Source organism: Clarias gariepinus, chromosome 4 (genome assembly GCF_024256425.1).
Source record: "Clarias gariepinus isolate MV-2021 ecotype Netherlands chromosome 4, CGAR_prim_01v2, whole genome shotgun sequence".
Lineage (NCBI taxonomy): Eukaryota > Metazoa > Chordata > Actinopteri > Siluriformes > Clariidae > Clarias > Clarias gariepinus.
The window spans coordinates 38,296,416-38,440,594 of record NC_071103.1 but is presented as its reverse complement, the minus strand read 5'-3'; the positions used below and the strand labels follow the sequence as shown (position 1 = coordinate 38,440,594).

General features: G+C 38.5%; 2 protein-coding genes across 3 annotated transcripts in view; one reads left to right on the top strand and one right to left on the bottom strand.

Moving 5' to 3' along the window:
* Positions 1-30,863: 30,863 nt before the first annotated feature.
* On the bottom strand, positions 30,864-124,547 carry LOC128520875 (guanine nucleotide exchange factor VAV3). Of its 2 annotated transcripts, XM_053495305.1 has the most exons (28): positions 124,252-124,547; positions 90,916-91,032; positions 76,311-76,369; positions 75,136-75,201; positions 70,056-70,164; positions 69,865-69,957; positions 68,964-69,032; positions 67,367-67,470; positions 67,116-67,215; positions 64,456-64,551; positions 60,681-60,749; positions 59,550-59,636; positions 58,992-59,077; positions 58,721-58,853; positions 55,922-56,031; positions 55,043-55,144; positions 51,156-51,256; positions 50,263-50,285; positions 46,362-46,392; positions 44,526-44,656; positions 39,717-39,782; positions 39,506-39,537; positions 39,191-39,307; positions 38,081-38,168; positions 36,706-36,808; positions 35,834-35,914; positions 32,802-32,953; positions 30,864-32,570 (listed from the first exon to the last, which is right to left on the bottom strand). In XM_053495305.1, the coding sequence occupies exons 1-28, from the start codon at positions 124,453-124,455 to the stop codon at positions 32,526-32,528; spliced, it is 2,574 nt and encodes an 857-aa protein (XP_053351280.1). In that variant the 5' UTR covers positions 124,456-124,547; the 3' UTR covers positions 30,864-32,525. The 2 variants fall into 2 exon arrangements, with proteins under 2 accessions (XP_053351280.1, XP_053351279.1); XM_053495304.1 differs by lacking the exon at positions 35,834-35,914.
* A 13,244-nt stretch (positions 124,548-137,791) lies between these two features.
* The window catches only part of telo2 (TEL2, telomere maintenance 2, homolog (S. cerevisiae)), a 14,366-nt gene continuing 7,978 nt past the window's right edge, over positions 137,792-144,179 (top strand). Inside the window, exons 1-6 of the mRNA XM_053495489.1 lie at positions 137,792-137,927; positions 141,639-141,990; positions 142,275-142,555; positions 142,678-142,746; positions 142,854-143,001; positions 143,105-143,207. Of these exons, the coding sequence (XP_053351464.1) occupies positions 141,659-141,990; positions 142,275-142,555; positions 142,678-142,746; positions 142,854-143,001; positions 143,105-143,207 (933 nt within the window). The 5' untranslated portion in view covers positions 137,792-137,927; positions 141,639-141,658. The remainder of the gene's footprint in view (positions 137,928-141,638; positions 141,991-142,274; positions 142,556-142,677; positions 142,747-142,853; positions 143,002-143,104; positions 143,208-144,179) is intronic.

The following is a 144,179-nucleotide window of genomic DNA, read 5'->3' as shown; positions in this document are numbered from 1 at the left end:
ACTACAAGCTGCATGTTTTACGAACATGTTGCTGCTTGTAAATCACAAACTACAGTACGTGTTACTGGCTTATAAACTACACATTGCATGTTTTACGAACTACATCTTACTGGCTAATAAACGACATCTTCCCTTCTTACAATCTACCTATTACTGGCTTATAAACTACGTATTACTTGCCCACAAACTGTACTGTATGTTGCTGGCTTGTAAACGACATGTGGCATGTTCATAAGACACATAAACTACGTATTTCTTAGTAATATGTTTACAACATGTTATCTTCTTTCATTTTTTTCTAGCATTTGTTTATAAACAACATGGTATCTCGTAAACCCTACAGTGTGTGTTTGTTAACTACGTAACACTTAAAATCTGTATATTACCTGTTTATTAACTATGCATTACTGGCTTATTAAGCATTAAACACTTGTTTATAATCTATCAATTACTTTCCTGTAACCTATGCAGTGCTGTCCATAAATAACAAAATATATACTTTATATTTTTTTAGTAATGCTTTACTCTAATATAATCTACCAACAATCTTAAAAGGACTAAACAGTCTATAAAGATTTTCAATAATCCTATAATCACATTATGTCTCATGATGGCTGTATTTCAGTTCTCTGATCTCTACACCGAAACTCTTTTTATCTGTATGGAGTAATTTCTCAGAGCTGATGCTCTTCTGCACATGTCAGAGGTGAAAAGTGCGTCATCCTGCAGGTCCGCTCAGATCTCCTCAGACAGGGAACCACAGGGTGTGAGTGCCAGACGAACACCAATCTGGCCTGCAGCCATGTGTGTGTGTGTGTGTGTGTGTGTGTGTGTGTGTGGGCTCCATCTGCTGAGCGATTTTGTCGGTATAAGTCCAGCGTCTAATCTCTGTCTGATTAGAGAGACTGGATACCGCAGGGGTCGTCACTCGGTGGACGGCACTGTGGATGCATCTTCTTCTTTTTCTTCCCTCGAAATGCATTTTGATGAATGTATGAAAAGAAAAGACTATAATTTTCCAAGTAGCATTTCTAGTTTTCTAAAAATGTGGGCTGTGTAGCATGTTCTTTGTTGCAGTTTATCCAATTACATGGACTGATGTAAATAATTTAGCCGAAGGCAGCTCAGTGAGGAAGTATGAAGGATTAGCGAAGTGACGGCATGGCTCGAGTTCTTGCAAAAGGATTAGTTGTGTTTATTTTTATACTTCATGTCAGGCTTATAGAGGTGAACGTGGATAGGAATGCAGGTCCTCTTTATTTCTTGGTGAAAACGATCCGAACAAAACAAAGTTGAAACAGGAACACAAAGTGTGAACATGACAAAGGTGCCATGATGAAAACCTGGGACGTAAATAGACAAACTGGGCAGGAACAAACACAAATCAGGTGTAAATGTGATTAAAGTCGTGGGACTTGCAGGAGGTGATGGGAAGTGTAGGCCACCACCATTCCAGTGCACATACCAAAAGTTTATGTTAATTATGTTCACTTCAAATCTATTCAAAGTCCATAGCTAATTGCAAATATAAAAAAAAATAATAATTTAACCACATTAAATTCACAATTGTCACATACACACCCATACACAGTGAAACGGTTGTACGACCGACTATGACCTAAAAAAAAAAAAAAAAAGAGTATTTAAAAAAAGAATATGAAATAAGAAAATTATTTTTTTAAAAAGAATATAAAAAAGAAAATATTTAAATAAAGAATTTAAAACATGCAATAGGAATTATAATAATAAAAAATTATACAACAATAGAAAATATAGGAAACGTTTAGTGGTAACCTTGTACAAGTAACACAATAGAATAGAAATGGAATTGAAATGGAAAAGCAATGTCCAGTCATAAGCATAATGGTGTTATGAAAATGGTAGTGGGTTATTACACTCAATATTATACAGTTATAAATATTGTTAAACTTCAATGATGTTACTCGCTAATTTAATGTAGATGTACAGTACATTTATAGATTATTACGGTGGCCGTGAAGTGCAAAATAAATTAATAAAATGGAAAACAAATTAACAAATTTAAAACCATATAGCAAAACCCAAAACTATTTTTGGCGGGGTTTGTTTTTGGTTTTGTTGTTTTGTTTTTGGTTTTGTTGTTTTGTTTTTGGTTTTGTTAATTTGGTTTTGAATTTGTTAATTTGTTTTCCGTTTTGTTCATTTGTATTGCACTTCTCGGCCAGTCAGATACAAACCGGCAAAGGTAGGTATAGTTTGCGAATGAAATGCTTACCGCTGATTGGACGAAACATCTGTCACTCAAGATTTACAGAAAGTAGGAACTTGTTTCTTTATCTTTCTTGTGTGTCTTTCTTGTATGTTTTGCTTCACTTTAAACTATGATGGCCTGTTGAGAACCTCAACATCTTCATCTCTGCTACCTCCAACTCTGCCTCCTGTCTTTTCTTCAGCGCCACTGTCTCTAAGCCGTAGAGCATCGCTGGTCTCACCACTGTCCTGTACACCTTTCCTTTCATTCTCGCTGATACTCTTTTATCGCACAACACACCTGACACTTTTCTCCACCCATTCCAACCTGCCTGTACCCGCCTCTTCACCTCCTTTCCACACTCTCTGTTGCTCTGGACCGTTGACCCCAAGTACTTAAAGTCCTGCACCTTCTTTACCCCTGCTCCTTGAAGCCTCACCGTTTCTCTTGGGTTCCTCTCATTCACACACATGTATTCCGTCTTGCTGCGACTAACCTTCATTCCTTTGCTTTCCAGAGCATACCTCCACCTCTCCAAATTTTCCTCCACCTGTTCCCTGCTCTCGCTACAGAGCACGATGTCATCTGCAAACATCATAGTCCATGGAGACTCTTGTCTAACCTCATCTGTCAAAAAATAGTATAAAAGGGTATACTATGTGTCCCTTTAAATCTGGATTAAGTGTGTGGACCACTGTTTCTTCACATATCTCAACAATTTAGAGGGAAATTTTCAAGATATTAGATGGCTTTTATATAAAAATGTAATTAACATCAGTGCTTGCTCTTTTTAATAAGGTTACACGAGACACTCAATGGGAAAGAATCCAATTCTATAAGGTTTGATATTTTTAATGCCGCGTTTAATTGAACCAACACCAATCTGTCACATATAACTGTGTGTGCAAATCTGCCTCTGACTCAAGGCACAAAACAGTGGCACGATTTAGACTAGGGATTCCGTTTTTACTTGGAGAGAACAGAGAGCGCTGACATCTTCAGTGAATTATCACGGAGTTTAGACATAATTGGCATTAATGGCGCATTAATAGAGTCAAACACTTGTCAGATAAGCTGTGTAGGTTTCTGCGAAAGGTTTGGAGGCAGAAGATGGCGTGTGTGAAGTCTCCATGCCGTGCCAGCACTCTGCTGGATGAATCTTCTCCAGCTTCTGGATCAAAGGAATATCTAAATCAGGCAGTCTGTGTTGCATGCTTAATATTTATTAGCACATGAAAGGAACACGGAGGCAGGGATTTTAATTCGTTCTAAACACCGACTAATTGGTTTTAATGGGAAAATTTGCACACGACCTCGTCAGCTATCCCGGCGGTATTTCAGCAAGAGCGTGAGGAGAAGTAACAGCTTCATTTAGAGAGGTGTATCAGGGCCACGTCAGTGTGAGAACGGATCAGACTTACATAAAAAACACAGCAAGCTTCGGTCACAAACGTCAAACTGCATTTAAAAGTCTGCTTATTAGCTGATACTGATGCAGATATACAGGCATTACCTAGCTGTGTTTCAGACACGGATAGTTTAACATGGACAATATTTCTTCGATCGGATAAAAATCATTACAAAGCGTTTAATCAGAATGTAACTTTTTTTGCCTACTGTAAAGTGTGTAATCTGCCGAAAATATAATAGAAAAGGAAGAAAAAGAAGTATGTTTCTGATAAATCCCACCTTTTGCATCATGTTTGGTTACATGAATTCAAAATCATCTGTGAGTGGTAAGAAGCTTTACTGAATATGAAATGGAGGGCCAATCAGCGCTCCTTCCTCATCCACAGACCCAGCAGGTGAAAGTCTAAAGTTAAGACTGGTGGTAGAAAGTTGTTGACACTCCCCTTATTCTGACCGGGTTGAATCGGGTCAGACTGTTCTGACTGAGGTGGTTACATGATGCATATTAATGGAATATTACAGTCTGTGAGAATGCACCTCATAGTAAACGTTCTTAACAAAAAGGCTGAAACCTTCCTGAATCTTACAGTAACTAGAGGAAATGAATCTGTACACTGTTTGTACACTCACTATTTGGAGGCACAGCCTGTGTGGGTTTTTTTTATGCTTTACGTTGTGTATCTGTGTCTAAGGTGATTAAGACTCATGTTACAAACAGATACAGTTTACGAACATGCTCCAGGAATGGAACTCGTTCGTAAGTAGATGAATTGCTGTACTTAGTGTAAGTGTAGTGTAGTGTAATAAATTTTAGTGCAGTGCAGCATAGCATAGCATAGCATAGCATAGCATAGTATAATATAGTTCAGCCATTTCAGATAGAAGGACCTTGGAAGACTTAAATACAAGGATCTTTCCAACTTAACTTAAACTGAAGAAGCTTCTTAGTGAAACGTTTCTAAGAAGTCATCCATTTGACATGACTCAGCTTTTAAAAAGTATAGTATAGTATGGTATGGTAAAGTATAGTGTAGTGTGGTATATTATTGTATAGTATAGTATAGTACAGTACAGTATAGTATAGTATACAGTAGTATAGTATAGTGTATAGTATAGTATAGTATAGTATACAGTAGTATAGTATAGTGTACAGTAGTATAGTATAGTAGGGTATGGTATAGTAGGGTGTAGTATAGTATAGTATAGTATAGTATAGTAGGGTATGGTATTGTATAGTAGGGTATAGTATGGTATGGTACAGTATAGTATAGTTCAGCCATTTCAGATAGAAGGACCTTGAAAGACTTAAATACAAGGATCTTTCCAATTTACCTTGGACTGAAGAAGCTTCTTAGTGAAACGTTTCTAAGAAGTCATCCATTTGACATGACTTAGCTTTTAAAAAGTATAGTATAGTATGGTATAGTATAGTTTACTAGGGTATAGGATAGGATAGTAGGGTATGGTATAGTATAGTAGGGTATGGTGAAGTATAATATAGTAGGGTATGGTATAGTATAGTAGGGTATGGTATGGTATAGTATAGTAGGGTATGGTATGGTATAGTATAGTAGGGTATGGTATAGTATAGTAGGGTATAGTAGGGCATGGTATAGTATAGTAGGGTATAGTATAGTATATTATAGTATAGTATAGTAGGGCATGGTATAGTATAGTAGGGTATAGTATAGTATAGTATAGTATAGTATAGTATAGTATAGTATAGTATAGTATAGTATAGTATAGTATAGTATAGTAGGGTATGGTATAGTATGGTATATTATAGTATAGTATAGTAGGGTATGGTATAGTATAGTAGGGTATGGTATAGTATAGTATAGTAGGGGATAGTATAGTATAGTAGGGTATGGTATAGTATTGTAGGGTATGGTATAGTATAGTAGGGTATAATATGGTATAGTATAGTATGGTATGGCATGGTATAGTATAGTAGGGTATGGTATAGTACAGTAGGGTATAGTATAGTATAGTATAGTATAGTATAGTATAGTATAGTATAGTATAGTATAGTATAGTAGGGTATGGTATAGTATAGTAGGGTATGGTATAGTATAGTAGGGTATGGTATAGTATAGTCGGGTATGGTATGGTATAGTATAGTATGGTATGGTATGGTATAGTATAATATGGTATGGTAAATGTTTAAAAGAATGAAGGTTAATAATACTAAACTGTGGCCAGCATTAATTTCTAACAGCAGATAGTTTTCACATGCTCTATGTGAAAAAAACCTTAGCTTGTTATAAACTGAAAAATTCAACACACTCTATCTGATCTTACGGAGCTTCAGTAAGTTGAATGATAAATAATTAGCTGTGTTGTAGTAGGTCAATATGAAATAAAAATCAGTTTAAATAAAGAATAAAACCAGCATATAGATTTGCGTGTGTGTGTACAGTATAGCATTTAAACACTTTACTTGCATGAGCAGATTCACCAGGTGCTGAAGAGATGGTGCCATCAATCTTTATGTGATCTGACTAAAACATGAGGATTTTTTACAGCTTTTAGTTAGAACCATATTGTAGTGAGGGATATACACAGTTTCTTGCATCTCTCATGAACACTAAATGCTTATCCAACAACAGGTCTTTGTTATCAGAAAGATACACCTTTAACACCTTTTGTTGTTTTCAGGGCCTTTAAAGGATCCCCGTGTGAGAGCAAGGTGATAAGAGCTATTATAATAATATCACAGCATTGTGGAGGTTCGCTAATCCCGCGTCTGTTCCTTCACCTCTTCACCTCTCTGCTTTGAACTTCCAATCATGTAATGAAAGGTGCTTTTCCAGCTTCATCCTGCCTCCTTTAATCCCTCTTTTCTTTCCCTCCTCCTCCTCTCCTCTCATCTCTTTGATAATTCCACCAAAGTCGGACCTCTCCAAAGTGAAAAATGACATTTCGGGTCGGGGACTTCAAGGATGCTGAAGGTAATGAATGGGCACCAGATGTCCCATATTAGGCTAATGCTCTCCTTGCTGTTCGCTCACACAGTCTCTCGGGGAAGCTGGACAGAGCAACAAAAACCTTCGGCCCAAATTTAATTAGGCTAACGAAGCAGAACCGATCTGAGTCCAGAGGCCCAGATAACCAGGGGGGAGAAGAGGCGAGGAGCTGAAATGGGCAAATCGCACATTTTTTAGGGATGAATTTTACGACAAGCGTGAGGTTCATGCTTAAATTCTGCTCTATAACAGTCTGTAAGGACAGCTTGATTTATTTAATAATTTATCAATTTTAAGTTGTTGAGATTTATCAGAATAAAAATTGCTTATGTGAACACCTCAAACAGCTCATTTGCATTGAAATGTCTGCATGATAAAATGAGATGAATCAATACACTTCTGTTAATCTAATATTTGGAAGAATATTAGCAATGTAAATTGTACTGAGTGATTATTTTCTTCATCTAAAATATGCAGCGTGTTTTCTGCATGTGCGCCACAAAAAAAAAGAAAAATACTCATTTAACTGTAATTAAATTGTAATTGTCAAATTAACATTGAGGGAAATGTAGATTGGGAATTAATTTTTATTTCGTTGGTTTCAATTTCATCAGACATTCCAACACTAGTATAAAAAAAAATTATAATAATTCTTTTGCTTGTGTGGTATTCCCTGACATTATGTAATCAATAAAAGACGAGTAAAGGATTCAAACCAATTTATAAAATGTGTTTACTACAGTATGATATTTTTCATCAAACAGAGTGTTTCTGAATCTCAGATTAATATAAAATCTTCAAAAGCTCACTTCACAATCTTCTCTCTGTCTTTATTACTGCTGTTCAGATGACGACTTACTCAGACAGAAATGGCCATAAAAAAAACAGGTAAACACACAATCAATAAAAATAAAAAGCTAAATACACCAACCACGCTTACAGCTCTTGCTGTTATTGTAAAGCAGACGCTAAATAAATGTAACGTTAAATAAATATATGCAGTGATCGTCTACAAACTGCTGAGATAAGGATACGCACAAACAGAATCGCTTCAGGATTAATGAAAATGTAAACCTTGCCGGTGTGGAGCAGGTAACCGTGGTCAAGATTTATTTATGATAATGAAGAAGTCGGAGCTAATTCATCTAAAGCTTTGATTGTTTTTCACAAATCATTCTTTATTTTACACAGCCTGGCACCATTTTAGAAAGGTTGAATTACTGGGCTGCATCTAGCAAAGCAAACAACTAAGGATATTCAAAATTACACAACACATTATTAAAGCACAGAAGGATAATGCTGAACTATCAGCGTAAATGGAGATCAATGGAGAGAAAAAAATCCTGTTTTGAAATGTGGTTTCGAAACACCAAAATGGAGTTATATCATTTTGCTATTAAACTGTTCATATTCTCTAACAGGGAAAACTGTGTGAATGTAGTGAAGGTTTTCGTCCAACATATAGAATATGACTAATTAATCAACACATAAATTTTTTTTTAAAAAAACGGGGTTGCATCTTACAAAACAACATTGCAGGTTATCAAAGCTACTCAAACTGGTCTTACGTTGGAGTCAGAGTTTCCCAAGAAGATGTAACTAAATGAAGGTGTACATTACAAACACAGGCTCTAGCACTATGACAGAACAAACGTTTTCACCTCACATGATCTCAGTCTCGCTCATTACTAGCAGTTCGCACAATTTAGTGTTATTCCTAAAATCAATTAACACCGAGCAGGAATTCGGGTTACAGCAGAGTTCATAAGACTTCATATTATCAGCAGGAAATAAACTCACTTCACACGCTACGCTCGCTCACAAGTCTCACTTCTAAAAACTTCCCTGTAGAAAGCCTTACACCTAGAACCACACATATCAGTCACTTATATTACTCGTGAGCTAAACATCTTCCTGTAGTTTTGTGTGAGTAAAATATTGAATATATGATTCCAATTTTTATTTGTTATCAATTAATAACAACTTTAATGTTATGGATTTAAAGATAAAGTGGACTTACAGTAAAGTGTATTACTACATCAGATAGAATTAAACAAATATATGAATAATAATAAAAATAATAAAAATAATAATATTAACTACTATTATTACTACTACTACTACTACTAATAATAATAATTATAATAATAATAATAATAATAATACGGATTACCAATTATTGTTATTATTATTATTATTAGTAGTAGTAGTAGTAGTAGTATTGTTGTTGTTTTATGCTATTTTTTCATTAATATTATTATTACTACTGTTATTGCTGTTGTTGTTGTTACTGATCTTATAATAATAATAATAATAATAATAATAATAATAATAATAATAATTATTATTATTATTATTGCTGTTGTTGTTACTGATTTATCTTATTACTATTATTATAAATAATAATATTATGTATTATATATAAATAATAATAGTATTATTAATATTATCATTATTATTATTATTAATAATAATATTAATATTATTAATAATAATAATAATAATAATAATAATAATAAATAGAAATAATAATAATAATAATATCTATTTGGTACACTAATTATTATTATTGCTGTTGTTATTAATAGAAATTTTAATAATAATAATAATAATAATAATAATAATAATAATAATAATAATACAGTAAATGTAACAAATAAATAACAAATACGTTTTATACTGTATCCATTTATCTATTTTACATTTTGAGGATGTATAAAAAAAAAACAGTTAAAATATCAACATATTATTATTATTATTAAAAAGCAGACTGGATTGTATTTATTAGATTTAATAATTTGTCCTTTATGTCCATTTCTTGAAGTCACATGACTCTCGAACTGCTTCCTGAACACAGCCGGCTTGCGAAACTTTACTTGTCTCCGTGCAGGCAGGCGTTTTTATGATCTGATCTCGTCTCTGATGTGTCACCATAGCTGCGGTGATTACATTCGGCTCGGGTGCGACTCAGGCATCAGTATGGACAGCTGTGATATTGGATTAACCCCACTCTTCAGGAGAGCAGGCTGAGGAAGGCTCTTCTACAGGAAATCAGACACTCTTTAATGGCCTCATTAATAATCAGCCCTCATCTGAATGAGTAATTACAGGGGATACGCAGCGCTCACACAAAGTCCCTGTTAAACGCTGGAATTATGCTAAACACGCTAATTAATTGCCCTTAATTTATTGGATCGTCGTTTATTGAGGGACAGACCGTGTTCTTGGTCTCAGCTCTTTTTTTTTCTAGGTCCACGTCTACGTCACGAAGCAGAGCGAGAGTTTGACACGGACGCATCCCGAACTCACACGAATGACCTCACTGACCTCCATTCTCAAAGCTGATTGGTCCGAGTCGATATTCAAATACCAAGCGTGCGGAATTGTCCAGCTAACAGCCGCGCTAGGAGACGATTAACACACACCGCGCGTGAAAACTACAAGCTTTTATTCTTTAACACTTACAAGGTGACCAGGAGTGTGTAAGGGTATGAGTGGCATAATAATTTGAGCAATTTGGATGGAGGTGAAACATGCCTGCTGGCAGTGTGTGTGTGTGTGTGTGTGTGTGTGTGTGTGTGTGTGTGTGTGTAAGCATGTGTGGGTGGTCACAGGAGGATTTTGGCACCACACCGGTGTGTTTTGAGGAGCGCTCATTCATGCGGAGCTTAAATAGAAACATGCAACACACAGCTTCCTGATCTCCATCTTGATTTATATTTATACACACACACACACACACACACACACACACTCACACAATGACCGTATCCTGTGGGGCATCTAAAATATACCAGGCCTTTTTGGTATGCCTAGTTTTCCTTCTTCTCTCTTTCCCTCTCTGTTGCGTACTTCCCCAAACACACACACACACACACACACACACACACACACACACACACACCATGCGTGACTTGCCGGCTGTTTTCCTTTGCCTCACATGAATAAAAGATCCCGTTCACACAGCCAGCTCTCGGAATAATAAAACTGTTATCTAGAGTTTGAGCATGTGTGAAGCTGCCTCCAAAACACACACACACACACACACACACACACACACACATACAAAGATGGCTGTACTGTATTTGTCTTCACTGGATAAATATATGTGTTGTCACTTACACACACACACACACACACACACACACACACACACACACACACACACACACACACACACACACACACACACACACACACAGATCTAAAAAATAGAGTCAGTACTCGATCAGCGTTTCCAATCCAGCAGCCTAGATTATGCCCTAAATGGAAAACAGCTCCAGGAGCGAGACAGCAAGTCTTTAAGCCGATGTACAGAGTGTGTGAAATGGAATAACTCTCTCTCTCTCTCTCTCTCTCTCTCTCTCTCTCTCTCTGAGTGATAGTGCCACTCCTGATTGAAGTTCCTGTAAAACCCAGAGCCGCTCTTATCTTATCAGGCTGGAGAGACTGGATAGAGGAGAGATTACGTCGAAGCGCTCACTGGTTCTCGGCTCAGCGGGCGGAGGATCTGATCTGCCCCTGATTCGGAGCGTCACACTGAGACAATATCGGCGCCGAGCTAACCGTCAGAAACTACCATTTGCATTAGGTTCCTCTCCTTTTAAACTATTTACTAACATTATTAATTAATGCTGCATTCATACATCATCGTCTAGCTACTCATAACAATCGAATAATCTCCACAATAATCATCACACCTTCCAGCATGGTTGGATTCTGGACACAGCCAGATAATAACGATCGGTTGTTAACATGAGCCGTGGTTTCTATAGTAACGGCCTGTTCACCGTTCATTCGTCCATATCAATTCGTATGTATTAATTGGCCGGAGCGTCCGGCACTTTTAATAGTTAAAACCTTGAGCTGGAAAGGTAAAGAAAACACTGTATTAATTTTACATTTACTTGTGTGTATTTATACTTTTATTACTCATTTGCAGTTAAAATTTTAAGCGTGATGTAGTGGTTAGCACTGTTGCCTTGCACCTCCAGGGTCCGGGTTCGATTCCTAGCCAGGCTCGATTCCCGTCTCTGTGTGCATGGAGTTTGCATGTTCTCTTCGTGCTTGGTGGGTTTCCTGCGGGTACACCGGTTTCCTCCCACATTCCAAAGATATGCAGGTTAGGCTAATTGGCGTTCACAAATTGCCTGTAGTGTGTGAGTGTGTCCAGGGTGTACCCCGCCTCATGCCCTAAGCTTCCTGGGATAGGCTCCAGGTCCCCGTGACATCCTTGAGAACGCAACATAAAGTTGCCCATGAGAAAAACAGGAAGACCTCAGATTAATTAAAATCTATCAATTAAAAATAATGAAATAAAATAAAAAAATAAGTATAACAACAACACTTGGATTGTGCAATCAGAATGCAACAGTCACTGAAAAACTGGTCACGTCCCCACTGCCGCTTTGGGATGTTTGTTTATTTTGCTCCTCGCTCCTCGGCTCCTCCCAGAATATTCAGTTTTCTTGTCTGCCATCTTGAAAATGAGCGTGAAGTAGGGGATGAAACCATAGCAGCATTTTCTTGAAGATAAGAGTGTAGTAGGGGATGAAACTATACCAGTATTTTGGCCAAGGAGGTGACAAAAATATCTGCCATGTTTGGTCCAGATCCCTCAAAGCATGGAGGAGCCTATAGGGAACATTGCACGTTGACTTATAAGAGAAGGAAAGGGCTATGGCATGCTCCCTCAAAGACATGTTATGAGAACCAACAGTTTGTTTGTTTTTTACTGCTTTACACATGGACGATGTGCTGGTTAGATTATTACATTTGTGAGGTCGCACAGGTGCCCGTGATTGGCTGGTGTAGAATTCCCAGCTACTGTATGGATGGATTTTAAATTGGTGATCTCCAAAAGATAAAAAAAATTGCTTATTTTATTAATTTTATAATTTTTATTTTTGCACCACTTTGTACAAGTTATGTAATTTAATAATTTTTTGTTCAGGGATACACCTTGGACCGACTGCCAGTGCATCACAGACCCTATGCAGGATGCTGGAGGTGCAAGGTGCCAGTGCTAACTACACCACCGTATCGCACTTTATTTCTGGTGAATCAAATCAAGTTAAAAATCAAACTGAATCAAATAAAAATCAAGAGTCTAGAGCAGTTTTGATATTCCGCTCTATTCAATACATTCAATTTTGTAATTGTTGTCAAATCGGTGTAGTATAAAACGAATAAAACACTTTTTGGGAAAAAAAACAATTACCTACCAGGTGGCAAGAGCTGTTACACCTCATATCATTGGTGATTATTTTTTTATAACACCACAAGTGTTTTATTCCCTACAACCAAGTTGAGGAACCTCTTTGAACAATATTAGTTGTACCGTTGTGAAAAAAGGAATGTGTAGGGTGATGTACGGTTCATCAGATGTGCATCGTAAGCTACGTGCATTTAAAATGCTTGAAACAGCGGTGAGGGGTGTGAGCTGCTGGCCTTGAGGTGCCATGAATCAGTGCCGTGTGTGTAATTCACAAAGACATCTGCAGCAACGATCAGCTCCCGTGCTTATGCAGCGCTGAGTCGAGTGTGAAAACAAGGTGTGTGGCTTGATATTTACACTCCCGTCTAGTGCCTCTCGAATGATGGCTCCCTGATGGCCGCGGGAAAAGGCAATAAACAGCGCCGGGCCTTAAAGACACGCCTCCGAGACAGCGGCAGGCAAATAACAAAAACATTTTCACCTTTCCGTGATGTGTTTACCGTGCTGCTGTTATATTAAAAAAAAGCACAGAGCGATGGGGATGTAATGAAAATGCCATGGAGGAAGCACAAGAGGCGTACATGCATGAGCTCGAACGCGCTGCTCACGTCATCTGGACCGCGCTTCAATCTGCTGAACTGCTCTGATGAGGTCTGCAGGGGCGAGCTATTATTTATCACTTATTATTTATCACGCATCAGCTCCAGATTCCCTCCAGTCTTGATTTTTTGGTCCCTGCGTGACTAAAATGAAAATGTCAACTAAAAAATGCTAACATTGCTAACAAATGGGGGGAAAAAAGATCAGCATACATCAGCAGCGTTCAGATAATTACGGTCTACAATCGGTTATGCAAATATGATCACCGCAATCATGCTCTACAAGCTGGGATGATTTGTTGCGCCACGTTAGCGTGATTTGATGAAGTGGATCAGGTCTGGTGTAGTAACGATGCCAACTTCCTAACAAGCAGGAATGTGTGGAGGGAAAAAAACTTGTTGTGTGGTAACCTCCATGTGACAAATCTAAATAAAAAATTGTAAGAATGATTTAAATGAACCTGATGATTGAAGAATAGTGTCTTTTGTCTCTTCCTTAATACTGTATTGAAATACAGTGGTGTGAAAATCAATAAGGGCTCTCTGGTTTATTATTAAACTTAAATAACCTTCTGCATGGCAGTTCCAATCTCAGCATCTTTCTACCAATATACTTACAATCTCTCCTCGGTCAAAACCACCTCATTCTAGCCTCTCTGATCTCCAAAACATCTAACATGGGTTGTCCCTCTGATGAACTTATTTTTGATTCTATCTATCCTTGTTACTCCCAAAGAGAACCTCAACATCTTCATCTCTGCTACCTCCAACTCTGCCTCCTGTCTTTTCTTCAGCGCCACTGTCTCTAAGCCGTAGAGCATCGCTGGTCTCACCACTGTCCTGTACACCTTTCCTTTCATTCTTGCTGATACTCTTTTGTCACATAACACACCTGACACTTTTCTCCACCTATTCCAACCTGCCTGTACCTGCCTCTTCACCTCCTTTCCACACTCTCCGTGACTCTGAACCATTGTACTTGCCCCTCTTTACCCTTGCTCCCTGTAGCCTTATCATTCCACTTAGATTCCTCTCCTTCACACACACGTATTGTCTGTCCTGCTACGGCCAACCTTCATTCCTCTGCTTTCCAGCGTGTACCTCCACCTCTCTAGATTTTCCTCGACCTGTTCCCTGCTCTTGCTACAAATCACAATGTCATCTGCAAACATCATAGTCCATGGAGACTCCTGTCTAACCTCATCTGTCATCCTGTCCATCACCAGAGCAAACAAAAAGGGGCTTAGAGCTGAACTCTTCTGTCACACCTACAGTACAGCACATCTCACCACTGTCTTACAGCTCTCTACAGTACATGTCCTGCACCACTCTAACATACTTCTCTGCCACTCCAGACTTCCTCATACAATACCACAGCTCCACTCTCGGCACCCTGTCATACGCTTTCTCTAAATCTACAAAGACACAGAGCAACTCCCTGTTACCTTCTCTGTACTTCTCCATCAGCATCCTAAAAGCAAATACTGCATCCGTTGTACTCTTTCTAGGCACGTAACCATATTGCTGCTCACAAATGCTCACCTCTGCCCTTAACCTAGCTTCCACTACTCTTTCCCACAGCTTAATTGTATGGCACTAATACACTTCCTCTGGGATTCTTTCACTTTCCAAAAACTTGTTAAACAGACTAGTCAGAAATACTAGTATTTCCATACCTCCACAGGTGTGTCATCAGGACCAACTGCCTTTCCACTCTCCACCCTCTTTAACGCGCTTATCACTTCACTTTTACTGATTTTTGCTACTTCCTGTTCCAGAACAGTCACCTTTTCTACTCTTTCAGTTTCCTTATTCATCAACTCTTCATTCATCAACTCTTTCCATCTTCCCATCACCCCCCTGGCACCTGTCAGTACATATCTACTGTATCTTTCCCTGTATACACTAATGAACTTCCTCGTTTAACCACCAAGTCTTTTTGTCCACTTTTCTCTTTCCTGATGATACACCAAGTACACCTTAGCTGTAGTTGTCCAGTCAACTGGAAGCACCTCCTGAAAACCTAGTACCAGTCTTAACTCCTCCCTGAAAACTGCACAACAGTCTTCCTTTTTTGACTTCCACTACTTTGTCCTCTGCTCTGCCTTTGTCCTCTTCACCTTCCTCACCACCAGGGTTATTTTACACACCACCAACCTGTGTTGTCTGGTTACACTCTTCCCTACCAACACTTTGCAGTCACTGATCTCCTTCAGATTACAACGTCGACAGAAGATGTAGTCCACCATAAGTGCTTCTACTACTCTTATATGTCACCCTATGTTCCTGCCTCTTCTGGAAGAAAGTATTTACCCCTGCCATTTTCATCCTCCTTGCAAAGTCTACCACCATCTGTCCCGCTACAAGACCAAACCTGCACGTTCTCATCACCTCTGTTCCCTTCCCCAACATGTCCATTGAAGTCTGCACCAATCACCACTCTCTCACCTCTAAGGAGGATCTGCTTCACTTCATCTAACTTACTCCAGAATTTCATCTTCTCTTCTAACTCACTTCCTACAGTACCTGTGGGGCATAACCACTAACAACATTATACATCACACCATCACTTTTCAGCTTCAAACTTATCAACCTATCTGATACTCTTTTCATCTCCAGAACATTCAGGATAACTCAGGATAACTCCCACTCCACACCATGGTAAAACAACTTGAACCCTGCTCCTAAGCTTCTGGCCTTGCTAACTTTCCACCTGGTCTCCTGGACACACAGTATATCCACCTTTCTTCTCTGCATCATGTCAACCAACTCTCTTGCCTTCCCTGCCATAGTCACAACATTCGAAGTCCCTACTGTCACTGTTTAAAAATAAATTATTTTGTTATTATTAAAGATCCTATATTTTACTATTTCAAGCTAAAGATTTAGCACAAGCCTCAGAGACAAGATAAGATAAACCTTTATTGCCTCGTCAACAGGGAAATTCACAAAGTTACAGCAGCAAGTGAAAAAATATTATATACATAAGATTTTTACACTATAGACAACAGATAGACTTTAGACAATAAAAAACTTTAAGAAGGATTAACAATAATGCATTTATTTATCATTTAAACTCCTGTTATTTCACTCCTCTTTCAAACCTGCCATTTCGGTGTTTATGTAAATGAGCTACTCCTGAACCACACCCCTGATGGATGGGGTATTATGGGATGGTGTATCTCCTTTTAAGAGATAACATTAAATAAAAAATGTCATGGGCTGGTTTAAATTCTCCCCAAAAAGGACAAAAAGCAGACTGGAGACCCATCTGAAAGTCGAAAAATGACTTAGGGCCCTACTTAAGACCTACAGTAAGTGATGTCTATAAACTCAGATTTCTCTCTCTCTCTCTCTCTCTCTCTCTCTCTCTCTCTCTCTCTTCTTCACTCATGGAGTTCCACTCTGCAACACACCTGATCTGACATATGGAGAGCTTTATATTTAGCGCATGAGCTGCTCCAGATCTGTCACGTGTTTGGTAAAGCTATAATTAGATACAGATATAATTAGATTAATGGTTTCGGAATTAGTGGTTTATTTCTATTCTTTATTATGAGACCACACTTTGACATGATAAGATAATGACATGGTGTCTACAGTAAAAGAGGAGTGGATGTTAGTAGGGTTGTGTTTATGGCAACACATGAGCCAAAGATTAGATTTACACCAGATCCTGAACCCTGAATATAAAATAGTTTATTAATGGAAATAGTTTTTCATATCATGTAGATGGGGGCCAGGGGTAGCTCAGTGGTTAAGGCATTGGACTACGGTTCGGAAGATCCCAGGTTCAACCACCAAGTTGCCACTGTTGGGCCCTTGAGCAAGGCCCTTAACCCTCAACTGCTCAGATGTGTAATAAGATAAAAATGTAAGTCGCTCTGGATAAGAGCGTCTGCCAAATGTCTAAATGTAGATGGTTTATATACATTTAAAAAGCAAGACATGAAAGATTTAAAGAATAAAATGAACCATTGGTAATTTGCTGTGGTGTGAGAGAAATGTGCCACCTCTTTTAATTATTTGTGCGTGTCTGCATGTGTGTGTGTGTGAGTGTGTGTAAAACATATTTAATACGATCTGATTGTAGTGGGTCTCGATATTAGGCAAACACAACCTTAAAAGCTGAACAGGAACTTTCTCACTGTGCCATTATTTATTTAACAAAAATGAGGCCAACAAAATAGAACAAGTGTAGATCAACCTTGTGATAACCTGAGAAATCAATTTGAGTACATTAAGTCAAATTATTTTGCGTTTAAATTAAATTAACTAAAGTAATTTAGTAATAGTAAATTAAGTATGTTTCCTGTATGATTTTATCAGTCTCTCTTTTGCGAACCTCATTGTCCTGTTGCATGATCCAAATTTGACTATGTTTTAGGTTTTAAAAGGTACTGAGTATTGCCAAAATGTCTTTTCTTTTTGACTTCATTTTTGTTAAATAAATAATGGCATGATACAAAAAAGTTATATGTTGTTGTTCGTCTGAGATTTACTTTGCCTAATACTAAGACCCACTAAAATCTGCCGCTTTTTATTTACTCAGCAAAAAAAAAAATTAACAACATAAAATTAAAAGAGGGGGTACTTACTTTTACACATAACTAGTTAACACGACAGTGGGGTAAAACGTTTTCCTTTTACGGCTCCCATTCTGTAAAGAATTTCATTAATGGTTATTTGTAGCACAGCTTCATTCATTCGTCTATAAATCGTCTCCATTTACTGCCGCTCTCAGTTTAATTGGAACGTCAATACGGGCCGTAAAACCCAACAGTGTGGCCGCGTCTGCTAATTGTAGCTCGATACACCTGGAATAAACTCTCGTCACACTGAGCACAGTATTATACATTTAATCATAAGCCTGTCTGTGCGCGACTGTAAATGTTTATCTATTCTCTTCTGCCTTTTGTTAAATCTCTTTTTTTTTTTTTTAACTGTGATAAAGATCTCATCAGACTTCAGACTCCAAAGCTAATAAGTGAAAACGTGCGCTCCAGAGTGTCAATGAAGTTTTGCCAAAAAAGATAAGGTATACTGTATATTTTACAAAATATCTAAACTGAAACAGCAAAGTTAATGCATCACCCCAGCAATTACACCGTCCTCTGATGTTATTGATCTGCTGTCAGATTTTTTTCTTTTTTTTTTTTTTCAACTCGAGAGCGAACGCTATTTTTTATCAGGAAAAAAAATATTTCATGCAGCCGTGCAAAACTCAATCCCATCAGCACATTTTTTAACCATTTGTACATCTCGCACATATCCACAAAGTCTATAAAGGTGTGTAAAGTACACTGTAGGGCCAAAAGTATGTGGACACTACAGTATGTGGATTTATTCACCTTTGCTGTTACACTAAAGCTTTAAACTTCTACTAGATTTCCACACTCGAGTTCCGTCGCTTCAACCTTAACACACCATGTCTTCATAAAGGGAAAACGAAATAAAATCATGGTAACCATATTAATAAATGGCTAGCTAACAGCTAACCAGCGTTCGCTTTCTGTTCTGCGTGCACGGAAAAATGAGACTTCGGCATTTTTCGGTCAGTGTACATTACATCGTGTCCTCTACACAGCGAAGATGTCTCTATACAAATGTGCAAAGAGAAGGTCAATGTCTCCGTCCAGCAACCACACCTTTTTTGGCCTACTGTCGATTTTGCAAAGATGGTTGTCATGCAGCATTAATTAGCAACGGCAGGGAGCGGCCCCGGGAGCACAAACCCGCGAAAACTTTGGAAAGAAGGAGAAAGCAGTGCGGCTGGGATTTTCTCACACTTTTTGGATGCAACATGTGAACAGCACTTTAGGGAATCATGTAACTTTTAATTCTTCAAAATCAGCTTGATATTACAGTACAGTGTCTTTTCTGGTTTGTTTAATTGGTTTATTCAGGCATCAAAACAAATACACTTTGTTTGTTTCGGCATGAAAATCAGTAAATTAAGCTGATTCTCTTGTAGTTTAAATTTCTTCTAAAACACCGGTAAACTTTGTAATGTTAAAAGTTGTAGCTGTAGCTGTTCAGGTTCACAAGCAACAATTTGCAGGGAAACAGTGCCATTACTTTTGCACCATTTGACGTATTTTGAATCTTTCTGACACTTTCTGCTTTAAAGCTAGAGTTGCTTTGGTTTGAGTATCTGATTTCCGTCATGCGCTGACGTTTTTCTTTCTCTGGATTTGAATGTTTTTTTGTCTCAGACCTTCTTAAACGTGAATGTTTTTAATTATAAGCTTAATTAAAGTCATTTGCTTATTAATGATCGTTCCAGACCTTTGACCTTGACTAGAAATCAGATCCGGGTCTTTATACAGTATATTAATGTTGAGAACCCCTGTTCTATACAGTTGTGTTTCTTCTGTACATGCAGGTTGTCAGGGGTGCACATACTTTCGGCGATACATTATATGGTACTGTATAGATATAGTTCCAGGTAGGTGTATGTACAGGATACAGGATAGTTAATAATAAACTGATGTACACGCTGCTACAAATACTGTGGGAGTGTATCTGGGGATAACAGGGTGTAACAGGGTGCTGAAGCTGCGTGTGCGTATGTGTGTGTGTGTGTGTGTGTGTGTGTGTGTGTGTGTGTGTGTGTGTAATGGGGATGTAAAAAAAAGGATCAGTTCTGTGCTGAACTACTTTATCCTGTCAGTCATATTGTAGGTATACAGTAGACACGCCCTTCTTGTCTATTTACAGCTCAGAAATGCAAGCGGGCAGAAATTCGGGGCTAAAAAAAAATACAGTCTGCTGCAGGTAGAGAAAACTGCGGAGCTGATGTTGTTTTACTAAGATGGAGGAACCTACTGACTGTGAGGGAGATCGAAGGCTGCCGGTGTACTGTACTGTATACACTGATGTTAAATCCCAATCTGTCCTGTTTGAGACTTGGTTTTGCTTTAGTTTGTGGATGATTAAGTAAAATCTTTTATGTATTCGTCACACATCGTCTACGTCACAGCAGAGAAACTCACACATTTTCTCACACATCCGAGCTGGTAAGGAAGCTGGATTCAGATCACAGAAAGGGTTAGGATCATCGTTCAACCCTGCAACAGAGGCAGCTTGGCATTGCTCGGGCTCCGACCCCTGACCCTAACCTAGATCTTTAACCGTTAAACCACCAGCGCAGTATTCCTATTTAACCCTGCCACGTCTGTCGCCTGACCCCCGGCTATAAACTCTTAAGTATGATTTATAGATTTGCCCTAACAACAACAACACACACACACTCTCTCGTGTCCTGTCTCATTCAGTACAATAACAGTACTAACAAGAATCTACCTTAAAGCCGACTAAACACCAGATCCGGTTTATTCTCACAACAACATCCAGCCGCTATGATGGATTGTTCCATGTACGACCAAATACTGTTTTTTTTTTTTTTTAGTTGTTGTTGTTGTTGTTGTTTCTTTTCAGGCTAAAACTCTATAAATGGAGTCTCGTGTCAGGAAGCAAGAGCAGCAGAGTATACACAGACACCCTAAGGAGACAGTCAGAGATTAGACACTGCTGTAAGACTGAAGAGTTGCTCACTGCTCACTGGGATGAGGAAAGCACTCAGCAGATGGAGACTTAACCACACACACACAGACACACACACACATATGAACGCGCAAACTGCTGCCAGATCCCTCTCTGACACTCATATCCTGCGGCTCGCTGTCTGAGATGTGTCTGCTGTCTTCGAGTGCCAACTCAGGACCTGCCACCAGACTGGATCAGGCTTCACTAATACCAGTCCAGCCCAGTGTGTAAATGTGTGTGTGTGTGTGTGTGTGTTTTTGTATTTTTGGGGGGCTCCCAAGAACTCCTTAAATGCACTGGCCTCCCAAGAACTCCTTTAATGCGGAAATCAAATGCGTCTCGTCTACAAGTTCGCAAAGTTGATTTTTTTTAAAGATCAGACCTTCCACCTGCTGAATGTTCACGCCTGCTGTAGGCTCCGAGCCACCTCGGCCAGGATCGTCATTCACAGACGTATGACCTCCTTTGCAACATTTCCATTGATGTCGTAATGTGCTTGAAGTCTTCTGTAAGTGCCAATCACTTTCACTCATTCATTCACCAGAAATTTCATCACAAGTCCCGGTTTGACTTGAATGCCAATCGCACACACAACCAGCTTATGTTAACAAGAAACTGCGTACGTATAACGAGAACGAGCGCATTAATGTCAACCTGTGATTTGATCACAATAAAGACTTCAAGAGTAAACTAAAATAACCGATGACTTGTAGCTCCACATCACCTTATCCATCAGAGTTTACTGTTGCAGTGCATTATGGGTAATTCACGCCAATAAATATCGCAATTGTTTTGGAGAATTGATTAAAAAACTGCCCTGAGCTGCCACCTCAGACATTGTACATGTGTGGAGTGAATTAACCTGAAGAAGAGTTCTGCTTTTGCCATTACCATGGAGCTGTATTGTTTTTCACACCTCATCCATTACAGTTAGAGAGGACTACTGGGACATTTGTCAGGGATCAGCGTGAGGTTAAGTGGCTTGTTTAAGCCCAAAGTGGCTGCTGCTATCAGCTGGGATCAAACCCATGACCCCGTCTGAGTGATGGCCAAACGCACAGATCGCTGAGCTTCCATTACCGCCCAGTGAAGGGGGAGTTCCTGAGGCGTTAGCCAATTTAGTGTGGGCTATACAATTGGATGTAATGTTGAGATAGTTACAGGAGGATAAATCTAAAACAAAAATGCTGCAGTCTGCCAGTTTACAGGTCATGGAGAGATGTTTCATGTGCAAGGATTCTTCTTTCCAGAATCACTGACATTAGATTGGACATGTATTGATTTGCATGTTAATATTGTTAACATAATGAACACTTAATGGTTAAAAAGAGATTTAAAAAAAAATCCAACTGAACTGTAAATTACAAGTGAAAGTCTAACACTTTCTTCATACAAACAAAGAATACATCTAGAAACCTCAAGCTCAGTAAAGCTTCATCAGCATTCGCTGAAAAAAAAAGGTTACTGTATGTTCTTTCCTTGTCTTTAGCCAAAGTCTTACACACTAAACATTTAGACAAATTAGGCAAAGTTTTAAACATAAGACATTAAGACAGAAGTTCATCCAAAGTCTTTAAAACAAGCAATTTACACAGTTCACCCAAAGTCTTAAACATGAGACATTAAGATTAGAGTTCATTCAATACAAAGTCACTGAAACAGAAGTTTATCCAAAGTCTTTAAAATAAGACAATGAGTCAGAAGTTTAAGCAAAACTATCTTTAATGTAAGACATTAAGACTGAAGTTCATCTCAAGTCTCAAACATGAGACATTAAGACAGAAGTCTGAACAAAGTCTTAAAATATGAGACATTAAGATTGAAGTTTCTCTAAAGACTCAAATATGAGACATTAAGATAAAATGTCTTCCAAAGTTTGAAACAAAAGATATTAATATGAACATATTAAGATAAATGTCCCTCCGGAGTCAAGATATTAAGACAGGAGTTCATTTAATGTCTTGAATATGGGATTTTAAGATAAAGGTATTCAGTTCCAATATACATGAAGGTTCTGCTACAAATTTTTATTCCGACAAAGTTATCACTATATCCTTGCAAGTAATGATACAGTATATGGGACAAAGGAAAAGTCCTACTGTAAATTCCTTGATGTTATCTAAACTTTTAAACTTAAACTTATTCATAGATATATCTTTTCATTTCAATCTTATTTTTTTTTATTCTGTTGACAGATAATTTTGCTTCTTTAAAAATAAATTGTAGAAATATCCTACCTTGCAGGGTAATAGGACCATATTTAGCTTCTTATAAGTAGAAATATTTGTTAAAATTATCTATAGTCAATATATGGACTGATGATTAGAGTAAATTTTGTTTATAGTGACACTGAGCATTGGATCCGACACAATTTATAAAAATCTGGTTAAATTTTACCCCAATCTATGTACTTATAATGTATTGTTCCAGCATGCACACAAACATAAACAGCAGTATCTATGATGAAAGGTCCAATTTCTTGGAGCAGGTTGCAGGGTTTTCATATCTTGAGTATTATCACATAAATCTCTACCATTTAAGTACTCACACATATCTTTATAGAAAGATTTGGTGTACGTTTAAAATTTGAATGTAAATAATAGGTTACAATTTAGTGTAGATAATAAAATAAAAAAAGACCTATGACTAATACTTGAGGTACACCTTGTACTACATCAATGGCTTGTGTTGTTTCCAAAGTGAATAAAGGTCTTTAGCAGTGATGTGTGTGTGTGTGTGTGTGTGTGTGTGTGTGTGTGTGTGTGTGTGTGTGTGTGTAAGAGAGAGAGACAAAGAGCCAGGGTTAACAGGGTTAAACACAGCACTCGAGTCTAAGAGGAGACTAAACACCACTCGCTGCACTCAGACAAGACGAGATCCTCGAGGACACAGAAACCAGGTGTCTCTGCGTTGCGCAGTGAACCAACCCAGATTGAAACAGTTTGAAAAGATTGTTATTGATTAAGAAACACTGCACTTGAGAGGCTGCAACCTTTTCAAGCAATTTGGCCGTGAAGGGAAAGTAAGGCACGAGTCGATTGTGTAGGAAGATTGATGTATGGAGGAGAGAGCACAATTTCTCATGAACTTTGAGCTTCAGTCTGCACTTGTGCACTAAAATGACTAATATGCAAGAGTTTAGAAAACTTCAATAACATTTAAATTTATCACACTTGTGTGCTTGTATTATAGACACAATTTATAAAAGGTGAAAGAGAATGGGGTGGCCCTGGCATGAATGAGATTGATTGATTGATTGATTGATTGATTGATTGATTGATTGATTGATTGATTGATATGTAAACTCTACCACTAGGCCACTAAAAGTCATTTTTTTTAAACAAATTACCTCTGAATTCAACATGTACAGTTCCTTAGCCTCAGCTTCTTCACTCAAGCTTATACCTGTTAACCCCAATTAAGTGCTTAAGCAAGGTAATGCTTCTTCTAAAGAATAATGTCTCTTCCGAAGCAAGGAAAAATGGTTACAGTTATACAACAAAATCAGTTATTAGATTTGCTTTTAATAATCATTTAAAAAAAAAACTAAATGATACAATAGATAGATAATTACTTTATTGATGCTGAAGGAAATTTCTAAGCAGTTGCAGATTCTAAAGAAGATAATAGGATGATGATGATTATTATTACTATTATTATTATTATTATTATTATTATTTGAAGAACCCAGATAAGCTGTTCTGCTCTGTCCATTGACCTTCATGAAGTGATGATTCGATAAATACAAGCATATTTCTTTCATGGGGGTCATGTTTTTGCAGACATGATTGTACAAAAATATGATAGACGTCTGGTTTTATTTTAGAGCTTAGTTAGACCTTAGTTGGAATAATAATAATAATTAACATCCTATACATTTTTGTATTTAATCAACCTAGTTAGTACATCCCTACCTGGTTTGGTTTATTTTTTTTATAGTTTCAGTTTATAAGCAAAATATGCCACTGAAGCTGTCTTGGCTGATTGACTACATCTGGGTTAAATGCAGACATTCTTCTTTTTTTTCCCTTTTAATCGATCCATTCCATTAAAAGGAGCAGGGACAGAACCAGAAGCAAGTGACATGTTAATGAGGTGACAGATGGGTGAGTGAAATACATGAGGTAAGAACAGAAACACGCTGGCAGGAAGATGAATTAGATTTGGCTATAAGCTCACACATGAAAGCTGGCTCGGTGGAAGACGGGGCTTTGACAGCGGACTTTAGAGAGATAGCATTATGACCAAGTGCTGGTGATAAATTGTGCTGAATTTATCTTAAGAGAAGCATCACGGACATTGTTCAGGTGAGAAGAGGATTAGAAAGCATGTTTTTATTAGAAGCTGTGGTTTGGAGCCCTATCTACCAACATCGATTTTAAAGAAGCTTAGAACTCAGAATGGCTCTATTGTCAACACAAAACTTATTGATGTCTTTTGGGTCATGCACAACACGTCTCAGCCAATCACATGTTTTTGTCATACTGGACGTCATAGCTGCTGTTCCATTTGTGGCATTTGGCACATGCACTTATATAGAGCAACTTACATTTTATCTCATTATACATTCAAGCAGTTGTACTGTAGGTAAAGGGCCATCCTCAAGGGCCCAAGAGTGGCAACTGGGTGGTGCTGGGGTTTGAACCTAGGAGCTTCCTATCAGTAGTCCAACACCTTAACACACTGAGCCACCTCTTGCTCTGTTAATTTTAATTAAACTTCCACTTTCCCTCCTAAACCTGACACACCAGTGCAAATTTCAAGTCCATGCAGAAGAAAACAAGAGCAGGAACCAAACAATCAACACAACAGTGCTCTGAAATACACTGATTAGCAGGACTTCATCACGAGACAAAGAAACAATAAGGAAGAAATAGGCTAATTAAACAAGAAAGCAGGTGAACACAATGGAGTAATAAATCAGTGAAGGCACGAGGCAGAGACAGAACCACGACCAAAACAAAGTCACATGGAGAACTGGAAATAATAAGCAGCACTTACTGCACTGAGAACCTCGAGTCCTACTGAAAGAGGGGAATTTGTCAAATCTGTCATATATGACCTCTCATTAAACATGTGCAGAGACAAAAAGAAATATAAAGCTTGAAAGGAAGTAGCAGAGATCGTGGTGCCTACACAGTTAGCCTGCACCGCTAACCTGCAAATGAAGTCTAGCATGTAACACATTTTCTGATTAGTGTATAACTGACATCACATATTTTATTTAAACCGCTTTTCCATCCTCACTAAGAAAAAAGTGTAATGTATTTATTTGTATTCTTTAAAATTCTAATTTCTTTGGTGCAATAAAAATAGACCCCAGGAGAGGCCTCTTCCAAATGGTTGAGATGTCTCTTAATGATAAAACTATCATATAAGTACAAATAAAAGTCACATATTGGACATTGGATTTTAGATCCTATTTATTTCTCATGGTATGCTATGAAGCAATTTAAAGAAAAGTTACTTAAAGACATGTCATCATATTGTGTGTCAAACCTCAACCGAGTGGTAGAGATGTCTCAGTCAGGTTGTTTGACCTATTCTTCAATAAGATATAGTGACTCAAAATGTGTTTTGTCTTCTGCAGAACTGGACTAGGCTGACGGTGACCACGTTTTCAGTGAATGAAGGCCATCTATAAAATTCTATTACATAATAACATGAATAATAATGACAATGATAACACACTCAGTAGTAATCTATTTAAGGTGTAATTGTGATTGCTACTTATTTTCCATCTGCTCTACTTTTCATGGATGCACTTCCTTTCAAGCTTTGCTATTAAAAAAGCACAGGCTTTTCAGCGAGCTGTGTTCACATGCATACCAATTAGCAAATTGCTCTGTGGCACAAACACTCTAATGAGAGTAATTCAGAGGGCCCGAGTGCAGATTTTTATATTATTGACACATTAAGTGGTCATAACAAATCATTTAGAATCGTTACATGAGTCATTGCGTCGTTGAGTCGCATTTATTACTTGTTCTCTGGGCCAAGAACTGAATAAACGATCACCTAAATGGTCGCATTTCACTAAAATAGATGCACTCATAAATGCCCAGCCTGCGTGCGCAGAAAAGCGTGTAAAACTTTGCATTCCGCTTCATAAACCAGGGTCTCCATTTTTTTTCTGCTTGTTCAAACCTTTAGACATCTACAAAGTTATAAATTGGAAGCATAAATGTGTTTAAAATCACAAAAATGGATAAGTGCGGTGTGGCTCCTGCTGGAACGCTCAGAGAATTTAACATAAATCACTCAAGCGGCAGCTGGACACTGAGACTATTACAGGAAGCAGGAAGCTTGGAGAGGCCATCCCAAAAGAAGCAAGGGCACGCCGTTTTTCTTTTCCAAAGCATTTCTAATGTATGAATATTTCCTTCTAGAAATGCACGTGATTTCTTTTTATTCCACAGGCATACTTTCTTCCTGATACTTACTGATACCACTACTGATACTAGTATTTGGTGATTAGGGCTTACAGCTAATTAAAACCTAAAATTCAGTATCTCAGAAAATTTGAATATTACTTACTGTAAGACCAATAAAAAGTTAATAAAACATTTAAAATGTTGGACTACTGAACAGTATGAACATGTACAGCACTCAGTACTTGGCCAGGCTCCCTTTTCATGAATTACTGCAGCAATGTGGTGTGGCGTGGCGTAGAGGCGATCAGTCTGTGTCACTGCTGACATGTTATGGAAGCCCAGGTTGCTCTGATATCGGCCTTCAGCTCTTCTGCATTATTGTGTCTGGTGTCTCACATCTTCCTTATTACAGTACCCCAAAGATTCTCTATGAGGTTTAGGTCGGGTGAGTTTGCTGGTCCATCAAGCACAGGCATAACATAGTCCCTAAACCATATATTTGTACTTTTGGCAGTGTGGGCAGATGCCAAGTCCTGCTGAGAAATTAAATTTGCATCTTCATAAAGCTGGTCAGCAGAGGGAACCATGAAGAGCTCTAAAACATGCAGGTAGACAATTGAGCTGATCTTGGACCTGATAAAACACAGTGGACCAACACCAGCAGATGACAGGGCTCCCCAAACCACCACTGACTGCAAACTTTACACTGGACCTCAAACAACTTGGATTCTGTGCCTCTCCTCTCGACACAGGGACCTTGATTTCCAAAGAAAATGCAAGACTAAATTCCACCTGAAAAGAGGACTTGTCTCTGACAATGTGAAACAAGGCCCATTCAAGAATTTGGGGGTAATTCACAAGGAGAGGACTTCAGCTAGAGTCAGTGCCTCAAGAGCCACCACGAACAGACACATCCAGGACATGGGTATTTAAATAGTTTATTACTTCTAATTTTGATGATTATGAATTACAGTAAATGAAGACCCAAAAATCAGTATCTCAAAAAATTAGAATATTGGAATGCGACAGTTGTAGCCCATGTCCTGGATATGTCTGTTTGTGGTGGCTCTTGAAGCACTGACTCCAGCTTCTGTCCACTCCTGTTGAATCTCCCCTAAATTCTTGAATGGGCTTTAATTCACAGTTCTCTCAAAGCTGCGGTTATTTCCTTCCATTTAACTTTTCATTAATGTGCTTGGATACAGCACTCTGTGAACAGCCAGCTTCTTTAGCAATGACCTTTTGTGGCCCACTGAACCAGACTGAGAGACCATTTAAAAGCTCAGGAAAATCTTTACAGGTGTTTTAAGTTTATTAGTTAATTGGTCTCCAATATTGAACTTTTTCACAATATTCTAAGATACTGAATTTTGGGTCTTCATTTACTGTAATCCATAATCTTCAAAATTAAAAGAAATAAACTACTACAATATATCAGCCTGTGTATAATGAATCTATATGAGTTTCACATTTTAAATTGAATTACTGAAACGAATAAACTTTTAAATTATATTCTAATTTATTGAGATACACCTGTACAGTAGCTGATATTCTAAAGCAGGTTAAGTGGAAATATAAAGTAAATCTGGTAAGTTTCTCAGGACTGTCCACCACCTCCATGGTTTATTCTCCTCACCTTTTGGCTACAGAGTACTGGTAAGAATTTTAAACTACTTTCATGTGTTAAATTAAACTGTCAGTCATCAGCTCCACCAGTTGCAGAAGGATATGTGTTGGCGGAGCAAAACAACTGGTTAAATAAACAAACAAACAAATGTTATAATCTGTTGGTAATAAATAGTGTTCGAGGAACTGTTGTATAAAAGCAATATCACACTTGAGGTCGTACTGTTGTGCTGAATATCAGCACAGCTAAAATAAACATAATATAAATAACAGAAATTAAATGAATGGAACTAATATATATATATATATATATATATATATAGTCATGTTGCAAAAGTGGATATGGGAGGAACCTCTATATTTTATATATAACTTTATATTTTCCTATTAATTCAAAAGCCCTTGCAAAGTGTCTTTGTTGTTAAACAAAAAACCTTGGTCATGCTAAAGGTGTAAGAGCAGAAAAAAAGATGAAATGATTAAAGATCCCCCCAGCAATGAAGACAAGAAGAAAGCATGGAATAAAAACAAGCAATATAACTTTATTGTTTAATATCTACATATGTACAGTATAACACAGCAGTACTTCAGGATTGCACAGGCCACTGTAGCTCACATACATATACAACGCACACACACACACACACACACACACACACACACACACACACACACACACACACACAAACACAGATCTTTGGCTTCGGTGAACAACAGACAAAAGTACCAAAGGAATGTTCAAGGTCTCTTATAGACTTTTAGAACTTTCTGATGCTGTTAGTGGTTCTCACAGGTTGGTTTGAAAGGTTATAAATGTATATAAGGAAATATAATATATATATATATATATATATATATGAGTCATTGAACACAGGAATGACTATATAACGTTTATCTATTTAACTGTTTCAGAGGAAAGTGTGCTACTGAATGGTAGGAGGATTTCATCAGTTTCTACTAACCATCACACAATGAGAAGGTCACAAACGTATAGAGAGAGAGAGAGAGAGAGAGATCCATGTCTGAAATGACAGACTGACACACTGAAGTATGGAACTCTGGGTAGATATGAGCTCTTATCACAGTTCATCAGAGGGGTAGCTGAACGGAAGCTTAGCACAGCGCAGATTATTATATACGTGGCAAATAACATTTTTGTGCTACACATTTATAAAAGACAACAAACGCATCATCACTGCGGTTACTCCGTATTTAACGACGCCTCTCTCTTAGCTCGCTTAGTGATGTTTTTATTGCCCGTGTGAGTCAGGATCTGTTTCTGATTGCAAGTCAGTTGGCTGAACTCTCTCAGCTCAGGGTATGGAGGTGATGGCAGATGAGGTAACACAGCTATTTACTGCAGAAGGAGAAACCTTCAGAGTTTAGAGTTGAAGTTCTGATGTGTTCTGTAAAGTTCTAATATGACTCAGTGTGCTGGAGTGTCTAAGTGACTGGGCTTGTTTGGAGACTTTAGAATAAGGTGATGTCTCTGAAATCTTTATGAATGGGTGGGTTATCGGGGATGTTCCTGAATACACAAGAGGTTTTAGAGGTTCTAAAGTTGGATGTGTTGTGTGTTGTGCTCTACAAGCTTCTACAAGTTTGTTCAACCATTAATGCTTGGTATGGGTTCAGCGTTCTACAGTACAACGTTATAGAACATTTGGTCTTGTAGCATCTTCTGGGTCGAGTTTACACTGTTCTAAGGTGGGTCAGTGTTAAGGAATTTCCAATATCTAGGATTAAGACCCAGGATCAGGATTCTATCTAATAAATCAGGTCCAGATTGAAATGGACATCCCAACTGTTCTAGAATGAGCCTGTGTTATAAAGGTTCTAGTATGGGTACACTGAAGATCAATGTGATGTTTTTTTTTACCTTAGTGATGTTTGGGACAGACAATAATGGCTGTTCTAGATATTTATAAGAGTTTCCTCAGCAGATACAGTATATTTCAGGACAGGTTTGTGATATGTAAAGTCCTAGGATATATATTCGGTATTCTGGAAGGTTCTAGAATAGGTGGATCATTAAGGATGTTCTAGCATCACTGGGTCAGTTACTTTAGATGCTCTATGTGTCTGTATTACAGAGGTTCTAGAATGGCTTGATTATCTGGGATGCTCTATCCTGAGTCTGTATAATGTAGGTTCTAGAATGGCTTGGTCATCTGCCATGCTTGTTCCTGAGTCTGTGTTATGAAGGTTCTAGAATGTCTTAATTATTTGGAATGTTCTAGCATAAATCTGTTATGTGGAGGTTCCAGAATGGGACCAGGCTGCATTTTAGGATTTCCAGAATAGGCTGGTTATCTGTGTTGATGATAGGGGTTCTAGCCTGAGTTTGTATTATACTGGTTCTAGAATGGCTAATATAATTTTTTGGGCTGGAAAAGGATTATAGAATGTTTTACGTATGGATTAAGTCTGCATGCATACTGGTCTAGGGTTAGACGTTCTGAAATAGGACGTGTTCTGGATTGTCCCATGGGTCCATGTGCTAGAAGCTTCTAAAAGGCTGCTTAATTGACTATTTGGGACATTCCTGGGAACGTTCTGTGTTATGGAATGTCTTGGAAAATGTGACCTACTCATTAGCTTAAACTCTCCCCTCACCATGCCGGTCCCTGCGGACAGAGTTCTGAGAGGTTCTGTGATGTCTCTAACTGCTCAGCAGGAGGTTCAAGAGTGAGGTGTGTATTGTAGCGTAATGAGGATTTAGCGTACAACACTAATCCATTTGTTCTGCTGCCATCTAGTGACAGAACCTCCACACTACAGCCAGGTTCTGACCGAATCAGACTGAGCTTTTTAGATATATGAGCAAATAAATATCTGCAAAACCCCATTTTACGATGCTCTAACATGAATGTGAAAACTAATACCAAAAAAAATAATAAAATAAATAAATGAATTTACTCCAAGGCTGTATTTCAGTTTTGGGCTGAAAGGGACTGGCTGGAGGTTCTGGTGCCTGAAAAGTGGGTCAGATAAGAACAGCGAGTGTGAGCTGTCAATCATTAACCATCAGGATACTGGATTAAATTTGCAGTGGGTGCACTATCTAGAAGTGAGACTCACAGTGCGTGTGTGTGTGTGTGTGTGTGTGTGTGTGTGTGTGTGTGTATCTGTCTGCTCTCGCTCTCTTAAATCAGATAAAAATGTCCTTACAAGATAAGCAGCAACAACGGAGGACGAGAAAACTCTAACATCCACACAATAAAGCCAACTGATTAGTGACAATGTCAAAGATACGCGCGCACACACACACACACACACACACACACACACACAGTGACATACATGCCTGTGGGTGTTCTTACATCATTCATAGTAATACACACACACACACACACACACGTACACATGCACACAAACAAAAACACCTTCACTGGTGGCTGCTTTGCTGACAGCAGAGGATTCTGGGTAAGCACAGAGTGTCCCTGCTGAGACACTTCAAGACGCCTTTCAGACTCGTTTTCAAAGTGGGACAAGTCCATTGTTCAGTCCGGTTCAGCATGTAAACATTTTTACTTCCTTCTGTTGGTCTGTTTTTCATTCCTCTTCTTCTTCTACATATGTGGAGGGAAACCAGCCCACCTGATCGAACCAAGAGAAAGAAAACGAAGAGAGAGAGAGAGAGAGAGAGAGAGAGAGAGGGGGACAGAACGACAGGAAAAATGAGACATAGAAAGAGAGAGACAGAGAATGACAGAGAGACACTTTGATTATTATTATGATTACAATCACCATCATTATGTTGTCATTCTTACCAAACACACCTACTCTTAACACATCAACACACACACACACACACACACACACACTCACCCGGCCGTTCACTTCACCCCTCCACCAGCCGTTAGTCGTGGACTTGCTGTAGATCGTCACTACGTCGCCTTCCTGCAGCGACAGCTCCCTCATGTCCCGAGAACTGAAATCGTACCGAGCGATCGCCACACCGATCACCTTCGGAGTCAGCGCTGGGACAGAGACACACAGACAGGAGGGACATCAAATAGGAGCAAAATCGAGGGACAAGTGTGGTAGAAGACAATGCCATATAAGGATTAGGGGACACAGGAAACTGGGAAGACACTGGGATGTAGTGAATCCTGGAGTATATCATATGATAATGAAAGGTAGGGGACATTGAGAAGTTTGAGACGCTGTATACTTGTGAGACTAGAAAACACTGGAAAATGAGGGGACACAAAAGAGCACTAAGAATAAGGCAACAGTAAAAACTAAAATTTTGAGACACTAGAAAATAGGAACAGGCAAAGATGAGATGGGATATTATGGACTGGTGGACACCTGAAACTAAGGAGACACTGGATATTAGGAGACACTTGAAAATGTGGTGGTGCTGAAGACTGGGGGACACTAGAAACTGAGGACACTGGAGAAAAGGGAACAATGGAAACTTAGGAGACACTGTTATGTAGTAAACACTGGAGACTGGAGAATAGGGGGAAACTGGAGACCAGAATACACTGGAGACTAGTGGACACTGAAAACTAGGGAACACTAAAATGTTTGTGGACATGTGAGACTGTGAGACACTGGAACCTAAGGAGACACTAGAACCTAAGTAAAACTGAAAACAAGGAATTTTGACAAACTGAAAACTGGGAACAGGAAAAGAAGGGACATTAATTACTAATGGACACTGTGGACTATGAATACGAGGAGAAAATTGCACAATGAAAACTAAAATGGTTGAGACACTGGGTGCTAGGAAAAGGAAATGTGAAGGGTCACTGTGCTGACACAAAGGACATGCAAGACTGGGAGACAGTGAAAACCAGACAGACACTGGAGTAGAGTGAACACTGGAAACTAGGGGACATTGAAATAGAAAAATAGAAACACGGTAACAAAGGGACGTTGGGAAGATTGAGCCTATTACCAAAAGTGGACAGTAAGACACTAGAATCTAGAAGACACTAAAACAAGACATTTGTGGACAGTGAAACCTAGGGGTTGCTAGAAAATAGGGAAAATACTGTATAACAAAGAGACAGGGTAGACTAGGCGACATTGCGGCACTGAAATGCAGTGTACACTGGAATAGGGGACACTTAAATCAAGGGGACATTGGAAACTACATGACCGTGGGATAAGGGGACTTATACTAGGGGAAATTCAAACTGAGTGGAAACTGAAAACTAGGGCACTATGGAGACAAGTGGACACTTTGTGGACACTTGGGAATAAAACAACTAGGGGACACTGGATACCCTGGAACATTCTGGAAGTTATCCGACCTGACAACGTCCATGAAAACTTGGACTTGGAACATTAAGTCGGGCTGCAGTGGTTTGGGACGCGACCACCACCGAAAAAAGACAGGAGCACATATTCACTGGATCATCGCGGATCTGATTCAGATCACTGACTTTTCCACCTCGGAGTGTATGTGTGGATAACTGCACCTCCCTGCGGAGCCTCTAATCAGTTTAAGTGTGTGTGTGTGTGTGTGTGAGTGTGTGTGCGCACTGGCCCGCTGCTGTGTTTCCACTCCACTCGAGTGATTCTGGTGAATCTGGGCCGAGTCCAATCAGAGCCGCGGCTGTTTTGATTACGGATTCAGAAGCGCTGAGAGAGCGAGGCACTTTTATTCTGCGGGTTAATCGCATTTCACACTGCGAACCGTTTCTCACTGAGCGCAGGAGGGAGGAGAGAAAGGGAGCAAAACCACACACACACACACACACACACACACATGGCCATAACTATTGTATCACAATACTAAAATGCATCATGTCTAATTTCTCCCCTATATTTATTTATTTGTTCGGGAAAAAAAGTATTGGCGCCCTATAATTATATAATTATCGCCCTATACCAGGAGGAGGAGCTTGCGTGTGAGTGTGTGTGTCTGTTTCAGCTGATGCGCTGCAGAGGCAGAGCTACATTACTGGAATATTTAGCAGCCACCCTTTCACTTTCAGCTTTACCTTTTATTAGGGCCCAAGCACTATAACAGGAGCCCATGACATCATAGCGTGTGAAGGGCCCTATTGTTCTTCTAAAGATATATATTTTTTTTCCCAGCCTCTCTGGCTTTCTGGGGTCTTAACATGTTTAAAGAGTCATGAAAATCAGCACACAGGTTGGAATCTGTCGCCATTTGCAAAACGCACCTAATGGAATTTGATATACCCCTCCAAGGAGATTTCTTCAACCAAACTGGGCCAGTATAACCTCAACATGTCGAGGGTGCAAAATCTCGGAGGGATTATTTTGAAAGCTCAAACTGGTTAGCCGTGGCGAAGCCTTAAACTTGTGCCAAAAATTGGCTAATAACATCCTGAGTGACATCATAGTGTGCTGCTTTTTTTTTCCAGAATCCAGAGATTTCTGGAGGTCCTAACATGCCACTCAAAAAGCCCACAGGATGTGCGGTGCGGTGCAGCTGGGCGGCGATGGCGCAGGTGCTTGGGCCCAATCATCGGCAGCTATATAAATCAATAATAATAAAAAATATATATATCTGGTAAATTCTCTGAATGAAAAAGGAACACGGGTTGCTGATTGATCCGATCGTGTCCTCCGTTATGAGACGGAACTCGATTGTAACACATTTCATCACTAAACCGCACACACATGCATAAGCAGCACGCTGGGAGTGTGTACTGACGTCAGCTGGATTTGATAACGATATCATGTGTGTTTGCAGAGGAAGGTGTCTTAGAGGACCAGACATGACCAGACAGGCCTGCTGTCATCACAGTCAGAGGCAGACATGCACACACACACAGACACAGACACACATATACACACACACACTGTAGGACACAGGGGTGCAGATTGTGAACAAGAAGCAGATAGAGACAGAAATGAAGCAGTAACACTACCTGACCAGAAGGGGGCGGAGGAGGGGGGCACGAAGCTGCAGCCTGCAGGAGAAACTAAAGAAAGAGTGCACAGCAATGGAGCTGAGAGAGAGAGAGAGAGAGAGAGAGACCGAGAAGAGAGACAAAGGCAGAGAGACGGAGAGATGATGAGAAGCAAAATTGAAATGTAAAGCAGTAAAGCCGAAGCAGTGTCACGCGCACCTTAAAAATAAATAAATAAATAAATAAATAAATAAATAAATAAAAACTTTAATTGTGGCCAAGATTGATTTTTCTGATGAAATTTTACTTTGTGTTTTTCTTTGTTAGGTTAAACTTGTACATGTGCTTTGTTGTCCTATTTTCACCTAAGTTACCCAGAATGCCCTGCTTCACCTCTACTTAAAGAGAGCGATGCAGCGGAGCTTCAGAGCTGATCGACTTCCATAGCTTTAATATTCATGCTAAATTGCTGACCCAATGCAGCTTTATACTGCTGCATTGCATTGTGGGACTTTGAGTCCAGCGTTTACACCAACATCTATACATTTTTTGAAACTAACATTACAACCTTGATATTATTATTATTATTCCGTTTGAGATGTTTGCTATTACACCCTACTGTAACTGTGCTAGCATCACCGACGAGAAGCTTCTAGCAGCTCTACACACACTGCTACACACACACTGTCGACTCGACACGACTCGAAATCTGTGTAACTTTACCGTTAAGGGGATTGTAGGAAGCCTGGAAGCCTGTGACTCAGGACGAATGAATATTTGCAGGGAGAGTATTAAGTAGGAAGAGGTGAAGGGTGTGTGTGTGATTAAAGTGTGTGTGTGTGTGTGTGTGTGTGTGTGTGTGTGTGTGTGAGAGAGAAGTGTGTACTCACCGGTGCCTCTGTTCTCCGGCTCTCTGTAGGCAAACTGCAGTGTTGTATCGAGGGTCCTGAAGCCCTCCTTCAGTGAGTGATGCTTATAGTACTCAATCAGCTCCTACACACACACACACACACATCCGAAGGTATATACAGTGTTCTTTGACTTTATTGTGAAAACCGCTACTCTAAGTATTTCGGTAGTGAGCGAGCCTTTTGGCGTTTGGGACTCGGCCCTTTGATTAGTGTGGAAATAAAAGCAGCTCTCAGCAGCGAGGCCCAGACTTTCAGCTCGGGAACCTAAATACGCACTTAGAGCTAAAAACGAGCAAACTCGATAAGACGGCCTCGTTCGCAATCTAATAACGCTCTTTAAATGGCATTTGTGAAATCAAATCTAAAAGCGCTTTCAGAAGTAAATGACAAAAGCGGCTCGCTCTGCGCATGACATAACCGCGTTAAAAGGACGCCTCTTCAAAGGAAAACGGATGAGGCAATAACAGCGGCATAAAATGTACAATAATACAGACAATATGATAAGAAATTTAATATCTTATTCAATATTCCTGCATTTAGTCTTTACTAGAAGACTAGTATTATTATTACTATAATTGTAATTGTTTTATTTTTTTTTCCTTGGGCATTTTCTTTCTTTTTTTTCCCCCACAAAAAAGTGGCAGGGAGGCTCAAACCTCCACCGTTTGAATCGGCAACTAGGAGTCTCGACTGCCTCAGCCACCACTGTTCTTATTATCAGCATTAGTATAAATCACATACATGTATTAGTTAATGAACTTGCTGTTATAAAAAAAAAAACATTAAAAAAACCACAAGCACACTGTTAAAAAGACTAGACACTAGGTGGCGCTAATCTCTCTCTATTAATGGTGCCTGTGTTTCACAGTTAGTTATTCATAAAAGATTTGTTGAGGCATTACATAACTGGTGGTATTAATAGAGAGATATAGAGAAATAATAAGTTTCACTAACTTGTAACTTTCTCATTTCTACTGAGAAATCGTACAAAAAGTGTGTACATTAGTTCTCACTTGCGCTTTTTTACCGGTTCTCTATATCACTTGTCCTGTATACAGTGTTGCAGGGGGCCCAGAGCCGATCCCTGGGGTACACCCCAGATTTTTTTAACTGGCACAACAGGGTTCCAGTTCAATGCAGGGCACACACACATTCACACACACAAGGACATACGCTCACTCACACACTATGGGGAATTTAGAAATTCCAATTAGCCGAACATGTATATCTTTGGACTGTTGGAGAAAACCGGAATACCCGAAGTAAAGAGTGGTTAGAGTGCTGGAACACGCTTCCAGAGTTAGAGTCAGAGTTTAAGAGGAAGCGGAAGTGATTGTGAAGTGTTTCCTCTCACCATGATGTTATTGAACTTCCTGTTCTCTGCGATCTGGAAGAAGCCGTCTCTGGCTAAGATCTTAATGTGTTTCACCTCGTTGTTGAACCTGTAATGTCGGAAATCGCATTTTAGATTCAGGCTTATTGTCAGAGCGGATGTTACACAGTACAGGGAGAAAACAACAAGTACACAGTCAGTTAGAATCGAACATAAAAAGAAATCAAAAAGAAATCAAACAAAAAGCAAACATGAGAAACACATCAGAAAGTACTGTTACTGATACATTGTCCACGCTATATCTTTATCTGTTTATTCGAGAACTGAACACTAATAAACACTGTCAGTGAACATTAGGAACTATTTACACGGTACTCACTCACGTATACTAAAATTAAGGGTCCCTTAAGGTGGACAAATATTAAATAAAAAGTGTAATGGATAATAGTGGAAGTGATGAATAATTTGGAACCTACTACAGAATTAATAAAGTATCTATCAGTCTGTCTGTCTGTCTATCATAAATATAAAAGAGTACAAGTACGATATTATTATTGAACTCGAGTGTTTATGTAGCTGACATATTCCACTTAATATTACACATGTGTACAGGCCGTAGTACATAATTACAGAACTGGATGCTGCAAGTAAAGTAAAAGTGAAAGCGTTGAGTGTTGACATGTTGTTAGTAATCAGTTGAAAGATCGATTATACTCGGTGTTTCTTTATTTAAGCAGAAGTTTCGCAGCACAAAAAGTCCCAACATGACCAGGTTTGCAAAGTAGGAAAATGAAAAGATTCTGACAGCAAATGTGTTTTTCTAGAACTGAAACAATACTGAAAAAGTGTTTTTTTTCCCCCTTCGAGGCAGACTCTACACACACACACACACACACACACACACACACACACACACACACACACACACAGCATTATGCAAACATCATATGACAGAAAAGTCTGGGAAACTGTATTTGTTTAAGAAAGCCTTATGCTTATGTTTTATTAGTAAAACTCCCTCACAGCATCGCCATTGTCGCTCTTTACAAACACACACACACACACACACACACACACACACACACACACGTACGTGTACGCACAGCGGCAGTGCACATGATGTTGACTCACTTGATGCTGATGGCGTACTCGTTGCTCTCGTGTCCTCGGTGCCTCACCAGGTACGTGCTGTTCTGCCTGTTTAAAAGCGCCTCCTCCGCCTGCCCTCGCATCATGGCACCTGCAAACCTGCCCAGGGGGTCACACAGGGGTCAAAGGTCAGGGTTATGGTTTATGGAATACAAAAAATAAAAGAACACATTAAAATAAAAACATAAAAAACTGTGATATATATATATATATATATATATATATATATATATATATATATATATAAATATATATATATATAAATATATATATATATATGTATCTGTTTAGACTCACCAGAGCTGGGAAGTGTAATTGATGGGTCTTGCCTAAGAAAATAAAATAAAATAAAAAGACAGCTTTTAAAATTAAAGATATAAGAACGTACACTGAAATTCACACACACATTCTACATAATGCTATTATATCATTCTGATGATTTAATGGTCTGTAAGCTATATGCTCAGCCCAGTGTTAGTAAAAAAAACAATGAAAAGCTCGTACTCACACATGGGCAAGGCTTCACAGCGTCGCTTGGAAAGAATCCAACCTCTCTCTTCGACAGGACTTTGCCCTGCAACCATGACACCAAGATAATTACATCAAGTTCAGCCGGGCGACTCGTTTTCAATAATTCAGCATGCGTTTACACGGTGCCCTGTTCATTTAGAGCGCGGGAAGTGATGATGCAGAACATTTCTGCACTTAACGGCTCCTTTTCAAGCCGAAAGAGTCGTTAAACTGTAGCTAAAAGAGATGAACTGTGATGAGGACGGCACTTGTTTACTATTATTTAGTTCAAATCATTAAATAATAATGACCAGATTATTAATGACGGGCATTACGTGCATTACGTAAGGTGTTCAAACTTATCGACACAAAGTTTTTTTTTTTTTAATCTAATTCTTTATCAAAAACTAAAGTATTTGTTCTTTAAAAAAAGACAAATCTCGCTCGCTCGCTTACTCACTCATCGTCTAAACCTCTTTATTCTGTACACAGGGGCGCCGGGAGGGGGCCTTAAAAAAATAATTGAAATGAAATAAATATGGAATAAAGCCCTAAGCCTCCTGGGATAGGTTCCAGGTCAACGCGATATAAAAAACTTTAGTGTGGAGATGAAGTGGGATTTAAACAGAAATGTCCGGGGAGTGTGCAAATATGCAGGAATGTGTTTATGTGCAACAAGCAAAAATGAAACCACAAGGCGGTGTACACCCTGACACACGGGTGTGACACACATCGTCATTCACACACGATGGGCAATTTGGGAACGCCAATCAGCACGTTTTTGGACTGTGAGAGGAAACCAGAGTACCCAGAGGAAACCCATCAAGCACGGAACTCCATGAGCGCAGACCCTGTGACGGGAATCGAACCCAGACACTGGAGGTGCAAGGCGACTGTGCTAACCACTCAGCCACCGAACTGCCAAAGACAAATCTATCCTTTCTTAATAAAGGTTCTGTTGAGGTATTGTCGAATTCCCAAGAATGAAGTGACGGATGGAAGATGATGCCGAGACAAGATGACAAATAGTGATGTCGCTATGCTTCGCAGGAAAGAGACACAACAAATCGAGTGAAATTTTATCAGGTGCAAAAGTGTAAAAAAGTTCAGAACATAAAGGGGACAAAAGGACATTATAGTGCACATAAGATACGGACATAACAATCAGTACAGTAATCTGAATACTTTAAAAAAAATATATATATATAGCTTGTATAGATTTGCAAAGAAAATGGGCTCATGAATGTCTTATTACCAGAACGATCCATAACAACCGAATAGGTTTAACATTGATGCTATCAGCGATATGAGCGATGTCATCCATTAATGCAGGACCTCGGATCTTTATTCAGACTGTCCTTCTGGGAGAAGCTAAAAGCTTGTGGTGGTCCAGACGGCCCTCTTCTTCAGACTAACTCGATTTGTTAAGCCATACTTAAGTGCCCGTGGAAACATTTATCATACTGATGTTTTATCTGTCTTCTCCGAAGGGGGCCCTTCTGCTAGCGCTACATTTGGGATAAGCATGTGAATAAGGTTAAAACTGTTAGTCCACACGGAGCAAGGGGCAAAATAAGGTCAAAGCTACCGATCACATTTCATGTCTCCTCATGAGGGTAGAGTTGTCTTTCCAGGGTCATTAGTGTTATCAGGGCTAACAGGACTATCAGGGTTTACCCTGGACATCAGGTTAGCAAGGTTATCACTCTGGTCTCTGGAGTTATCAGGGAATACCGTGCATATTTGGGCTTTCTGTCTAATAAACATGAACAGACGTACCTGGACTAGACCGTCTAGTCTTGTAAAGTTTATCATAAGACAGATTGTTATCGCATATCTCCTGATAACATTATAATCACAGATCGTCAGGTCGCCAAACATAATTTAAAATACCATTAGTCACCCGGTTACTAGGGTTCCCATGACTGTCAGCAATATCAATGTTATGATTTAAGGATACTTAAACATAGACGTCTAGCAAACTTACCAGGACTTGACAATAGTATCACTCACTCACTCACTCATCTTCTATACCGCTTTATCCTGTATTTAGGGTCCCGGGGGGCCTGGAGCCTATCCCAGAAGACTCAGGGCACAAGGCAGGGTACACCCTGGCTTGTGTGTGTGTGCCACTCCATTGCAGGGCATACACACACTTACACACTCAGGGTAATTTGGGATCACCAATTAGCCTAACCTGCATACCTTTGGACTGTGGGAGGAAACCGGAGTACCCGGAGGAAACCCACCAAGCACGGGGACAACATACAAACTCCGAGCACAGAGAGGGGAGTCGAACCCGGACCCTGGAGGTGCAAGGTGACAGTGCTAACCACTACACCACAGTGCCGCCCACAATAGTATCAAGTTTACCAAACTAACAGAGTAAGCGAAGGGTTATTACCAATAGGGGTGTGTAATGTTACCAAGACTTGGCAAGGGTATCAGGTTTATTAAAACAGGGACAGGGACAGTGGTGGCGCAGTGTGTTAAGGCTCTGAGTTATGGCTCGGAAGGTCGGCAGTTCGGGCTCCAGCTCTGCCACTGTTGGGCCCTTGAGCATGGCCCTTAACCCTGTCTGATCCAGGGGGCCCGTAAAATGGCTGACCCTGCGCTCTGACCCCCGCCTACTAACAAGAAGCTGGGATATGTGAAGAACAAAGAATTTCACTGTGCAGTCATGTATGTGTGATGAATAAAAGCTGAACTGAAAGCTACAAGAGTTACCAAATAGTACCAGAATATAGTGTGTATATATATATATATATATATTACTATTTAAGCACAAAGAATTATGACGTGAGTCTTTTTCAATCCTGGAAACTGAAAACTGGCTTTTACATGAACTGGACAGAAGACTTGGTTTTTAAGAAAGGAAATTGAACTCCGATCAATGCGCTATAAATATATACTTAATAAAAACACACACACATAGAGAAGTGTGTTAGTGCGACAGAGAGTGAAATGTGTCCCAGAGTAGCCTCGCAATAGCGTCGTCCCTGATGGTATAACGCAAATGAAAAATGTTTGCTCTTCCCAATCGATTCCGCCTGTTTGAGACAAATAACATCGATGTCATGCTATTTCTGGTGAATCACACACTTTAAATCAAATCAACAGGCGTATCAGTGCGGTGACTCTCACTAGGCAAGTTTAAGAGCTGCATGTAGACACACAAAAATAATAATAATAATAATAATAATAATAATAAAAAAATAACGTAAGGGGCAAAAAAAAAAACAGGAACACCATCTTTGCTTGTCTTCTTTGATTTGTCTAGCTTGTCTTCATTCAAAATAACTGCAGGTTTGGCCATTGGCATACCTTATACAGTATATTGGCATCTTCTGGATTGTGTGCAGCTTGCATGCTAATGGCTGAAATCATAATGAAGGAGCTTGAGTTTTTAATCAGTGTGTGTTTGCGTAGTTTGGAGTGTGACAGACTGTAACGTCGTCAGATGCCGCCCTCTGTCAACACTCTGTGCTGTTGATGCAAGCTGTTTGTCTCTCTGGCTCGCTGAGATAGTACACACGCCAGGATCCCACCTACTGAGAGTATACACACACACACGCGCGTGCTCACACAGACAAACACAAATGCCTGAGTGTTTTTAATCATGTCATCATCCAGGAGGCCTCGTAAGCAAAGAATGATGATGATGTGGACACACCTCGGCACGCTTTGATTAGAGAGCTTAAAGCCTGACAAAACATTTAAAACAATGCCATGCAGCTGCTCGCGTGGCACCGTGATGTCGCCGTAGGAATCCAAAACTCAAAAAAAGCCCGGATCATTAGATGCTGTTGTTGTCGGGGTTTATTTCTCGCGAAACCACTGAGAGGAGCAGGTTGAGGCAGGATTAAATTCAGCGGAAAGGCGAAGTGCAGGTGGATTCATGCTAATCCGTGCGATTGTTCATTTCTATTTCGGGTGAAGAACCTCCCCAAGTGGGACAACCAGTTTTATAGTCACAAAAGCCCGCATTAATAGGGGATAAGTTACACGCCATTATATCATGGATATGCCCGAGCAGACCACTTAAATAGCAGCACACAGGAGCTATTCATCTATATTTGCTGTCCATAAAGCGGCCTATTAAAAGAACTTGTTTCTCAGGTTCTCCAGGCGTGCGCTTCAGTAGTAAACATTTAATGCTTGCTTAAGGACCACAAAAGCTGTTATTTGATTACAAGTTCTCTATCATAGCTAGAGAAATGTCCAGAACATTTCAGTTTTTATTATGCATGAACATCTAAAGGTATCTTGCACACAACACGTTTGGCTGTCCTGATGCCCCAAGAGGAGTCTTGATGCTCGGCAAGATGTGTGTCCCCAGTTTACAGAGTTTACACACAGTGTGCCGAGCAATGGCAGTTGGCCAAGTCTTTCTCCCTGGGACTTTGACCATCTTGTCCAATTTGTCTCGCTATTTAAGCATGGCCTGTGGTGGGCAACAAGCTCAATTCACATCTAATGACCTAAAGATAATTTGTCTGTTTTACTGCACGACACACTGTCCAGCAACAACACTGGAGGACAAAAAAAAAATCGACAATATTACTAAGATTTTTTTTTTTGCTAGATGTACTAATGATTCGTACGTGATGATACTGTACGTGTCCTCCACCTCTGATTTAACAAAGAAATTTTAATGCCTAATAATCCAATCCAAAAGAATGTGTGTTGAGGAAGCTCACATGCTAGCTAGTATTTCTAGCCAGTTATGTATGTTTTTTTTTTTATTATAAAGTTTTGTGCATGTTAAGTGTGCTTTTCACGTGTAAGTTTTTTTTTTTTTTCATACCTGCCACCAGGAGCTGTGCAGGTCTGCACGGATCAGCTCGATGATATCACCCTGCTGGATGTTGAGGGCGGGGCCGCACTGCGGGACGGGATCGCCGCGGTAATTCCTGATAGCCAACATCTTTGGCAAACCTGATGGGAATATAAGACCATTTTAGAGAATGTAACATGTAAAAGTTGTAGCAATTGGTGGATCCACAGGAAGACAGACAGACAAACAGACAGACAGACAGACAGACAGACAGACAGAAAGTCAGACAGAAAGTCAGACAGATAGGCAGAAAGATAGACATACACAGATGCATGAAGAAACACAGAGAGTTAGATAGACAGACCTAATAATAACATACGATAAAATACTATCTCTCTCTCTCTCTCTCTGTCCCTCTCTCTCTGTCCCTCTCTCTCTCTGTCTCTCTCTCTCTGTCCCTCTCTCTCTGTCCCTCTCTCTCTCTGTCTCTCTCTCTCTGTCCCTCTCTCTCTGTCCCTCTCTCTCTCTGTCTCTCTCTCTCTCTGTCTCTCTCTCTCTCTGTCCCCCTCTCTCTGTCTCTCTCTCTCTCTCTCCCTCTCTCTCTCTGTCCCTCTCTCTCTCTGTCCCTCTCTCTCTCTGTCCCTCTCTCTCTCTGTCTCTCTCTCTCTCTCTGTCTCTCTCTCTCTCTCTGTCTCTCTCTCTCTCTCTGTCTCTCTCTCGTGTCCATCCTGGTGAAGGCTGGATTATAAAGAAGTGAACTCTTGACCCAGAACACAATGAGCGATCAGGACAGAGATGCCTCAGGCCGCCACAGCAAAGGTCACCACAACAAAGAGAACGAAACAAAACACAGACAAGGGGTGTGTGTGTGCATGCATGCATGTGTGTGTGTGTGTCTGGCTGTCTGTCTCTTTTTTGAGCATTAAAAATTCCCCATGATTTACTTAGTAAAAGTTAAACAGGTGTAGGGTTAGAGAGAACAGCTTCAGGACTCCAGGTTCGAAATTACTGACGACGATTAATTTATTTAAAATTTACCTAAAGTGTGTGAACATTACACATGGTTTCTCACCATCTTTAAAACTGCCGTCCTGTGTGAATTCTGATGAAAAGGTGTATCGTAAAAAGTAATTAAATATCATAATTAACCCTGGTCATCTGTAGGTGTAATTAAATATTATAATGAGCCCTAGTCATGTGACTGAGTATTTAAATATCATAATGAACCCCAGTGTCCTGACTCAGTGCTTAAATATTATAATGAGCCCTAGTCATGTGACTGAGTATTTAAATATCATAATGAACCCCAGTGTCCTGACTCAGTGCTTAAATATTATAATGAAAGATAATGATGATAATTATAACTAAACATTTTTTTTGTTTGTTTTTATTAATATTAAAAACACTTCTTTTTTTATTTTAAGCCATTTAATTTGGGGGCGTTTGTCATGTTATACTTATTATTTTAATAAAAAAAACATTTAGTCACGGTTTAAACATCCAGCTATTCCCATGATCCGGGATTCCTTAAGGTAAAATATAGGCTGTGTACGTCTTTATTGTGTTTTTTATCTTATAAACATAGGCCATAGTGTGTGTGTATGTGTGTGTCTGTCTGTCTGTCTGTCTGTCTGTCTGTCTGCTTTCCGGTAACACATTCCTGCTTGCTGGCTGCAGCATCATGCTAGCGTGTGTGAACTTGTTGCGAGTGTTGTTAGAGAGCCGAGGCTGCAGAGAAGCGAGCATGAGCAATTGGAACATTTTCAGACTGATAAGAAATGGAGAGATTGTGTGTGTGTGTGTGTGTGTGTGTGTGTGTGTGTGTGTGTGTGTGTGTGTGTGTGTGTGTGTAAGATTCCATCTCACCTGGGTCTGCTCTCCGGCTGTGTGCTCGGTCCTGTGGAGAAAGTAAACAGACTGAATAAAACACACACACACACACACACACACAGACACACACACTGCAATCGAGCCTGCTGCAGTAAAACCTGCAGCTCAGAACATCCTGCTTATCTCACTGTGTGCAGGGTCACGCTTCAGTCCCCGGGCCCAAGCACTGCTGCACAACCATAAAACTACACTCACTCACTCACGCTACAGCTTAACTACACCTAGATATGGAACTAGACTTTTAAAAAGACATGAAAGAAGAATAGTTTGATATCTGTAATATGGGTTCAATGTTTATTTTTTATTTCCATTAACTAGGATCATTTTATTTATGGAGCCAGACGAAAGACGAAGGAAAAATCAAACAAACAAATAAATAAATAAATAAAAAGCTGAAAAGTAATGCAAAACGTTTGCAAACTTTCATAAAACTTTAGCTGTAAATTTATAACTGTAAATAATGCACATTAGTCACTCATCGATTTCTCATGCATTTTTTTTATGTTGGTAATATTAATACATATTAAGTAATATTATTAACATATTAATAATTTTGCAGGTCTGGAACGGATTATTTGTATTTTTACATTATTTCTTATGGCAGAGTCAGCTCAAAGATTTATACACACTTCAGGAAAAGATAAACTAGTATAAATATTTTAGTACAAAATTTATTGCTATACGTCATATATTGATATATATGATAATATTATGATAATATTATACTATTTTTCTTTCCCTGAAGTGCGTATACTTTTTTTTGGTTGACTCTCTCTCTCTCTCTGTCTCTTAATACTGGACAGGGTTCTACATTCCACTTTATCTCTTCTGTATTTTATCATATTTTATTATATTTTTATTATTTGTACATAATGTAAATTAAAAATCATTTTTCTAGCTAGAAAATTATTTCTCATTTGTAATAATTCACTTATTTCATAATGAAACTTTGCTTTTTTTTATCATCAACAGTCGTATAACCATTTCATTTCACTAATGTGTATAAATGTGTATGTGACTAATAAAATTATATTTGATTACATTTTTTCTTAAGCATTTATGTGCTTTGTAATTTTCTTATATTTATTTTCATGGCTTTATTATTTCTTCACTTATATCATATTTGACCTAATTATTTTATTGCTATAATAAATTGATACCTACAGTCTTTAAACATCAATCAATTCTTATATGCTTAATTAATTTGATAAATTTTTATTTTATTGGGTTTATTTATATGAATCAATTAAAAAAAAAAAAAAAATGAAACTTCTCTTCATGTCGCTGTAAACACCTGAAGATGTCACAAGACTTTGAACCTCTGACTGTTACACATTGATTATTGCATGATTATTACTATTTCCTTATAATTAATAAAGTTTCCACTGTACGTGTCTGTGTGTTACTATAGAAATAATAATGTGTACGTTATAAGCGTTAATACTGTATAAAGGTGTGATGTGCGGAGAGCTGTTAAATTAATCGACACCTTCTGTCTAGACCAATCAGAACACAGGATTCAGTGCTATATAAATATAAATGTCATGTGTAAGTGTAAACCCAGTAAACTAATGTAACACGGCACACCAGCAGCGTGCACAGAGTACAACACAACAAAAGATAATATTACAGGTCAGTCAAGGCACAAGGGTTTATCTACACACTAAACACACACAGGGTTGTACACACACAAGCGTATCTGAGTGTGTGCAGGTGAGGTAACCTGAGATAAAGTGTGTGTACCTGTGCTGAGATTAGCTCGGACAAAACAATACACTCCTCTTCGAAAGTTTTTAACCACTAGAGCTGGGCGATATGTATGAAGTATTGTACCGCGATACTCAAAGGCATTTCTATTACAGTATTTTTAAGTGTTGCTTTATTACGCGGTATAAATAAAATACTATACTAATATCATTATTAAACAAAGTATGTCTTGTTAAAAATTTATTTTTTAAATCATTTTGGCCATAATTAAATATCGCAGACCTAAATGTTTATAAATTTTTTTTTTTATGTTTGTTTATTTATTATATTAGTAGAAATTATGTTTTTATGGTAAATTTCCCCCATTTTTAACACTTGCATTAAGTAAAAATTCAAAAGATATATATATATATATAAAACTAAGCTGTTTCTTGTTAGTTTTTTTGTTTATTCTAACATTAGGCTCCTCATTCCCGCGTACGGCACCGTCGTATTTTTATATTATGCCTGTTTATTAGAGCCTTCAAGCTTTTTTAATTTCTGAAATGTTCAGTGAAATATCACATCTGGCCAAATTGATGTTAATAATTTCTTCTGTAATTGAGGTTAGGACCGAGGCGAGCACTCAGACACGTTCATACCCACATGAAGCCATTATTAGTGTTTATAGTCATTAGCGGATTGTGATTTTTAACTAACCACATTATAAACGACTGACACACATTCAAAAACTGTGACAAAGTGATTTGAAGCGAAAAAAACAAAAACAAAAACACCTTACTAGTTATGAAGTTATTAAAGGTGTAAAATGTCAAAGCAGGTTTATTGATCATTACATCATCACACATGGCATAGGGACGAATCCAAACCCCAACCGGATCAGATACTCACTGCTTATTCCAGTGTTAGTCCAAACAGAACTTATACTAAGAATGATGGGTTTGACCCAGGAACGCTTAGACTGGGTCTATCACAGGAACACTGTGTCTATCACAGGAACACCGGGTCTATAACAGGAACACTGGGTCTATAACAGGAACACTGGGTCTATCACAGGAACACTGACTGGATCTACCCTGGGAACACTGACTGGATCTACCCTGGGAACACTGGGTCTACCCTGGGAACACTGACTGGATCTACCCTGGGAACACTGACTGGATCTACCCTGGGAACACTGGGTCTACCCTGGGAACACTGACTGGATCTACCCTGGGAACACTGGGTCTACCCTGGGAACACTAGGTCTACCCTGGGAACACTGACTGGATCTACACTGGGAACACTGGGTCTACCCCTAGAACACTGGGTCTACCCTGGGAACACTGACTGGATCTACCCTGGGAACACTGGGTCTACCCTGGGAACACTGGGTCTACCCTGGGAACACTGACTGGATCTACCCTGGGAACACTGGGTCTACCCTGGGAACACTGACTGCATCTACACTGGGAACACTGGGTCTACCCCTAGAACACTGGGTTTATAATACCACAAATACCCGGGCTTTTTTAGAAACACTTGGTCTTTTCTGGGAAGACTGGGTCTATCAGTGGAACACTGGGTCCACACGGGGAACACTGGGTCTATTCCACAATACTGGATCTATACTGGGAAATCTAAAACAGTTTATTTCTTGGGACGTGTGAGGAAACTAGAGAGAGAAAAGAGAGAGCCGGAGAGGAGACGCTCACAGACGCAGAGAGAACACTGGAACAGTTATTAACTCATCTAAAACCGTATAATAAAAGCAGTTCCATTACTTCTGTATAACTGTGTGTCCAAGCAGTCAACATACACTCCAGTGCAAACGAGGCATGCAGCGCGCACACACACACACACACACACACACATGCAACACAGCAACAGGAACATCAAGTTAAACCTCTTAACGTAAAGAAATCGATTCCATAGACTCGTGTTACAGCTGTTGTGCAGCTCTGTGTGTGTGTGTGTGTGTGTGTGTGTGTGTGTGTGTGTGTGTGTGTAAGGCTATTAAAATCATTTGTGTCACTAATCCTTAACATTTATCCTAACTAGACCCGCATTGTGGACAGAAACTCAAGCATCTGTGATTGTAAAAATACAATAGAATTAACCTCCTCACACACACACACACACACACACACACACACACACACACACACAAAAGTTTAAGCTTTTTTCTTACCTGTGCTCGAGAGGATCCCATATCTGCAAGCATGTTGAAAACAGGCATAGTTAGGAAGGAACCTCTACCAACACACACTTCACACACTTTACACACTCATGCACGTCTATATGCACGCACACACACACTGCACACACACACACACACACACAGGTATGTGCGTACAGTATATACACGCAGAAGAGTTCGCTCTGACAGGTACACGGAGTTCTGCCTGAGACTTGTTTTTGCACAGAGGTGTGTATCCTGACAGCAGGAACGAAGCTCCGCCCCCTCCGAGCACGATGTGTACCTGAGCGAACTTTGTTCCGTGATAGACGGATAAAACACACACACACACACACACATGCACGCGTGAACAAAACACACACACAGGGTGGAAAATGATCCCGAGATGTAGAGTAAAGAGCTGTACATGTCTGAGAAACACACTGACGCCAGAATGAGACGATGTTTCAGTATAATAGTCGGAGGAAAGAAACTTTAATGAGCAAATAAATAAACAAATAAACAAACAAATACATGGTTTAATATGCAGCAGGGTTTATAGCAGTAATATCAAAGCGCTTATATCGTAGCGTGCAATGTGTAAGGGCAGGACGCAAGTGTGTGTGTGTGTGTGTGTGTGTGTGTGTGTGTGTTTTATTGCAAGCCAGTAGACAACCAAGTTCATGAACTGAAAATAAATAAAAAAAAAAAACAAGGGTCAAAAACTAAAACCTGAGAGAGCAGGGCACGGACTTTACCAGGGAAACACGTTATGATAGTAAACAGATATTAGGTTACGACATGGGCGGAGTCTAGAACAAAAACAACAGCACATGACATGAGCAAAACATTACAAACATCTCTGAATGTGTGTGTGTGTGTGTGTGTGTGTGTGAGGGACTCACCGGATCCGCTTCCTTTTCCACACGTTAACACTCTGGCCAGACATTCCTTATGAGCTCCTTCTCCACATTTAGAGCACTGATATCCCTGATTAAAGATCCCCCTGAGGAAAAGACACAGGTAATACACATGGGAGTGAGTTTTCAGGCGGGGCTCGAACCCCCAAATCGACAAGCTGCCTGAGCCCTCTGATCGTCTCTCTCATGGTCTCTACCACTTTATCCTGTATTCAGGGTGGTGGGGGGGCCTGGACAGGGCGCCAATCCATTCATTGGGAACAACAATTGGCTTATCCTGCAGGTCTTTGGACTGTGGGAGGAAACCGGAGAACCCGGAGGAAGCACGGGAAGAACATGCGAACTCCATGCATACAGAGACGAGAATGGAACCTGGACCCTGGAGGTGCAAGGCGACTGCTAACCACTACACCTCCTCATATCTTCTTTGTCTTTGGGCTGTTCCCTTTCAGGGGTCGCCACAGCGAATCATCTAACCCTATCCTCTGCATCCTCTTCTCTCACACCAACTAACTTCATGTCCTCTCTCACTGCATCCATAAATCTCCTCTTTGGGCCTGGCAGTTCCAACCTCAGCATCCTTCTACCGATATATTCACCATCTCTCCTCTGAACATGTCCAAACCACCTCAATCTGGCCTCTCTGACTTTATCTCCAAAACATCTAACATGGACTCATTCTTGATCCTCTCCATCCTCGTCACTCCCAAAAAGAACCTCAACATCATCTGGCTTTTCTTCAGTGCCTCTGTCTCAGAGGTGTATACTGTAAATCTACTTGATCATTTGGTCAGTTATTTACCAGAATGACTCATTTAGGACGCAGGAAACACTGTGCATGTATGGAATAAACCTTTATATATATATAAAAAACAACAACGTACAAGTCAAACCGAGACGTTCTTTCTTGCTGACTTGGTGAAACAGATGTAGGTATGTGAGGTGGTTATATAACTGCCTCATGGTTTGGTGCGCTTTGACAGCATGCTTTAAAAAGCTAAATACCTGTTTCTAAAAAAAAATAAAATAAATAAAAACAGTGCTGTAAAAAAGTATTTACCCCCTACTTAAAGTTTTTTTTTTTTGGTCACACAAGAGATCATTAAACAATTGTCAATATTACACAAAGATAACCCGAGTAAATGCAAGATGCATTTTTTTTTAAACAATGCTTTCATTTATTAAGGGTTAAAAAACGCTGTCCGAACCTGCCGGGCCCTATGTGAAAAAGAAAGTGCCCTCTAAACCTAATAACTGGTTGTGCCACAACTGGCAACAACAACTGCAATCAAGCGTTTGTGATAACTGGCACTGAGTCTTTCACATCGCTGTGGAGGAATTTTGTCCCGCTCTTCCACTCTGCACGTCTTTGCACAATTGTTTTAATTCCGCCACTCTGGAAGATTATCGAGCATGAACGCCCTGTTTTAAGGATCTCAAAGTCCTAGACTGCTCCAAAACCTTCATTTTTATATATATATTGTTGTTGTTGTTTTTTGAGCCATTCAGAGATGGACTTGCTGGTATGTTTTGAATCATTCTCCTGCTGCAGAACACATGAGTCTGAGGTCATGAACTGATGGCCGGACATTCTCCTTCAGGATTTTCCCGTAGAGCGAAGAATTTATGATTTATAAAATTGATTAATTTATTGTTTAAGGTTTGTATAGTATATCAGCGAGACAAGTAATAATATTAAGATTTCGTACTGTAATGATGCAGAACAGGTTTTGGATGCAGGAAAAGAAAAGCAAACACGAGGAAGCAGGGATATTTTCGTCTTACAGTATGTGATGTACTTTCCTTTAAAGTCGCAATTAAGCAGACGTGCACTCCGGTGCTGGCACAAATAAGGAAATAAATCTTGTTTTACTGCCTTACAGTAGACACGCTTCTGGTGTGTTACGATAATCAGTTATGTAACTTGCCTAAGGCGGAGGTCTATCACGCGAGACAAAAAAATCGTGCCTGTTTACATTGTGCACTCTGCACAATGTATTGGCACCCGACGAGGTGGCGCAGTGATTTATTCTCAGTACAAAGTGCTATCCACCCGCTTCGACATGCATGCGCTTATACAGTAGATGCTACGACGGACCGATATCAGGAGGCTGTGGCATCAACGGGATTAAAACCCGGGATCTTGTGATCATAACGTGAAGGGTTCTCTGCTGTGGCTCTCGAAAAACCAGACTGTACACATATATTATCATTTCTGTCTCGCTGCATGAACAGACAAAATCCCTACACATTTTTCGTTTATTTGAAATGTGATATTTTCACATTTTCGTTGCACTTAAAGAGGAAATCATCTCCGCATGCATGGAAGCAGGGCCGCATCAACTAGTCGATGATCGATTACGTCGATTATGTAAATATGTCGTCTCTCGTGGAGTGCACCGATGCGTCGCGATGTTTAATTTCGTCCCAAATTTGGCTGGTGCATGGTGGAATATGAGACTTTATCCCCAAAGATATCTGTAACCGATCTCTCTGAGGTGTAGTAATTCTTTAAAGAGTCCCCTAATAAAATGGTGCTCTGGTCAATGTGTTGAAGTGAAGAAGGCTCACCACAGCACGTAGCCGCACACACACACACACACACACACACTTAACACAAAACACAAATCCCGGTTCCCTCAGTCTGACCTTAAAATGCAGAGCGAGTGTATTACTCTGAGTTCAGTCTCAGTGTTAGTGTGTGCCAGACATTTGACACTCCAGATTCTCCAGAGCAGATGCTAATGGCTAGTCTGGCAGCGCCGCTTTCCAACAGTTTGTTTATGTGTGTCTAGACTTTTAAAACTAAACGACGTAGAGTAGAAGTGTGAAACGGCTGCCTCTACTTCTAGATTCCATGTTAAAATAAGTGATGCATGCATGAGCCTTTCTGAGAGCAATACAGTTAATGTTATTTATAATGGGGGGGGGGGGGTGTTGGGAAACGGCACTGATTTTATTAAAGTAGGGTTTAGGGTTTTATGAAGAGGAAAATCTGCATGCAAGGTTTTTTTTTTTTTTTTTGGAAAGGTTTTTTTATATATAAATTCCATCACTGAATGCACACCCCACATGGCCTCTGCATGCATAGAAAAAGAATTTTTTTTCTTTTATGCATGCAGTCCGATCATAGCTTTGGGGGTGGGGCATTGGTGTCTCATGTTATGTCCACACGCAGTTTTGGTCATTAACAACCGAGCTCTTGGAAAACTCTGTCCAAAGCGAAGATTTTCCAAAACCCTGTTTTCAGTGGGAGATTTTGGCTCGTTGTAACGTCACCTTGTGTGACGATGATGTCATTGTCTGTGTGCCAGTCTGCTTGATTTGACCTCAGCTTTGTTTATGAGGGTATTTTGTGCAATAGTGGACTTACGTACAGTAAACTCGTTACAGAGAACAAGTAGAAAAATCTCTATTTTTAAAAATACCCAGCTGCGTGTGGACATGGCCTCAGTGATCGGTTTCTTTTCTACCATGTGGACGGCCCGGGTCCGATTCCCACCCGATTCCCCCAAACTGGACGCAGTGCCGGTCCCAAGCCCGGATTAAACGGGAGAGTTGCATCAGAAAGGGCATCCGGTGGTAAACCTGTGCCAGGATTGTATACTGTGGCAACCACTTCACAGAGAGCAACTGAAAGACCAACATCAAAGCTTTGGCGTACTGTGAAAACTTTCTACCTTGATGGTGTCCATGCACTCGTGAAACACTGGGATAAGTGCATTAGTGTTTTATGAGATTATATAGAGAAATAAAGGGAGTTTATACTCTCATAACTGTGTTCTGTTACAAAATGTTGTCTGTACAAATTCTGAAATGAATTTCTAAGCCTGGATCTATATTGTGAGGAGATCCCGTGACCCTCAGCTCACCTCAGGAGCATCTTGCAGGAGCTGCAGGCCGTGATCTTCTCGAAGGTGTGCATGCGGAACTCGTGCTCGTTACTGTTGCCGTTCTCCGGCTGGATGTTGGAGCTGATGGAGAGATAACAAGCAGACAGATAAAAAACAACTTGCTTGACATGCGATTTAATGTCAGCATTGGAAGACATCCTGAAAGAAATAAAACACTGTGTCTCATCACGTTACAGGAAAATCATCAACAATGAATGGGCGGGCTGGTGTGATGTTGCTTTTATAGTTACAGTAAACGTCATCTGTGAAACGCGTCAGATCTTGTTTGTGTTTACGTCATAGCAGCTTGTCATGTAAATCCTTTTTTCTGAAGATGTCAGAAACCAAAAATCTCACCTTAAGCTCTGGAACTGGAGACTCCTTCCATAATGTTAAATAAACATCTCCTTTTATCTTCTGCGTTCAATAAACACGTCTCAGAGGATGAGATGCTGCTATCGAAACGCTACCGTACTAGATTGTAGTGCACTGATATAAACCTACTGCGCTACTGTCAGAGCAGATGTTTTAGAGAATTAATCAACTCCTTGTGACCAATCAGAGTGCAGAACTCAGCAGCGCTGTACAGTACAGGTAGGTACGCCTGCCAAGTGAGCATTCAGTGAGGAATGTGAACAGTGAGTGAATCCTGTCTCACCATAAATCAGGTATGTCCTATGGCATGCATAAAGTGTGTGTGCGCACGTGTGTGTGTGTGTGTGTGTGTGTGTGTGCGTGCGATCATGTCATTGTTGCCTAAATGTATCTGATAAACGAGCAACCTGAAAGACAAGAGTAGCAAGACGTAAACACCACACACACACACACACACACACACACACACACACACACACTTACATGGCCATCCCGAACTGCTCGAGCCACTTCTTCTTCAGTTCTTTGGTCTTGAAGAAGAACTCGAAGCCGTTTCGTCCCTGAGTGTGTGTGAGGTAAAACCCGTATGACCACTGGGTGGGAAAAAATAGTTCAAATTTTAAAAACTACAATAATTAAATAATAGATTTTTCTCATCAACAACCCCCATAAATCTGAACTCAACTCCAAAAGTATTGGCACCCTGTATATTCCACTAAGGGCGTTCGAGTCAGTTAGTGAAAACTCCTCCTTTATTTCTCTATATAATCCCCTAATGCACTAATCCCAGTGTTTATTCCAATGTTCCACCAGTGCTTGGACTGCCTGTCTGAATGACGTCTGAAACGCTGGCCTCCCTGGATCTCCTGTAAATATTGAAATGTCTTGGAGCGAGGTCAGGACTGTACGGGGGGGCACAAGTGGTGTTGGTCAATGATTGTGTATACAGCTCGCAGACAGGTGTGTCTTTTCTGCAAGTCCACTATGTTGATTTTTTTTTTTTTTGATCAGATGTTCCACTTGCTGAATGTTGACGGGAACGAGTGCAGTGGGCTCTAAGCCACCTTGGCCGGGATCGACATTCACAGACGTACATAAAAGACGTTTCATATGTTTGAAGAGTCTCATGATTAAAGTCTTCTGTAAAAATCAGTTTTTTGCCTGCATCCTGGTTTGACTTGAACGCCCCTTATAATAATATTAGTAATAGTAATAATAATAATAGTAATAATAATAATGTTTGCATAATGGTGCATTTTGATAATTCATAATGATAAAGACATAAAAAAATAGATTTAAAAAATGTAACAGGCAACAGGATGAAATGTGAAAGATGTAAATGTAAAGTTAAAACATGTACAAAAAAGTATAAACTTATATAAGATGCATGAATATAAAATAAAACACAATACAAAAACAGAATATACAGGTACAACAAAGGAATTTTAAAAACGTATTAATGATCTCCTAAAAAAACAAACCGCTTAAACTATTAAAACCACAAGCTTTCATTTTCCGCTCTTGTCCCGTCATCGCCTTCTCATCTGATTGTAGTATATAATATGCGTAAGCTTTTTGTTTTGTGTAGACATTTATACTTCCTGGTTTTTCAGTGTGTCATTTGTTACATACTGAAATAATTAATTAAGCCTTGCACACACTCTATTTTGATACGGATATACCGAACATTCAGGATTATTGTCTTATAAAACTATTAACCTAAGGGCAGGTCATAACCTCCTGGCAGAGGGAACCAGTATGTGTGATGTTTTATAACCAAATGCAGAAAAAACAGCTTTAAAGCAGCACTGATTCTCTAGTTTTATGATTTCACGCTTCCTTTTTTCCCGTGTTCGTGTTGTAGCTCAGGGTTACGGGGTTCGTACAAAATCAGAGCTTCTCTCTCCGAGCGTCTGCCGATGGAGATGTGCAGTGTTGAGTCTGTGCTGTTTGAGTTATGCTCAGGAATCCGCTTTCTGACAAACTCCTGCCGTCTGAAACGATTCATTTCGGCCCTGTTTGTGCTGAATTGCTTATGGAAATATATTTGCTTATGAATGATAGATCGCTCACGGTTCTGTCTCAGCGTCTCGTATTCAGAAAGCATGGAGACGTTCTCCAGGAGGATTTCACATCAAGTTCATCCATCATCATGCTTATGTGGGGAAGCAGTCTCAACAGGCCAGGAACATTTCCACACAAATGTTTTTTATTATTATTATTATTATTATTATTATTAATAATAATAATAATAATAATAATAATAATAATAATAAATTATACCATCCATACATCTATCTAGGAACCTCTAGAAATCCAGACCATTGTATTTATTCCCAATTTAACAACTTATTCTTTTTTTTATTATTATTTTTATTATTATGATATTATTAATATCATATTATTATGTTTTTTTTTTTTTATTCACAGTGTCTCCTCATGTTTAACGGTCTAACAGAAATCACATCAGTCAGTTAAATTTAGTGTTTCCTAAAGGGTGCCAATACTTCTATTACTATCACTCTTCTCTCTCAGTGCTTCATTTCTTCATCTTTCTCTCTCTGACTAATTTTCTTTGACTCTCTCTCTCTCTCTGTCTCTTTGTCTTCTTTAAATCTCTCTATGTTCATTTTTCTGTCTCTACCTCTTTTCATGTGTCTCTCTCCCTCTCTTTCACTCACTCTCTCCTTCTTTTCTTTCTCTCTTTTCCTCCTTTTCTCTCTCTGCGTTTAGTAACTTGCTTTGGCTGTCTCTGTCTCATTCCATATGTATGTGTGTCTCTCTAGCTGTAGTCCTGTCTTTCATTCTCTCTCCTTCCTTTTCTCTCTCTCTCTAAGCATCATATGTGTATGTGTCTCTCTCCCTCTTTCATTCTCTCTCTCTCTCTCTTCTTTCTCTTCCTGCTGAACTTCATCATGAATTCTCTTCAGCTTTATCTTCTGTCTCTCTATTAGACTGATTCTCTCTCTCTCTCTCTCTCTCTCTCTCTCTACATCTTCACCCTGATTCTCCCTCTGTTCCCCATTTTCTCTGTTTCTTTTTCTCTCTCCTTACTTCTCTCTCCCTTTCTGCATCAACTTATCTTTAGATCTCTCTAAAGTCGGTTGCTTTCTCCCTGTCCTCCCCCCCCTCTTTCTCCCTGTCCTCCCCCCCCTCTTTCTCCCTGTCCTCTCTCCCCCTCTCTCTCCCCCTGTCCTCTCTCCCCCTCTCTCTCCCCCTGTCCTCTCTCCCCCTCTCTTTCTCCCTGTCCTCTCTCATTCTCTCCCTCTCTCTTTCAGTCACCTTGCGGTTCTCCTTGTCCGAGGTTGGGTTGTTGGTGATTTTATAGTTGTAGAGGTCGATCACGTCCTTCATCTCGTACCCGTCTCCTCGCCTCTTACACACGATCGCAGCCGCATCAAACAGGAAGATGTGCCTGTGAGAGAAGGGGGGGGTTAGGGAGAGAGGGGGAGAAAAGGGGGGGGGGCGTGAGGACTGTGGAAAGAGAGAAACAGGAGGTGCAGTGTGTGTGTGTGTGTGTGTGTGTGTCTCAGAGAGGAGTGTGTGAGCTCACCTGTCCTGTTTGGCTCGTTTGTCCACCGTCGAGACTCGAACCTCCCCGTCCCCTTTAGGCCTCCCGTAATTTGACAGACGCAGATTCTGCAACAAGACACACAGCACACACTCAATACTGTATATATACACACACACACACACAATATATATACACACAATATATATACACACAATATATACACACACAATATATACACACAAACACACAATATATACACTCAACATACATACACACACACACACACACAATATATACATTCAACATACACACACACACACACACAATATATACACACAAACACACAATATATACACTCAACATACACACACAATATATACACTCAACATACACACACACACACAATATATACATTCAACATACACACACACACACAATATATATACACTCAACATACACACACACACACACACACAATATATACACTCAACATACACACACACACACACACACACATACATGTAAAAGAAAGTGTGTGTGTGTGTGTGTGTGTGTGTGTGTGTGTGTGTGCGTGTGTGTGTGTGTGATTATCCTCACAAGATTCTCGATGGATTTCTGATACTGGTCGATCTCCCTCAGCGTCTCGTTGTCTCTCTTTACCTCGTTCACATACTGCGCCAAATCCTAAAACATAGCCACACACACACACACACACACACACACACACTTCCTTTTACACCTAAACCTCACTTCCTGATGTTTGTATTATCTTTAAAGACACTTCCTGAAGTAATAAACAAAGTTTATTCTCTAATAATTCCCTTTTCCCTCTCTCTCTCTCTCTCTCTCTTTGCATTAATCAGAGTCGCGCGCTGCGGCAGCACTCAAGGAGGTTAACCGCGTTAGCAATCAACGCTAAGTGGCTAATTTAGACTAATGAAATCATTAGGCCCCTCTCGGTGCTAACAGCACACTTCCACACCCTCGTACTCGCCGTAATTTGCCTCCATTACACATCACACACTCGTCGTAATCATCAGAGTCGAGACGGTCTGACGAGCTGATTCACTCAAATCACACACTTTACAGAGTTTTAGTGACACAAGTGCGCTGACTCTGAGGAGGCCTGTAGAGCACTCTTAATTTCCAAACCAAGCGCTAGAAATATTCGGAGAGGAAGCGTGGAACATGATATGCTACGCAATGAGGCAGAGCCACCAGAGGGCGCTGTGTCTCTGTGTTGCCAGCGTCAATCATGGATCACTGTTGATCCCATCGATCAATCACAGATTGGTGCTGATCCCAATGACCAATCACAGATCACTATTGTCCCCAACGACCAATCACGGATCACTTTTGATCCCAATTACCAATCACAATCACTATTGATCACAACGACCAATAACAGATCACTACTATCAGTCACCACTATTTTCCCAGGAACCAATTTCTGGTCACTTTTGCTAATTTTCCTAAACACAATGATGATGAAGTTACTATTTCTCCCAATGATCAATCATGTATAACAACTGTTACCCAACAATCAATCATCGATCAATTATTTTTCCAACAACTAATCAGGCACCACTAATGTTTGTCCCACTCACGCACAATTATATATTTTTTTCCGTTTGAACGTGTATAACATTTAAAGTTATACAGTGAGTTATTTGATCTGTAACCATCAAAATGACGTAATTTCCAGACTCCTCGCTGCCACAGACTCACCTTCATGGCATCCAGAGCGCTGCGCAGGTTGCTCTTCTCCACAGCGTCATTAGTGTGTTTCACTAATTCCTGTTTAAATAAAACACATTTAACAAATTCAAGCCAATTGGGTTAATTGTATTGAAGTAGTATTGCAAAGTTTTTTGGTTTTAAAGGTTTTAATGGTAGCACCCGACGGTTTTAATGCTATTATCTGATGGTTTATATGTTGACCACAGATAGTTTTAATAATAAAACCTGATGTGTTAACGGTGCCACTTGATAGTTTTAATGGGAGCATCTGATGGTTTTAATGGTGCTGTACCAGATGATGTTATATTCGCACCTGATGATTTTAAGGCGTAGACACCTGAAGGATTTTAATGGTAGAACCCAACGGTTTGATCTGATGGTTTAAATTGTGACACCACATAGTTTTAATGGTAGCACCTGATGGTTTTAATGGTAGCACCTGATGGTTTTAATGGTAGCACCTGATAGTTTTAATGGTAGCACCTGATGGTTTTAATGGTAGCACCTGATGGTTTTAATGGTAAAACCTAATGGTTTTAATGGTGGCACCAGATGTTTTAATGGTAACACCTATTGGTTTTAATGGTAGCACCAGATGTTTTATTGGTAACACCTAATGGTTTTAATGGTAGCACCAGGTGTTTTAATGGAAGCACCTAATGGTTTTAATGGTAGCACCAGATGTTTTAATGGTAACACCTAATGGTTTTAATGGTAGCACCTGATGGTTTCAATGGTAACACCTAATGGTTTTAATGGTAGTACCAGATGTTTTAATAGTAACACCTAATGGTTTTAATGGTAGCACCAGGTGTTTTATTGGTAACACCTAATGGTTTTAATGGTAGCACCAGGTGTTTTAATGGAAGCACCTAATGGTTTTAATGGTAGCACCAGATGTTTTAATGGTAACACCTAATGGTTTTAATGGTAGCACCAGATGTTTTAATGGTAACACCTAATGGTTTTAATAGTAGTACCAGATGTTTTAATGGTAACACCTAATGGTTTTAATGGTATTACCTGATGGTTTTATTGGTAACACCTAATGGTTTTAATGGTATCACCTGTTGTTTTAATGTTAGCACCTGATGGTTTAAACAGAATCAGTTGATGGTTTTAATGGTGACACCTGATGGTTTTAATGGACCTCTAAGGGTGGTTTGAGCTGAGCCCATGACCTCCTGGCGCTGGTGGGTGTTTTAACGACATCATCATTATCGTAGAAGTTTATGGAAACACAACAATATTATTCGTTTGCTGGCTTTCCATAAACATGCTCTACCATTTTTCACATTTATGCATAAACATAAACACACACACACACACACACACACACACACAGCGGGAGTGGAAGCGATATCTCAGTGTCAGCGGTTTGGAATGGAAATGAGAAATAAGATTGTTTGAGCAGTACGAGATTGCCTTCTGGGGGGAGTAAACGAGGCATCGAGGCCATGCTGAGGGATAAACAGAAAGGTGTGTGTGTGTGTGTGTGTGTGTGTGTGTGTGTGTTCGTGTTCCCACCTGGCTGATAAATGGCTTCCCTTTGGCCTGCTCTATAGATTGCCACCAAAACGGTAGCTGAATCCCCCCTAAATGTGTGTGTGTGTGCGTGTGTGTGTGTGTTATTATCACCTGTGAGACACACACATCTTATTTATATAAAAATTTTTGTTCAAAGAGTGAAAGAGGAAGCAGGAAAGTTTAGACTGAACATTGGGAAATACATCAGCGCTGTTTATCAGGGGAGGGGAGGGGAGGGGGTGGGCAGAGCAGAGCATGATGGGATACCTGTCTGGGTTCATTTACTAAGAGATGTGTGTGTGCGTGTGTGTTTGCATTTGTGTTTGTGTGTGTGAAAGACAATGTCAAAGAAGGAGAGAGAAACAGAAAAACACACAAAAAGACTAAAGGAGAACAAGAACAAGCAAAGTAGAGACGGAAAGACAGACAAAGAGACGTACAGGAAGCATGTGACAGAGAGACAGACGAAAATGCAGACAAAGTTAGAGGCACACAGGGAGAGAGAGAGAGAGAGAGAGAGATTAGAGAAAACGATAGAGAGACAATTAGAAAAAGAAAGGCTGAGAGACAGATTGACAGGCAGAGACCCAACCAGACAAAGTGTGAGACAGACAGAGAAAGACCAGCACATAGAGAGACAGCAATGGTGACAGGAAGAGACAGAAAAAGACAAAGAGTGATAGAGAGAATAAGAGAAAGAGAGAGAAAGGGGTACAGACAGAGAGACCAAAAGAGGGACAGAAAGGGGAAAATGAACAGACAGACAGATAGACAGAAAGACAGAAACTAAGGCATGAGAAGACAGAGACAGACAGACAGACAGACAAAAACACAGCGAGTAATGAGATAGCTGGAAAGCAAAAATAGAAAGAGGTACACTTACAGATGAACAGAGAGAGAATGAGAGAGGCAGACTGAGAGACAGACAAAAGTGAGAGACAGTTAAAATGAGACAGACAGTTAGACAGGGAGAGAGAGAGAGATGTTCATGAGCAGTGGAGGAGAATAACAGGTTAAAGCAGTGTGCACACATCAACACACTCCATCTACTCCCCCTGCACTGGAGCAAAGAGCACACACACACACACACACACACACACACACACATTTATGCTAATGTTATACTATCCTACAGCCTAACACCTTTAATAAGAATATTCTTTTATATCTTTCCCGGGAACAGAAGAGCATTATGGGATTGACGTCTCGCCGCTTTCCTCAGGCGTTTGTAAAAACTCAGCACGTCATTCATTAGCTTTGAACCACGAGGCAGCGTGTGACATCAGGACAGGGGTTCGACTGACCGGTAGCTTTTACTAAGCTGAGACGAGAAAAGGGCGTGGCTCAAAACCAGAAAGTGGAAGTCGGGAGTTTAAAAGGAAGACAGAGACGCAGGTTGAGAAAAATAATGCACAAAAAAGAGGGCGGAGACTGTCGTCTAGACAGATAATGTTTGATGAAATTTTCATAACTGGCTAGGCGGGATTTTATCAGTGTGATCTGGCAACCCTGGCAACACGTCTTAATCCCCACTAATGTGATTTCGAGGAAAAAAATCAAATTATCAAATGAATTATTTTAAGAAATTATCCGAGTTTTAAAAAAATATGAATATAAAAGAGCTATTAGTATTCACACATTTCTCTGTTTTTTTTTCTGTTCTCTCTCTATTTTTCTCTCCCTCGTTTATTTTCAGATCTCGGCACGGCTCAGTCACACGGAGCATGAAGTACACTCCGCGTGTGACGTCTGATGGACAGCGAGAGCCTCGGTATGAAATATTAATGCCACAACACATCGTCTGCCCTCTGTCTATCTCTCACGCACGTTCTCACAGACTCTACCAGATGATGATGCTGCCCCCTAGTGGCTGATCTTACTCTTGACGATTGATTCACTCGTCGTTTTCCTGCTTTATTTCACCAAGGCTTCAGTTTCTGACTCTTAAATATTTACATTTTCTTAAATCTTAATATTGCAATGTGATTTTTAATTTTTTTTTATTGTAAGGAAGGAGTCTCCAGTGTTAGCGCTTTGTAGAAATGAAAAGCTGTAATTTAATGTGATGTTATAAGAAAATCAGGGTTTAGATCACGGTTCATCACACCAGCCTGTTGATGATTCATTTCCATGAAGTGGATTATTTTCTAATAGGGGAACAAAGGTATAACAGGATGCTGTAAAGGTGTAGACACACACACACACACACACACACACACACACACACTGAGCTCACCTGGAGAAGCAGATGATACTTTAAAACCCTTTGCATCGGCACCACAAGGAGATCTCTGAGCGTGAACTTGCCGTTATTCGCTCTTTTAGAACAGACCTGATAAAACAAAACACAAGAACCACATTTCTGAGTTAGTCACGTGACATCTGATCTGGGTTTACATGCACACAATAATCTGATAACGTAAAGAAATCTGATTTAAGGCGTAATCCAATCAAAACATTTGCATGCACTTCATTAATCTGATACAGGGAAGAGCCCAGAGAGTCTAGACGAGCTCGTCAGTAATCAGACGTCCTCCACTATTGATCTTTTGTAGTCACGTGAGACACCATGACGACAGTCACAACAGCGCACGGCGGAAGCATCCTTAATTAATGGAAGTTTCATTTGTTATCATAACATAATTAGCTAAATAATAACAGACAGTGCACAAATATGTGATCCCTCCCGGATTTAGTGACGTTTGCTAGAGTTAGGATTAGCGTTCTCTCTTTAGGTGCTTCTTTTGCAAATAAGACGACTCTTCATGAAATGATGTGAAGATTACATCTCAAGCTTTCTAATTAATAGCTAACTAACCTTTCTGGTGTTGAATCCCAAATAGCATTAAATGTAAAGCTAGTGCACTATGTAGGGTGTACAATCCCTTCCACCAGATCCACCTAGTATCAGGGGTTAGAGAGGCATTAGCAATGTAGCCTTGTTTTAGTAGCTAGTTAGCTTTGTACGTGTCGTGGTAGCCATAATGCGAAGTAAACTTCGAAGTGATTACTAAGGAAACAGAGTGTGTATGTGGGTTTTGGCACCGGCGTCTGGTACTGTAAGTCACTTTCCTCATCCAGAAGTGGGCAGGACCATGGGGGCCTGACGTCATGACATCACATGTAAAAGGTTAATCAATGAGTGTGATCCCTAACTAAAAGAGTAAATATCTACTGAGAGAAGTAAAAGAAATTATTTTATTGTTATTGCATCAATCATAAAGTGACTCCTCCCTTTCAGATGAGGTCACCGCTCCTGAGTCCTTTAAGCTCAAATTATTGTTCAATCAGAAACGTAAAGTCCTGCCAGTTTCCCAGTTGTGTATATTTTGAGCTGTTGATGTCATTAATGACGGCTGGACGAAACTTCAGTTTAACTCTTAGATTTAAGTGCACATTGGTGACCTCTAGTGGCCAAAAGAATATTGCTCTGTGTAGCAGGTGAACCTGTGAGGTATGAAATGACAGACAATAATACTGTAAATGTCTTATTAGAGTAATGTCAAAAAAAGTTATGATGTTTTAACTGTAAGGTGTATAATTTAAAACTGAACGTGCACAGAGATACAGTGCTGTTTAATAGTTTTTGCTTAACAGGTACAGTATTTATAGCTAATAGTTAAAGGATATACAATGTATAAAATGTACACATTGGCATAATGATATGTGTGTTTAATTTTTGGTTAAGAATGGAAGCTCCGCCGTTCACAAATTTTATTAACGTGCATTTCCAAGGCTGTAAAACGCAACACTGTGCTAGCTGACCAATATTAACATAAGAGATCATATGTTGTTGTAAGGAGATATTTATGAATTTGACCAAACAATGTAGTGGAATTGAATCTCTTACCACACCTTTAATCAGTGTTGATGTGCTTATTTAAAATAACCCTAATAAAATAAGGTTTTCTAAAATTAAACAAAGTAATATTTAAAAAATATAAGGTTAGAATATGACTTAATTCATTTTTATCAACATTTGCATTGATTATTCCTAAAGCCATAAAAATTAAAAGGCTGTACTACCACTGATAAGCAGCAGAGGGCAGAATTTGACCACAATAGGATTGTAAACTCTTATGTTATAATGTAAAGATTTTTAAAGGTTTTTTTTTTTTTTTTTTTAAACAGGTGTCACATGAGTGTATACGGTTTAGCAGTATAAAGCGAAGAAAATAAATGTACTGATGTACAATTCCTCTAAACTGTGTCTAATTTTTATTTAATTATTTATTTTCCACTAGCGTTAGTACACGTCGCTGACGGGTTAAAGAGTTTGTAGAAATAGTTAAAAGCTTAAAAGTAAAAAAAAAAAGCTGATTGGCATCTGGTCATAACAGCTCCTGACCTCGCTTCTACCTAACATTTCGATTAAATTTATGGTGGTTTAGATCTCGTATGTGTGTGAGTGTGTGTGTGTGTGTGTTTGTGTGTGTGTGTATTGTATATATCGTGGTTCCTGTGTCTTCCGCATACTCTGTCTATACAGTATGTCGTAAACTACCTCGTTGATTGGCTCTGCTGAGTGACGCGTATAGCCACGCCCACCTCCAGGGAAAAAGTGTAATATTTGTCCAAAAAAAAACGCTAAATTCCGTGATGTAATCTGACATAATCATAACGTCACCTCTACTCAAGTTTTTGATTTAATGTACAATATAGTGCAGGTTTAACTTCAGGCAAAAGTTTCATAACATTCTGTCCAGCCAGTTTTGTGTGATGCTGTGACAAAATCAGGCTGGACAGACATACAGACATACAGACATACAGAATGTTTTCTAAGACTGGGTTTCTGGTCCTCCAAAGTATGAAACTGAAAGTTCTGACCAATGTACAGACAAAACCTGTAATTTATTTATATAGATGATGATTTTATACTTAAAACAAGCTTCTGACCTCTAGCTTTTGTCTCACGTCCTCTTTTTCTTTACAGAGTTCATCCAGGAATGCGATGGCCGTCTCTACATGGCTGCAGTACTTCCCATAGATCAGTAACCTGGAGGATAAATTAGACGAAAAACAATACACTGGATTTCTTCACCAGTTCATAACAGAGGATATCTTGTTAAAAATCCATCCTTCTTTACTTCTATACTTTACTCAGTATACAGCGTCTAGACAGCGTGTGACCTCGTACTGTACTGTACCTCTCCTTGTAGTCGATGAAGATGTGGTAGAGGTTACTGGCACTTTGGTGACTGATGGAGTTCTGCAGATCTTGCAGCAGGCTCTTGTGCACTTTCACCAGGTCCTGTTCCAAACCACACACACACATAGCGTGATTTTGAATGTGATTTATTAGTAAACCTGAGTAAACTCAGTGTAGTAAGATCTCTTTACAGTACTGAACTGATTCACAGCTGTCTCATTCGGAGCAGCGTTCGCTCACATCCTGTGTGTAAATCCTAAAGGGCGTCACCTTCATAACGTACCCGCTAGTTTTCTAAATGAACTTAAATCATTATTTAAGAGCAAGAAATAAATGAAAGCATATTTATGAATCAACTGCTGAATGCTTTTGCTATTCAGTGAACAGCAGCAAACATTTATATTAAACATTTATTAAATGTTGGTGGCAGTTCATTTTCTTTTTGGATGATGGTTAATTTTTTACATATTTGTTTTTACATTTCGTACATTTATATTTTCTACACTTCTATACTGTTCATGTGTAATTAAATTTTTTATTTTTATTTTATTTCATTTTACAATTTATTTTTTAGCTTAAATTAATATCTTATTGTACATTCAATCATTAGTTAATTGTATTTTTTTAGTGCAATATTCTTTTTTTGCAGTGTAATTTTCTTTTCAGACAGACAGTTGTATAAGCATTTCCCTGCATATCATATTATGTATTGATGTGTATGTGACAGTTAACATTTTAATTTTTACATTTTATTATTATTATTATTTTTTGCTTAAACCTAAATCTCTAACCTTTTTTTTTTTTAGATTTTTACCTGTACATTAAAGAAGACACATAAAAAGTTTTTCACGACAGCAAAAAACTAAAATAAACATAATGCAGATATGATGTGAACAAGTTACATTATTGCTCCAAAAACTGCACAACATTTGGCAAGAGTAATGGTAAAGCTTTATTTTTTGCAAATTTATGCAACGTGTGTAGACATCACATGATCTCAGTCGTTTAAAGCGCTTTCCTGTGTCAACTCTACTTCAAATAAAAATTTTTCTTACCGCTTTACATCTCTTTCTGTTTGATGTGTTTCTTCTTTTCCGTTGTGTTTCTTTTTTAAATATAATATTATAATGAGCCCTAGTCATGTGACAAAATATGCCTTTCAGAAACTTTAGTGAGAATTTTGCATATTTAAATGACTTCCAGTTTTATTTTTATTATAATGAAATAATTTGTGGTGAACTGTCATATTAGAGAAATTTTCTAAGCTAAGTAAATAATTTAATAAACATTTAAACATCAACTACAAAAATGATGATAGGTTTATTGTGAGATCAAATATAAGTTCAAATATAAGTTATTGTAATTAAATATAGGTTCATTGTAATTGATTGTTACAGGCTTGTTTTGTTTTATCTATAAATGTGTTTATATTTATAACTTTAATTATTAAATTATTTATAATTTTAAATAACATTTTGTTATTATGTTATACCATTATTTACCATAATGACTGTATATTTGAGTATTTTAAACTTCTGTGTTAATTTAATATCAGATATTCGATACAATTAAAATAAAATAAAAACGAGACTTACAGGAATGTTGATGAAGACCCTGTTAATCTCGGACGATGTGAGGAACTGCTCCAGCGGCCTGAGGAAGTACTGAGAACACAGAAACGTTTAAGCAGAGAAGAACAGCTACTCAGCACCACAATAGCAAAGATTAATTATTTAATTATGTATGATCATGTCATAAAAACGGACATAAAAATTAACTAATAAATACTAATATTGATCTGAAAATTGTTTGCGGAATTCATCCTAACACTCTCACGAGAGAGTATCGCATAGTTTCTGCTGATTACATATCGTAACCTGGGGACCGTCTGTAATACAATAAAAATGACGTTATCAAATCAGTAGTAAGGTACTGTAACTTTTTACAACTTTTAAAAAAAAATTGAATTTAACTCCAGTTACATTGTTGCAACTTAATCAGCTTCTCCTTCAGTCCAGGATACTTTGTTTCCTAGAGACTTAATATTAGTTTTGTATTGAATATAAAAAAAAAAACATTGTTCTGTTTTTCTGTCTGTGATTTATATTTTATGATAGCAATAATCTTTTACTAATATAATAATAATAATAATAATAATAATAATAATAATAATAATAATTCTACTGTAGCAACCTCAGGAGCGAGACCCAGGTGCAGGTGCATAACCCGACTCTGAATACACACAACTTTCCCGGTGTATTTACAGATGTAAAATTTAGACACTTTAAAGATACCTTTTGGCTCCCGGAAGTTAACAGTAGATGACTGAACGCATGGCAGGTTTATGCATTTAGGACAAATTTTTATTTTAAAGGAATAATTAAAATTGCAATTAATGGGTTTTAAATATTTATTTATAATAATTTATTAGACTAAATGAGACTTGAGCAATGCACAGGAGCGAGTGTGTCAGTGTGTCTTGTGAAGAGTATGTACTTTCTCGATAGACTCCAGTGTCTCTGCATACTTCTCCTCCGTCTGTCTGATCTCAGCCAGGCAGCAGCTCCTGATGTCTGTCTCCACCTGTTTCTGTAATCACATTACACACACACACACACACACAAACATCTAAGAATACAGGATCCAATGTCATATGGAGTGGTGGGCGGAGCTTGTGCATGACTCACCGGTGGAGCTCCAGCCTCCATTTTCATCAGGTCTTCATAAACCTCACCACCACCATCATCATCATACACACAGTCATACAGGTCCTCTTCATCGTCCACGCCATTCTCACTGGAGATCAGACCACAAGAGATCAGACATCAACATACGAATACAATCAAACTGGACCTCTTTATCCTCCACATTCTCATTAGCGATCAGACAGTCAGAGATCAGACATTAACACAAAATTACAGTTAACTCGGTTTCTTTATCATCCACAGTTCTTTATTCTCACTGGTGATCAGACAGCCGGAAGGATCAGACATTACCACACAAATCAATTACAGGTCCCCCATATCAACCATGCCATTTGCACTGGAGATTAGACAGGCAGAGATCAGACAACAACACATATGCACACAGTTATAAATGTTCTCCTTATTATTCAGTGCATTCTCACTGGAGATCAGACAGTCAGAGATCAGACATTATTACACACACATTCATTTCAGGTCTTTCATATCATCCACAGCATTTGCACTGGAGGTGAGACAGTCAGAGTTCCGATATTACCACACACACACACACACACACACACACACACACAGAGTCATATATGTCCTCTTTATCGCCCAAAAGATTCTCAGTATAGATTAGACAGTCAGAGATCTGCCTTAACACATACACACATAATTATGCAGATCTTATTGTCCACATCATTCACACTGGGAATCTGACAATCAAAGATCAGACATCAACGCACACACTCAATCAGACCTTCCTTATTATTTATAATAATGTCACTGGAACTTGGAAACTTTAGTAGATATTCCACAGTCTTACTGCAGATTAGACAATCAGGCATTACACACACACACACACACACACACACACACACACACACTAGGGCTGCACAATATATCGAAAAATTATTGTTATCGTGATATTGGTATACGCGATATCCGAGTTGCAATAAATGAAATTTAATTTATGTGCCAAGCATTTGTGTGTTCAAATTTGACTAATTCGATGGGCCCTTACTATCTTTATACCCGCTTATATCTTTATACTTAATAGTATTTTTTAAATTAAATTTTTCTTTGATAATATTTATTTTTATTTTAAAAAAAGCAAGCCAAAGGAAATATTTTGTTTAAAAGATGCTCTTGTTTTAAGACACTCTTGATGAGTGTACACATAAATTTGGTTACACATAAATAAAAAGTAACGTTTGAAAGTAATTCATATTGTGTTGGCAGGTTTATGGTAACAGCAAACCAGAAATCAGAATATCTGCTGAGGGTTTAAAGTCATTCATAGTGTTTTGAAGTCTAAATATTTGCAACTTCCTTGACATATAGTTTCTTATTAGCCTGAATTAGATTTAATTACATCAGACGAATATCTATTACCTGTTTATTTTAGTATGATCATTACATATAAATGATAAAAAAGGCAATAATAATAATAATAATAATAATAAAAATGCATTTCTCTAGGGAAATGTTATATCGCAAGAAATATTGTTATATTTAACAACAATATTGCATATCGTATATTTTCCTAATATCGTGCAGCCCTAACACACACACACACACACACACACACACAGATCTTATAAGCCATCCACATCTTTCTTTCTAATCACCAACCAAAGATCAGACAAAAAACCACCCAGTCTTACACACATCCTCTACAATTTTAACACACAGGAGATCAACACACTTCAAATTCAAATTCAAATTTAAATTTTATTTGTCACATACACAGACATACACAGTATGATATGCAGTGAAATGCTTATACGACCGCCAGGTTAAGGAATAAATATCAATAAAAGAAATAAAATACAATGGAAAATAAATGTAACTAGTAAAATTAACTACTGTACAAATAAGGGCATAATAAAAATATCACAAAATCACACTTCAATCTGTAAATATTAGTCTAGGGTTTTATGTGACTGCCACATCACAGTCTATTTATTGTGTGTGTGTGTGTGTGTGTGTGTGTGTGTGTGTGTGTGTGTGTGTGTGTGTGTGTGTATGTGTGTGTGTGTGTGTGTGTGTGTGTGTGTAGGTCTATTTTTCTATTCCAGGAACATACACAGTTCTCCAGAGAAAAGGGTCACTACAGCACCCTCCACAACACACACACACACACACACACACACACATCTGGGGAAAACAATATTCATATTACACAAGCAGGACATCTTGGTGTACACACACACACACACAAATCTGAGTGAAACAGCTGTGGCCGTGAGATATCAGAGTCTCCAAGCACAGCTGATCCCATGTTTATGGATGAGTATTACTACTCACCCATGAGTGCACACACACACACACACACACACACACACACACACACACACACACACACACACACCAGATGTTGTTTCAGGGTTAGACTGGGGCATTATGATGTAATTACAATTAGCCAGAGCGATGGAGATTTTCTAAATCTTGCCAGCTAGCATTGTTCACTGAACGCTAATTAGCTAGCTTTGGCCATATCATGTTAGCAAGAAAACACACACAGCTAAGACAAATCTAGAGAAAACAGTATTAAAAGTGCCAGCACAGCGCGTGCGCACACACACATCAGTAAAACAGCTGTGTTTTTATGCTAACAGTACCTCAGAGTGAAGCTAATCGTATGTAATTTTAGCAAGTTAGCACTGTTTTGGATCGTTAGCTGGGTAGTTCATTAGGTATATGCTGGGATTTCAGCACTCTGATTTAATGTAAAATCTTAATTTTATTTTAGCACCCTTGCCTTTTTACAGAGACACGTTTGAGGTGATAAAGGGGTTTTTAATGTGTTTTTAGTGGAGTGTTTCGTCCCGTTAAATAAAGAATCGTTTCATAACATGCAGAATCATCCCATAATTGAGAACTAAGAGACCCGTTCTGTATTGAACTGATAAGGGAAGCCATTTGTTCCATATTTTTTGAGAATCAGTTCAGGGAAATCTACAGGACAGAAATATTACAGGTCATTACGGTTTCTTGTCAGGGGGACAATTAATTAAGCTCATTATAGCGCTGACTCTAGTGTGTGAGCGAGGCAGGGGACTGACTGGGAAGCTCTCTCACTCAGAAATGGACAGAGAGGGGGCTTAGTGGACATTACCTCAGGTCGCCTGCAGGGGGAGCAAGAAAAAAAAAGCAGACAACTAACTTTATAAAGCAATACAACCACTGTTAGGTGTAAAAAAATCTCCAAATTGATTTTAAAAGTTTTAAGACCGATTAAAAGAAGCTCAACAAACACATGAACGCATGATGTATCTGAAGATCTCTGAATATTATCAGCGAAGAGAACCAGACATTAACATGGAAGTAATTGAGACAGTCACAGAGACAGACAGACAATAGGAAATACATTTGCATTTTCTGGCTAAACAGAAGGGTCCTGAGCTGTCTGTATGTACATTTGAAGTGTTACCACATAAGGAGTTAGGGGGCGTAATGAGAGGCATGGGAACCTTCATCATATTATTTAAAAACTTTCACACACTACGAAATGTCACTGAATAAACCACAGATCATTTATGGTACTGCGAATATATACTGTACTGTGAAGTTTCACATACATATTTCATTCTTCTGTTCGGTGTGAAATCATTAAGAGACAGTAATATATAACCAGTCTACACCCTACACCCCTCCCCCACCCCACCCCCCGTCGAGGTGAAATGGTTTAGTTCTGACTCCTAATTTGGCTGTATGTAATGTCTTGATGCTGACCGAATAAAAATAAATAATATTGCTGACAATATTAACACGGTAACGTATGTGATTCATCTAGAAATTTTAACGCAAATTAATCATGTGACCAAGTTTGATTCTAACGGCTTCCCGTAATCCCAGCGCGGTTATTGGTTGAGTGTGATAAAGACATAATAGGACGACTGAGGAAACATCACCAGGTGTGCTGAACGGCAAGTTTCATTATAAAAAGCTTGGCGGAAGTTTGGATAAAACCAAAGCTGTGTGCGCAAGCTAGCTTCAAGGGATACTATTTTTACAAGAGTACATTGAATGGCTCTAGGCATCTAAGGCTCTAGGTTGTTGATCTGAGGGTGCATGTTCGAGCCCCGCTGTTGGTGGGCTGCCACACCCCAAACTATCCAGCCACTGCATACAGAGTTGGTCCCAATCGAGTGATTATAATTAAACATTTATAAAATTTTTAATGTTTGAGATATTATAAAACTGCATAATATGTTTATCTATTTATCTAAAACATAAGGTCAAAGCTATCAGGTGCCCAATTAAGAAAGAATAGAATAAAGAAAGTAAAAAAAAGATACATTTACAGTATAAAGCTGTTATCTCTTGTAATATAATGTAGTCAGTAAACAGGCCAGTCAGAACACAGAACAGCACTTAACGCTTTGCAATCAAGCACATCAGTGTATAATAACCGATAGATATGCCACGATTATGTTACTACAAAACTTTAGGGAAGCATGAGTAGCATAAGTAATGAGTAGCAAATATTGTAATATTTACTATTTTATTTATAATAAGACCTACATGCTGTACAAACCTTTTATAAATATCTTACACGCCCAAACAGCGCACACTCATATATGATAGAATGAGAAAATAGTATATGAGGGCCATTCGAATCACTCAAACCGCATAAAAACTCCCTGCCCCCCGCCAAAAAAAAAAAAACACGCCCCCACCCCCACCTTTTCCCCCCGCTATCCCCCACCTCATCCTCCCTCCATCCCCCATTCTTTATTTCCATTTCAGGGACCTGGTAACCCTAAACGACCACTATAATGGAGTACACCGTTTCTACTGGTTCCTGGTGGTTCATTTTATCTGAATTCTGATTCTAAACAGCCATCCAAGTAAAAGGTGCTACTGGTTTCTGGTTGAATTCAATAAAATCCTTAATAGAAACGGTGATGGAAACCATCAAGCCGATTCTCTTAAAGGGTTATTTTCTAATGGACTGTAATGTGTGTTATGTCATTCCAAAAAGGCTTTATGAGGCACTGGACACATTTTTTAATCACGATACTTCTAAACACACACACAAAAACAAAGTCATGTTTTTTAAGAAAATAACTCTTACTCTATAAGGTCTTCCAGATGATTGTAGATGTCCTCGTCTTCCACACTTTCTTCTGTAGGAAACGCCCTTCAGAAAGGAATAGAGAAAGCGAGAGAAAGAGAGAGAGAGATTTTAACATCTACAGCCTAAAGAAGTCAATAAACGGCCAGATGTGTAAGTTTTCCAAAAAGATCTCTAATGTATGTTCAGTTGCCTTTAGCACAATTTGGAGTCCAGTTTATGTGTGAACATGATTTCTCACATTCCCAGAACCGCTCTCTAACACTTTGAGTCCTGAAATATGTCTGTGCCTTCAGGGAAAAAGAAAAACTCCATAGACTTCATTTTATTGCCTGAGTCTAGACCTGAGTAACTGATCAACCCCAGATCATAACACTGTCTCCAGAGGCTAGTACAGTGGACACTATGCATGATGGGAGCATCGCTTCATGTCCTTCCCTTCTCACCCTGACACGCCCATCACTCTGGAATAGGATCAGTCTGGACTCATCAGGTCACATGACCTTTTTCCCTTGCTTCAAAGTCCAATTTGTATGCTCTCTAGTAAACCAAAACCTTTTTTCCTGATCAGTCTTACTAACAAGTTGTTTACAATTTTTTTTCCGACCACATTTCTTTAGCAAAGCTGATGGTTCAGCACGATCCTTACAGCCAAAGAAAATGTGGTCGGAAAAAATTGTGAAGAAGTTGTGAACAGAGATCACTTAAACGCTTGGTGCAAAAAAAAAAAAAAAAAAACCCTAGTAGAAATTTGAGCGATGTTTAATAGTGAAAGTAAAAACATTTCCATACACACGCACACACACACACACACACACACACACACACACACACAGTGTGATGAGAACTCACAGGATTGGGACTAAACCGCTGTGTGTTCATAAGAAAACCACCTGTTAGTGAGACTCATCAGAAAACAGGCTTCAGTTTACTAGAAAGCATAAAGACTGGACTTTGGAGCGATGTGTTCAAGTGTTCCTCACCCAGTTCCAGTCATTTCAAATGTCTTAACTCGATGCAGGCCAATAATTCGACCCTACGGAAATGGCGCCTCTTTTTCCAGTGTATATTTTCTACTTATTAAATGAAAAAAGACTGTTAAATTTGTATGATGTTTATGTGATTATTCAACTGCCGTGGGCTTAAAACAGAAGGGGAAATGATATCGTACTCACCGTATTCCAGTTTGTAGTGCGATTGTTGTGTTGGAGAGTTTAGAAAGTGTGTCGATCACCTGAAAGGAGACAACGTCATTAACAGTTGGCAAGAAAATCCCACATTTTCCAGACTATAATTGAATCATCACTGATTTCCGTATACACTCTATACCACAACCCTGTTATTACTCAGATGACTCCTTCCATAAACATGAACATCGCAAACAAACTGTACATGGGTATGAGCGAGTATCACACTACAAAAACCAACTACACACGATATACAGTATACCTCAGGGATAAAAAGATGTAGAACTGATGGAAAGGGGATAAAATTCAAACTTGCAAAATGCTGATAGGAAAAAATCAAATATAAAAACTATAATTTTGTAAGAACTGTATAAATAAAGTGAATGAAGTACAGGATGTGGAATGTAATGATGAGCAGCAGTGATATTGTCCATCTTTTAAGTGCAGTAGTGCAATAGTAGTCCTGTTTTTGTATATAAACATAATAGATATTTGGAAAGTTGGACGTGGAATGAAAAGAATAAATGAGGATTGTATGTGGAATAAAGGTTGAGGAATGAAATGAATTAGTAGAGAAAGGGTAAGGGATGAAAGATCTGAAATGGAGAGGTGTGGAACAAAGGCATGAGGAATAACAGGGTGAGTACGGAAAGGACGGGGGGATGGAGGGTAAGGAACGAAGATTTGGGAATGAAAGGATGAGTAAGGAAGTGATGGGGAATGAAGGGTCAGGATGAAAGGGATGTTGAGTAAAGATATGAGGAATGAAGGATGAGGAATGGGTGACACATAATGGGATGAAGAACAAAAGATAAGGAATGAAGAAATGAGTAAGGAAGTGATGGAGAATAAAGGATTTATGGAGTAAAGGATGTGAAATAAAAGCGGTGAATAATTATGGGATGTGATAACAGTATCCAGAGTTTTAACGTTATGTCCGATCAGTGTGTATGGCATGGACAGATGTACAAAGACCGAATGTGGAATAATTGCAGAATATCGACAGAGCAGCGCTGATCGATACGTTCCCGTCGCCCTGCCTCGCCTCGCCTCGCCTGTGCATTGGAAAATACGACCCGGTCACAATCAATACGTCACATTCTTCCAAACAGAAGAGCCGATTATCCACAGAATCGATTGTGTCTGAGCCATGCTGTTGTACACACACTCGCCAGCCCAGAAACATTTAGATTATTTATATTATTTGTAATATAAATAATATTTATTTATTTGTAATAATGTATTACAACTAATCACATGGCACACACACACACACACACACACACACACACACACACACACATACACACTCACACTTAATCCTGAGATGTTTTCTTAAATAAAGTGAAACTAAAAAGCGTTTATTAGGAGCGTACTATACAACAGGTCTTTAATGATCATTAATACGTACGTACGTAAGATCCTCAAGATTATAACTCAACATTAAGGATGCATAAAATCTATAAATTAATTAATCTTCGTGAAATAAACCTGAAGATTATAAAACCTGGACATTATTTATTACAATATAACACTTATTTATAGCGATATATATATATATACACATACAATACACAGTATAACGTATATGAGTGTGCTCTGCTTGTGATTTCATAATAATATTATAGAAATAATAAAGAAAGCTTTTAATTAATTCATTATTTTAGATCATAATGAAAATAATTATATTAATTATGTAAAGTAAACAATTACAATACAAGTAAATTTATCCTGGAGACAGAAATAGTTTCAAAAACACAAACTGACATACATACATGCATGCACACACACACACACACACACACACACATTTGGAGATTTTTCTGAAGAACAGAGTAAGATAGTGACAGATCTGATGGTATCAGATAATAAATACTGTGTGTGTGTGTGTGTGTGTGTGTGTGTGTGTGTGTGTGTGTGTGTGTGTGTGTCAGGAAGCATGTAAACAGACAATCACTTCCTGCACTAACGGTTGGGATTTCCTGTTCATTTAAACCTGAAACTAAAAACAGCACCAGTAACCCTTTAATCCATTTAAACAATACACACACACACACACACACACACACGTACACGCGAACACACGCAGTGTACACAGTCTCATTGTAGTGCTCTCTTTAGATAATAGGAATTGAAATGTGAAGTCCACATCAGTAAAGTTTACTTAAACTAAATAAGAACTGTTAGGTTTATTAAAAAATATGAAATGTATTAAATAGTTTTTAAAATGTTAGCTATTCTTAGATAGACAGAGTCTGAGATAGACACACACAACCAACACGCACTGATCACTGTTATTATTATTATTATTATTATACATATATATATATATATATATATAGGCCTATATATATTTACAATGTTCGAAAGTCACTTTATCTTCAACTTTAACTAAAGATCTACATTTATTCATTATTACTCTTTTTATACTTTTTTTTTACTATCTCCTAACTATTCTATTTTTTTGTGACTTATCTCTAAGCTTTTGCAATGCAAATGTAACTATTTGTTAAGCCAATCACGCACCTATGAATCTTTATTCTATTTATATATGACATATCATTAATAATAATCACGTTAAGCTGATAAATTGTTTATCAATTTATTTTATATCATTTTATGTATTATGGGTTATTCTGGTTTGATTTTTTTTTTTTTTATTATTAGTATTTTTATATTTATTTATTTATTTATTTATGTTTTGGTTTGTTTTACCCTAGGATTTTTTATTCTGAAAAAAAAATTGTTACCACATTATTTAATAGTCCATATTAACATTTCTATCTAGGTGTAATACTGCATGTATTTTGTATTTTTTATTTCTGTAATTTACATAATAATAATAATAATAATAATAATAATAGTTATTAGTCTGATCAAGTCTCTAGTTTACTCTTGTAAAGCTGCTTTTAAACAATGTCCACTGTTAAAAGCGATGAATTGGAAAGTCCATAAGACATGCTTTCATCCTGAAGACCCCAATAGGGGTTTAGTTCTGATGATGTTCTCAGTAGACTTTTAGTCTTGAAGGTTTCCCCAATTAGTTTCCAGTCCTGAAGATGTCCCTATTTGGTCTCTAGTCCTGAAGACGTCCCCAATGGGCCCCCTGGGGTGGGTTTACGTGAAAGATTTCTGCTTTACCTGAATGCATGTAAAGACACAACTAAAGATCTGCTACAAAACTCACAGTAGTTGGTGTTTAGTAACCCTGGAGGTGAAGACCTATGGACACGGATAAAAAGACAACTCCACCATTTTGTCACTTGAATAAAGATAAACTACAAGATTTTCACCAAAATTGGTTTAAAAAGGAGCGACCTTACTTTGTACACACACACCCACACACACACACACACACACACACACAGTTACTGACTATCACCTGATAAAACTAAAATAAAAAAATGAAGTCTTTTTTAGAAAATACATTTATTATTAAACATAATTATTTGATCTTTTAAAGTTTTATTGCGGTTCATATTTTGAAATATTTTAAATGTTTAGCTCATAAAAAACACACGACATACCATTAACACATTAACCATTATTTGTGTGTGGGTTTTTTTTTTTTCCACGTTAAGCTACACCTTAAATTTTTAGAAATTTCCATGAACTCCCCCCAACACACACACACACACACACACACAAACAGCACAAACCTTCCTCTTTTTGCCAGTTTTTAAATAATCCCAGTGAATCAGCTCACTAAAATACTGCAGTGTTTATTAATAGACTATTTATTCTGCTAAAAACAAGGGGACGGCGTTGAAGGAAGTGAAGGAAGATCATAAACATGCGAGGCATCAGCTTCACTGCCGTAGACTTTACATCCAGTCGTCTTTACGTCTGCTTCGATGTACACACGCTCTACAGGAAGCTGTTTACTTTCCTCAACTCTCACACTGTTTAAACACAAGACTGCACTTGACATGCACCTGAAGGCTGTGAATCCCCCGGTGTACAGCAGAAGCGTCTGGCTCATAACGAGAGAAACAAGGAAAGGCGAGAAGATTTTAAACAATCTTGGTCTCTCGTACAGGTCGGCCGATACGAATAAATATCGTATTCGATTTAGTCAAATAATCAAATGCTGATTCGTTTCCTTATGTAGTGAATTTGACTGTATTAGATTCTGTGACATCGTCAAATGCAAATCGGTTATTTATGAACTGAATTGAATTAAATTAGATTTAGTAAAATAATCAACGGCAGCACTGTCACTTGCACCTCCAGGGTCCGGGTTCGATTCCCACCTCGGGTCTGTGTGCATGAAGTTTGCATGTTCTCTCCGTGTTTGGTGGGTTTCCTCCGGGTACTCCGGTTTCCTCCCACAGTCCAAGGACTTGCAGACTGGTGTTCCCTCATTGTATAAATGAGTGTGTGAGTGTGTGTTTGTGTTTGTGCCCTGTGATGGATTGGCACCCCATCCAGGGTGTACCCCGCCTCGTGCCCTAAGGCTCCTGGGATAGGCTCCAGGCCCCCCGCGACCCTAAATACAGGATAAAGTGGTATAGACGATGAGTGAGTGAGTGAGAAGGGGTTCCTTTTGGGTTCCTTTTGGGAGGATGGGTTTCCTTTTGACTTTAGTTCCTCTTAGGGTTTCTTCCTCATGTCGTGTCGGGGAGTTTTTCTCTCATTGCCCCACCCCACCCCCTTATCTCAGGGCACTCCTGACATACCAGTGGTCTTGACCCGTTCTCCCCTCCAGATGTGCCTGATTCATCCAGATGCTCTACTTCTTGAGGGAGCTCCCTAATCACTTGGAGACTCTCGCTGTTGTAAGATGTCTTTGGATTTCAATGATGCAAACGCATCCACACATTATTTTCTGTCATGGCTTAAGAACGCTTGAATCACTTGAATTGTTTACGGACTGAAATTACCACGAACGGTCTCCATCTGTGAACATTCGGCGACCTGAAGATAAGTGGACTTTATGTTCACTGAAACACGTTTCCTGTTACACTTCTGCACTTTCGACCTCAGAAGGGGTTTATTTATGGTCGTGCTAGCTGGTGTAACCCAAATGAGGATGGGTTTCCTTTTGACTGAAGTTCCTCTCCTTTCTTCCTCATGTCGCGTCAGGGAGTTTTTCTCTTGTTGGCGTGATTAGGGAGAAACTTATAAAGCTACTGTATAAATACATGTGTTTTACATTTATATTGCGGAAGTTTCATTTCTGTAAAGCTGCACAACAACAATATCCGATGTTGAAGCCGCTATACAGGTAAAGGTGACTTGATATGAATTGCAGTGTGCAGTGGGACTTGACCTGAGTTCCGTCAGGGTTTCTGTACAGGACACTCGAGAAGAAGAGTCCACTCCTAACTTGACTTGATGGAGCTGGCTTTGCTCACGTCATGCTGGAACAGGTTCGGGCTTCTTAGTTCCAGTGAATGGAGACGTTTCATACAACTGAGTGACTGCTTCTATCACTTTTTGGTAACATTTTGGTGAAGAACCATATATGGATGTGATGGTCAGGGGTGCACATACTTTTGACTAAAGAGTTAAATGAATAGCTGATTCGTTCAGTTGTGTGATTTGAAACAGATGCATTGTATATTAAACAGTGTGTGTGTGTGTGTGTGTGTGTGTGTGTGTGTGTGTGTGTGTGTGAGAGAGAGAGATTTATTTAACATTTTTCTATTCCCTGACACACCAACTGATGGGATCACCCTGGTGTGAAGCTGCAAGCCAAGCTGACCACTAAACACACACACACACACACACACACTCTCTCTCTCTCTATTCCATTATTCCGTACAACAGAACATAATAGAAAAAGGGGTTATTTTCTTTTGGAAAATTCAAGTGAAATGTGAGACACATTCAGAGTCTCTCTCTCTCGTTCTGAGTGTGTGTGTGCATGTGTGTGTGTGTGTGTGTGTGCACTCAGCTGGAGAGGAACGAGTCAATCAGGACCATCTGCTCACACCGGGCAGCTCTTCAGATCTGAGCCTCGTCTCGTTTTTACTGCTGGCTTTTCTAGCGACGTTACAAGCGCAGCGACGATTTTACACAAAGCCATGAGATCACGCTCAGATTCCTCCTCCGCTAGTTCCTCACGTTCTCAGGTGACTCAAGACACCATGGAGCGTGAGCATTACTGTATAACACATGTTGCATATACATTGACTGAATATATATTTATAATAAACCAACCAAAGGAGGGACATGTCCTTGTACAGTATGCGTTCCCTCTGTCATTGGGCTTACACACACGTCTGTGACATTTAAAGTTCCTTAAGTAAATGAGAAAGAAGATATCAGGAATCAGCTAATTAACTGCTAGTTTAAAGGGAACGGGCAGGAAACAGGAAGTGGAGCCAAAGATGAGGAGGAGGGATCAAAGGAAGAAGAGAAAGAGAGAGAGAGAGAGAGATCAAATCTCCTTCCGGATGTTCAGGAATAAAGAGCTCAATAACAGATAACATACGGGTAACTTCTAATGATTACTCCATGCAAAACATATCAAATCGATGCAGAACGCAAACACAAACATCTGCATTAAAGGTCACATGACTTCCATAGCACTATTGCTTTTGTTGAGTTGGTGTTGTTGAATATTTAAGACTATTGCGTACACATTTAAATCTTTCCTTTTCTTAAATAAAGTTCCGGTTAGCCACAAGGCTGGCTCTGTATTCCCAGGAAAAGAAAAATGATAAATGATGATGGACGTACAGTATATGTACCTCGATTTTTTATATACTGTACAGTAAGAAATCCTTGAAAAAAAATCCAACCTATGCCTTTAAGCTGAGACCATCAGGCCATGTTAAATGTTTAACACCTCTGATGATCACGCATTGTATCATGTTAGCATAGCGGTGCAGCTATTAGGATCGTATTCCCAGTCTAGACGGATCACCAGGCTGAGGCAGAGCGGCCAGATCAGGAGCTGTTTATCCCCACATGGTCCAATAAAAGTTGCTCAACAAGACCACCATGAAAGTTCTACGCTCTATCTCTACCATATCTCTATCTCGATCTCTATCCGGTTTCACTCATACTCTCTAACTCTATCCTGTCTCACTCTTTATCTTGATCCTGTCTCACTCACTATGTCCCTCCTGCATCACTCTATACAGTATCTCTACATTTATTCCAGTCTCAATCTCTAGCTTAATTCTGTCTCACTCTCTATATGTACCCTGTCTCACTCTCTACCTCTATCCTGTCTCACTGTCCAGCTCTATCACTATCATGTCTTGATCTTTATCCTGCCTTAACCTATCTCAAATCAAATTCAAATCAAATTCAAATTTTATTTGTCACATACACAGTCATACACAGTACGAAATGTAGTGAAATGCTTACACGACCGCCAGTGACCTTAAAAAGAGAATTAAAACTTAATGTCTCACTCTCTATCCCTTCCCTGTCTCACTCTCTATCCCTAACCTGTCTCACTCTCTACCTCTATCCTGTCTCACTCTCCAGCTAGATAGAGAGCTATCATGTCTTTATCTTTATCCTCCCTTACTTTAACTCTATCCTGCCTCACTCTCTACCCCATCCTGTCTCACTCTCTATCCTCTAGGCCTTAGTTCCTGACCCCTGACACTCTGTAGTGAAGGTGAAGTTAATAATAATAATGTAGAAATCAGTTCATTCAGGATTTCAAAAGAAATGTATTAATAATTATGTATTTACCGCTAAAGTAAGTGAGAGGACAGTGTCCACTCATACTGCATGTGATACACTGAGTCACTTCCACTGATCACAAATCAACACTTTCCTCTGAAATGCTGACCCAGGAGACACATGACTATAGTTCACACTCAGGATCTCAGTCACATTTTTATTAGAATAAACTGAACGTCACTGATGTCTGTTAATGTGATCAACACCAATAATCCGTGAAAAAGCCCTTCCCTGTCTCACTCTATCTCTATCATGTCTCACTCTCCATCCCTACCCTGTCTCACTCTCTATCTCTATCATGTCTCACTCTCCATCCCTACCCTGTCTCACTCTCCATCCCTACCCTGTCTCACTCTCCATCCCTACCCTGTCTCACTCTATCTCTATCATGTTTCACTTTCCATCCCTAACCTGTCTCACTCTCTATCTCTATCATGTCTCACTCTCCATCCCTACCCTGTCTTACTCTCTATCTCTATCATGTCTCACTCTCATCCCTACCCTGTCTCACTCTATCTCTATCATGTCTCACTCTCCATCCCTACCCTGTCTCACTCTATCTCTATCATGTCTCACTCTCCATCCCTACCCTGTCTCACTCTATCTCTATCATGTCTCACTCTCCATCCCTACCCTGTCTTACTCTCTATCTCTATCATGTCTCACTCTCATCCCTACCCTGTCTCACTCTCTATCTCTATCATGTCTCACTCTCCATCCCTACCCTGTCTCACTCTCTATCCCTATTTTGTCTTACTCTCCAGCTGTATCACTATCATGTCTTTATCCTATCCTCCCTTAATCTATCTCCACCCTGTCTTACTCTCCAGTTAGATAGAGAGCTATCATGTCTTCATCTTTATCCTCTCTTACTCTATCCCTATCCTGTCTCACTCTCTATCCTCTAGGCCTTAGTTCCTGACCCCTGACACTCTGTAGTGAAGGTGGAGTTAATAATAATAATGTAGAAATCAGTTCATTCAGGATTTCAAAAGAAATGTATTAATAATTATGTCTTTACCGCTAAAGTAAGTGAGAGGACAGTGTCCACTCATACTGCATGTGATACACTGAGTCACTTCCACTGATCACAAATCAACACTTTCCTCTGAAATGCTGACCCAGGAGACACATGACTATAGTTCACACTCAGGATCTCAGTCACATTTTTATTAGAATAAACTGAACTACATGTTCCTGGAATGCTAACTCTCTTTATACTGATGTCTGTCAATGTGATCAACACCAATAAGCCGTAAATAACAATACATTAATGGGACAGTTGATTATGGTAAGCCACGCCCACAAAACTCCATAAAGGGCAAATTTCCCAGAAATCTTGGATTCAAATGATTCTCTCCAAGAACATCACTCAACAAGTCTGAAGATCTCTGGATTTCTAAATGTATCTGAATGCCTATGAATTTCTTAGAACACTCTCTTGATGATCTCAGTAATCCGTGGTAATACGCCAACATCTCTTTATCCCAAAACGTCTAAGAACATCGTCCAACTTCTCTAAAAATCTCTAAAAATATCTTAATGTCTGTGAGTGGCACAAAATGTTCTCAAAATATCTTTGAAGATCTCTGAATTTCTCAGAACAACTCTTAACATCTCTTGACTTTTCTGAACATCCCTGAACAACTTTAACCATCTCTGAACATCTCTGAGGGTCACTGACCTTTTAAGAGAACATCTCTCAACTCGAAAACCTCTGAATGTCTGTGAACATCTCTGAAGAACTCACAAAATCTCTAAAAATCTCTGAAAGTCCCAGGACTCTACATTTCCCAGAATGCTTTTGAATGCCTTAGAACATCACTAAACTTCTCTGAACATCTCTAACCCTCTTTAAAGGTCTTAATCTCAAAATGTCTTGGAACATCTCTTAACGTCTTCACAAATCTGTGAACATCTCTAAATGTCTCTGAACATTTTTAAACATCTGGGAAGTTCTCAGATTATGTCTGAATGTCTCTGACCTAGGTTCAAATACCACCACTGCCAAGTTGTCCCTGTTGGGCCCTTAAGCAAGGCCCTTAACCCCTTAACTGCTTACATGTAAAATGAAATACAAATGTAATTTGCTCTTGATGAGGGTGCCTGAAGATCTTAGAAGATCACAGACTTTCTCAGAACATTACTGAACATCTTAATCACTTATAACATCTTTCAACTTCCTTAAACATTTCTAAATATCTCTAAACATCTTTGAAATATCTGAAGGTCTCTGAACATCTCTCAACATCTTTAAACATCTCAGAGCAGACCTGCGCAGAACACCTCTCAGACATTTTGTTGCACATTTCTGAATGTCCCTGAATGTCAACTCTAAACATCTTTAAACATCTCTGTAAATTTCTAAATGTTTTTAAATGCCTCTGAACATTTTTAAAGATCTCTGAAGTTTCGTCTCTGAAGCAGACTTAAACCATGCCTGGAGTCTCCATCGCTCCCGGAGCTCTCCCACCCTGCAGAGATTAATCCCTGCTTTAATCTAACACACATGATCAGCCTAATCACAGTCATGTGTGCTCGATTACAGTAGGAACCTATCTCAGCACCTTCTCAGATCCACGTCTCGTTTTCTCCTTAATGATCACTCACGTTCTCTTCCAGCAACCTGCTGTGAAGCCTTTTATCCCAAGTGTGTCAATGAGGAACACATTAATATTAAAGGGGCGATCTGTGATGTTTGAGAATGCCTTAAAACCTGATAATTATTCATTTATTATTAAATAGACACGGACTCTAGAATTTCAGTCTCTAGAATCTCATTATGCTCTAAAGACACTTTCCAGAGAAAGGCTTATAAAAAGACTTTAGGAATATACAGTATGATTTTTTTTTCTTTCATTTTTCAATCAACAAAACTATATGTATATAAATGTAAAGTTTTGCATTAGGTTGTTCAAGTCAAACCGGGACTTTTGCGTAAAAGCGGTTGATATTCTTCACATATCATACTGTAGCTGTCAGATGTCACATTTACAGAAGACTTCAAGCACAGTACGGTGATGAGACTCTTAACCGCAGTAAAACATCTAAACGGTGCAAACATTTAAAAGAAAGCTGTGCATCCGTGAATGACGATCCCGGCCAGGGTCGGAGCTCACTGCAGTCATTCCTGTAAGCAAGTGGAACGACTGATCCTTGAAAATTGACAGATAACTTGTCGCCAACTTTGATAAGAGACGCCTCTGTCTGTGTGAACTGTACACACACTCATTCACCAAAACCACTTGTACATTACAGGAACTCGGCTGGGAGTTATTGTCACATCTCCCGTACAGTCCTGACCTCGCCCCAAGACATTTCCACATGTTTGGGCCAGTAAAGGAGTTCCTGGGAGGCCGGGGTTTCAGATGATAGAAGGTATAGATGCCATTTATTAAGTATTAAGTATTTATAAAATCATGAACATTCTTCCATATATTATGATTAGATGAGTTGTTATTCACCTCACGAACAGGATAATGAACTTGGGAAAAAGTTTTGGCTCCCCCAGGGCTATGCCCACGTCTCCTAAACCTGCAGGTCAACATTTCGATCTCTGACCAACGGCAAGCCGATGAAGGCGAATCAGCACAAAACTGCTATACGTTATAGCAAAGGAGAAGTGGGTGGAGGTGATAACACCTGCATTTACCTTCAAAGAAACGAGACATAAAACCTCTGATGTAGTGTCAAGAGTCAAGACACATTTTTAAAGAAGTCTCATTCAGTGGACAGATTTATTCTGCTGTTCGTCTCCTCATGTGTTCAGAATTAGAGGCAGACTTTATCGCAGAGAACTGTTCCAGGATGACCTCGCTCATATCGTTATACAGCGCACAATAAACACTGTGACATATTTAATGGGCGATTAGCGACACAGCTGCCTCCAGATCAGTGATTTTGCTCAGTCAGGAAGAAACATGGCTCGTTTTGCAATGTGTGTGTGTCCTTGTGCGCGTATATGTGTGTGTGTGTGGTGGCAGAGTTGAACCTAGCCAACCTTGACTGTGTGAAATGAGGCCAGAGTAGCGCGGGAGTTTCCACTCGTTAAATGAAGCGATTTCTCTGAAGCGGCCATGTTTTAACGGGCTCGTTATTTCAGACAGAGAGAAAGAGATGACACAGCACAGCGTCTGCCGCCTTAAACACAAACCACATTTGGCCAGAAATGTTTCTTTTTTTTTTATTGTGCATTTTGATGTTTAAGCATATGACTGCTTAAAACTTTTTCATAAAAAATGATATTTCTGTAAAAGTGATGACGTTCAGCTCAATAAGGCTAAAAACAACACACAGAGTGGCATGCTGTTACAGGAAATCAATTCTTTTTTCTTTTTTTAATAATATTCTACATTTATTAGAGTACATGCCATCTGTGAAAAGTGTTAGTTTCTGTTTTCTCACTTACGTTATAGCAGCTATAAACAGTCTGACCTGCTTATATAGATATGCAAAAAGCACAGCTAGTCGCGCTACAAGGATACCGCGACGTCTTCCATACACATTAGTATACTGTATGTGTGTGTGCGTTTATCCAAAATACACAATAATCTCCTTTAAACAGTTGATATTGAGATGTATATCTGCTACTTCTGCTCCGTAAAGCTTCATAACGGCTCTAATCTGAGGTGCTCATTGTTAATTGGTGATTTCTGAGGCTGGTGACTCTTAATGATCTTCTCCTCTGCAGCAGAGCTCAGTTTTGGTCTTGCGTTCCTGGGAAGGTCTTCATGAGAGACAGTTTCATCATGGAGCTTGATGGGTTTTACAAACGCTCTCGACACAACACTGTTCTTGCAGGACAAGGCAACTGTTCCAGAAAGGCTGACCTACATGTCTTAAAATAACAACTGGCTGTCGTTGATGTAGCTGTTATATAATTACATAATGACATGTGTGTTATTCCATAGTTGTGACAAAAATCCAGTGGACAATAAACATTAAATGACACTGTAAACCCTAATTAAACATATTGAGTACTGTTAGCTTAAATAATTACAATTAGTTCAAATCAATAGATCTTGATGAGTATTTAGAACTTTTTTTTATTTAGATTTTTGAGTTTGTAGAAAATGACACTTTTCAAGTTAGCTAAACAAATTTGATATTTTAAGTATTTAAGTAACAGTAACTGTCACCTCAAAGTTCCACCAACTTAAAATCTTTCAGACTAGCGATTTTGTGTCTGACATCATCAGGGCATTAGGGCACCGGTGGCTCAGTGGTACAGTAGGTGTTTCGCCTGCCATGCGAAAGGCCCTGGTTCATTTTCCAACAACTGGATGAAGTGCCTGTCCCAGGCCCAGATAAAATGGGATCTGGAGTAAAACAAGCTTGTGTGTGAACCGGATCCGTAGCGACCCTTTGCCGGGAGCAACCGAAAGACCAACAACAATTTATTCGATTTGTAACAAAAAAACAAAAATATAATTGCTATTAAATAGTATGAGTTAGGCTACTCAATAATACAAGTAAAGAACGATTAATATGAATAAGTACAACAAACTCGAAAACTCAAAGTTCCGTTTACTTAAAAAAAAACTGGAAACCCGGAGATCGCTGGTTCGAACCCCGAGTGATGCTGTTTTCCTCTCACAGCCGGAGGCACAGAGCGAGCTGATTGGTCGAGCTCTCTCAGGGGGGAGGGATGAGAGGTACTCACGCTCCCGCATTAATCATGGCTCTACAGCCAATTAGGGGCGCCTGTAAGCTCGCGCACGCAAAAGGAGCGGCTAGCGCTTTCCTCCGAGTGTGTTACTCCGCCCCTAACGGTGCGTGAGCGAGCAGTTCAAAAAGATGCGGTCGGCTGACGTGACGCGGTTCGGAGGAAACACGTGATAGTCTTCGCTCTCCCGACTGAGTGGTAGTAGTAGCCTTAATGTGGGAGCCCCCTAGTGACGGGGAGGAATTGGCCACGACTAAATTAGGGAGAAAATTGTAACCATGTAAAATGTAACCAAAATGTAACCTCAATTTTTTTTTTTGGTTTTGCCAACTTATTCGGGTTTACAGTGTAGAAGGTGTGTCCAAACTTTTGACTGGTACTGTACAGCATGTACTCCGACCTGTCATGACATCAACACCACCGCCAAGTGAAATGAGCAACACAGCTCATCAATTATACATTTATATTTCACCATTTATTTATAATTATTTATACACATCTGAGCAGTTGAGGGTTAAGGGCCTTGCTCAAGGGCCCAACAGTGGCAACTTGGTGGTTGTGGGGTTTGCACCTGGGACCTTCTGAACCGTAGTCCAATGCCTTAACCACTGAGCTACCCCTGGCCATACAGTGCACTATTGATAGTATTGTGGGCGCCCAAGTCTCGCCCATGCCCGTGGGTACCAAATGCCAGCACAGAAATGCCAGTGGAGCACAAATGGGGAAAAAGAACACCCAGTGCACCACAACCCACCGTACACGGGTCTCACATCTCTCCGGAGCCCAGTCGGATCAAGTATCCATGAGAAGTGGCAGAAAAACAAGCACAACCCACAGCACACACGGGTCCTCTGCCAACATCCCAGTGCCAGACACCACAGCACACCCCAGTGCCCCTGTAGGACCACGCCCTGTGGCACAAGGGGAGCCCAAAACCTAGGTGGTTTTAATGTATTTAACGTTATGGATGATCAGAATATATATATGATATATATATACACAATAAATAAACTGTTATATAGCTGTTACTATGGAAACAACTGTCTATTAGAGTAAGCGCTGTAATATAAACCTGCATTACTGTCAGAGCTGCTGTTGAAAAAAAAAGAAATAATAAACTATGAGAAGGACAGAAGATAAATTCTGTAAGTGAACTGATATGAGGTCTACAGAGACGGCGTCGAACAACAGGACAGGACGTTTACTCAACCCAGTATTACGCCTGTGATTTCAGTTCTCTTTTCACGCACTCTCCAGAGAAAGCGAAAGACGACTCACCTTGCCGAAGTCGCGCACGTCGAACAGGTCGAAAGCCTCGAACAGCTCGCTCTTCTTCATAGCGAACACTTCGCAGCAGGCAGACAGGAACGTTCTGATGTTCTTCAGGCACAGGAACTGCAGACGGATGGATAACAAGAAAACGTTCAGTTTAAAAAGGTTTTAATAAATACATTTTCTAATTAATATAAAGGTTATAAATATTTTTTTTCAATGAAGTGGACGGAGACAGCAGCCGTCTGATCCCCAGTGCCAGTAAGGGCAGAACTGGTGGATCATACTGGATACTGGATACAGACATCTGATCTCATAACAGAGGACATTAGATTAGAATTGGATTTAACTTTAAACTTAAGCGGCACAGATCCGTGCCGGTAGCAAGTGCTTATCCTCGCAGGAAGGATTTAGACTTTAAAGTGTGTATTTGGGTTTTGGGATACGTCACATAGAACAAAAATTATAATTACTTTTATAATGTGTTAATTCTACCACGACGGGAATATGGGAATGAAATCGCAAAAATTGTAGAACATACTCTTATTATTCTTATTTATATTTTTATTTCTTTTTTTTAACAGAAAAAGAACCACAAAAACACGTGATCATGTGTGTCACCAGTCATGTTCATCGGTTTAATTGGTTAAAATGAAAGAAAGAAAAAAAGAAAGAAAGAAAACTGCAAAATAAAAGACTAAAATGAAATTTAAAGAGGACTGTCTTCTGTTATGATAATTTCATATTATATATGTTTACATTTTCTGTCAATGATGTCACTGTAGGGGGAAGTACAGAGCTCAGAAACCTAAACATGAGCTCTGAGCTCAAGGCAAACACACACACACACACACACACGCGACAACTAACAACCAAGGACAACAGCTAGACACAGAGTGCTGCACAAAACGCGTTAAACGCTAAATAAAATAAAGGTGAATCGTGTACTGTCATGTGACGTACAGTTAGTGATCAAGTGCCTGATGGGAATCAAAGTCCAGCACAATCAGAAGACTTTAGTGGATTTATTGATATTTTATTAATATTTCATATGGGAGTGATTTCTCTGTTAATGTGTTAATATGGGACGATATTTATTATTACTTAACAGCTGATAAACAGATTTTTGAAATCAGGCTCAGAAAAGAAAAAGCAGCAGCGACGTAAAACAAATAAATAAATAAATAAATAAATAAATAAAATAAAAATCAAACCTGACAAAAAAAAGTCTCTTCATGTGTAGACATTTCCAATTCTCAATTTTATTAGTTACAGGGTCAGATTTTTTTTCTTCGATATCCAATCCGCTATTTGGTGCTGGAATCAGAGGTTAGTGTCAGCGCATGATATTGTAATGTTGTGATTTATGTAACAAAAGGGTTACACATCAATCACAACATTCATAATGATCTACTGTACTACTGTATTATCTGCCTACACTGTCAAGCAATACAACACAGTAATATGGTGATTTGAGACGCAGCCCATCATTTTGTTTTTCTACGTGACACACACATACCCAACACACCCACCCACCCACACACACACACAGACGCACAGACACACAAGCCAGACATGAGCTCATCCCTGACTGTATTTCCTGGCATTTCGCCACTTAGCTAAAGAATATCGAAAATCAACAGAAAGTTTGCATTGGAAACCGTTGTGAGTGTGTGTGTGTGTGTGTGTGTGTGTGTGTGTGTGTGTGTGTGTGTGTGTGTGTGCATGTGTGTGTGTGTGGACAAACAGACACAGACGCTGAAGCAGCATGTTTAATAAGACTATAGCAGTAAGAAGTTAATCATGCGCAAGTGTGTGTAGATGCCTGAACTAGAGTAGAAGTGGGAAAAAACTGACCGAAAGACCTCGGTTAAAGACCACGCCCATTTCAATATAAAATATATATATATATATATATATATATATATATATATATATATATATCAGTGAATGCCCATGCGTAGTGGTTATCACTGTGGCCTTGCACCTCCAGGTTCTGGGTTCGATTCCCACCTGTGTCTGTGTCTGTGAGTGGAGTTTGCATGTTCTTGCCATGCTTGGTGGGTTTCCTCTGTGTAGGATGGAGATTAGGCTGAGTGGTGTTAAGGTGGGTGTGGTTCAGTAAAATGATTATTATTATTTATGTTAAATAAGTGTGCGTCTATATGAGTGTGTGATGGATTGGCACCCTGTCCAGGGTGTCCCCCCGCCTCGTGCCTTAAGTCTTCTGTGATAGAGGTATAGACGTGAGTGAGTGACCACACCCATTTCAATGAAAAAAAAGCAAAAGGTGTCCATGTGAGATTTAATTTTTTTTAGAAATAATATAAAATAATAATAATTTTATTAGAAGAGCACTCCCAATTAACAGAAAAACTAAACTGACTTAAAGACCACACCCATTTCAATAAAATAAATAAATACATAAATAAATAAAAGAAAAACAATAATTTCACTGAAAGACCACGCCCATTTCAGTAAAAAAAATAATAAACTGGAAGACCCATCGCTTTTTAATTAAAAACTAATAATAAACTAATTTCGTTTAAAGACAAGCCCATTTCAGTAAAACAAACCCCCCCAAAAAAAATTTCACTTCTTACTAAATTATTTGTTTGATGTACAAATACTGAGAAATTATTGTTGTGCATCAGTTGCCTAGTTCATGTATAGGTAAGAATTTATTAATAATAATAATAATTATAACTTATTTGGGTATAATTATATAATAATTATATAATTGATAAATAATAATTTATCAATAACAAAATAAACTACTTTTAGTAAAAGGCCATCTCTTTTAAGCCACGCCTCCTTAATGAAAAATCTGTCACTTAAGACCGAGCCTGATCTGTAAAAGGAAAAACTGACTTTCACTGAAAGGCCACGCCCCTATCATTACAGACTCCGCCTCCTTTCATTTTATTAGAGAAATAAAGTCACGAATAAACGTCTCATTCAGTGTTGCTTCTGAGGGAGAGATTACAATCAGGAAGTGTGTGCCTACTGATAATCATCTAAATGAGTGACTCTATAATGCGTTCCTTCCTTCACACACACACACACACGCACACACACACACGTTTTCTTACAGAACATCTTAGCTATAAAGCTGTAGATCTATTAATTTTAATTAAGTACAGGAAAGAAACAGCGCAGAAAAATAGCAGAGAAAATAATTACAAAATTTATAATAAAAATAAAATTTATGTTTATATATGTTGTGTATATAATAGATAAATAATGAATAAAAAAGTTACTTGTATCTGTATTGTTCTTTTACTGTCTATCTTACTTTTTCAGTTATTTATTTTCTATTATTTAATTATTTATTTATAAATCCATTATTTAATTTGTATTTAATTGTATTTCTTTTTTATTGTGTTTATACTCTCCTCTTTTAAGTGTCTAAAACAGATGATGAGAGGTGTTGCTGCATTTGTTTGATATTAGAACTTATTATTTAATTAATAATAATAATAATAATTATTATTATTATTATTATTAATAATATGATGTATTACATAAAAACTAATAAACATAAATATTTATTATTTATTTTTATATTTATTGCCATCATTAAATACATATTATTATTATTATTATTATTATTATTATTATTATTGTCATTATTATAATAATTATTATTATTATCTTTAATAATAATAAATATATTATTGAAAGTGATTTTGCAATCAATCGCCATTGGTCTGGAGCTCCATGCATGACTTCACCTCATGGGGTATAAAAAGTAAAAACTTTCTTTTAGCTGCTCCCAGTGAGGGGTCACCACAGCGGACCATCTGGTCTGCTCACAACTTGGCACAGGTTTTACACCAGATGTCCTTCCTGATGCAACCCTCCCATTTTTCTAACCGGGCTTGAGATTGACACTGCATGTCGTACCGTGGCTGGGTAGTACAGGGTGTGGCGACCCACAGAGGGGAGGGTTCGAACCCCGATCCTCAAATCTTCACAGCATCACCCTAGAGCCTTAGGTGTTCGAGACACCGCGTCCTCATGGGGTAAAGACAATCATGAGAAAAGTGAGGGATCAGTCCAAAATTCTGGTTAAGAACCCCCTGAAGACGGGTCATGGATGGGTCTTCCAGCAAGACAATGACCCAAAACAAACAGTACCGCCAAGGCAACAAAGGAGTGCCTCAAGAAGAAGCACATTACGTTTATGAAGTGGCCTAGCCAGTCTCCAGCCCTTAATCCTGTAGAAAATGTATAGAGGGAGCTGTGTATATATATATGTATATATATATATATATATATATATATATATATATATATATATACATATTATAACAATATCTTATTATTATTATTGTGCTATTGTTGTTGCTGGGGTTGTTATAATGATTAATCCGCCCCCTCGAGTCGGCTGCCAGCTTCCTGTGCAGTTCCGCATTACACTCTCGTGTCTATCTTGGGCAACACGACAGGAAGTGGCTTTTTTTTTTCTCTCCCTGTCTGTGTGAAACTCTGCCTGTGCCCTGAATGTTACACCGCTCACAGCCCATCTTCACAATGTAAGATATCCGAGCTGCGTTGCTCTTACCCACATTTCATCGAGCGCGTACATCAGCATCACCTCTGAGAGGCAGCTGATCGTGTAAGGAAAGAAATGCAAAAGTAAAGTTTAAGCTGAAATATTTGGAATATATGGCTACAGTTATAGCTCATGTCAGTTCCAGCGCTAATCTCACACACTGCAGAGGACGGCGAGCTAGTGAGGTCAGTATACAGTGGTGCATTGTGGGTAAACACCTCTTCCAAACCATCCATTTAAATTACATAAGGGCCTACAGCTCATTTTAACTAGTATTAAAGTTCATGCAAAAAAATGTTATAATAACATAATAATAATAATAATAATAATAATAATTATGCGTTAATACATTTTGTTTCATGTTTTTTATTTTTTATGTTTTCCGTTTTATTTATTTTTTTATAATGCATTTTTATTTTTCTGACCTTTTTTTGGACCACAAATCAGTGTAACAATAAAATCATGGCACACACTCGCTGAAGCGAAAGATAAAATGAACCAAAAAGAGAATAGAAATATAAATTTAAAAAATGCAAAAAAAATAAATAAATTGACCTCTGACCTCAAAACTTAAAATTCTACAGAGTAATAAGGCAGGAGAACTGGATATTTTATTTACTCAAATAAATAAATTTGCTCAAGTAAATGAATATTTGGTAGATCTGGATTTGCTAGAAGTAAATAAATACATAAACAAATAAAAAAAGGAAAAAAGAAAGAAAGAAAAAAAGAAAGAAAGAAAGAAAGAAGCAAGCATTTTCCAGATGTAAATGTTTCACAAAGGGCTAGAAATGGCCTAAATTGTCCAAACGTCATCCCCCTCTTTCTCTCTCACACACACACACACACACACACACACACACAAACACACACACACACAGCTCTTCGGAAGCCTTCACAGGGCCTTGGGCTCCAACATGTTCACAGATAAGATAGACATAAATGCCTTCACTGTTTATACATTTATTTGGTTTCCTCCTGCTATCATCTGAGCAAATCGTGCAGACGCCCCTCGGAGACGTCCGACTGTGGCCAAGTATCAGGAGGAAGCACACACACGAACATACTCTTACTTACACGCTCACACACACACGCATACAGCAAAAGGAAAAGGCAACACACATGCATTTGCAAATTGAACCATCACTTACGCACACACACAACCACACACACAGTAGTCCTTAGTAATGAAGTATTACAATGATTAAGGTAACTGCAAACAAATGAAGTAATAAAATAACGTTACCATAGCAACCCCAATCTTTTCATCAGTACTACATTAATTACAGACTTGTTCAGCCCAGACGTTTCTCTCTAATTCACGTTTTTAGATTGTGAGAGATCAAAGATGGGCTGCAGGTTGAGAAGCAGACAGTGTTACACACTCCTGAGAGAGGAAGCACACACGCATACACACACTGCACGCTAGGCAGACGGATGAAATAAAAACTCATGCAATTAACTTTCAACAAAGAGAGAGAAAGAGAGAGAGAGAGAGACGGACAAAAGGACCGGGAAACAATGCAGATAGAAGCATATTAAGCATACATCATGAAATCTGATATTAACAACAGAGAGACGTGTAGACGTTGTGTGCGGGGTCTGGCACAAATTTGTTGTTATTCAAAATCTTAATGACATTAGAGTCTGTTTCCATTCCTGCCACATCACACACATCAGGATGCTGTCTCTTCATATTAAAAGACAAGATGAGCAGTTACTCCTAGGGAATTTTGTTTTTTTGTACTTTGTTTATGCTAATCTAAAAACTCGAAGTTTGCTTGGCCTCCTTTTTGCAGCAATCTTTATTTAACTATCTCATTTGACCAAGATATAGTACATACACACCAAGATATAGTACATACACACACGTTACAGTACAATTTTTTTCTTTACATGGCCAAATCTCTGGCGGTGTACCTCAGGGCTCCGTTTTAGGCCTAGTCTTATTATTCCATCTAGACAAAACCATGACACTTCCTGATACGTGAGAGGTACGTGTATAATATGCATAATATTAAATGTAGTGGGGGCGGCATGGTGGTGTAGAGGTTAGGACTGCCACCTCCACACCTCTAAAGTCAAAGGTTCAAATCGTGCCTCAGGTCGGTGTGCATAGAGTTTGCATGTTCTCCCCATGCTTGGTGGGTTTCCTCCAGATTCTCTGGTACTGACAGTCTACTAAAAAGGAAGTTGGCTAAGTAATCATTCCAAATTGCCTGTAGTGTGTGTGTGAATCAAATTTTCCCCCATCCCCATACAGTAGTCATGCTGCTTCGTAGCTACTATCTGTTAGCTAACATGCTGCCTTTTGGGAAGTATATTATCTTGGCAGCCCCTATAGCTAACAATAACAAAAGAATATACTGATTTACATTTTCTAAAAAGCTAAATTTTTTAAGGATGTTGTGCTTTTAAATGTTTTGATGTGCTCAGGATAAGGTAGTTAATGTACTATAATAAATATACTCCTCAGTCAGACATCTGAAATAAGTTTTAGTATGTGTTTATACTAAAACACAGTGTTGTTTATCCCGTTCTGGTTTTAGATGAATTATTTTAGCCATCTCTAGCTACATTCATGTTGTACACTGAGCCACCTGATCCGAACTCTAGGACACCTCTAAGGGCGGCTTTGTGTTTTCCATTACCTTCTGAAACCTGAAGAATAATTTACCTTTTTTATTTAAAATATCTGCACTTTCTCCACTCCTGACACTTTAAAATCCTTTTTTAAAACCCATCTTTACATTCTGAGTGCACACAAGGTCTGCAGTGTTTAAAAAGCCATGTCAGGAGACCTGTTTGAAACAGAGTCATTAAAGCTTGGCTGAAAAAAGGAAGTGTTCCCTGCTGACTTTAAAAAAATACAGCTGGTCAACTGTGCCAGCAGTAACATGCAGGTGAGCAGAGGTGCGTCAGAGTACGTCAAAGCATTAAACAGCTGCTGAACGCATCTTCTGGATTCTGGTGTTGCGTAGGGAGTTTGGAACACTGGACAATAAAGTTAATACAATCTAAGAAGACACGGAAAAAGTGCATGGTTTCTTTTACTGCTGACAATCGATGTTAAACAGGATGTTAAATACTCAAAAAGCGCTACTAAGCAGGTTACTGGGTAGTGCTTGGTGCTTCTTTCTTTGCTAATTCCTAAGCAAATCTAAAGGCTGGACATATTTATACAAGGCAAAGAGCTGAAACTGATAGGAAGTTGACATTTGGCTGTTAGTTCCTCAGTTCCATCTAGGAACTTCTGTAGTCCAACCAGTGGAATCCAATAGTGACCTTTGTATTTATTCCCATTTTTATGACCGTGGTAGGACCTTCATGGGCGCATTGACACACTACAGGCAATTTCTGACTTATCTGCATGTCTTTAGACTGTGTAAGGAAACCGGAGTACCCGGAGGAAACCCACCAAGCACGGGGAGAACATGCAAACTCCATGCACATAAACCCCGAGGTGGGAACAGAACCAGAATCCTGAAGGTGCAAGGCAACAGTGCTAACCATTACGCCACCATGCCGCCAGTAACTCAGTTAGGAGGCAGAATTGCCACACAGTTATTATACAAATGTATGACTCTCTGCAAATACATTAGCAGAAATTAATTCAATCTTATCCAGAAAGTTCAGACTGACATTCCAGCAAAACGTATGGCACCATGCGGGAGTTGATGGGAAGTGACTAAGATGGACTTATTAAACAAATAAAGTTTTAATTAATAGATACAATTCAAGCAACCTTGAAATACAGAAACAAATAACACGGGCTCGGGACATCTCAGTGAGACTGGATGAGAACACACAAGGAATGGTGTGAATGGAAAGAATGTGTGTGATTGTAATAAACATGGTAGGATGTGTCAGAGTTTTGGTATAAAAGAAATAAAATGAGCCATGAGAGGGAGCGAAAAGTTGCATGACAAAGAAACAACTGTCGAAGTTTTTAGCTTCGTCCTAAAATAATTTGAAGAATTTAAAAAAATAATATCAACTTAATTCACAGGAAAATACCATAGGCAAGTACAAACAAAAGGAAAACAAGGTAGATTACAAAGGAGTCGGTCTGTAGTTAGAGACTAATTATGAAGTTGAGTCTGAGGAACTGTTGAGGAAGTACTGGAATTTCGTTTGTAGTGATTTTAAAGATTAAGTGGTGGGGTTCATGAGTATCCATCCATCCATCCATTCATCCATTCATCCATTCATCCATCCATTCATCCATGGTCAACCGCTTATCCAAAGTTGGGTCGCGGAGGACAGCAGTTCCAGTAGGGAACCTCCAAACATCCCGTTCCCTGGCCACCTCAACCAACTCTGACTGAGGGATCCTGAACCGCTGCTCCTTTCCACAGGATGATTTAACTTCTTCATAAGAAACGTATTATTGACTGTACTGCTAGCATTTAATATCACATTGTGTTATCTCACCCTGAATCCCACAGCTCTGCTCGGCCGTCTGTTTGTGATTTCATGACCTTTTTTGTGGCTTCTGAGAAACCGCTCGGCTTCCAGGGTTATTAGTTAATGTCCTTCACTTAACGGCAACGACGCAGACGACCTCCTACAGGAACTGGCCGCACTTTAGGCTAATTCAATTAGCTTTCTGATCAATTTATTCACTAAATGCACAGCAAGAATTGTAGCCTCCCATAGGGACTCTTTTACTGACTTTTACTGTAACATGTGGAGAGAAAACAATAACTTAAAAGGATATATTATAATATGAAATATGCAAATCACTGAATAAAATATTTTTTACAATGACCAAACATCGTAAAGTTTAATCATAATTAAAAGCAAAATATTTAAACAAAACATATTTTTTTATCTTTATTAAAAAAATAATCAGCTTACTTTTTATTTTTGTTTGTTTAAAAGTTTGATAACTACACCTTATATCTTACTACAAAATTATTGATCAAATGATTAATCAGATGAAAGTTTGGCATAAAATAAAAATTCTGCAACATTTAAAAGAAATTGTGGAATATTTCATAGTAATTTTGTTCAACTATTTAAGAAAATCTGATGATTATATAAATAACATATAAATAACTATTTAAAATGTATTTACTTAAAAATAAATATTATGGTTAAATTTAACACTAATGATTTTGATAGGAGCCATTGTATTATTGTTTTATTATGAGGACTATTATTATTATTATTATTATTATTATTATTAGTGCAATATTTCCTTATTTCTGACAATCCTGTTTGCACTGCACATATTATACAGTGTATATATATATATACACTGAGAGTTATCAAACAAATTTCTTTGTATCAGTACAACGGCAATAAAGTCTCTTTATCTTTATTTCATAACACTGTGCAACATTTCATCTTATTTTTTACAGTAGGTAGCGAGGAAAGTCTTATGCTCAATACAGTTATCATAAATACCCATACTTACAATTTAAATATTAGGTTTCAATTTTACACTTACTTTTTTTGATGCAAGTTTATGGCATTTGGTTGTCGCAAAACAAATCAATATCTAATCCTTTTTGTTTCTATAGAGATTAGAGTTTCAAGAATGCTGATCATGTCGACATGACATTTTTTTAGTAAATTAAAATATACTCATTAAATGTTTTAAATACATATATTTATTTAAATATTTATTTATGTGTGGAGTCTGGTATAAATAGTGCTCTCAGCCATTTCAGTGTTTAAACTGATAATCTGTAATTACATTCTGATTAGTGCATTAAAAAAGAAAACAAGCAGAAAAAAGAAAGGGTAAAGAGAATGGGGTCTGTACATCTAAAGCAATTTTCACACTTGAGTCTGTAACTGAGAGGGGTTCTGGGATGTTTTGAGTTGATGATCTGAATTTACTTGTACATCATTTTTTTAAATCAATTAAAATTCTATGCGTCACATAAGTGATGCGGATTTGCACAACGGAGAGCACTTGTTTCATCCATTTGCTGTTTTTTCAACACTCAAGTGCTGATCAAAAGCATTTTTTTGCATGCATGGCAGGAAAACCTAAAAAGAGAAGAGCCGTTCTTGTATGTGAAGGTGCAACACAGAACAGGATGCGTCTTTCATAATGTATTTATAATAATCTTTTCCTTGAAGTCAAGAAAGTCAAATCGATCAGGTTACTCCTTCATTGTCCTGAGAGCTTTTTAGCTTCCACACCTGATGCAGCAGATTTCAATGGAAGCAAAAGCCCAGACTGCCATTTACAAAAAGACCGGAGATCCGAAACAAAACCTTCATCTTCTTAAATACCACTCGAAAAGCTCAATGTTCAACTTGAACAACCCCAGGTTAAAAAAAAAAAAGAACATCACAAATGTCTGAAAATGTCTGCATTCTCCTAACTAGACATGGGTGTAATTGCAGTGATACTGTATTACAGTTAGACGATTAGTGAAAGTGTAATTGATGAAGTAAAATTGTCCATAAATGGACAAAGTTATTGAAAATGGCATAAACAGACTCATGAGTGTCCGAGTATATGATATGAAACAGGGCAGTAGAGATGAGAGAAGAGAAATGTGCAGGGATTTCAAGGGTGGAGATGTTTTTTCAAGTCAGGAAACACAGACTGTCCTGCCAGGGCAATATGACGAGTGAGCAGAAACAGCTGTGTGTTACGCACTACGCCCACACGACTTGCCTCTGCATGAGAGGGTGCTTCTCCTTCTCTGGAGAAAAAAAAAAGACAAACCAAACGCTGAGTAGTGTACGCTGTGTTACGCCTAGGGGGCTTCTATTAAAAACATTTTTTTAGCATTTGTATTTCCAATCAGGGCAAATAATCAACACCAGAACAGGGCGGTAGAACAAAACGAGTGCTATGAATCATGGGTAAACTGTCAAGACGATTTGTATTTTTTATTGCAAAGAAGAATTGCGAAACTCCATTCGTTTTTTATTCAACTTCATAAATACTTTTTGCCTGTCTTGTCTCAAAACAGCTATATTTCCTACGGCATCAGAAGTATAGAATTTACGTTGAATGTTAAATGAAATTTTATACAATTGTGCTGTTCAGTGTTCAAATGTCATGTCTCATACAAAACAATAAAAAAAAATTCTGCCCATCTACTGCATTGCATTGACAGCTCATAAAGTAATTCATGCAAAAGCTGTAAATAAAATCATAAATTTTAGACAATTTGACATTTGTATGTTTTGTATGTTTTACCTAAATAATTTTAATTAATGTGTATGGAATCGAACTGAAGGAACTGATCAACAAAAGTTCCATTAAATCTCATAGTTGCCAATACTTACTTTTTTTTAAAACACCGTGTCTTTCTTCTTACGCTACAGCATTCATTTAATTCTCATTTATTAATAATAATTAAAAAAAAACTATGTCATACTTTTTATCCGTTGTGCAAGAAATGTTCAAGTCAAACCTGGACTTGCAATGAAATTTCTGGTGAATGAAGGGGTTAAAAAGACAATTGAAATTCAATATCGAGACCTATTTATAGAAGACTTCATGCACAGTATGGTGGTGAGACGCTTAGCCGCAGTAAAATATTTGAACAGTGCAAAATTATTTTTTTTTAAAAACGCCTTACATCCGAGAATGACGATCCTGCCCGAGGTGACTCGGAGCCCACTGCAGTGATTCCCGTGAACATTCAGCGAATGGACCCCCTGTTTTTAAAAATCGCCAGATAACTTGTCGGCAACTGGCGGAAGACATACACCTGTCTGTGTAAACTGTACACACACTCATTCACAAACACCACTTACACATTCAAGGAACTAGCCTGGGAGTTATTGCCAAATCCTTCGTACAGTCTTGACCTCACTCCTAGGCATTTCCCCATGATTGGCTCGTTATTGGAGTTCCTGGGAGGCCAGGGTTTTAGATGTGAAGCAGGAAGTCCGATTATAGCTCTGGTGTACAAAAATAAAATTCCACCATGATGGTACCCAACCACTAGTGAAACACTGCGATGAGTGCATTAGTGTAGAAGGGCATTATATAGAGAAATAAGGAGAGTTTTTACTCATAGCTGTGTTCTGTTAGTTGCGTGTTTGATGCTTTTCTGTTGCTTTGTGGTTGCTTGGGCAACAGTGTGAGGCAAGTGGTCACACCACTTAAAGGCCAAAAAGAAAAAAGAGAGAACAAACACCACACGTCCACTGACTCATTGCGAATCAGGAGACCTGTTTGGCTCAGCGTCAGCGTGTTCTTTGCAGAACAGGAAGTGTTTCAATCCCATCTGTCCCCTGCTGACCACAGGACAGTACAGTACTGCTTCTGCTCTATGTCCAACTTTCAAAGGCTGGAAGATAAAGTAACACAATCTAATCCAGACCTGAAAGGTTAAATATTCACAAGGCTGCCTCCGAATGTCAGTGATGCTAATTGCTAGCTTGCTAATGACAGTTAGCTTTTTGTAAAAGAAAAAAAATAATGATAGCCTGTTACCACAAAGCTAATATTAGCCCAAGCATTAAATATTCATGACTCACAGAAGAGACTTTTCCTGTACTGAGCTATAACACACAACATATCACAACTTTGCTAGCTTCAACATATTAAAACCTCTTATTTCATCCAGGCATGGGACCGGCACTGCATAACGTGATTCCCAACGTGGTTAAGGTCTCGACTCTGTGCTGGTGTTTTGCTAACAGTAAAATTATTTGCTGGTAGTTGTGTTTTGCTAACAGTAATTTTTTTGCTAAAAATAATAATGTGCTAATAGTAGCCTAATGTGTTTTGCCAACAGTAAAATAGTTTGCTAATAGTGGTGTTTTGCTAATAGTAACATGTTTTGCTAATAGTGGTGTTTTGCTAACAGTAACATGTTTAGCTAATAGTGGTGTTTTGCTAACAGTAAAATTTTTAGCTAATGGTGGTGTTTTGCTAACAGTAACATGTTTTGCTAATAGTGGTGTTTTGCTAATAGTAACATGTTTTGCTAATAGTGGTGTTTTGCCAACAGTTTCATGTTTTGCTAATAGTGGTGTTTTGCTAACAGTAACATGTTTAGCTAATAGTGGTGTTTTGCTAACAGTAACATGTTTAGCTAATAGTGGTGTTTTGCTAACAGTAACATGTTTTGATAATAGTGGTATTTTGCTAACAGTAACATGTTTAGCTAATGGTGGTGTTTTGCTAACAGTAACATGTTTTGCTAATAGTGGTGTTTTGCTAATAGTAACATGTTTTGCTAATAGTGGTGTTTTGCTAACAGTAACATGTTTAGCTAATAGTGGTGTTTTGCTAACAGTAACATGTTTAGCTAATAGTGGTGTTTTGCTAACAGTAACATGTTTTGATAATAGTGGTATTTTGCTAATAGTAACATGTTTTGCTAATAGTGGTGTTTTGCTAACAGTAACATGTTTAGCTAATAGTGGTGTTTTGCTAACAGTAACATGTTTAGCTAATAGTGGTGTTTTGCTAACAGTAACATGTTTTGATAATAGTGGTATTTTGCTAAAAGTAACATGTTTAGCTAATAGTGGTGTTTTGCCAACAGTTTCATGTTTAGCTAATAGTGGTGTTTTGCTAATAGTAACATGTTTTGCTAATAGTGGTGTTTGGATAGCAGTAACATGTTTAGCTAACAGTGGTGGTTTGCAAATAGTAACATGTTTAGCTAATAGTGGTGTTTTGCTAATAGTAACATGTTTAGCTAATAGTGGTGTTTTGCTAGCAGTAACATATTTTGATAATAGTGGTGTTTTGCTAATAGTAACATGTTTAGCTAATAGTGATGTTTTGCTAATAGAAACATGTTTAGCTAATAGTGATGTTTTGCTAATAGTAACATGTTTTGCTAATAGTGGTGTTTGGCTAGCAGTAACATGTTTTGCTAATAGTGGGATTTTGCTAATAGTAACATTTTTAGCTAATAGTGGTGTTTTGCTAATAGTAAAATGTTTTGCTAATAGTTGGATTTTGCTAACAGTAAAATTGCTAAAAATAACATGCCTGCTTATAGTAGACAAATGTGTTTTATTAACAGTTAAATGTTTTGCTAGAAGTAACATGTTTTGCTGAGTAATGTGTTTTGCTAATAATAACATTATAGTAGTAACAAAAAACTATTAGTAGCTAATAGTAACAAGTTTTGCTAACAGTAAAGTGACAGCTAACTAACAATATTGTAGTTTTATAAATAATTAAGTGTTTTGCTAATAGTGATGGCTTTTGCTAATTATAGCACATTTCCCAATAAAAAATAAATTTGCTAATAGTAACATGGCTTGTTAACAGTAGCATGTCCACTATAGACACTTAAAATGGTGAGTCAAGTGTGTATGTACTGTACTTGTAAATACGAGTTTATATGCAAAGGAACCGTGCTTATGCTAACAGGAATAAATAAAAGCTGCCTGCATAACCGCGTCCCATCGCCAGCTAATTTTTTCCTTGCATGACCACATTCATATCACGGTGATCGGCAGCAATCTCAATCAAGCTAGATCACTAGTGTCACACTTGGTCTCTTTGGTTGAGTGCCTTTCACCCCTCACACACTATCTCAATGTTACACACGCAGGCACACACACTCTGAATGACCTTTCCTACCATTACCATGGTAACGGTCGCTGATGAAGGTGAAGAAAGGAGAGATGCTGGTTTGGAGAAACGCACTTCCGATCAGAGATAGAGTGGCACAGAATGTGCGAAATTGGATGCTTTGGTTATAGCTAGAGGGCAAATATTTAATCCAGCTCTCTCTTTCTTTCTCACAATCTATCAGTCTATTTCTCACTCTTCTTTTCTTTAAATAATATTACCGTTGAAATTATTGCTTAAACATTTTACTCAAAATGCTCATATAAGAAAATGCTATATCTTTAAGCTACATTTAACTGTAGAATTAGAGCTGTGCGATTTAAGCGATTATGCAAGCTTTGCTGGTTTCTTTAACCAAATTAGCAGGCTTTCGTTCCACAATCGATTTACACTTTTTAGATGAATTACTTAAGATCTGAACAAATGTTATATTTTAAATAGTCCAAATCCTTACTAATATATTACATCTTTCGCAAATGCTCGCATATTTTGTTTTTTTCCTACTTCTTCTTCTTTTTGGGTTTGTGGGGGTTAGTGTACACCTGCCACCTACTGGACTGGAGTGTGGAGCAGAAGATCGTCAGGGAAAGAAAAAGATTATCACTTTGTATAAGGCATTATGTTTAAACAAAACAATCAAACAACCCAAGTCACACAAAAATGTGGCTTATATAAGATAAATAGTTTTTAATACTTCAAAGCTTGTAAGAATTATAGCTGCGTAAAATAAATCATACAATAAACATATTGCTATAGGATTGAATAGACTCGAAAATGACAATGATTTACATTTTGATTATTGCATATTTAACATATTGAACAATTACTTTTTGTATTTGTATTTTCAACATTCTAAGGTATAAAAAACATTTAATCAATCTTTTCAACCTGTGTGTAGAGATACTGTAGTGTGTCTCGTGTTTGTTCTACACTATTTAGTTTTATTTATATACTGTACCTGTCCCCAGTCACCATTATTAACATTAAGACGCATTATACCCTTAATTATAAAATGTATACATAATTTACAATATGTGGTGCTAATGATGTGCATTTGTTTTAACAGGATGTGCATTAGATCTTGTGCAATATCACTCAGCAATAACATGTGCAATATTGCTTGTCACTGTTGTTATGTACAATTTTACATCAGAAGCTGGTTCTGCTATTCTTATCGCACTGGTCGTTGCATTCTACTTTTATTTATCTTATGACTACTATGTGAATATTTTATTTTTATCTTACTTTATTAATTACTTCATTGCTTAATTGTAGATTCTATTAGTCTCCTTGCTTTTAGCACAAGAATTTCCTCCGGGATTAATAAAGTTTTATCTTATCTTATCTTAGTTGAGAGATTTCCTATATTAAGTGACATGAGGGTGATTTAGATTTAACCAGCTTGGGGAAGAAAAATGCATGTGGGCAGTTAGTGAGTGTGTTATAGTTTTGTTTTGTTTTGTTTTTTAGCTGTCTCATATCTCGAGACATTTGATGGTTGTCCATGCTAAATGTATGAACTGAGATAGCTTTTGCATTTTCTGCTCCACTTAAAATAGTTTGCAGAGGGAGATTAAATAGTAACTATATCCAAAATCCAGGATACTCCCTGATACAGCAGCAGGTTTGCAAACCAGCAATAAACACAAAAAGAAGAAGAGGATTTAAACCCTCAAGCTATGCCTAACATTATCGATATTTGAGGAAAAAGAGCGACTCAGTCCTGTATAGGTCAGTAGATTGAACTAAATTTATCCATGCCCGAGCACTCCGTGCCATGCTGGAGTTCATGCTGATCCGTGCCCAGGCATGAGACAGCACGTTCACATTACACAACCAAATCAAACTTTGTGGTCTAGTATGAAAGTACACTTATTTTAAGACATTTTACTTGTTTTGAGACATTACCGCCTGATTTAGAAAAACCTCCTCATCATTCACGACAAAAAAAAATGTTAAACGCATTTCTTGAACATGCTCACACACACACACACTCACACAGACACTGCTGCTGACTTTCACACTGCATGAAATAATGCTACACGGGATACATTATGCATTTACACATCACATTAACACTTCGTAAGGTAAAATTATCTACATTTCCAGTCTATGCATGAGTGAGATGTGTAGCAGAAGTAGAGCAGAACAAAACCAATGCATTTTAAATGAGATAACACTGAAGCACTAAACCACCCGATATGAAGCAGAACAGAAAGTCACTAAAGTCACTGAAGCATGTCCGAGCTCTGAGCCATGTCTATTGAGTCTATAAGTAAAGAGAGGCAGGACGGGTTATTGTAAGAGCCGTCTAACAAGACAAGGAGACGGATTATAAACCACCCTGTGTTTCTCTTTCCATCTAAAATAAAAATGTTAGACGGATCGAGAACATGCTTATGTAACAATGCTGCATATTGGTAGGGCTATGTGTGTGTGTGTGTGTGTGTGTGTGTGTGTGTGTGTGTGTGTGTGTGCGTGTGTGTGTGCGTGCACTTTAGGAGATCAATACAATGACCCTTTTGTCATAGAGGAGTCGGGATATTGTTGTATCTGATACTACACACACACACACACAGTGAGAATTAGCATTAAGCTGTATATGCACAGGACAGTAACAGTAGAATGTACACGCATGTGCGACCTCAGTGACCGTGGTGAAGGTGTTGGTGCCATTTTATATACAGTATTTCACATAAACAGTAAAAGGGAGGAGTAGTTGCTCTGCATAAGGGTATACAATTATCTCCTGGGATACTGACCAAAACGAAACCCTTGATCTCTCTCTAATGAGAGATGGTATGACGGGTTCGAGTGGAAAAATAAGGCTCCAGTAGTTCAAACAAGATTGTTTGACGCTGTTGGATAGTAATTAGAAATAGGGTTGCAACTTTGTCGACCCAAAACACAATATCAGGACGAGGACGTTTTCTCCAACGTTGATGAAATGACGTGGTTTTAATACTATATTTATGTAGAGAATTAAAAATACCCTTTGCAGCATTTATGGCTTGTAACACGTGTACACACGTCGTCTGACCACATGTACGTCCGCGGTTAAACTAACATTGTCTAATATTTTCCGATTCTAACTTCATAAACCTGAAGCAAAAAGTAGCACAAAGCTGTAGCTGCTTAACCAAAACTTGACGCCGTTCCCGAAAATGCTTTCAGTGTAAAACTACATGAAGAAGCGTGAATTTAAAGGGCGTGCCACTGCAAAGACAAAACACACGTCACTCATATACAGTGCTGTGCATAAGCTAAAACTAATATGTGTAGAATTGATTGAACTAACAATCACTTATTTAAAAAAAACGAAGTAAAACAGTATAGAGTGCAAAGTATAAATATTTGTTCATATTAGAGATTTTAATGATTAATCAATAATCAATCCATTCCTTAATTTTAAAGAGTTTCACCAATTGAAAATCTCCTGTTTGATTATTGATTAATAAAAATGTGCAAATATCTTAGTGCATATGTTAATAATCTCTCACTCGCTCATCTTCTATACGGCTTTATTCTGTATTCATGGTCGCGGGGACCTGGTACCTATCCCAGGAGGCAGGAGGCAGGGTACACCCTGGACAGGGTGACAATCCAAGGCACACACCCATACACACACACACACACACACACACACACAAACACTACGGGCAACACTTGGAACGCTAATTAGCCTAACCTGCATGTCTTTGGACTGTGGAAAGAAACCGCAGTACCCGGGGGAAACCCACCAAGCACAGGGAGAATATGCAAACTCATTTCGCACAAAGTTGGGAATCGAACCTGGACCCTGGAGGTGCAAGGCGACAGTGATAACCGGATTGCTGGGTCAGACCAGGTCACTGGTTTCACTCAAACAGTGTAACAAAAAAAAAAAAAAACTATTAATTACCAATCAGGCTATACAACTCAATCACTCCCCATCGCTCTCCCTCATTTACGTCGTTCCGCTGTCACTCACATGAAGGAGGTGGAGCTAAACATGCTAACCATGTTGATTCGAGCAGTTACACAGAGAGTAATTTTCTATTCATGTGCATTAACTTTTACATTTATTTACATAAAAAAGGTGACTTTTATTTTAATAAAAGAGAGTAAGTCCTGTGCAGACAACACTTTTTTTTCTTAAGTGCAATAATTTTTTTTCATTTGGAGAGAAAAAAACAAAGAGAGAGAGAATAGTTTAATAGAACCATGATCTCAACTCTCTATGAAGCTTTACAGAGCAGAAGTAGCAGATAAACATCTCAATATCAACTGTTCAAAGGAGATTATTGTGTATTCAAAGATAAATTAAAATCAGGAAAGTTCATGGAGTTAGAAGGTGTTCAAACATACTGTAGGCTGGATAATGCAGCAAACAAATCTTCAAAGTAAAGACAATTCTTTGGTAATGAAGTGAAGTAGTTACATGATTTACAATATAATCTATGGACTTAACGTCATACTGTGTATTTTAACTGGATCTTGTATAAAACTGACTTGATTTCTGACTTCCCTCTGACTAATGTTACTCTAGTGCATTTTTTATAATATTATCATTATTATAATTATTATTATTATTATTATTATAAATATTTATAATAAGGATGTATTACCATGGTAATAATCTCCATTAGTGCTACTATATCTGATTATAACTGATTAACATCTGATGGACAAAAAAAAAATGAGGAAATGAACAGGTAGGTATACACACACACACACACACACACACACACATATTTATACACACAGCGCACAAACCTGACTTACATCCTGTCTCTACAGATATAGACGGTGATTCACCGCAGGAGGTGCAGGTGGGGAGGGGGAGGGGAAGTGGGGAGGGGGAGAGGATAGGAGAGAGAGATAGAGATATATATATATATAGAGAGAGAGAGAGGGTGATATAGCGGTGATTCGCCTCTCTGCATGCGCTGCAAGGGTGCTTCACCAACATGAAACCAGGCTTCTTTTTTTTTTTTTTTTTTTTTTTCATTTTAGGTTTACGATTTTTATTCAGATTTCTGCGTGGAAACAACCAAGATCAAGATGTTTCCTCACGAAGCTTAGCCACCAATTTAACATAGTGCAAACTGCAGACTAAAATAATCACACACACTCACACACATACAGAGAAAGAACCCAAAGGGTAAGTCTCAATGTGATGTCAGGAACTCCCGAAATCATTACGAGGGTGGTGTTCTGGGGGCGATGAAACACACCTCCACAGAGAATCCTTTTTCCAACAAGCCTCCAACATGAACTTTAAAGCGTTTGTCACTTCACTCATTTACAGAGTCTCAGGATTATTGTTTTCTGAGAGATCTTTATAATTTAACATATTTCCTGATTAACGCTTTTCCATGATATCGTCCTGTTCGTGCTCTGATTAGCTCATAATGCTTTGATTCTGAAATATGAGTCCATTGAAGAAGAAGAAGAAGAAGAAGTGCCAAAATGTGCAGTTCCTCCAAGCACCACTAGGACGGCAACTACAGTGACCAATGGCTCCAAAAGAGAGTTAATCCTAATAGAGCCAATGTCAAAAAAGTCCAACTTTTGTCCAACCTGAACAAGCTAATCGAGGTCTTCAGGATTACTAAAGGCTACAGGCAGGTGAGTTCTTTTTCAGAGTTGGAGCTGAAATGTGCGGCTCTCTGGGACCGAACTTGCACTAGCTAGATTTCTCGTTCATGACGGCTGTATTGCAGGCGTTAAACCGTTAACTGCCCCCATGCATCACTTCAGCTAACCAACCAACTGGAATTGTTGTTACCACAAGAAATGTAGGAGTTGACACGGGACGGCATGTAGGTTTCGGATGACGAATCAAATGCAAAGCATATAACCTTAGCATATAACCACCCCAGAGTTTTAGCTAAACTAAATCTAAGCTAACTAGCTTGTGGTAACTGAGATAAGTAGGCGTTTTCCAACCAACAGCCAGTCTCCCACAGTTGAACTTCACCAAAGCTAGCTAGCTTGCGGTAACTGACTTAAGTAGGCGCGTTCCAACCATCAGAGCTTCCACACTTGAGGCCCCAAACTGCTCTGACGTCATGGGGAGTTTATCCAGCTATACAGATAGACAAAGACCAAACCCTAACCCTACAGACATGGTATGATCATGGATTTATGCATACTTACAGGTATGTATATTTAGATCATGTGGCGACAGATCAACTCATTTCTGCTAATCAGTTGGGCCCTTGAGCGCGGCCCTTAACCCCTTAACTGCTCACATGTGTAATGAGATAAAAATGTAAGTCGCTCTGGATAAGGACATCTGCCAAATGTGCACTGAATACTGTATAAGCAAAATATTTCACAATTATTTTCAAAATATTTTATCAACTGACTCCACCTTCAAGCTTCAGGCCACACCTCCTACCTGAGCCTGATCCCGACATGTCCCGTTATGTTCTGAGCTCTACAGGACGTGATGCACAATGGAGTGATGCACTGTGTCTGTCTGTCTGGAAGCATCGTTTTTGATTGTTTATACTGTACAGAACTGTATATCAGTCAGTATCAGAAACCACAGCAGCCATTCTGAGTGCGGCACTAAACACCTCAACAAAGCCCAAGACATGGCAGAGTGTTTAGAACAATGGAAACAGGATGCAGAATCGAGCTCAGTGTAGATAAGTTCATTTGCAGCGGTGTTTATTTAAACCTGTAATTAAATAACAGCGTACAGTTGTTAGCTAGTAACCTGGAAACAAAAACTCGCTTCACTGTGTAGGTGATGCATGATATGTACGATTAGGGGAAGTTAGCAAAAAGGTGTTAAAAAAAAATAAGTACTGAAATACAGTATGGCTCAAGACAACTTTGTTTCAAGATGACTGTACGAACTGAGGCTCTCTTCACAAATAACATAAAAACCTTTAGCAGCACCGGAGCAAAACACACACACACACACACACACACACACACACACACATATATATATATATATATATATATATAAAATCACTATTTTAAATAATCAGATTTACTTATATTATAAACGTGCATTTTTAAAATAAAGAAATACATGACAAACCGGCAAATTTCGGCAAATTTCTAGATTAATCACATGCGTTATTACGTTAATATTGACAGCCAACAGAATGATGTAATAAAAGTGCTACAAATTTATACTAAAGGTTATTTATCATTATCTAAATAAACGCAAGATACAATGCAAAATACAGTCTTACAAACCCCTATACTTAAAAAAAAATCCCAGCAAGAAAAATAAAATCGCTAAAATAAAACCGGTCGGAGGAATCAGATTGTGCAGTTTTAAAATATCTCAAACATTATCGTTTAACAGATAGTTATTAAAATCTCTTGAATTGGACAAGACTGCATGCTGTGGCTGGGTAGAACAGAGGTGTGACAACCCACCAATGACGGGGCTCGAACCTGGATCCTCAGATCCAAAAATTAACAACCTAGAGCCACCTGAGCCACCTGAGCCAACGCTCCCACATCTTACAGTTAATGTATTCTTGTAAAAATAGTTCCCCTTAAGGGATGGTTTTATTCAAACTTTCATCCAGAATTATTTTCTAATGAAACATGCCCTTCAGCAGACCTGGTGATCTTCCCTCAGTCGTCTTATTACAAACAGGCTGCAATTATGGGAAGCCAGTAGGGTCAAAGTCGGTTATATTTGTGTTAAAAAATAAGTCATGTTAAAATTTCTAGATTAATCACATGCATTATTACGTTAATATTGACAGCCAACAGAATGATGTAATAAAAGTGCTACAAATTTATACTAAAGGTTATTTATCATTATCATTATTTAAATAAACCCAAGATACAATGCAAAATACAGTCTTACAAACCCCTATACTTAAAAAAAAAATCCCAGCAAGAAAAATAAAATCACTAAAATAAAAAAAATATATCATGCATATTATCCCAAAGGATTATTAGGAACACATATAATATATTCATGATTTTATATATATGCTAATATGTATATATGCTAATCTGATGCATTACATTTTCTTTGCTGTTCAAAATATTTTTAATGAGTGATCATTTTACAACTTTCTTTGTGCCATGTTTCACTTCATTTTCATTCAAAGCAAAAAAATCTATAAATAAAATAATAATAATAATAATAATAATAATAATAAACAATAATTATAACTATGGCTAGAAAAAATATAATAATTCAGCAAATCTGGTTTCGGTTCTATCTTGAATTTCACTTTCAGCCGATTGTTTTCATTTCAATGCGTCACCGTGTTAAATGAGCAACGCTGCTTTGTTTTTATACATAAATCATCATTGATTTACAGCGAGATAAAGAGAAGCAAAGCAGAACCCTTAGCGCTGTCAGATGTAACCGTTTAGCCAGACGTGATATCAGGAGGGATGAGTCGGGACATATATTTCACTCCTTGTCATAACTGTAAACGGTGAGCTGTTGTGCGGAGGGATTTGTGTTTGATATTTAAGCCAGGTTTATGAGACTATTTTGGCATCTGTTGAAAAGCGCAGTGATGGTTTGTGGCCATGTTTGTGGCTGGAGAGGGGTTGTGTTTCTTTTCTTCCATGCATGGGAATTATCGCTGCTGCAGATGCTCGAGATCACCTCTGAACCTTCATGCACTGGCACAAGCGGGCAACAAGCTACGTGTGTTTGAGTGACAACACTATAATTCAGATATCTGCCTCGAACGATTCTTCTGACGATTCCTATAGTGTCTGTGGGGTGAAGTTTCTCAGTTCCCAGCTCACAAATATTTGTTCCCACCTGACCATAGTTTCTTTTCACTGTCTGACGAAGCAAAAACATGACGAATCATTATTAATGATAATTACAACTAGGAATATGAACAACTACAGAGTCCTATTAACTCGCTGTGACTTTGTCTCTCAGGCTTGCACAAATAAAGTTTATATTTAAACAGCATTTAAAGCTACTGTATGTTCCCGATCTGTACATATAATAAAACTGTAAAGTGGGCGTGTCTGTACATTGATGAAATTTACAAAAAATTATAATGTGCAGTGTTAACCACTATGCCATCTTTATTTATTTATGTATGTATATATTGACGTACATTGCTTATTTTATTTAACACACTCAGTGGAACATCTAAGATTTCTCATTGTTTTATTGTTTTATATGGATTTTATTTGTATTTTTATTATATAGTCTGTTTATTGTTATCTGCAGCTATTTTGGGATTGTACAGCACTTTTAGTGCATTGTTTTTAAATGTGCTTTATGAATAAATTAGACTTTAATAATAATAATAATAATAATAATAATAATAATAACGATAAACACACTGTATTCTTATTTATGAACGCCTTTCTAGCACTCAAAGTTATCGTACATAAAAGGAAAGAAAAAAACATTAACAGTAACAACTGCAAACAATAAATTTATGAATAAATGAATGAATGAATAAATACATGACATAATAAATCAGTAGCTTTCACAAGTAATATATATACTGTATATGCATGATATCTTGTTGGATAAGCACGTCTATAAACATATGCTTTAAACCTGATGCTTTCTGGGAGGGAGTTCCAAAGACGAGGGTCGGTGTGACTAAAACCTCACGGCGCGCGGTGGTCAAACGGACAGTGGGCGTAAAGAGACGCAGAGCTGAGAGGGAGCGAAGAGTGCGAGATTCTCTCTCATATATATGAACCCGTACGAGCTTTGGGACCTATTATTGCCCGAGACATTACCGTGCTGTCATAATTACTGTTTTTATATCTTAATACATTTTTTACTTTGTCCTTAAAATAAATACACAAACTTTCCAATGTGTTTGGTTTTAGTGTCCCTTAAAAGAACAGAAATGTTATCTAAGGCTATCACTTTGTCACTGGCGTAAAGTTAAGCATGTTTAAACCCCATTTCGAAAGTAACACAGTGAATTAAATGACAATGTCTGCTTGGTTTCACTTCCTTCCTCCATCCCATTTCCTCATTTCCTGGGCGTGGCTGCTCGGAAACAGTGCGTCCGATCATGTCGTGCAGAGTGTCTTACCCCCTACTACAGCTAACGTTCCTCTAATCACTGTAGCCCCCAACAACCCGCCCCCCAACACACACACACACACACACACACACACACACGCATGCATGCATGTAATTTTAATATCTGTAGAAGCAAAAAATAAAAGCATGGTAACACTTTAACTGTGTTCAACATTTGCACATTTATCTTTTAATTTGTATTTTTTTTGGTTTTAATGAAGCTCGGTTACTTTTCGAACAACAGCTCAGTTTTTGACACGGTTTCCGCACCTGCTGCCATTGCTTTCACTTTGCAGCCACACAGTTGCGATAGAGAAGAAACCACACACACTTTCATAAGAAGAACTCTCACGAGGCCCCGCTGCACTCTGAACTGAATGTTTACACGCCGCATGACTCTCAATTACCAGAAACTAGCATTCAGTGGGCGATATTGCTGACAAATTATTGTATTTTGTTAGCCGCTCTTATGGAAATGAGACCTTTGAGGGTGTTTATCTATCTTTGGAGTCTCCAAGATGACAAATACACAGGCGTTTATAATCAGTTTCTCAAGTTTTCTCAATATTTAGACTAGAATCGATTCAATACAGCCATGTCATGTCCATATGGTACTCACGCTCATATGGTACTAGCAACGGTACCTTTAGATGGTGTTTATTTTACTTCTCTCATTGTACATGAGACCGACCGCACCCAGTCCTGCAGAAAGTTTGGTCAAATGGGAAAAAAGTTTATTGCTCAACTTTTTACAGGAACGGGCGGAACTGGCTAAACTGTTCATGAGGGTGGACACGATTTGTTAAAATGTCTACTAGAATAAGGAGAATTGGGCAAATATTCAACAGGAGCCAGGGAGATCCGCCAAGTGTTCTGCATGTGCAAATGTGATTAAACTTGGTGCTGGAACAAGAAGAGATTGATCACGATTTCTATGGGAGCAGACAGGACTGTTTAAAGTTTCCATTGTAGCAAATGGGATTTATTAAACTTTCTCCTGGAACAAGAATAGATTGGCAAACTTCATCATAACAACTCATAAACTTTATCATAACAACTCAGGGTGGAATAGGCAAGATCGATGGTTTCTTCAAGGAAAATGGGTGGGTTTGGTCAAACTGTCTGTGGACGTCTAGGGAATTGGTCAAGAGCTTTTCAATGCATGACTAGTAAAAAAAATTACCAGACTGGGAATTGATTAAACATTGTACTGAAACTGATGGGACTGGTCAGTTGTTATATAGCAATAGGTTGGATTGGTCAAACTTTCTACTTAAATGAATGTAAACGGTCAAACTTTCTACTAAAATGAATGTTATTGGTTAAACTTTCTATTAAATGAATGTGATTGGTCAAACTTTCTACTAAAATGAATGTGATTGGTTAAACTTTCTACTAAAATGAATGTGATTGGTCAAACTTTCTACTAAAATAAATGTGATTGGTCAAACATTCTACTAAAATGAATGTGATTGGTTAAACTTTCTACTAAAATGAATGTGATTGGTTAAACTTTCTACTAAAATAAATGTGATTGGTTAAACTTTCTACTAAAATGAATGTGATTGGTCAAACTTTCTCCTAAAATGAATGTGATTGGTCAAACTTTCTACTAAAATGAATGTGATTGGTCAAACTTTCTACTAAAATGAATGCAAACGGTCAAACTTTCTACTAAAATGAATGTGATTGGTTAAACTTTCTACTAAAATAAATGTGATTGATAGGGATGCACCGAAAAAAAAATTCTGGGCCGAAAACGAAACCGAAATTTTTGGATGCACTTGGCCGAAAACCGATACCGAAACCGAAAATGGCTTCATCAAAAAACATGTTTAAAATATTTTCTTTTTGTTTGTATTAAAAAAAACTACAAATGAATTAAAATTATTGCAACTTTGCTGTCTTCATCTGAAGTACTTTGAAGTGCTTCCAAACCGCCGACATACTCCGTGTTTGATGCGTAATGACAGCGCGAACGAGACGGGAGGATGGGAGAGGCGTGGCGACAATTTCGGCTTTTATTTTCGGCACTTTCTTACGTTTCGGCCGAAACCGATAATGCTATTTCGGCCGAAATTTTTCGCCGGCCGAAATTTCGGTGCATCCCTAGTGATTGATTAAACTTTCTACTAAAATGAATGTGATTGGTCAAACTTTCTACTAAAATGAATGTAAACGGTTAAACTTTCTACTAAAATGAATGTGATTGGTTAAACTTTCTACTAAAATAAATGTGATTGATTAAACTTTCTACTAAAATGAATGTGATTGGTTAAACTTTCTACTAAAATGAATGTAAACAGTTAAACTTTCTACTAAAATGAATGTGATTGGTTAAACTTTCTACTAAAATAAATGTGATTGATTAAACTTTCTACTAAAATGAATGTAAACGGTTAAACTTTCTACTAAAATGAATGTGATTGGTTAAACTTTCTACTAAAATGAATGTGATTGGTTAAACTTTCTACTAAAATAAATGTGATTGGTTAAACTTTCTACTAAAATGAATGTAAACGGTTAAACTTTCTACTAAAATGAATGTGATTGGTTAAACTTTCTACTAAAATGAATGTGATTGGTTAAACTTTCTACTAAAATGAATGTGATTGGTTAAACTTTCTACTAAAATGAATGTAAACGGTTAAACTTTCTACTGAAATGAATATGATTTGTCGATAACTTTTTGTAAACCTGTAGTTATCTGAATAAGAGTTGAACTAGTCAAGAACTTTCCACTTGAACAGGGAAAAAAAGAATGTTATTGGTCAAGCTTTTTACTGGAATGGGGAGGGATTGCAGCGCTGCACACACTGGCTCTTCTTTAAAAAAAAAACAGTAAGAATATTCCTTAAAATACTTAAATATGTTGGCAACACAGCATTGGCAAATAACCGAGTAAAGAAAATAAACACTAAAACTAAAAAGGTGTGTGTTGACAGCAGGGTTTCTGACATCAAAATATGCCTTTGAGATTTGGATATGTCACGTAGACATTTATACATCAGACATTTATAATCAGTTTTTGTAATATTTACACTAAAATCGATTCAAAAGAGCCGACCTGTCCTATATGACATGCTCACATAGTACTAGCTATGGTACCTTTAAATAGTGCTTATTTTACTTAAATAGTGTTTAGTTATTATTACTTTTAAAATGTGCATATCATGGTGCTGTTTAACGAAATATAGGTATTATGTTATTATAATTACTATTATTATTATTATTATTATTATTAGTCACAAAATAACCTTCAACAACCAGAAAAACGTGTGATCTTATGAATCTGTGCTTTACCTATGTGACCCTCGTGCATACGACTGGTCAGTGCAACAGAATGGAAAATGAAGTTTTTCCAATTATAATCTTTTCTCACATATTTGAATTTTTAAATAGAAACAAATGCAAAACACTCACACCTACAGTGCGTTACGTTACCTCTACCAGTAAGCTTACATGGCACAGGAGGTGTGGACAGGATGGTAAAACCCTTATAATTTGGAAATGTGTCACATAACTGCAGTGTCAGGTGTAAATTCTAGCTAACTCCGTTTTTTCTTTCTCATTTGTGTCATTCGATCTTTTGGTAATGTTCTTTCCAAAAACAATGAAAGGCTACCTGTGTGTACTAGTTTCGCCTCTTGATTTTTTTGCATTTTTTTTTTTAGCATAAAAGTTTACAAATAGATTTTTACTAAAAAGTCGTGTGTGTGTGTGTGTACCCGTGCACAACATGGAGTATCCACAGTAACACCTGAATCACTGTGAACTGAAAAGCTACGAGTGAAGAGGAAACAGCTGTGTCCTAAATCAGAGCCATGGTCGAGCAGCCTTCAGGGATTTCGCCTCACAGCATCCGCTCATGTTTCATCTAAACCCCGACCAGACCATCCCTATACTAAGAGTGAGCGGGGCTAATAAGGTTCCTGTGTAAAATGATTACAGGTTTATATAATGTTACAAAAATAAATAAACAACAAGGAAAAGTTAAAAATGGCAGAACAATCTGTACATCAATAATCAGCTTCTGGTGACTGAGGAACAGTTTCATCACTGTTACAGTAGTGCTGATAAACCTGTACGAGCGTTATTCAATACAAATATCAATATTTTACTCGTAGCAAGGTTTTATTAGCTTGAAATCAACATCATGTAGAGCAGCATAAAAAAAGTATCTTCAGATTATTTTTGCTATTAAACTACAATCATATTTCTATATTATCTCACAAGGGTTTATTAGATCGTCTCCTCTTTTTATAATATTGAACACAGAGCTAATATTGAACATTTTTGGAGAGGAAATGCAAGGTGCAAGAACCGGCCGTATCAATTCAGCATCTAACGAGCACAAAGAGGACGTGGGGTGTAACAAGCAGACGGGAGACATGAGACAATCCCAGCCTGTTTATTAAAACTAGTTATTTATTTATGATAAGGTCTTTAATCTCTGGAGGATCTTAATGAAGAGAGATGCACAGAGAAAATGAGTGACGTTAGGAATATTTGGTTTAACGCATTATTACAAAGTCTAAATTTGAGAAATAAAATTCTGGAAATAATATATTTAAATTTGTAGTTTTTTTGTTCTGTTTTATTGGTTTGGTTGTTTTTTTTTGCATAGAGAATTAGTAATGTTGTAATGTTTGGTTTGGTTCAGCACATTATTACTCCTAATATCATTAACTATGTGTTTATTGACAGTAAGCAAAGTCTAAATTTAAGAAAGACATTTCTAAAAATAATATCATATTTAATTTTGTGTTGTTGTTTTTTCCTATTTTGATGGGTTGTTTTAGATATTATACTATAGTATATTTTTAACATGCTTAATTTAAATGATTAATATTTACTGAAACAACCTTGTTTGCTTTTTTTGTTTTGTTCTGTTTTTTAAACCCTCCTGGTCTCTTTTTCGTTCCTCTCTTTGTTTTGCGTCCCCCGAGTAAACGCCGCCTGTCCGCCTTAACGACGTGATGATAAAATGGCTGCCTGCGGAGCTCATGAATATTTAACGTGAGTGTTTAAACGTGCGTCTCGGCCTCCCATTATGGAACTGTTTCCTCCACACCGTCTGAACACCACGTCTGGATTTATTCATTTCATTTTTAACATTTCTATCTATAGCCTAAGCTGCCTGCCACTTTCAGCCTCTCCCCCTTTACACCACCCCCTTTTTTGAAGCTCCTCCCCCATGCATAATTTTATCAGATGGATTAAAATCTATTAAATTGTTAGATGGAGAATCAAGCTCATAGAGAAAAGATATCACTGTGATCTCCAGGCATCCAGGCAGTTTCTGTTCAGACTGTAGCCAAATGAAATAAAGTCAACTGGGCTTTTTTTAATTGATTTCGTTTTTTGTTCAATTGAATGTTTAATTCTTCAATTTGCACATGATAGCTGACGAAGCTGGGCTAAATTACTACAGAGAGATAGCATGCTAGGAAATTTTAATAATTTAATATTTAATATTTATGGAAGGAGTCTCCAGTGTAAGAGCTTTGTAACATGTCAGGATGTGTTTGTTTTCTCACATTAACCCTGGAAGTATTTGTTTATTTTTGTTTATTTATGTTTTCCCACATTAACTCTGAGAGTATTTGTTTATTTGTTTGTTTGAAGAAAATAATTTAAGGCTACAATATTTGAAAAAAGGTTTTAATTTAAATCCTTTTTACTTCTCATAAACATTTTTTTCTATGAACCCTGGCCTTTAAAAATGTAACCATTGCAGCAATCAATTGCTATTTTTCCTTTGATCTTTGCTTTCTGTCATTTTATAATATTGATACAATTGATACTTTCTTACAAACTCTCTAACGATGGGATTCACTGATTCACATTAAAACCTCAACAGCAAACATTAACACTCTACATTCCACTTATTATATTTTTATTATTAATTACTGGGTTAATTAAACTATTTCTGTGTGTGTGTGTGTGTGTGTGTGTGTGTGTGTCCCAGTATGTGTCGGGTATATAATCCTCTACAGATGGTGTGTTTTCAATAAAAAACGGAACCCTACAGAACCCATCTCACACACACACACACACACACACACACACATACACACAGAGCTGAACTTTCATAGCCCTCTGTGATGAGGTCTGTCACACCACACACACAACATACACTCCAGTCACCTTTTCTTGTGACTTCTATCTTGAGATTTCACTTCACAATTTCTGTTGCATTAGTGTGTGTGTGTGTGTGTGTGTGTGTGTGTGTGTGTGTGTGTGTGTCACACTGGTCGTGTTGAGTAACATCTATAAGTGTCAAACTTACGCTTACATGAGCCATAAGTATAATAAAAGCTTATTCTTGATTTCTTATACACTTTGTGATGTGGGTGAATTAGATTTTTTTTTACAATACAGTGTGAAGCTTTGCTACAAACTGCACCCTGGTAGAGTCGCCGCTACCAGTCCCCGCTACCGCTCGCCGCTACCAGTCGCCTCTACCGCTCGCCGCTACCAGTCGCCTCTACCGCTCGCCTCTACCAGTCGCCTCTACCGGTCGCCTCGCACCTTCATGCTCCAGTTTCCCACCTCAGGGTCTGTGTGTGTGTGCACCGTGCTTGGTGGGTTTTCTCCGGTACTCCCGTTTCCTCTCACAGTCCAAAGACATGCAGATTAAACTAATAGTTTTTTTGCGTGAGAGAATGTTGACCAGAGAGCCCACCACGGTCATAAAAATGTGAAGAAACACAATGGTTATCACCATTCGGCCTCCACGGTCCCTAGTTGGACTACAGAGGTTCCTAATTGTATGGATGTATACTCGGCCAAAACATGGTGCTGGTGCTAATAAGTGTCTCACCTATGGGTGAAAAAGTTAATTTATCAAAAAAAATTATTATTCTAAAATTCAAAATTGTTAAGATATTGCAACATGAATTTTACATGGTTACAGACACTACAGATTTTTTTTTTGATTATTAAGCTATTTTTTAAGCTATTTTTTTATTTTTTTATTTAAGCACCAGTTTTTACAGGTCATATGCTTGTAGAAGTTGACACCAATTTTAAAATCAATACTCATAAAGAAATATAAATTATTTGCATTTTAATGATTATTGTTTAAAGCGAGACAGTAAAACACTAAAAATTGTCATTTTTGGTGCTCATATAAAATAATCTCTCCAAAAGGGCTGAAGTCAGCAACCTGAAATATTTAGGGAAGCGAGATTGGTCACTTCCATGTTGCATAAACTTCAGAAGTAGCTTCTTTGGCCAACACACATTTTTTTTGTATTGAATATATACCATAAAAAAAAAATTAAATTAAATCAGTATCAATACTGTAGTGTGACTGATATCAAAAGATCACGTATTGTGGTAAGGTTTTCTTCAAGTTAATTAATGTTTACGGACGGAACCTCCACGGTCAGCTCTCTGTAACACTCAGGATGTATTCTGACATCTTCAGGAAAGATGATTTGCATTTTTCCAGTAACATGACAAGCTGTACTGTCTTTTTCTCTCTCTCTCTCTCTCTCTTAAGAGAAAGTTAAAGGCGGCACGATGGCTTAGCGGATAGCACTGTCGCCTCGCAACGCCTTCCAGCTGCCTCGGGGTCTGTGTGCATGGAGTTTGCATGTTCTCCCCGTGCTTGGTGGGTTCTCTCAGGGTGCAGACGAGTCTGACTGGTGTTCCCAAATCTCCTGTAGTGTGTGTGTGTGTGTGTGTGTGTGTGTGCCCTGCAGTGCCCTGCCTTGTGCCCTACATTTTATTTACATTTGGGCATCTGGTGGATGCTCTTGAAGTTTGGCATCATTGCTTTGAAGTTTCCATCTTTGATATAGCCTTACACTGGTTACTACGTACCATCAGTCGAGCACAGTTAGGGAGATCTTTAACCCAAATGTTTAAGGTCTTTAGTCGGTTGTACAGAGACTAAGGTAGCACTTTTTTTTTTTGTGCTACCTACAGAAAACAGTCTGGTGTCCTAAGTGTCCTGTGATAGACTCCAGTCTCCCCCACGAGCCCATATACACAGGATCAAGCAGTAGAGATGATGAGACCAAAGCAGGCGCTGTACACTGTTCCTAATAAAGTGGCCAGGGTATATGTGTGTATTGTGCATAGAGATCATTACGGAGGACACGTGAAGGGACAACCGGAGACATCCAAAGAGCTCTTGATGAGTGCACGTGTGGATGGGAGCACTTGGATAAGCGCGCGCGCGCGTGTGTGTGTGTGCGCGCGCGTATATGTGTGTGTGTGTGTGTGTGTGTGGTTCCTGACCTGGGACATCTGCGGCCTGAGGTTGATCTCCTTCAGGTTGATGGTCTGAGGACGGAGGTTGTTGAGGAGCTGACACAGCAGCACGCCGTCCCGGAGACTCTGCGCGAGGTCGAAGGCGCGCGCCGTGTCCCAGGTCACCCGGTGCGTCTGCGGGAGAACCCGGCACCGGATCAACCAGTGCGCGCACTGCCGCCAGTACTCCATCACCGGGCACAGAGACAGGGACAGAGACAGACAGAGAGAGAGACAGGGGGACAGGGACACAGAAAGAGACACAGAGAGACAGAGAGAGAGAGACACAGAGAGAGAGAGAGAGAGACACGGAAAGAGAGACACACAGAGACACAGAGAGACAGAGAGAGAGACACAGAGAGAGAGCGAGAGAGAGAGACAGGGACACAGAGAGAGAGACACACACACAGAGAGACAGAGAGCAGCACCGGTTCTGCGCGCGCGCCTACTTCCCCGTTTCCATTTTCTTTCACACGGAAGGAAATAAACGCGTAACGGAGCGGAGGGGACGAGATCCCATCCACAATGAGTCTGACCTGACTCTGAGCGCTGAGTGTGTGTGTGTGTGTTAGAGTGTGTGTGCGGTAGTGATGATGTCACGGGTTGCCAGATTGATCATCTTCCACTTATTTCACTCGGCCATGCACACACACACACACACACACACTACCGTTCAAAAGTTTGGGGTCACTTGGAAATTTCTTTGTTTTTGTTTAGTGATTTATTTTTCTACATTCTATAACAATACTGGGGATTTCAAAACTATAAAATAACACATATGGAATTAGGTAATTATGTAACAACAAAAAAACAAGAGTTAGTTGTTATTTTAAGACACAGAGGTCAGCCTTCTGTAAAAGTTCTTGCAAGAACAGTATTGTCAAGTGCATTTGCAAAATCCGTCAAGCACCATAATGAAACTGGCTCTCATGAAGGCCGTCCCAGGAGGGCGAGACCAAGACCTACCTCTGCCGCAGACGAGAAGTTCATTTAGAGCACTGGCTCTCAAACATTTTCTGTCGTTCCCCACTTGACAACAAAATGATAACGAAAACGGCCAAGTTTACTATTTATTGAAATATCAATTTCTAAACCAATAAGATCAAATAACACCAAGTTCAAAACAGATAAAATACACGTGCAATTGTTATAACAGACTTACTTACATTTAGGCAGACGCTCTTATACAGAATGACTTACTTTTTTTTTTTTTCATTATACATCTGAGCAGTTGAGGGTTAAGGGCCTTGCTCAAGGGCCCAACACTGGCAACCTGGTGGTTGTGGGGTTTGAACCTGGGATCTTCCGAATCGTCGTCCAATGCCTTAACCACTAAGCTACCCCTGTCTCTTATCTGGAGCTTTCTTTCAAAGAAGTCAAATGGCTTATTAACGTGACTGGGGTTTTTTGTCTCCAAGTGTCTTCCTACTTTGTTGGGTCTCATGCTGTCTGCTGCCAGCGGTTTAAGACACAAAACACACAGGTCTCTCCTCACCGCGTTAAAGTTAGTTTGATATTTGCATCTCCGAATTCAATAGCTGCGTAAATAAACCCGCAAATAAGATACCCAGATATATTTCCTCTCTACATTGTCTTTAAGCTCCATCCGCCTTAAATTATACATGTTTAAAAGAATAAACACCATTATTCTCTACGGCGCAACGAATGATTAAGGGATCATCGCAAAATGCCGCACACCAACAAAAAGCGTAAAACGATATTGATCTTCTCTTCTGTTCAGCGCCTGAAGGATCAAAAAGCAACTTTGTTGCCACACTGGAAACTAGAAATGCCAGACTAGTACTGACTGATAAAATATTAATGTTTAACAAAAATACAGAAACATCAGCATACACATAGGAATAAATAAAATTACATATATAATACCGAATGTTTCCTTATATATTGTTCCTCTGCAATTAACATCAGCATGTTAATTGCAGAGGAACAATATATAAGGAAACTTTAAACAGTTATTGTTGCACTATAATATAATAATATATATATAGAGAGAGAGGAAGAGAGACTATAATATATATATATATATATATATATATATTATAGTACTGTATTCTATATACTGTAAATGTATTTATTTTTTTATTATCACTCCTTCTATACAGTGTTTATTTTAATTTATTCTCTCGATATAAATATTTGCCTTGCCATTAAAGCACCTTTGAATCTTAAAGACATGAGGTGCTTTATTGTATACAGACTTCAGGAAATAAAAAATACTATGATGTACTGTACAGTATACTGTACTACTACAGTATAATATCATTACAATATAAATATAATTATCATAATACTATATGTCAATATATAATACTATATATACAATATACAAGTTTTTCTTTTCCTGAAGTGTGTATACATTTTTTGGTGCTGTCTGTTTCTCTCTTTCTCTCTCGCTATCCTTTTGTATAAGTTTGTACACCCTTTCTAATTCCATGTTCTTTCCTGAAGTTTATTTCTCTCTACGCTGTAAAACAATACTAAAAGCGTTTATCCAAAATACACAGTAATCTCCTTTGAACAGTTGATATTGAGATGTATTTCTGCTACTTTTGCTCTGTAAAGCTTTAAATAACGGCTCTAATCTGAGGTGCGGGTTGTTAATTGGTGATTTCTGAGGCTGGTGACTCTAATTGAACTTCTCCTCTGCAGCAGAGCTCAGTTTTGGTCTTAACCTGCGTGTCTCTGGACTGTGGGAGGAAACTGGAGTACCAAGAGGAAACCCAGACCGACTCACGTAGGTGCTTTAAGGTTTCCATGAATAAATATATCCTTACACTGGTTCACTATGATGCCAACTAGAAATCAAACCAGTTAAACATTGATTCATTTCTGGAGTGTGTCCTCTGGACTGTATATGAGCTGTTACTATAAAAAACAATATTATTGTCCATCCATCTATCCTGTGAAACCAACATCACCAGTGGCACGTCACACCAGAGGTCTCTGCTGTAGGGGAGATCACGTTACTGAGAACCCCAAACTCTGTGCACACATAATCACACACACCCACTCACACACCACAGGCAGCTTGAACAGGCCAACTAACTCACACCACAGGCTTTTGGACCTGAGTACAGTGCACAGAGAAAACCCGCAAAGCACAAAGATGCGAGCAAACTCTAGGTCCGTCCACACACCAGAGGTGAGTTTCGAACCCCCTACGCTTGAGGTGTGAGGCAGGACTGCTGAGACATTCTGTCCCTGTCCAGATTAAACAGTCAGGCTTTAGATGTGATTGAACCATCAGACACACACACAGTATAAAACAATATAACCTCAAACTCCATGATGTTGAAATAGTGTTTATACAAAGAAAAAAGAGTGTAAAGTCTTAGCAATGTTTTGATTTTTCATTCTGACTCGTATTTCCCGTGATTAGGCGTCTTGGGTTGATTTATTATCTTCATTCGTGTTTTCCCCACTGTAATCTTAAGGTTAAATATTAACTAGATGAAATCACAACTAGCAGAGATGCCAAGCTGCCATTTGAAAGTTTTTTCTTTTCTTCTTCACACTGTTGTTGATATTCGCACTGGAGCTTTTGGCAAGACACTGTAGGAGAGTTTTCAACCATCAGCCTTCTGTTACTGTACATTTCAACTCAGACTTTACTTTTACCTAATATTGTTTATTATGTGATAAATCAGAGGTAAGATGCTTCAAGCTTTCAAGCTTTAGAATTTCTGGTGAATGAAGGCGTGAAAGCGAATGAGATTTACATTAGACTTCAAGCACAGTACGGTGATGAGACTCCTGAACGATGCAGACGTTTTTTTTAAAGAAGGCCGTACGCCCGTGAATGACAATCCTGGTCGGAGCTCACTGCAGTCATTCCTGTGGAACGTCTGATACTTGAAAATTTATAGACTTGTATTTTATGTGGATTTTTTAGTTCTTAAGGATAATCTCATAATAAAAAAATATGAAATGCATTTGTGCATGCATTCAAGATATTTCTATTTGATAGAAGATTTTTTAGATGTTTGACACGTGTACCTAAGGGTTAGAGCTATTATTTTACTTTATTGGACTATTAAAGTCAGTTAAAAAAAAAATTTGCCTATAAATTTGATTTAATTACTATTACTCCATCCTACTACTAAGAATATTAAGAGGAATGACAGTATGATTTTATGTCAGTGTATGTGAGTGAAGCTAAAAGAGGAAGTTTTCTCCAAATCTGGCAACCACAGCCAATAGCTTTACAGCCCAGTTGTAAAGTGCATTATTTACTTTACAGTAAGTGACCACTTTTACAATGTTTAGTTTTGTTGTTTAAACAATTCTTGCTTCTTCTTTTTCTAAAATAGAGTAGAAGCGAGAAGATCTTAGCTGTCGGTTTCAGTTCCACATTAAGCAGATACACAGGCTTCTCTTATAACTGCTCATTTATATATATATTTCTATTTATATTCATTGAGATTCTGATTAGTCATAAAGTATTAATTAACAGTACAGTGCATCTATCCTAAACCCTGTGGTTTGCAGCTGCGTTACTGTCAGAGCTGCTCTTAAAGAAAGTGATGTTGTACACTGTAATAAGTAATAAGTTACTGGTCAAGGTCTATTCATTTGAACTAATTGTAACGATTTAAATTAACAGTACTCGATATGTTTAATTACTTTGAGCATTAGGGTTTACAGTGTAGAGAAATTAAATTAAATACGCTTTTTGTTGAAAAATAAAAAGATTTATTAATCAAAATTCTAACAACATATTCAAAAGGATATACTGTAGGTTTTATAACTGATTTCACAAATGTTCAATATGGGCACCACCTCCTGCTTCTCAGTGGTTCTCTGCTTGAGTTCCTCTAGGCTTGTAGGAAGAGACGGGAATAAAGACCAGTCCCTTTCACATGGTCCCATAGGACACAATCACAAGGTGTCAGGTCAGGTGAATGTGGTGGCCATTTTAACAGCACATTGTCATTACCACTAAAAGAAAAAGTAAACAACAACAACAAAAAAGTGATGCATTAAACTTATTTTTTACACATCTTATTAAAATTTTAGATTATTTGAGCGAGAATTGGTGATGTTGTTAGACTACAAAGGTATGTCAATTTTTTTGCGACACCTTTTATTATCTTTTTTTTTTTTTTTAAGGCAAACAACCAACACAGAATATGTTTAGTCTTAATGTGTTAAAGTCCAGATCACAGTTTGTAAGGTTTTTTATTTTATTTTATCTGAACTCAACAGCTCGTATCGCTCTTCACGTGATCACGCTTCATCACTGTTGACCTGTTATCAGTGTGTTATTACTGTCATGACCTGCAGAATGTGAAGTGTGTGAACTTGTGCCATGGAGAGATGGGAGATGAAACACACACACACACACACACACACACACACACACACACACACACAATGTCCTCACCATTATCATTCGTTGTGAGTCATGATAGCAAGTGCATGCGCGCACACACACACACACACACACACACACACACACACACACACACACAGTAGTGTGTGCTACTACAACAAAATGTCTCTGATTATTTCTGGTGGTTGGGGTGGTTGAGGGTCAGGGGTTCGAGCCCCACCAGGGCCCATGGGAAAGGGGAGTTGAACCCTATGCCCATATGTATAATGAGATGCAGGGCATCCTGAGTGCCAGCTCTAACCCTGGAGCAGTGGGAGGGTTGGGTAAGAAGGGCATCCGGTGTAAAACCTGTGCCAATAACGTCAGAGAAAGATAAAAACCAGAGGAAATTATTATGCCAGGAAAATATTTTCTGCTTTGCACGGTTCTCCCTGTAGAACCCTATAACTTCCTGTTTATCTTCCAGAAAGGGTTCCACGTACTGTACACCGCATTTATTAAACTGACAACTCTTAACTCTAAGTCCCAAGTCAGGTCAAGTAATCTTATCATTTTGATTCATACACATTCACATTCCATACAACCTTAAATAATTCTTTTGATTGTGTAAAAGTTGTTTTGCGACAATGACAATTGTTAAAAGCGCTAAACAAATAAAACAGAATTGAATTGAATTGAATTCCAACCAGCGATATACAGATATACAAATCTAAACTTTAATTTAAAAAAATCCATAATAACACTGAAGAAGCTTTTTTTCCCACTATATTTGCACTGAGAACAGAATACTGTATATACAGTACAAGTTATAAGTATTTATTTGTATAGGATTATTGTACTGTGCTGAATTAGTGAATTCTGGATTCTGATTCATCGGAAGGTGTTGATGAATTTAAACACATCTGGTTTATATAAATGCACTTGTTCTCATATGATTCATGTGTAATTATTGATACAGTGAAGTTTTCTTGAAGTAACAAGATGTGTTTATGTAGCATTTACGTGACTTATTGAACTTAGAATAAGTGTTCACTCATTCACTCATAGTCTATACCGCTTTCTTCTGTATTTAGAGTCGTGGGGACCTGGAGCCTATCCCAGGAGACTTAGGGCACAAGGAGGGGAACACCTGGACAGGGTGCCAATCTATCACATGGCACACACACACAACGGGCAATTTGGGAACGCCAATTAGTCTAACCTGCATATCTTTGGACTGTGGGAGGAAACCGGAGTACCTGGAGGAAACCCACAAAACACGGGGAGAACATGCAAACTCCATACACACAGACACGGGAACAAATCTGGCCGGGAATCGAACCTGGACCCTGGAGGTGCAAGGCGATACAGACACCAATAGATATTAATTAGAAAAGATAAAGTGAATATTTTGACTGGGATTAGTTCATTTTTTCACTTTGGCTGAAATAACAGCGCTGAAGTGGTATAAGTGAATTTTAACACGCTGGAGTGGTTTTAAGACAAAACTTCATCTTTATCCTTTGATCTACTTTTCCATTTCTCATCTGTGATTCACTCTCCGATTACCGAACAGGGAGTGTATTTGTCTGAGCACCAAAGAAGGACAACTTAGTGTAAACAAGGCGCAAGATACTTAACCTTACAGAATGGGATTTCTTTGTATTAATAAGTTAGACAGAGAGTTCTGCTGTACAGAGAGACACACAGACATGTACGTGGGCTTCAACCTCAAATAATAATCATAATAATAATAATAATAATAATATCACTGATTACATTCAATCTTTTAACTCTTATCTCGTCAGTAACACGTACTTAGCGCAAGTATAAATTAATAAAACAAAAAAAAAAACATGCTCTTATTGATCGGACTTAAAATTCTAATTAGAGGAACAAACCATCCTCGGGACGTTCGGTCGTCTTTATTACCAGTAACTTTGTTTTATCCCACCGTTTCACTGATTGCTTTCCCATTACAGCAGTCTGTTTTTGGTTTTTATTTAACGTGTATACACATTTACAAACCTTTAACAGCTGTTCTGTTGTATTAATGAAGTTATCACTCATTCATCGCTTCGAGAAGATGTTTTACTTTCTTTTTTTTTAATATACTGCGCTGTTCTGCTCTCAGGGTTAGGAAGAGAAGGCGCACTTCCTGTTTTGTGATTGGTCAGCACACAGACAGAGGAAGTGCAGGGGCATGACGCAGTGTGTGTTCAGGCCTCAGATCCCTGGCTCAGGATGATGAACAGATGATCTGATCCTCTTCCCTGCTGCGATTTGGGACTAAACCAGAGCATTCCTGCAGTCACACAGTCTCATAATCTCTCTCTCTCACACACACACAGGGTATCTTTCCTCACATACTGTACATGCATTACACACATACACTATGGTTATTCTCAATCTGAGACACGCCAAAGATCAATTGATTATTTTTAATTGAATTAATCCATTAAAAGTAATAAATCTGTCGATCCGATGATGAATGAAGCTCACACTCGCGCTGTGTGACACTAACAGCCTGTCATTGATTAAAGTGCTTTCAGTGCTCCTATTTTTAAAGATATTGATCTGTAGAGTAAAGTAGCATCTGTCCACACACACACACACACACACACACACATAGACAGACACACACGTCTTGTGCATGAGACAGAGAGACAGAGATCAATATGGAGAAAGATCAAACCAGGCATCTGATCAGGTTTCCCAGGCAGCAAGAGGAGATAAATACATCAAATCTCAATCTACAGCCTGAAAGCGAGAGGATGAGTGTTGATGATTAGCCATAAAAGAGTTTTAAAAGAAACCCGAGATGCACTAAAGTCAGAAACGCAGGTCTAAATGTGAACGAGGCGAGTCACAGAGAAAGAGACTTTTTAAAGAGACAGACCTGTAAATCAGAAGAGCGCCCCCTATTGGTCGGGGCAAGATCACTAAGGGCCGGGTTCACTGCGATAACGATCCCAGGCCAAATGTTCAATCAATGTCCATGTGGATGAAGTCACATGTGTTAGGCATCTGCTTGAGTTCATTTCACTTATTCAAGAGATTTTATTCATGGGTGAATCAGTAAAAAAACAAAACGAGACAAGACGTATAAAAAGTAGAATAAACGTACAGTATAATAGAGGAAATAAATCGTAGAGGGAAGCTGTCAGACTATACACACTATAAATAATGTTCATTCACACATACAGTACACACTACGTATATGCGATTTGTGAACGTCGATTAGCTGCCTAATTTGCATGTCTATGGAGCCTCAGGCCAAAATGCTCACCACTACACCACTACACCGCCACTACACCGCCACTACACTACAGTACGCAAGATATACACTGTACACACTATCGCTCGAGGGTTTGGGTTCACGTTTCATATTTCTTTGTTTGTGTTTAGAGATTTGTTTCCACATTCTACAACAATACTGGGAATTTCGAAACTATGAAGTAACACATGTGGGATTAGTTAATTCAGTAACAACAACACTAACAGTCAGTTGTTATTTTAAGACATGAAGGTCAGCTGATCTGGAACAGTTCTCATAAGAACGGGATTGTGTCGAGTGAATTTGTAAAAAAAAAAAAAAAAAACATTAACCTCCATGATGAACATGATGAAGTCTCTCAAGATTAAAGACGTTATGAAGCTTTACGGAGCATTAGTGCAGTACAACAGCTCAAGTGTTCCAGGGAGATTATTGTGTGTTTGGAATAAACACCTTCAGTGTAGAAAGAAATAACAATGTGTGTGGCAAAATGACAACAGTGCAAATAGTTTTAATCATGCAAAGGACAACTACGTGTATATTATACGTATAATCACTAGATATGGAACTATTGCACTTCGTCAAAGTTTTAAATTGCATTGCACTTCTACTTTAAGGTTTAATTTCACGTCTAATATCACATTTCTACATTTCTACAGTTTTCATATTGCACTTTGTTCTTTGGCAATAAGTATTTGAGTACAAGTCATCTAAAACAGGATTTTTCCGTTCTTATTCAATGCTTTTAAACACTGAGCATTGTGTGTGTGTGTGTGTGTGTGTGTGTGTGTGTGTGTGTGTACATTATATAAACAGCAGCTCAAAGGCCTTAATGAAGAACACAGGCTAAAAAAAAGAGGAAACCAGACCAGAGTTGCACGTGGAGCTGAACACTGCAGAGAACACACACACACACACACACTCGCTATGTTCTAGCATTACACACATTAAATGTTAATTATGATAATTTATTAAAACGACCTTAAACAGTCACTCGGACTATATGATATTTAGGACGTTTTCTAACAACGAATGGAAAAAAAAAAAATCACTTAAGCTTTTTTCTCAACAAAATGTATGATAAGAACAAATTGATAGAAAATATTTTGTGCATTTTGTGAACGTTTAAGTCGCGGAATTGTTAGAAAGCACAAATGAGAAAATATTATTTTTGCATTTGTTTGTTTGTACTGGTATATTTTCTTGACTTCTTTTGCAAAACGCTATAAATCCACTTCTGACAGTTTGGTCACGATGAATGAATCATCCTGACACACACACACACACACACACACACACACACGCACACACACACACACTTTCACCAAATCAGAACCTCTGCTTTATCGAACCCGATGCTCAAAATCCAGAACAGACACGGTGACACAAGTGTAAACGTTTCCTGATTCATCTACTCTGCATAAAACCTCCTTATTGCTGTAACGTGACCTTGCGCCGTGGATTCGTCGTCACTGCGTGAATGGAAATGACCTCTGCTCCATTTGTTTTCTTCACAGTAGGACGAGTGCAAGAGGAAAAGAGGAAGCGAAACTCTCTTGTATCCACAGAGGAAGTGCACCTCGGCAGAGCTGATCTGCTGTGTGCCCAAGTGGAAAAACAGACCGAAGTGGAGAGAGAGAGAGAGAGAGAGAGAGAGAGAACCATAAAACAAACCATGAAGCCAGCAGGACCTTTGTGGATTCGCATATCAGTGACAGAACAGGAAAAAGAGAACCAGCAGCTGCCAGAAGTCGTCTCAGAGGAGCTGATGTGGTCGTTTTTAATCTAATCTCACCTCCACGTTTCCTTTTACTCCTGTTACAGCCAGGGAGATTATTTCATGCACTCTTTGTGAAACTAAAACATCTGGTGGAAAGCACAGACTCGCTGTTACAGCGAGATGATTTTAGTGTTCTGGAATAAAAACTTGCACCTTTTTTTCTTTAAACTCTCCACACAAAATACATAAATGCAACATAAAACATTTGATCTCTATACCGTTTATCTGTACATGGTCGCAGAAGGCCTGGAACCTACAGTATACCGGGGTACGAGACGGACTACACCCTGTCCATCGCAAGCACACACACTACACGGAATTTGGAAACACCAATGAGTCTTTGGAGGAACAGGAGTACCTGAAGGAAACCCACCAAACACCAGGAGAACATTCAACCTTCACACACACAGACCTGAGGTGGGAATCGAACCCGGACCCTGGTGATAGTGCTAACCACTACATCTAAAATAAAATAATAAAATAGAAAATATATAACCTGTATGAAATAAAAGATACCCATAACATTCAATCCACCTAATATTGTGTCAATTCTTCTCGTACCTCATTCACTCATCGTCTATACCACTTTATTCTGTAGTCAGTGTCATGGGGGCCTGGAGCCTATCCCACGAGCGTGTCCATCACAGGGCACACACACAGGAAATTCAGGAACGCTAATTAGTCTAACCTATAACTGTGTGGAAGAGAACCCACCAAGCATGGAGAGAACACGCAAACCCCATGCGGGAATCGAACCTGGACTCTAGTGGTGCAAGACAACAATGTGAACCACTACACCACCGTGCCGCCTCTTTAAAATTTTATCACATTTTATTCATATAGCAGTTTTAACAATGGCCATTGTGGCAAAGCAGCTGTACAAAAAAAGAGAAACACTTCTGATTCAAAAAACCTTTGAAGGTCATCAGATCATCTGGACTCATGATGATCGCAGCAAATCTTTTAACCTTCAGCTACACTGGCTGTTCTACCGCCCGCCTACTGCTGCTCTTAGGAGAACTTCAGGAGAAACTGGTAGGCATGGTCTGAGCGTGCTTTACACCTCTTCTCCTGTCTTATCTCATCTTTCAATTTCCAGAATTGTAACGTCTCCAATCAACCACCTCATCACCACCAGGAGACAATGGACATGCTCCAAAGTCTCTGTCCTCAAGAACTTCAACCTGCCCTCCCACAAGCTCCAGTCTTCTTTGCATTTTTCCTCATCTTCATTTCTTCTTACTATCACTCAACACCTTCCCTCCGTCACACACACACACACACACACACACACACATGGTGGAACTTCCTTCGATCTGTATTTCAAGCTGCTTCTTTGTATTTATAGACGTCACTCCCACGCCGCATCACTGCTCATCACCTCGTATCCCTCACCATCACGCTTCCTTTCCTCCACTCTATCTGCACTTTCTCTGTGGTTTCCTGCACTATATCATCCTTTCCAGACCCTGACTTCATTTTCCTCCCTTCACTTTATTTATCCATGGATATATCCCTCTCTATGTCCTCTATCTTCTAACCCCAGGATGATGTCTCGCCCCGCTCCTTGGCTATCAGACGTGTTGCACAGAGAATTAAGACTGTGGTGATCTCAGAACACATAACCTTCAGGCGGTTGGGCTAGAACAGCAGAAGACCACATCAGGTTCTTCAGATTCCTGGTCTACCGTAGCTCTTGCTGGTCTGGTTTGAATGCTTTACAGCTCACTGTGGCTGTACAGAGTGGGGTTTATCGTTAAGTGAAGCTCTTGATCTTTAACAGGATTATTTTATGCTTCCTGAGTAATGCTGTGTAATAATGTGGATGTTTTTTTCTTCATCCATCATAAACACATCCCATGGATACTAACAGTCATTTTTTTTAGAAATAGGTTCAAGAATAACATGTTTTTATTATCAAAGAACCTCTTAAAAACAAACAAACAAACAAACAAACAAACAAACAAACAAACAAACTTATAAACATGGTAAGTGTGTGTAAAAAACCCCAACTCTGAATAATGACTCGTTATTTCCTTCTTAATGCCTTGGAGAAAAGTGAACAAAATCCGGGCAGATACTGCAGATGCAGACAGATGTTAACCGGCTCGCGGAATCTCTATAAGGACGGTTCAATTACAAGGCAGTTCTGTTATTCTTTCAAAATTTGTGTCTTTTTTTCTTTTTTTTTTTTTTTGCTCTGATGAGATTTGATTTATTTAATAGTTAATTCTTTAATGGTTTTTAAATGTTGGTTTACTTTCTTTTTTTCTTTTTTAATAACTGATGTATTGAGATCTGTCATGTACTTTTTTGCCGTCACCTGTGGATTTTTTGTTTATATGGTATGCACAGTTCATGCTATAATATTTTGTATATAGAATTCTAATCTGGCTGTGACAGGAAACCTGTCAGTGGGTTAATGTTTAGCTAAACTGCTGTGTTACCGGACGTTAAGAGTTTATTAAGAGTAATTATAAAGTGCTTTATGGAGGAAAACTTGTAATATTACTTATTACTTACTTATTAATACTTTATTATTATCTGGTGAGTGTATGGACATGACCGTGAGACGAAGCAACAGTCTTCACAGTGGAAGAGCCCATCTTGTGCATGCTCATTGTCTTTTTTCGACAATCACGGTATTGTGCATCGAGAATTTGTCCCCAGGGGGCCCGACCGTCGATAGCAAATTCTACTGCCAGGTTTTAAGGCGTCTGAGGGAGGATGTAAAATAACTAGTGAGAGATTGTGAACAGAACTACTCTAAATAAAATCTTTAAGATAACATGTGTATAGTAAGTTTTGGTCTTTTGGTCCTCTTACAGTATACAGGCCTCAAACCTCTGGCCTCCTGGTTCATGATCTGTTACATGATGAAATGCTGCCATCTAGTGGTAATGTGAGATAATTCACCCACATTCAGCAGCATATCTAAACAGAAAATCTGTGTACAAAAAAGATTTTCTCTGCCTTTTAAAATGTTATTGTTTATATGAACTTTTAAAAGAACATTAAGATGTTTACAGTGACCGTGGTGTTTACATATTTATCTACAGTAGAGCAGAAAGTGTTAAAGCGGAACTTGTGTTATTTCTATTTGTTTCCACACGGACTATTTTACTGTCCGGACAAACATGGCGGATTTCATCAACATCAGTATTAGAGAGCTCGCGCATCAGTAAACAAGTGTTTACAGTGTTTTTGTTGGAGTTTATTTATTTTAACGTCACAGAGGACGAACTTTGTGTTTGAGTCTGAGAGTAAATTTAATGGTGAGTAAAACACTGACGCACTGAGCTGTAGAGAGAATTAGAGGATTTTATTTATATATTTAATTATAGAGTCAAATGATTCTCTTCTGCCCCTAATTTATGTGTTTAAAGTATATTTAATATATATTTAATGTTTATTTATTTCTATACATAGTTATCAGCAAGTTCTAAAGCAAATAATTTAATATTAATTAAATAATGAATATTGAATAACTTTTTATTCAAATATGAATAAACAAAAAATATTTACTTTGTATATATTATATTATAATTTATATATAAATAGTATTTTATATTATTTACTATATATATTTTATATTATTATTTATATATAAGTAGTTTTTTATGTTATTTACTATGTATATATTTTATTTTATTATTATGTACATATAAATAGTATTTTATATTATTTACTATATATGCTTTTATATTATTTTCTATATATACTCTTTTATATTAATCACTATGTATATATTTTCTAAACCCAGGGAAAAATATTACTCTTAAATGTTACATTATATTACATTATTTTTATAATAATGTAAAATATTACATTATTTTATATCAATAAAAAATTATATTTTCTTTAAATTCAAATGTATATTAATTCATTTGTACACATTTTATTTCAACTAAAATAAGATTAATTTTTTTTTCTTACCATATTTTATTTAAATTATTATTATTTTTTTTTATTTTACTTAAACTAAATAGAATGTTTATTTTTTAAAATTTTTACATTTCATTTAAACTAAACTAACATTTACTTCGTTTTTTTTTTGGCAATTATCTTTTGTACATGGGGGCATTTTTTCCCAAAATAAAACATTTTAGTTATATTTTAATGTTAAATAAAAAAGTTAATGAATTTTTTTAAATGAATCGTGGTGTACAGATTTTCATTAATGTGTAAAATATATACAGTCTCTCTAAAGCAAACTGTAAACACACAGAGTAATTAAATAAATAATACTAAGTTAATAAACAGTAAACAGTGGCTTCACACAGATGTCAGGTTTAACCAAAAGTAAAAAAAAAAAAAAAAAAAGTGTACATTTTGTACAGAGTCATTAATTCAATTTAATTTTATTTTATTTGTATAGCGCTTTTAACAATTGGCATTGTCCCAAAGCAGCTTTACACAATCAAAATAATTATTTAAGTTTGTATGGAATTTGAATGTGTATGAATCAAAGTGGTCAGATAGTCCTTGATGAGCAAGCCGAGGACGACGGAGACATTGGCAAGGAAAAACTCCCTGAGATGGTAGTAGGAAGAACCCTTGAGAGGAACCAGACTCAACAGGGAACCCATCCTCATCTGGGTGAAACAGAGAGCAGGAATTGATTTGCATTCATACTGTGTGTTAGTTGGCAGGCAGTTTAGCATAACAGTTGATGTTAATTGATGTTAATATGGAGTCCAGTTAGTTATTGAAAACTCAGGTAGACTTGTATGAACTATCGAACTGTCAGAGAAACAGCTGCCAACAGCAGTCGAGGCCAGAACCGTCTTCTAGGTAGCGAGAACCATCCCCAGACACGAGACGCATCCCAAAGAGACAAACGGGGCATCCATGCGACGAGATCTCCAACCAGATGTGGGGCACCAGGATGGGTCAGACAGGTCCGGAGGGCAGAGGGAGTCTGGATCACTGGCAGCTCAGGAACGACATGTGTAGCTCGACAGAGAGAGGGAAAGAGAGAGAGGGGGAGAGAGGAAAGAGAAGGAATGGGAGAGAGAGTAGAAGAGGAGAGATAACAGTTAGGTATGGTCACAGTCACATAATGTATAAAGTATAATGTGAATGTATATTTACTGTAGAGTGCAAGCAGAGACTCCGGCAGGACTAACTAGAACAGCATAACTAAAAGGGAGAGCCAGAAGGAAACACAGACATGAGGGGGAACTGAGATGAAAGCAACCTTACCGTCAGCAATCACCTCACCGTCAACAAACCTGAGTGATCAATGAGAGTGGGGAAGACAGCATCTAAACATACCAGTTGACCATAATACTCTACGTCCATGAGTCCCCCAGATCTGCTCCTTTACCTAAGGCAAATCTATTTATAAAAATGCTTGGCTAAACAAATAGGTTTTTAGCCTGGACTTAAACACTGAGACTGTGTCTGAGTCCCGAATACTATTTGGAAGACTATTCCATAACTTTGGGGCTTTGTAAGAAAAAGCCCCGCCCCAGCTGTAGTTTTCAGCCTGCATCCCTTGATCGAAGTAGGCGTGGCGGTTTGTAAGACACTATCAGCTCACTCAGATACTGCGGCGCGAGACCATTTAATGCTTTATATGTCAAAAGTAGTATTTTAAATCAATGCAAAATTTCACAGGGAGCCAATGCAGTGAAGATAAGATAGGCGTGATGTGCTCGTATCTTCTAGTTCTAGTAAGGACTCTCGCTGCTGCATTATAGCTGAAGCTTATTTATGCACCTAGTTGAACAACCAGACAGTAAGGCATTACAATAGTCCAACCTAGAGGTGATAAAAGTATGAACTATTTTTTCTGCATCGTTTAGCGACAGTATATTTCTTATCTTGGCAATATTTCTGAGGTGAAAGAATGCTATCCTGGTAATATTATCTACATGAGCTTCAAATGGAAGACTGGAATCTATAATCACACCGAGGTCTTTTACTGTTGCACTTGATGGAACAGAAAGGCCATCTAAAGTTACAGAGTGATCTAGAATCTTACTTCTAGCTGTATGTGGTCCTATGGCAAGAACTTCTATCTTATCTGGGTTAAGCAGAAGGAAGTTAATTAGCATCCAATTTCTTATGTCCTGCACACATTGCCCAACATTATAAATCTGGTTTATCTCATCAGGTTTTGCTAAGATGTATAACTGTGTGTCGTCAGCATAACAGTGAAAACTAATACCATGCTTACGGATTATGTTGCCCAGAGGAAGCATGTAAAGGGAAAAAAGCAGTGGGCCTAAAACTGAACCCTGTGGAACACCAAACTCCACTAGAGAACATGCAGAATAATCACCATTTAAGTCTACATACTGATACCGATGGGTCAGATACTGTAGGATCTGAGCCAGAAGAGGGCTGTGCCCTTAATCCCTACTACATTTTCTAATCTGTGAAGAAGAATCTTTGAGATAAAAGGGAGGTTTGATATTGGCCTGTAATTGGACAGCTGACAGGGGTCAAAGTCAGGTTTTATTAGTAAAAAGGTCATGAAGTCCTCACTATTACACAATGTTGTTGTGGAGATTTCAGCAATGGTCTTATTTCTGGTTAATTTGGCTATGGTATTAAATAAAAATCTAGGATTATTTTTGTTATTTTCTATAAGAGTGGAGAGATATGTTGATCTAGCTACACTAAGAGCTTTTCTATAGTTCAGGGTGCTCTTCTTTCATGCTATTTGAAATACTAACAATTTAGTTTGACGCCTTTTAAGGTCCAAATTCCTGAGCGGTCTGTTTTAAAGTGCGCGTGTGATCGTTATACCAGGGAGCGAGTTTTTTATCTCATAGGTTTTTTATAATAATTTTTCTTTTAACTGCAGCTACATTATCTAAGGTGTAACGAAATGTCGACTCTAAATATTCAGTCGCCTGATAGAGTTCTGTGGGGTCAGTGATCTAATCAAAGTTGGTAGTTCCGGGAGATTACTGATAAAACTCTGTGTGGGAGTTGATGTTAATTAGACCCTGTGTGATCTCTTCTCTCCGCAGTGCGTGAGAGTGCATGAGAGATGGAGTGTGAGCGTGGTAAAGCCCAGCTCCGTGTGCGTGTGTGTACGTGTGTGAGGAGCATCACCTCGTCCCGGGATCACGCCGAGATCAGCGCTGCTGTACACACACTCGCGCAGTACCTGGAGGGAGGAGGGGCCTCGGCAGGGGAGGGAGCGGAGTTCAGACGAGCTCACTATACACCCGTCCTGCAGGCGCTGCTCGCCGCGACCGGTTCTGACTGGTTCCACAGTCTAAAGGACGACGAGCGCAGGGACATGTGGGACGCCTTTTTTCTCCGGGGGCCTCCGGACCAGGCGCTACTGGTCTTACTGGAGTCCATCAGCTCCCAGAGGTACAGGAGAGGGGCAAAACAGATAGACAGACGGAGGGGGAGGAGTGTGTGTATGTGTTAGAGAGAGCTTATTATTTATGACATGTGACAACTCTCTCTGTGTCTCTTTCTCTGTGTGTCTGTGTCTCTCGGTCATTCTGTCTTTCTTTCTGTCTCTTTTTCTCCCTTTTTTTCCCTGTCTTTCTTTCTGTCTGTCTTTGTCTATCTATATTAATTTGTGTCTCTCTCACTTTCCCTGTCTCTCTCTCCCTTGCTGTCTCTCTCCCGCTGTCTCTGTCTCTCAGTGAGAGCTCGGCCCTAGACCGGTGTGTCTCGGTGTTGGAGATGTTCCTCGCAGCGGGTCGCATCGGCGCGCTCTTACTGGCCCGGTGTGTAGAACACGACTCGCACCGTGACTCCGCCCACTTCCACGAGCTCGTGTTAAACCGCCTGGCGTCTCTGCCCGCCCTGACCGCCAACCGGCTCGGCACGCGCACGCCGCCGTCACTGTCTGAGCGGCAGTACTACACACACCTCGCCCTGCACATCACACACACGCTGGAAAGGATCTGCAGCGCTCTCAGAGGTGACACGCCCACTCAGGACACACTTGTACACCAGACCACGCCTCCTGCTGTAGTTCAGTGTAACGTTTATCTGTCTGTGTGTGTGTGTGTGTGTGTGTGTGTGTGTTTGTTGATGCTGCAGCGGGACAGGACTGCTCGGTGGTGTTTGTTTCTCAGCTACTGGGGAAAGTGTGTATGCAGGGACACGGAGGTGAGTGTGTGTGTGTGTGTGTGTGAGAGAGTTTACACAATGTACTCTATCTACATGTGATTGTGTGTGTATAATGTATTTATTATACTGTGTGTGTGTGTGTGTAGAGTTAGTGTGGGCGGCCCTGTCTCCCCGTCTCTCCTCTCTCACACACTCGGACGCTCTGTGGAGGCGTGTGAGCTACAGACTGCTAGAGAACGTTCCAGAACGCTGGATGGAGAGCGTCGTCACACCGCTCATACACCACCTGCACGGGTCAGTGTGTATATATATACACACACAGTGCTGTTTTTTTAATGCTTTTGTTGTGACAGTCTGTATAATGAATGAAGAGTGTGTGTGTGTGTGTGTGTTGCAGGTCATCAGCGTTGTCGAGGGTGTTGGGGAATATCGTGTTAAAGAATAAGAAAGTTCAGTTTGTTCTCACTCACAAACTCCTGCTGATGCAGTATCATCACCCGGTAACACACACACACACACACACACACCTCTAAACACACCAGTCTCCTCTCGATATGACATTATCACGATACCTCGGTGCTGATTCGATTAAACTTGTAACTGTCACCATTTTATAAACATCCAGATTGTTACAATGTTACATTTCACCAAAGTTTTGCTACAATTTCAAACCTTAAAAACAAAAGTTGGCATAACGCAGAAGTTTTATACTGTAGATTTATTCAACAGCATCAAAACTCAACTGAACATGATTACATTAAAGTATTAAGACTACCTTTAATGTAAACCTTTAATGTTTTAGCTTTAATGTTACTTAAAACATTAGTTTTTCTCACATAAGAACCCAAACGCAGGATTTAAACTTTAAATACAAGAGATTAACGTTGTTACTGAGCAGTGCGTGTCTATGTTCTCCGCCATAATTATTATTTCTAAACAAAACTTAGCTGAGAGGAATTCAGTCCTACTGCACGCGATGCCAGCGTGGGAATAGTTTAGAGCGCCATCTCTAGGATTATAAAGGAACTGCGGACAGTATTCACAAGCGCTTCACTTTATCCACATTTTGTTTACAGTCTCATTCTGAAATGGATTAAATTCATTATTATCCTTAAAATTCTACAAACAAATCCACATAATAGCAACGTGAAACAAGTTTGTTTAAAATCTTTGCGATTTTATTTATCGTTATTAATTTTTTTGTTAAAAAACAACAACAAAAAACAATCACATGTACAGTACATAAGTATTCACACCCTTCGCCATGACACGCAGAATTGATCTCCGGTGCGTCGTGTTTTCACTGATCACGCTTGAGATGTTTCTACAACTTGATTGGAGTCAATCTGTCTGGTAGATTCATTTGATTGGACATGATTTGTAAAGACACACACACACACACACCTGTCTGTATAATCGTCTGTAGACCCTCAGAGACAGGGTTGTGTCGAGGCACAGGTCTGGGTTGATCT

What these genes read in the sequence shown, in the direction of transcription:
- LOC128520875 (XM_053495305.1), bottom strand. Translation starts at nt 124,455, where the DNA reads ATGGAGTACTGGCGGCAGTGCGCGCACTGGTTGATCCGGTGCCGGGTT. An exon ending in CACTGGAGTCTATCGAGAAA is followed by an intron (nt 69,033 to 69,864) that starts GTACATACTCTT and finishes CTGTGTTCTCAG; the next exon opens with TACTTCCTCAGGCCGCTGGA. An exon ending in TTCATCGACTACAAGGAGAG is followed by an intron (nt 67,216 to 67,366) that starts GTACAGTACAGT and finishes TTTATCCTCCAG; the next exon opens with GTTACTGATCTATGGGAAGT.